This window comes from Tachyglossus aculeatus, chromosome 4, assembly GCF_015852505.1.
Source record: "Tachyglossus aculeatus isolate mTacAcu1 chromosome 4, mTacAcu1.pri, whole genome shotgun sequence".
NCBI lineage: Eukaryota > Metazoa > Chordata > Mammalia > Monotremata > Tachyglossidae > Tachyglossus > Tachyglossus aculeatus.
Window position 1 is genome coordinate 112690835 of NC_052069.1, and position 144179 is coordinate 112835013.

At 47.5% G+C, this 144179-nt stretch overlaps 1 protein-coding gene across 1 annotated transcript; it reads right to left on the reverse strand.

The window, feature by feature from the left end:
* Positions 1 to 9076: 9076 nt before the first annotated feature.
* NTNG2 (netrin G2) lies at positions 9077 to 100423 on the reverse strand. The gene is made up of 8 exons (XM_038744717.1): positions 99401 to 100423; positions 94782 to 95854; positions 61854 to 62497; positions 28373 to 28545; positions 25409 to 25435; positions 13081 to 13248; positions 11683 to 11817; positions 9077 to 10339 (listed from the first exon to the last, which is right to left on the reverse strand). The coding sequence occupies exons 2-8, from the start codon at positions 94992 to 94994 to the stop codon at positions 10095 to 10097; spliced, it is 1605 nt and encodes a 534-aa protein (XP_038600645.1). The 5' UTR covers positions 94995 to 95854; positions 99401 to 100423; the 3' UTR covers positions 9077 to 10094.
* Positions 100424 to 144179: the final 43756 nt, after the last annotated feature.

Sequence of the window (144179 nt, forward strand, 5' to 3'; positions counted from 1 at the left end):
ATTTTAGAGTAAATGTGGCCCTATCTGTGTGCTGCTGCTACACTGTATTCTTCCATTTCCCTTCCAGTAGAGCTTATCAAATGTACACAGTTTGCTCAATCGATGGCATTTATTGAGCGCTTCCTATGTGCTGAGCACTGTACTAAGTGCTTGGGAGAGTACACTGCAACAGAGTTGGCAGACACGTTCTCTGCCCACAATGAGCTTACAGTTTAGAAGGGGAGCCAGCTATATATATATATGTAAATATAAGTGCTGAGGGGTTGGGGTGAATAGAGGGTACAAATCCAAGTGCCCCCCCCATCGTCCTCCTCTCCATCCCCCCCATCTTACCTCCTTCCCTTCCCCACAGCACCTGTATATATGTATATATGTTTGTACATATTTATTACTCTATTTTACTTGTACATATCCTTTTTATTTTGTTAGTATGTTTGGTTTTGTTCTCTGTCTCCCCCTTTTAGACTGTGAGCCCACTGTTGGGTAGGGACTGTCTCTATATGTTGCCAATTTGTACTTCCCAAGCGCTTAGTACAGTGCTCTGCACATAGTAAGCGCTCAATAAATACGATTGATGATGAAGTGCAAGGGTGACACAGAAGGGTGTGAGAGGGAAGAAAATGAGGGCTTAGTCAGGGTAGGCTTCTCGGAGGAGATGTGTTTTAATAAGGCTCTGAAGGTGAGGAGGTGGATGGTTTTCTCAAATAGGCTGATAAAATTAGGGGACAAAAATCAATGAACTGAAGGTTCATTTGCTAAAGCCACTGGACTACATAGAAATCGAATTTACTTAGTCCAGAAGAGCATGGGGGGGGGGCGGGGGAGGGTGGTGGCAGTTCATATATCAGGAAGCAGAAGCTGAATCTGCCCCTTAGGGCTGTCTGGTTGTAAAAGGGCAAAAATGAACTGCGGAAAGCAGAGGCCTAATGAGCGAAGGATGTGGGTGGATGTATTGAACTGAAGCTTTGTCAGTCATATGGTCTGGGCGCCACTTCACTTGTTCTTTGTGCCAACCTTGTTGGAGGGAAAGTGGACTGTGTTCACATTTATCGAGGAAGAGTATCACCCAGCTGCCTTGGCGGAGTTTGTTTCAGCTAACTGTGCAGGTTTCAAAGTGGCCCAGCTGCTCTCGTGTCATCCGTAGCTCTTTGGAATCCTCTTCTAGGTAAGGTAACGAGCATCGCCTGTGGCCAGCTGTGTGGCCCAATTACACTGTTCAAACTTCGTTCAACAGGAGGAAAGTGGATGCTCGGCTTTTAAGTGGGATGGGAAAAGTGATCCTAGCCAGTGAAGGGAGCCGTCACCCTGATGGAGGGCGCAGGGTCCTGAAGGACCGACTTGTACCATCATCATTATCATCATCCATGGTATTTATTGAGCACTTACTATGTACAGAGCACTGTACTAAGCACTTGGGAGAGTACAGCTAGAGAAGCAGCATGGCTCAGTGGAAAGAGCACAGGCTTGGGAGTCAGAGGTCGTGGTTCTAATCCCGGCTCTGCCGCTGATCAGCTGTGTGACTTTGGGCAAGCCACTTTTCTGTGCCTCAGTTACCTCACCTGAAAAATGGGGATTAAGTCTGTGAGCCCCACGTGGGACAACCTGATTACCTTGTATCTACCTGGCGCTTAGAACAGTGCTTAGCACATAGTAAGTGCTTAACAAATACCAAAATCGTTATAATTATTTTTACAATACAACAGAGTTGGCTGACATGTTCCCTGCCCACAATGAGTTTACAGTCTACAGGAGGAGACAGACATGACTACAAATAAATCATTTCTTATATATAATTTATTGATATGTACGTAAGTGCTGTGGGGCGAATACCAAATGGGCGAAGGGCACCGATCCAAGTGCATAGACACGGAAGGGGGAGGGAGCCAGGAAAAAAGAGGATTTAATCGGGGAATGTCCCTTGGAGGAGATGTAATCTTAATAAGGCTTTAAGATCTTAATAAGGCTTTGAAGGGGAGTGGTGGTCTGATGTGTATGGAGAGGGAGGGGATTCAGGCTGGGGGAGGATGTGGGAAAGGGGTTGGTGGGATAGGTAAGATAATAATGACATGTAATATTTAAGCGCTTACTATGTGCCAAGCACTGTTCTCCGGAGCACAGTGAGTAAGCTGGCACTAGAGAGGTGAAGTGTGCAGACTGGGCTGTAGTAGATCAGTGAGGTGAGGTGGGAGGAGTGAGCTGGTAGAGTGCTTTAAAGCCAACGGTAAGGAGTTTCTGTTTGATGTGGAGGTGGATGAGCCACCATTGGAGGTTCTTGAGGAGTGGAGGGGCATGAACTTTTTTTTAGAAAAATGATCTGTGCCGCTGAGTGAAGAATAGATGGGAGTGGAGAGAATCAGGAGGCGAGGAGATCAGTGAGGAGCCAGATGCAGTTAGTAAAGTACAGTCCCCGCTAGACTGTAAGCTCATTGTGGACAGGGAATTTGGCTGTTTATTGTTGTATTGTACTCTCCCAAGTGCTTAGTACAGTGCCCTGCACACAGTAAGTGCTCAATTAATACAATTGAATGAATGAATAAAGGCTGGATAAGTGTTTGGATCAGTGGTAGCGGTTCGTTGAAATCCACCCTTTCCTCTCCAATATTGTGGAGGTAGAATAGACAGGATTTGGTAACAGACTGATTTTGTGGGTTGAAGGAGAGAGATGAGTCGAGGTGTTAACCCCAAGGTTTCAGGTGTGTGTTAGGGAGGATGGCAGTATTGTCTACATTGATGGGAAAGACAGTGGGAGGAAAGGATTTGGGTGGGAAAATAAGGAGCTCTGCTTTGGACATGTTAAGTTTGAGGTATCATCTGGACATCCAGGTAGAGATGTCTTGAAGGCAGGAGGAAATAATGATGATGGTATTTGTTAAGCGCTTACTATGTGCCAAACACTGTTCTAAGCGCTGGAGGAGATACAAAGTCATCGGGTTGCCCCACGTGGGGCTCACAGTCTTCATCCCCATTTTACAGAAGAGGGAACTGAGGCACAGAGAAGTTAAGTGATTGCCCAGAGTCACGCAGCTGACAAGGGGAGGAGCCGCGATTAGAACCCACGACCTCTGACTCCCAAACCCGGGCTCTTTCCTTTGGGCCATGCTGAATGTGAGACTGCAGAGAAAGAGAGAGGTCAGGGCTGGAAATGTAGGTTTGGGAATCATATACATAGAGATGCTAGTCGAAGCCATGGGAGCTGATGAATTTTCCAAGGAAGTGGGTGTAGATGGAGAATAGAGGGGGAGTCCAGAACTGAGCCTTGAGGGGCCCCCACTGTCAGAGGATGGGAGAGGAATCTGAAAAAGTGGCTGAGAAGGAGTGGTCGGCGAGCTAGGAGGAGAATCAAGAGAGAACAGCATTAGTGAAGCCAAGATTGGATACGGTTTCGAGGAGAAGGGGATTGTCCTCAGTGTCAAAGGCAGCTGAGAGGTTAGGAGGATTAGGATAGAGTAGGGGTCGTCAGATTTGGTAAGAAGAAGGTTAATGGTTACCTTAGAGAATGCTGCTACCATGGAGTGAAGGGGGTGGAAACCAGATTGGAGGGGATCAAGGAAAAAACTGGAGGAGAGGAAGTGGAGACGGTGGCTGTAAACCACTCTCTCAAGAAGTCTGGAGAGGAATGGTAGAAGGGAGATGAGGCAGTAACTGGAGGGGAGCTATGGGGTCAAGGAAGGGTTTTTTTAGGATGGGAATACATAAGCATGTTTGAAAGAAGTGAACTCTGAAACTGAACCGTTGAAAGTGTCAGTCAAGGATGGAAGAAGGGAGGGGGTAAAGTGTTTTAATAAGGTGTGAGGGAATGGAGTCAGAAGCACTGAGTACAGTGCTTTGCAAATATTAAGCGCTCAATAAATCCACTGCTGATTATGATACTATGTGGTTGCAGAAGTCTAATAGATTTTACAAGAGCTATCACTTAAGAATGGGTAGTTGCACTTGGTGCCTTGATTTCCCCGTCTGTTTTAGTTTCGTGACCTCAGCCTTAAGTGCCTCACAATGCGCACAAAGCATGACCAGACAGAGAGCTCTTTGAGGGTTTCACTCATTTGACTGCACACCCAAGTTAGCTGGATGGGGAGATGATATGTCTATTTGCAAGTTGGGAGAATAATGTCTTTTTCAAGGGATCTGACAAGAGTAGATTGCTGTGTCCAATGGAGAAAACGTTTCATTTGCAAACTTCATTTATAGTAGCATTCTACCACCAGCTAGAGCTGTATTTCTTAAATCACCACATATTCTTCCCTTTCTGCCCTCACTATCCATTGTTTCAAGCATAAATAATTCAGGAGGAAACTCCATTTTGGTTGTAGCTTAAGAGAAGGAGCTTGGCCTAGTGGGTAGACCGTGGGCCTGAGAATCGGAAGGATCTGGGTTTTAGTCCCGGCTCTGTATGATCTTGAGCAAGCTAACTTCTCCGTGCTTCGTTACCTCAACTATAAAATGGGGATTAAGACTGTGAGTCCCGTGAGGGAGAGGTACTGTGTGTAACCTGACAACTTGTATCTACCCCAGTGCTTAGTACAGTGCCTGGTATGTGGTAAGCGCTTAACAACTATCATAAAGTAGAATATATGGCCGTGTACAAGCTTGCAAAGTCAATTTTTACCCCAGAAGAATCCCTTCATATCTCAGGGCCTCAGCCCAGACAAACATCAAGTAGCATTCTGGGTCATGTCTTGTAAACCAATTTCTCCCGGAGCAGCCCAGTGAGGCCTCCTAGGGATAAGAAATAGCTCTCAGTTGTTATGCACAGGAGCTCTGTTTTTAAACTTTGTCATCAGAATGACTTTAGCACTGCCATCCCATGACGCTTTCTTTTCCTTGTACAATGCTGCAGATAGGCGCCGGAATGGAAGAAATCCCCAGAGAGCATTATCTGATGGTCCCCGTCTTTTTCTCTTTTTTTCCTTTTATTCCTAGCTCCCTTTGAATGGTCTTCCTCATTCCCTCTCCCAACTCCTGCTTTGCTTCCAGGTGTGAAACTGTCCTTCATAGCTCTTGGCTGACAGCGGGGAAGACCACTCCATAGTTTGCCTTCCCGCCAACAGTTTAGAGATCTGACCTTGCTCTGGTTGTCTCTAGATGTTTTCTTATTTTTTTTCCATCCTGTCCTGAGTTAAAAAGGGAAAATCAGGCTGAATGAGGCCTGCTGACTGTACTTTCTCAATGAAATTTGGGATCTTTTTAAGGATGATGGCTCTTTTCAAAGGATGATGGGCATTTTTGGTTCATAGATGCTTCTCTAAGGTGCTTATTACACTGATTCTCTACGTCTGTCCCTGCATGCTCTGTCTTGTAGCTTTAATTGCTGTCTCTTCAGGATTAGACTGCAGAAATTTTGAAAATGTGCTCTATCCCATCCTTCCTTGCTAGAGACAGAAAGAATGAACAGCAGCATGTAGCTTTTGTGGATCCCTCCCCAAACCCCCGCGACCCCGGTGCAACCTGGGGGGGTTCCATCCTACCCTGTTGAAGGACATTTAGAGTATTGGGAAGGCTTAGACTGTGAGCCCACTGTTGGGTAGGGACTGTCTCTATATGTTGCCAACTTTTACTTCCCAAGCGCTTAGTACAGTGCTCTGCACACAGTAAGCGCTCAATAAATACGATTGATTGCTGTGACTGAGAATTTGGGGAAAGCTGTAGCTGTTGGGCTCTGGGTGACTGACTCCTAGGACGAGCCTGAAAACAATAATAATAATTGTGGCATTCGTTAAGCTTAATACCACAATTATTATTATTAAGCTCTTACTATGTGCCAGGCACTGTACTAAATGCTGGAGTAGATACAGGTAAATTGGGTTCATTCATTCAATCGTATTTACTGAGCGCTTACTGTGTGCAGAGCAGGTTGGACACAATCCCTGTCCGACGTGGGACTCACAGTCTTAATCCCCATTTCACAGCTGAGGTAGCTGAGACGCAGAGAAGTGAAGTGACACCCCCAAGGTCACACACCACACACAAGTGACAGAGCTGGGATTAGAACCCAGGCCCTTATGACTCTCAGGCCTGTGCTGTACCCACTGGACCGCACTGCTCTAAAGCTGCTCCAACTCAATGTTCTCCCCGCTGGAACTATTTTCCTCATCTTTGTTTTATCTATTTTAATCATTTCAAATTTATCTATGTGTCTGGGACCCCCACCTCTTTTCTCACACTCTTAGACTGTGAACTGCCTGAGAGCCATAGGACCGAGTTAAAATCATTATACCTTTTCCCCAGCGCTCCGCACAGTCCCTTGCACCTTATCTGTAGCATTTATTGAGGGTTTATTGCTGTACTACAAACTTGGGAATGTACAGTGAATAGACACCATCCCTGCTCCCAAAGCTTTTACAGTGTAGTCGGGGAGATAAATTACAGGTAGGGGGAATCAGCAGAGTTTAAGGATATGTACACGAGTGTTCAGGGTACCTCAATGCTAGTGAATGGATGAAAGATTTAAACTTTGGGTAATGTTGCTACTGCCGAGAGCAGCCCTTATTGTGGGCCATCCAAAGACCTCTAGCCCCTCACATATTGTATGCAGCTTAGAAGAAACTCAGAGAAATGGAGAAAGTATATCTTCCAAATATTTTTCCAGAATGATGTCTCGCAGCGAGTGTTTAAAATGTGTTTTATAAAAGTGATTCATCCACAAAGCTGAGGGATGGCCGTGTTGGAAATGAATTTGCACTAGGATAAAATGATGTAAAAATAATGTACATGACTAATGAAAGCTCCCCATTCTATTAGGCTTTGCTTGTGCCCTTTTTAAATGTGTTTGATGTTTCTATATGCCATTTTGGAGAAAGAATGTGTGCTTCCAATTCAAACTCTCTATATTTGATGGCATTTGAGGTTAAAATGCTTTCCTTTAGCACTCCATTTCTTTGAATAGTTAAAATGCACCTCTTTTGCAATCTTACACATCACCCTCCAAAGTACTCATAGAGATCTTTTTAATGAAGTCTCTCAAACTCTAAGCCTTCGTTTTGTGGTGAAGGGCCCAGATTTCTGGTTATGTTTTGCGTTGCTAACATCTCTCCTAAAGAGCCTCAGTTGGAAAGCTGTGATTTTTCTTTTTTTCCCCCCCCTTTAAATTGGCTCCTTCGCAGTGAACCTTTAGACTACTTCCAATTCAATGGTCCAAATCCCCCAGCTGCGTTGTTGGTGTTTGGGGTGGGGGGGATACTTGCTTTGTCAGTAAAGGTGTCATCTTATGCCCGATACCATCTGTGGTCCTCACCTGCCACTGTTGACTCCCCCTTCCTTTTCCCCTGCCTTTTTCAAGCTGTTGGTAGCAACTGTTGGGTTGTCCCTACGCAAACAACCATCTCTTTACTTCCAGCCCTGCCGCTGCGTCTGTAGGGCTGGAAGCCCGGCTTCCTGGCAATTTAAAGGGATTAACAAATGCAGGCATTGAACGGCCAGCAATTAATTGTAGAGAAGCTGGAGTCTGAGTTTACAGCTGACCACAACAAGCGTGGGTTTGGGAGGAAGGGAAGAAAGAAAGAAAATGTGGTTTCAAAGTGACAAAAGAGCCTTTTCCCTCTTGTCCTTTTAAACTCCCCTCCACTGCCCCTGTGACATATTAAAAGGAGGAATCTGCTGCCCCAACAAGTGAACCAGTTTTATTTTCCCCTGGGGCTGATGTCACTGCCCAGCAGGGGAGTGGAAGGGTGAGGGGGTGCACTCAGGCCTCTGGGAGGAGGGACTGGGATTGGATGGCAAATCCCTTTGCCAGTATAAATGTCTCATAACAATAATCGTTGGAAGCCAAAGGCTATAAATGCCAGCCCAGAAGCCCAGTTATTTAGAGCAGGGAGAGGAGGTGGATGCAGCCAAAAGCTGTGGGGCCAACAGCAGGGAGATGTTTTGTTCCCAAGGGCGGGAGTCTGAGGAATGAGGAATAATCTCTCTGGTGCACAGTGCTCTTCGCAACTGTGCTCCATCCACGGTCTCAGGAGTTTTAGTTTCTGCCTCAGTCATTGCTGTCCCTGACTGGGCCTGGGCCAGTTGGGTCCCAAACACTCACTCTCTTTCTCTCTCTCTCTCTCTCTCTCTCTCTCTCTCTCTCTCTCTCTCTCTCTCTCTGTGTGTGTGTGTGTGTGTGTGTGTGTGTGTGTGTGTGTGTGTGTGTGTCTGTGAGAGAGAGTCCTTTGGAGGGGCTGAATCAGAGCCTCCCTTTCCCTATGGTGCCAACATAGCCAAATTGCTGCTGCCCCAACCTACTTTGTTCACACCGTCTCTGGCCCTCAGCTTCCCTATCTGCAAAATGGGGACAATACCTACCTACCTGAGCCCCCTCCTAGGGATCAGGTGAGGTCAAATGTGACGGAGGCAGATTGAGGTCGTCTTTGAGAGAAACGCTGTCTAGCTACAGGTTGTTGATAGAGGGAGGTAAAGCTTCTTCTTCCTAACTCCCCTCTCCTTCTGTAGTGGGCTGCGTGGTCTTGCCACTTTCTGGAGCCTGAAGGAGGAAGAAGGGAATAGGCTTTAATGCCCTCTTCCTGGGGCAGCTCCTCACCAGGCCGCAAGCGAAGCGCTCTGCCTCGCTGCCTGACCCGGAACCGGTCCCCAGCGAGGGGGGTGTCTCGGAGGGGGTAGGAGGGGAGCCACTACCGAGGTGGGGATGGGGTTGTGATTTATAACCTGCTTGCCTTGCTAGGCCCACGTTCGCAAAAATCGTGAGTCCTAATGAGGTGGATTTGCTGAAGCAGCAGTGTGCCACAGATGCTGGGTCAGGCCTAGGTGGACCCCTGGGCCCCAGCTCAGGAGCTGCCCAGATCCCTGCCCAGCCCTAGAGATGGACCCTCCTGCCTCCTGGGCCATCTGGACCTAAACTGGCCCAGAGTGATTCTCTACAGGTGATGCAGCAGTGCCCTGGAAGGCCCCCTCCAAGCCCTCATCCGTGTGGCTCCAGCATGCTCTCACTCCTTCTCGCATACCTGGCCGTACCACAGTAAGACCACTCACTTCCCTCTTTCTCTTTTGTTTTAAAATCAAAACAATCTGAGGGGTTTTTCCTCCACCACCACCCAGCCAGGTCAATGACAATGCACCCAGAAAAGAAAACGGAAGCAGCAATTAATAATTGCTTTACTCTGTGGGATTATAACACCATTGTCCATATGCCCGGGATAAACTGTCCCTCTGCCTGGTGGAGGATGGGGGGAGGGGTTTCGTTATATAGAACATTTAATACAAACAAAAATAATTCTCTACCTGAAAAAAAGGACTGAGTCCCCACCCTCCCCGGCCTCCAGAATTCACCTCTCTGCAACCGACCCCCGAGATCACGTCAGCAGAGAACATCGGGCCCCCCCCCCGTACCAGAAGGTCCTGTGCAAGAGAGAAAGGGGTGCAGTGTGGGGAGGGGAAGAGGGTAATAGGGACAGAGGCAGCCCCTCATTACCAAGCACAGCTCTGGCCTCGGGTCCTGGTGGAGTGCAAAAAGGAAACCAAAGAGAGAATACAAAACAATTTAGCAACTAGACTGTAGGCAACAGTGTCTCTAGGCTCAGCTGGACCCTTGGTGAGATGCAGCCCGGGTAGGGGCCACCCCGATAGTCAACAGGAATCTCTGCCTCGCCTTGCCTCCTCTAGGTGACGGGGCCGGGGGGATTCGGGCTGCTTTCCCCTCACAAAGGAACCTCTGAGAAGACGGAAAATAGAAAACCGGGAAATCAAATGGGAAACTGCAGCATTGTGTTGGGAGGTAAGTTGGGGCCCCCATACCAATGCATCTCGTGCCAGGCCGTGGGGTGGAGGAGGAGAAGGAAGAGCGCGGGCAGAGACAGCCCCTCGGCCGGGAAAGGGGAGGCAGGGTGGACACTGTAGCTAGCATCTCCGAGGAGGGGCCTGCTGTTTACAGAGCCCTGCCTTCCCAAGGGGAGAGCTTGATCGGTGCCACTCCTGGCTACGGTTGGGTCTTCCTGGCACCCCTCAGGGAGAGCGGCTCCTCCTGCATTTGTCTGCAAGAGCGAGGAGGGGCAGGAGCGGAGCAGGGCCGGACGGTCAGACCAGTGGTTAGTACATCCGAGGGGGACGGCGGCATGGAGGGGAGGTACGTTCCACCTCGGGGTCTCCCCCAGACCCCCGGGCGAGGCTCAGTAACTAGGGAGCAGGGCCAGTTCCAGGGGTGGCAGCAACAGCAGAAGCAGGGTGGCGCCGAGGAGGGCGGCGAGGCTGAGGGAAGCCGTGGAGGCCGCGGCCTGGCAGTCCTGGACCTCGGGGTCACAGCGGGCTTGCTCGCACAGAACTCCTTTGAAACCGCCGGGGCAGAGGCAGCGCTGGTTCTGGTAGCAGGACCCGCCATTCTGGCAGAGCAGAAACTCCTCATCGCAGACGTTGGCTGGGGAGATCGAGGAGAAAGTTCTCACTTTGGGGTTTCTACCAACAGGCAAGAAGCTGGAGAGGGGCCTCTGAAGTCATCGAGTTCATCCCCCTGCCTCCCGCAGGGGCTGCATTTAAACCAGCCTGCACTGATGATAATTTTTAGGGTAAGTGCTTACTATACATCAGGTGCTGTTCTAACTGTTGGTGGAGGCCCAAGTTAATCAGGTCAGATTTTCCTCTGTTTTGTTATCTAACATCTCCAGGAAAGTAGAACCTCCCCGCAACCCTTCTCGCCTAAATATCCTTTGTTAATTGTTCATGTGTCTTGGCCTGGCAAGGCAGAAAGTTCTTCCTTATATCTAACCTAAATCCCACCTGCTGTCCTCTTTCTTCTCACCCTCCCATTCACTCCTCTCCATCCTTAGTCTCTCCTTGTTCTCTCCCTCTCCCCCTCACTCTCTCCATGTCCCCGCCTTACTCTTTCTGTGCTCCCCCTCTCTCCCTGACCCCCCGACATCCCCATTCTTTGTTCCCTTTCTCTCTCCATCCCCTCTCTTCATCCCCTCCCTCTCCCTGTCCCCTCTTTCTCTCCCTTCCCCCTTCCCTTCTCTTCCCCATCCCCTCTTTCTCTCTCCTTATCCCCTCTTTCTCTCTCCTTGTCCCCTCCCTCTCCTTGTCCTCTCTCCTTATCCCCTCTCCTCATCACCATCTCTCCTTGTCCCCCTCCTCGTCCCTGCCCCTCATCCCCACCTATCTTCATCCCCCTCCTAGTACCCACTCTGTCCTCATCCCCTCTCCCTCCCTTTCCCTCCCCCCTCTTCCTTTCCCTCATCTCCCTCTTTTTTTCTCCTCACCCCTCTCTTTCTCTCCTCATCCCCTCTTTCTCCTCATCTCCCTCTCTCTCCTTGTCCCCTCTTCCCTTCATGTCCCCCTTCTCACCCCGTCACCCCCATCATCCCTCCTCTCTCTCCTCTCCATCTCCCTTCTCTCTCCTCATTGTCCCCCCTCCTTGTCATCCCCCTCCTGTCTTCCCCCCCTTCATCCCCCCACCTCATCGACCCCTCTCTCCTCCTCATCCCCTCACGCTCATCATCTACTCTCTCTCTCCAACTCACTTCATCATCCCCTCTCTCTCTTATTGCCCCCCCATCCCCTCACTCTCTCTTCAATGTCCTTTAGCTCTCCTCCTCTCCCTGACTGAGTCTGTCTTCTCATCTGTGTCTTGGTCCCCACCACTGATCATTTTGTTCTATCAGTCCCTGTGTCAAAATGGAATTAGCTGGAGAGGAAGGCAGGCCAGCAGCCCTCCTGGCTCATCCCCCTGGCCTTCTCCCAGTCTGCCCCACACCCGACACTTACGGAAGCAGCCCTGTCTCCAGTAGTAGCTGGGGAGGCAGTCGTCACACTTGGGGCCGGTGGCTCCCTGTCGACACTCACAGTAGCCGGTTTCATTGCACCGATCGTGCAGTGAGCCCATCTGGTTGCAGTTACATTCTGGGCAGACAGAGGATAGACATGTCAGGCCCACCCACTGCTCCTCCCCACCCCCCCAACCAGCAGGTCTGGGGGCCAGTTCCAGCCAGGACCCCAGACCCGTGGACACAATTTCTACCTCTCCCCAGCCAGGGACCGGGCAGCTACAGGTCCCGAGCTGTCAAGCTGTGGCTCAAGTACAAACACTGTGGCTCTTAATCCAACTAAGCCCAACATTCAGCTCAGCCCCATGCATTTGAGAGCTCACTGATTCAGTCAATGGCATTTACTTACTCTCCCAAGTGCTTCGTATTGTGCTCCACACACAGTAAGCACTCAATAAATATGATTGAATGAATACTGAGCATCTGTTCAGCACTGCAATAAGCATTGGGGTGAGTACACTGGAACTAAAACACGTTTCCTGCCCTCAGAGTGGATATGTGCCCTCCTGCTCCACACTGTTCTATCTGCACCTTTCACCCACCAACTTCTTTCTCCGCTTGATGCCCCTCTTTACTAGTCCTAGCCCCAACCCTGGGGGGTGAGCTGCCCCCTCCCTCACTACACATCCACTCCCCCTTCCCTGACAGCTGGACAACATGTGTCTGTAGGTGAAAATCCCAGCCCTGGCCCTCTCACTAGCTGCTGGATAGTAATGTCTGCAGCTCTGATTGAGAGGCTTGGAGGTAAGGGAGGGAATAGGGGGAATAGCCCACCTGTGAGGTTCAGGAGACCCTGTCCCAGCTGACTGTGATGGTGTCCACAGGGACAGGCCCAGGCCCGGGGGAACTTTGAGCTATGTTTGGATTATATTGTTTGAAACCTGTTGGATTGTCCCCATCATCTGCTGCAGGGGGGCATGATGAGTTGGGGGAGAGGGAGGTCTTTGCAGCTGGCCTGTAGACTGTTAGCTCGTTGTGGGCAGGGAATGTGTCTGTTTATTGTTATATTGTACTCTCCAAAGCTCTTAGTCCAGTGCTCTGCACACAGTAGGGGCTCAATAAGTACAACTGGTTGGCCCAGCTGTTGCTCAGCAGTGCCCCTCTCCCCGACTCACCATGCCCCCCCATCTTTTCTGCTTTCTCTGGTCTGGTCTCCCGAGGCAGCTGGCCCCTTGACCTGGTCCGTGGGGATGTCCAGGGGGATGGCCTGGGCTGCAGAGCTCCTTCAAATTCATCTGCAACCTGTTCGTCTATGTCCCTGCCTTTGGCCCTTCCTCAATCAGCTAGGGTTGCCCTTCCTGCTTGGCCCCCAACCTCCCAGCCTGGCCCACCCTCCTACCTATGCAGACGTTCTCGTCGTCCAGCTCGGCCGAGCCGTTGCGGTAGTAGCCGAGGCGGCAGTGCTGACAGTGCTGGCCTCGGGTGTTGTGCTTGCAACTCACGCAGGTCACGACGTTCAGGAAGTCGATGTAACTGCAGCGGTTTGAGTGGCCGTAGCACTCGCAGTCTTGGAGGGGCGGAGCGGGAGAGAGAAGGCGAGGAAGACAGAGAGAGGGAGGGAAAGAGAGAGAGAATGAGTTTCTCTGCTCTGAAGGCAGGTCCAGGCCCCCACCGTGAGGGATCCTGCCCTGCCAGCGACTGAAGGCCTACAGAAAAACCCATCCGGGAGGCAGGGGAAGTGTGAGAGAGGTGATGACGTTCAGAGGCGATCACATTCCTCATGGCCGGGAGAACAGGCTGACCAAGGATCGGGGGTACAGGACATTCTTGGTCCCTTGAGGGCAGGGACTCCGTGGTTTTGAACTCTCCCAAACCCTTAGTCCAGTGCTCTGCACACAGTAAGCACTCAAATACTGTTGATTAACTGATTTGAAGGCCTGAGAGTGGCACTGGAAACCACCACCTGCCCTTTCTGCCCAAGGAAGACTCTTGAACCACAGAGGGTGGGGCATGGCGCTGAGGGTCTGGGGCAGAGTCCTTTCTGCAAGTCTTGCAAACTCTGTCGTTATGATGGGGTCAGGTCCTGGGCCCGGGCGGAAGAATGAAGTGAAGAATGAAAGTTGAAAGCAGAAGGGGGGCACTGGCTGGCAAGGCCCAGCATGTATCACGGAACAGGCATGAGGAACAACACACACATAGGAGAGCATGCGAGAGGGAAAATACACTCAGGAGAACATGCGGGAGGAGAAAACAGCAGACCTCATGCAAACAAGATGATACAAGATGAGATTGTTCTCCCCACAGCTGTTTTGGAAGGAAAGTACACTGGACGGTCACCTCACACATGAAGTGCCAGACCATATGAAGTCATCATTCAGGCAATAGGTGTTTGAGAGAGTATTTCCCATTATCCTCTGTCTCCGGGGGTTGGGGGGTGGGGGGGCGGACATCAACCGGTCCCAGTGGCTCTTACCTGATCTTGGAGATGTGTCAGTTCCAGGCCATGAACAGCAGATCCTGGGTCGTCCCTGACATTTTGGTTGGGGGAGTTGTAGCCCCCAGCCCACCCAAAGGGAATTAACTTTGTCCCACTCCTTCCTGAAAAATGAAGGCTTTAACAAAGTTCGGGAGATGCCTTGGGCAAGTGGCCACTAGCGAGCCTCCTGATTCACCCCACATCCCAGCTCTAAATCTAGAAGCGTTAGGAAAGCGTTAGATTGGGCCCCAACAGTGTCCCCAGGCAGTCATGGTCCTCTCCCTAGCTTGTACTAACTTGACTTACCAGACTCCGGGCCTAGGGCCTTCCCTGGAGAACCAGGCCAGCCTGGAGGTAGAACTATTTCAGGAAGCTGCTCTCTGTGCCAGACCCATCCTTGACAGGACGGACCACTTACATTTGGGAGGAAAGGGGGCTGAGAATGTCATGAGTGAGTCCCTGCTCCCCAGAGACGGAGCGGGGAGGGAGGGAGATTGAATTTGAAATCGCTGAACTACTGTGTTTGCCCTCTTCAGAAGCCTACAGGTCAGCCAGTATCTCTTCCCGCCTCTCCCATCCTCGCTCGTTCCTTTATCCAAGCAAAAGGGAATTCCCAGAGCTCTGGCTTTGCTGTTTCACCTCCATCTTTCCCTTCCCCACCGCCCACCTCCTTCTTACCTTTAAACGTTTCGATGGGCATCACCTGTGCAGAGTTAGGCTTGAGGCGGAAAAGTTTTGAGATCTTGGCAGCTTGGGAAAATGAGAGAGGGGCTCTTTGGTCAGGTCAGGGAGGGGATCTCCAGGGGCAGGGCCAGTCTGGGGTAGTTTAGTCCATTGGCATGAGGGAAATCCCACCAGTCACTGCCTGGGGAGGTGGGATGAGGGGGTGGGAGGCTCTGGGTGCGCTCTACATTTTCTTTGTGGTTGAGCAGGCTAGAGTCCATCAAAGAGGAACCCCCAAGCCAGAGGTTCTTGGATTCCCAGTCCCCTTTCAGGGCAGTCAGCCCAGGCACAGAGTGGCCGACAAGCCTGGGAAAGGTCACACAGCATGCCTGGGAAAAGTCCAGGACAAAAGCATCGTGGCCTAGTGGATATACAGGCCTGGGAATCAGAAGGACCTGGGTTCTAATCCCTACTCCACCACCTGCCTGTTATGTGACCTTGGGCAAGTCTTTTCACCTCACTGTGCCTCGCTTACCTCACCTGTAAAATGGGGATGAAAACTGTGAGCCCCATACTGAAGCAGCAGCGTGGCTCACTGGAAAGAGCACGGGCTTGGGAGTCAGAGGTCATGGATCTAATCCCGACTCCGCCACTTGTCAGCTGTGTGACTTTGGGCAAGTCACTTAACTTCTCTGTGCCTCAGTTACCTCATCTGTAAAATGGGGATTAAGACTGTGAGCCCCTCGTGGGATAACCTGATTAGCTTGTATCACCCCCACCCCACAACCCAGCACTTAAAACAGTGCATGGCATATAGTAAGAGCTTAACAAATACCAACATTATTATTATTATTATATGAGATAGGGACTGTGTCCAACATGATTAGCTTGTACATGCCCCACAGCACATGTCACACAGTAAGCGCTTAACTACCATAAAGAAAAAAAAAATCCCAGCACCCCCTTCAACAGCCAAGGCTGCATCTCTGGCCAACAACTCTGCCTCAGTAAGATCACAGGGGCCAGGGCTAGGCTACTTTGACTCAGTGAGCGAAGGTCCACTTTTCCACCCACCCACCCATCCTCCCATCGCACTAAGGCCTCTTCTAATGCACTTCCACAGAGAGACAGACAACTAGAGCACCCGAAGCAGCTAACACACACCACAGCAGGTACCTGGGTCTACCTGCTTCATGTCAGCAGATGGGGCCGAGGGCCCTGATTTGCTCTTGGGAGCGGCTGCATGGGACGGAGGGCAGAAAAAGACAGTAACCCACCAGAGAAGACGACCTGGAGGGGTTGTTCTTCAGAGAACAGCTGACTGAGGGGAGAAATCCCAAGCTTCACCCCCTATAGCACCTCCACAGACTCCATCCTGCCTAAAGTAGTTTCTCATCCCAAGGTGTGCATGGTCCTATAAGCCTAAAAATGATCAAATCCTGATCGAAGGGACCTCCCATCAAGGAGCTGTTCTGCCCCTCTGTGGGGAGCAGGCGGGGTTGATTCTCCCCATTTTTCAGATGACTTGGAGAACTGATCTAGAGGAGGAGGTAGTCACAGGCCCGAATCCACAGTGGACTGTCAGAGGGGGACCTACCTGGGCAAGCTGGGAGTCTATAGAGTCCCAGTCCTCTCCACTGCCCAGTTGCAGCTGCTGGTAGGGCCAGAAGTGTGTCTGGGCCCTGCCAGAGGAGACGGCCTTACTTGGGCTGTTCTGAGGAGGCTCTGACCGTCCCCCCTGCCACTGGGGCTGCAGCCTTAGAATATGTCTCTTGAAAGGTTGGGAGAAAAGATCAGCTGCCTCCCCGCTGCCTCAACTTTACCAAGGGCCCGCAACGTTCACCCCGTCAGGGCCCGGGCCTCTTCCCTCGGCCGCTGCCGGGCCTCTCCTCCAACTGGGCCCACCCTGCCAGAGAAATAGCCAGAGGCAGGGGACTCTGAAATGTCCCCCTCCTCAGAGTCAGCCCACTGTCCTCCTAGGATACAGCAGGGAAATTCTCCCAGACCACACCTGCTCCCAGAGTAGAGGCTTAAATAGGGAGAAAGCACACAAACCCACCCACAAACACCACACACTCTCTTGTCTCTCTCCTGCTATACACTGGCCCCCTCTTCACCATTAATTCATTCAATCACATTTATTGAGTGCAAAGCACTGTACCAAAGCACTTGGGAGAGTACAATATAGCAATCAACAGACACCACTGGGCAGCTCTAAGCGAAGCCACCAGGGGTGGCCCTGATCTGCAGCAACAAGGCTCCAACAAGGAGAACTCACCCCTGCCCCCCACCCCTGGCCTCAACTTCCCCACCCTAAGGCCTGAATCCCCACCCCTTGATTTCTATAGACTGTTTCTGTTAGAGTTGTCTTCTCTAACAGCCCGACCTCCTCTATCTACTTTATAGAGTCACACACCCCCTAAAAGTCAACACATAATTGTTCCTCACACACCCCCTGAAAGTCAACACATAATAGTTCCTCCCCTTCCTTCTTCATACCACAACCGGGCAGACTCTCAGGGAAAACACCAATGGCAGTCACTCCATCCTTTCTTTTCTCACACACCCCGCCCCCCACGTAAAATTCAACACATAATTGTTCCTCACACACCCCCTAAAAGTCAACACATAATTGTTCCTCCCCTTCCCTCTCCCCTCTTCACACCACAACCAGGCAGACTCTCAGGGAAAACACCAATGGCAGTCACTCCATCCTTTCTTTTCTCTCTCTCTCTCCCCCTCAAGGAAAAGCAGCATTACAATATTGTTATATTGTACCTTCCCAAGTGCTTAGTACAGTGCTGTGCACACAGTGAGTGCTCAATAAATACAATCGCTAAATATGCTAAATATTAAATACGCTAAATACGCTAAATACAATCGCTAAATCGCTAAATACGATCGCTAGCTCTCTTCCTCCCTTCAAGGCCCTGCTGAGAGCTCACCTCCTCCAGGAGGCCTTCCCAGACTGAGCCCCTTCTTTCCTCTCCCCCCTCGTCCCCCTCTCCATCCCCCCGTCTTACCTCCTTCCCTTCCCCACAGCACCTGTACATATGTATATATGGTTGTACATATTTATTACTCTATTTATTTATTTATTTTACTTGTACATTTCTATCCTACTTATTTTATTTTGTTGGTATGTTTGGTTCTGTTCTCTGTCTCCCCCTTTTAGACTGTGAGCCCACTGTTGGGTAGGGACTGTCTCTATGTGATGCCAATTTGTACTTCCCAAGCGCTTAGTACAGTGCTCTGCACATAGTAAGCGCTCAATAAATACGATTGATTGATTGATTGATTGATTGATCGACTGACTGATCTGGCAGGATACTAGCACCTGGTCTTTCCCTGGAAGTTGCCCTGGGAGCAAGTATTCCATTCTTAGCAGCCAGGTGAGGGTCAGTCAGGTCCTGAGCAGATGTGGACCAAGAGGCATTAGGGGTTACCCGAGGACAGACCTCCTGTTTCCTTGAGACTGGGCACCAGAAACCCAGGGACCAGATGAATAATGGTGCCTCCTTGTATCTCCTGACCAAAGTTCTACAGGAAGAGCCAAATCATTTTAGATATAGCCATTTGCCAAACCAACCTCCTCCTGCTGGCATGGAGAGTGACAGCCATCTGCCAAACTGAGGCTCTACTTTTCCCCTAAAGGACCTCCTCCCCACCCTCTGCCTCTGCCCTACCTCCTTCCCCTCCCCACATCACTTGTATATATTTGTACAGATTTATTTCTCTATTTATTTTACTTGTACATATTTACTATTCTATTTATTTTGTTAATGATGTGCATATAGCTACAATTCTATTTATTCTGACGAGTTTGACACCTGTCTACATGTTTTGTTTTGTTGTCTGTCTCCCCCTTCTAGACTGTGAGCCTGTCATCACTGGATAGGGACCGTCTCTTTATGTTGCCAACTTGTACTTCCCAAGTGCTTGGTACAGTGCTCTACACACAGTAAGTGCTCAATAAATACAATTGAATGAATAAAGCAAGGCCTCACTGATCCCTGAGAGCTCCACCCTCCAGGTTGGCATCACAGAGGCCCATTGCTTGATGGTAAAAGATTGTCAGCCCCTGCTCAGGTTCTTCTCAGTCCAGTAAGATGGGCTCGTCAAGGTTCCCATTATTGGGGAGTAACTGGCTTCAATCCGAAGGGACAATTTCCAACCTCATGTGGGGTGGAGAATGAAGCCCCAGCTTCCTGTGGGCAGGGAATATTCCTGTTATATTATTCTACTGTACTCTCCCAAGCACTTAATAAAGTGCTCTGCCCACGGTAAGCGCTCAATAAATACGATTGACTAACTGACCAAGCAGTCTGAACCAGACGAATGGCAGGGTGGCCCTCCCTGCCCCTCATTCATTTATTTAATCGTATTTATTGAGCACTTACCGTGTGCAGAGCACTGTACTAAGCACTTGGGAAGTACAAATCGGCAACATATAGAGACGGCCCCTACCCAACAACGGGCTCACAGTCTAGCCTGTCCTCCCCAAGCTGGCTACAGCCAAGTCTGAGGACAGGCTCCCCCGGGGCCGCCAACAGTGGAGTATGTGCTGGACTGAGGGTCGCTCCTTGCCTACCTTCAGTGCTGCCGTTAAATGCAGAAGCGGGTAGCAGGGTGCCCACCTGCACAGGGGCAGCAGCTGATGGCCTAGGGTGCCCTCGTTGGGGAAAAAAAAAAAGGAAAGGAAAGTCAGACCATGCAGTGGGGAAGGGGCAGCCCAGGAACAGGCTTGGACCTTACCAGATGAAAACACTGGGCCTCCTCTCTCCCTCCTTTCTTCCTCCTGCTGCTCCTCTTCCTCCTCCTCTTCTTCCTCCTCCTCTTCCTCCTCCTCCTCCTCTTCTTTTCCTCCTGCCCTCCTTCTCCTATCCCTGCTCCTCCTCCTTCTCCTATTCCTCCTGCTCCTGCTCCTCCTGCTCCTCTTCCTCTTCCTACTATTCATCCTCCTCTTCTTCTTCCTCCTCCTCCTCTCCCTCCTCCTCTTTCCCTGACCCCACTAGCTCTAAGTCTTCCCCAATCCTAAACTATATCATAACCATCCCCAAGAGCCACCTCCCAGTTGCCGCACCACATGAAGTGCCTAAAGGAGTAGCAGAGGCCATGACCACTGATGAGAGGAACTCTGCCTCCAATAAGGGCTATTTGAGTCCACACTGGCAACCGATGCAACAGCTCTTGGATGAAAATTCCCTTGAAAGGCAGTTCCCACATAGCATAACTAGATTTTTATCTGACTCCAGACGTGGCCGTCTACCCTACACAAGTGAACTGGCATTCCGTCTGCCATCTCATGAAATACGCAGGCATTTTCCAAGCTCCCTCTGCATTCATCCATTCATTCATTCAATCATATTTATTGAGCGCTTACTGTGTGCAGAGCACTGTACTAAGCGCTTGGGAAGTACAAGTTGGCAACATATAGAGACGGTCCCTATCCAACAGTGGGCTCACAGTCTAGAAGGGGGAGACAGAGAACAAAACAAAACATATTAACAAAACAAAATAAATAGAATAAATATGTACAAGTAAAATAAATAAATAGAGTAATAAATACATACAAACATACATACATATATACAGGTGCTGTGGGAAAGGGAAGGAGGTAAGGCGGGGAAGATGGAGAGGGGGAGGAGGGGGAGAAGAAGGAGGGGGCTCAGTCTGGGAAGGCCTCCTGGAGGAGGTGAGCTCTCAGGAGGGCCTTTAAGGGAGGAAGAGAGCTAGCTTGGTGGATGTGGGGAGGGAGGGCATTCCAGGCCAGAGGGATGATGTGGCCCAGGGGTCGACAGCGGAACAGGCGAGAACGAGGCACGGTGAGGAGATTAGCGGCAGAGGAGCGGAGGGTGCGGGCTGGGCTGGAGAAGGAGAGAAGGGAGGTGAGGTAGGAGGGGGCGAGGTGATGGACAGCCTTGAAGCCCAGGGTGAGGAGTTTCTGCATCTAGAGAAGCAGCACGATCTAAAGGAAGGATCACAGTTCTGGGAGTCAGAGGATCTGGGTTCTAATCCTGGCTCCGCCACTTGTGTGCTATGTGAACTTAGGCAAGTCACTTAACTTTTCTGTGCCTCAGTTCCCTCATCTGTAAAATGGGGATTAAATCCTTCTCCTCCTTACTTAGACCTCAAGCCCTACGTGGTCAGGTACTGAGTCCAACCTGATTGTCTTGTATCTACCCCAAAATTTAGTGCAGTGCTTGACACATAGTAAGTGTAACAAATACTATTAAAAAAAAAACCCAAAGCAAATACTATTTTAAAAAGAAAGCACCCCTATAATCTGGAGAGCTGAATATAATTCAGGTTATTTCCAGATTGTAGAAGAGGTCTCATAAATTGGGGGCTAGGCATTGTAAGAAGTATTTTTGAAGGAATGATGTACTAGAATTCAGCATACACTTTGCCCCAGAGTTTGCTCTGAGAGTTACCCTGACTTTGATTCCACTACCTCCTCTAGAGAGAAAAAAACCCAACTCCTTCAAATCCAGTAGACTCCATTCCAAATCCGAACTACTCTCTTGCCTTGCTATCCCTAGCTCTTCTGTCAGAATCCTACTTTCCCAGTTTTAGTATTGACATCATTGGTATCCAACAATTTGGAGTTGTCTGCAGAATTCCACATTGTGCATTTCATATTTTAATGGAAGGCACAACACAGTAAAGAGGGAGGGGGGAAAGAGATAGAATAAGTAAGAAAGTCAGAGAGAGACAGAGAGAGAAACACTCTGCCCAATTTCAAAGACTCAACCCAGAGGGCAGGAAAGAAATTTGATTTTCTAGCTTCTTAGAAGCAAGAGGAGAGGAAGAAAGAAACCCCAAAGTCTCCAAAGTCTGTGACAGGCAGAGTCCTTTTCAACCATGAGATAGAAGCCTTTAGACATCAAATTGATATTAATATGGTGTTCAATGAGGAGAAGAGAAAGCCCCACACAAATTGGCAAGGGCTTAATTAGAGTCATAATAAAAACCAGCCCTGAAGGCATTTCACTTTTTAGTCATTCACGCACACCTCCGCCCCCCGATCTTCACAGAGCTGGGAAAATGATTCCCGCTCCTTCGCCAGCCTTTCTAACTGGTGAGCCTTCCCAGAGGCACACCCCGTCCCTGGATCTCGACAGGGGACTCTGGAAGTGGGTGGGGAGGGGGATCCAGGGTCGCCTGGCTCCCAACTGGAATCCAGTCAGACAGCCAGAGCCAGCTGTTCTGAAGAATCAAGGCATGGGGGTGGGGTTTGGGGGGTGGTGGGCGGAAGGATGTCTCCCAAGCCAAACCCCGTGGGGACAGAGGGAGGAGGGGGTATGTGGAAAGTGACTCCTAGCTCAGATCTTCTGGGGATGATCTCAGGTGCAAATGAAAAACGATCGCTAAGGAGGCCCGCGTCATGTGCCACAGACAGATGGAGGATGCGTCTGTTCTTTCCCGAATTAGTGAGCCGGCGTTATCCACTCCTGATAGGCAGGGCGTGTCTCACTGCTGGCACGGGCATCCCCTCCGTGGTGCTCAGAGTCTTGGCCAACTCCGGTGGCCCTACCCTGTCCGCTTAGGCTAGTCCAGGGAGAACAGACTGGATCACCCCGGCCCGGAGAACAGGGCCACAGCAGGGCCCAAGTTAGAAGGGGTTGTTTCCCCCCACCTCTTGGCTTCCTTCCTTGCCCCGGCCACCGTGCTAATAATGACCCTTTTCAAGAATGTGTTAGCCCTCTGCCTAACCTTTTTTCTGCCTAGTGGTCCCAGTGTCTGCAGGGGGAAGCAGGCATCCAGCAGATCCAGTTACAGACTCCTGGTGACTCTAGACAGCTGTCCAGCCCCTCCTCGCCATCTCTCCTCTGGATGCCGGGGCTTTCCTGGGCCTCTCTGACAGGCTCAGGGATGGGCAGCTCAAATGGCCGTTTGGATGTGACCCCTGGAGGATTGGGCCAAAGGCATTGGCTGGTAAGAGGAGGGTTGAAGAGGGGACGTTTCATAGCCTTGGGGAATCTCCCTTCTATGCCAATCTATGCTCCTGTGGGCACCCAAGGTCTAGGGAGCCCAAGGTGGGAGATGGCTGAATTGAGGGGACTGGCAGGGGGCGGGGGGGGGGGGGGGGAGTGAAGGGGGTTAGTGACCCCTGAACAGGTATCCAGCCCCATTCATTCAATCATATTTATTGAGCACTTGTGTGCAGAGCACTGTACTAAGCTCTTGGGAGAGTACAACATAACAATAAACAGACATGATCCCAGTCCACAACAAGCTTACAGTCTAGAGGAGGAGACACCCTGTAAAAGCAAGGATGCCAGGATAACTCATCTTGAGCCACTGTGGCTAGCTGCATGCCCAAACGCACATAGGTATGTTCAGAGGGGACTCCAGGAAATGCAGAATGGAATCTGTAACCCTGTTCTCACTGCCCAATGGGGGAAAGCACAAGGGAAGAAAGCAGCAAGCAGCCAGGATGTATCTTTTGCCCTTCCTCTCCCACCCCCTCAAACTTCAGTGGTCCTGCCCTGCTGCTCAGACATCCCAGACTATGCTCTGGGTACCCAGGGTAATGGCAGGAATGCAGGGTACAAGGCACTGCCTCTTCTGTAGGCACAAATGGGAAGTTTCTTCCTGGTCCCTCTAGACTGTTAACTCGCTGTGGGTAGGGAATGGGTCTGTTATATTGTTCTATTGTACTGTCCCAAGTGCTTAGTATAGTGCTGTGCACACAGAAAGCGCTCAGTAAATCCAACTGACTGACTGACTGCAAGGACAAAAGTAATTTGCTCAGCCCGCCTCCAGATGTCCTCTCCAACAGTTCATGGAGTAGGGAGAGGGGAATGAGAAAAGATCTCTGATTATCCCCAGGACCAGCCCCTTGGCCCTGGGAGTGCCACCCACCCATCCAGACCCCTGGTTTAGGTCATAGTTCGGAAGCTTACAGGGCCCGTCAGACGGCTGGAGCCAACCAGGTCAAATTGTCACACTGGGCAAAAAGCCAAATTGACATCTGATGGGTCTGACAAGACATCACTTAGCAGCTGCTTCTCTCCTCTAGAGTGCAAGATCTGGAAAATCCAGGGGAATACCTAGCCCAGAGGGGCCACGGCTGCCATTTTGTCAGGTCCCATCATCCCTAGTGGGGGTGGAAAGTCACAGGGGTCCATACTAGGGAGGAGGGTTGAGACTGGCTGGAGGCAGGACCCAGCTAATGACGAGGAAGATGCCTTGTGAGGGACAGAGGGGCCACCTGATGACCACAGGGCACCGGCAGGGACAAGGTGAGGGTGGGAATGGTGGGGACAAAGGGGCCGGCTGCCTTTCAGTTGGTGACTGTCGTGGCAGGCCCAAGACTGGCACGTGACCAAAAACATAACAGGCGGAGGGTAGGAGGGCACGGGGAAAGTGGGGCAGGGAGTGCCATTCTTCTCTGCATGGGCCGGTAGCCCTGCCAAACCTGCATGTGGAGGGGGAAACCAGCACAAGACCAGCCCCCAGTTCCCTTTCCTCTCTACCTGGCTGGGCTCCACTTGTCTCCCTGTCCTGAGGGCTCAAGCTGAAACTACCTCAGAGAACCAAGTTCCTGGAGACTTCCTGAGAGCAAATTTCTGCCCCTCCCTCAATCAGGAGACAGTCACACTAATGGCTTCTTTGACCAGTCACCCCACACCCCTGGCCCATCCTGCACACAGCCCAGCTGGACTCTGACTAGGCCAAAACCCAGGCCCAGCCCCAGCACAACCCTAAGGAGTGAGAGGGCCCCAACCTGGCCTGAGCCGGGGTCCAGATCCCAAGCACGACTTTCAGGCCAGACCACAGAGGTGGGTGTCTGAGGCGGGCTGCTTCAGACCTGTAGGTGCAGGGGGAGTCTCGTCCCCAAGGACGGGTGACACCCATAGTGTGACTGCATGCCTGCATATGTATACCCATGTACTGACCTGAGGAAGTCCATGCACCAGCGGTCCAGGGGTGCATGTCGGATGAATACATGGTGTGACTTCCGCTCCACCTCCCACAGATGAGGCTACATCTCTGAGCGCCAAGATGTCCCTAAGCTCTCCCTCGGTGGAATGGGTGGGCCTGAGAAAGCCCGGCACAAGGGACCCAACCAACTTTTTGCCACCCTGCTGAATCCCCAGCCAAAGGCTGGCTTGGGCCAAGTCTGGGGTCCAGGCCTGAGCCCACTTGGGGCTCCAAACCCACCATTCCTGGACTCTGAGGAAGCAGGGGGCTGGGGGTGTGAAGTGACAGGAGGGGAGGGAAGATCCCTCAGGACCCTTCATTTCAGTCGAGAGAGAGACATAGGGCCACTTGGGATAAGCGGGGATGGGGTTGAGGTCCAGTGATTCCACTTTCCAAGGTGGCTCTGATGAAGCTCATGGGGAGAAATCGGGAAGAGGCGGGGAGCCGCGATAAGCAGAAAAATAAACAGACAAATGTATCAGAAGAGACTGGTGGGACCGAAAATGACACAATTAGAGCCGGGGGGAGACATATTGGTTGAAGACCCGAACGGTAAATTCACACCCCTTCCCTTTTCTCTCTTACTTTCAGGGTCGTGCTAAGAGGCGCATGCACTGAGGAGATCAATGCCTCTCGCTTCCCTGAGGTTTTTACTTACTGCCAAAGGCGGAGCCTGCAGCTGCACCTGGAGGGGAATAGAGAAAGGACAAGGTCATCAGCACCGAGGCGGTTCTGTCTCCTTGGGAAGGACAGTCTAATGCCAAGGACAGCACCGGGCAGGTCAGTTTCAAGCCAGTGAGCCTTAAAATGCCCCCATCATACCCCCTCCCCCAGCCCCAGGGCTCAAATCCTGAGAAACCATTATTGTTGCTACTAGTAATAATCATGATATTAATAATAATGCTAACAATAATGGTAACTGTTAAATGCTTACTATGTGCCAAGCACTGTACTAAGCGCTGGGGTAGACACAAGTTAATCAGGTTGGACGCAGTCCCTGTCCTCCTTGGGGCTCACAGTTTCTATTTTACTGATGAGGGTACTGAAGGCCAGAGAAGTTAAGTGACTTGCCCAAGGTCACTCAGCAGACATGTGGCAGAGCCAGGATTAGAACCCAGGTCCTCTGAGTCCCAGGCCTGTGCTCTGTCCACTAAACCACGCTGCAGAGAGACTGGGATTAATCTGGGGAGGGACCTAAAGTCCAAGGCATGGGGGAGACTTCTGATTCAGGCTGTACTCTTCCTGCTATTCCCAGAGGCCTTCCCAGACCCCATTCCAGGGTACCACAAACTCACACCTGCGTTCTCCTGCTACTGGGAAGAGCAGTGGAGTCCAGAGGATGGAAATAAGAAAGGTTACAGAGGTTTCTACTGAGCAGATGACCCTGGATGGTGGAAGAGTTGGGAGCCTCTCCACAGGGAGAACCAGATGGGCCAGAACCCAGAAGGAGGTTTGGGTGGCCAGTGATGAAGAAACCAATTCCAGACTCTTCTGGGCATCAAGGTGCCAGGTGTCTGAGAAGCCAGGGATGAAGATGCTTTGGGAGGGAAATGTCAGACAAGCAAGGGAAGGAAAAAAGTGAGAGAATGGAGCAGAGAGATGGGGTAGGAGAAATGGGTAAAGATGAGGCAGAACGGAGGCAAAGAGACAAATAGGGCAAGAAATTCAGGAGGAGATGTGGTAAGGGAGAGGAAATGAGACAGAGAGGGACAGGGAGTTGGACAGAAAGCAAGATGAAGAGCGAAAGAGGGAGAATGAGCAAGAGAGACAGGGAGTGTGAGAGAGAGAGAGGCAGGGAATTAGTGAGACAGGGAGTAAAAGAGAGATGGAGAGATGAAAAGCAGCGTGGCTCAGTGGAAAGAGCACGGGCTTGGGAGCCAGAGGTCATGGGTGCTAATCCCAGTTCCGCCACTTGTCAGCTGTGTGACTTTGGGAAAGTCACTTAACTTCACTGTGCCTCAGATACCTCATCTGTAAAATGGGGATTAAGACTGTGAGCCCCAGGTGGGACAACCTGATCACCTTGTATCCTCCCCAGCACTTAGAATGGTGCTTTGCACATAGTAAGCACTTAACAAATGCCATTATTATTATTATTATTATTATTGTTATTATGGAGAGTGAGAGAGAGAAAGGGACCAGGTGGGAGAGATGAGGTGTGACACAGAGAGAGATAGGGAGCAAGACAGATAGGGAGAGAGTGAGAGAGATGAGGAGTGAGTGAGAGATAGGAGCTAGTGAGAGAAAGAAGAGTGAGTGAGAGACAGGGAATGAGTGAAAGAGAAAGACAGGGACAAGTTAGAGAGATGGGAAGCGAGGGAGAGAGATGAGGAGCGAGTGAGGGAGAGCCGAAAGGGAGAAAGAGAGCCGGGAAGAGAAGACTAACAGTCAGTGAACGTGGCAGCCCCAGAGCACTCTTCTGAGTCCCTTTGAAGACACACAAGGGCTTTGCAGTAGCTGACAAGTGTGTTCTCTTTCAAAAGGCTTGGTCGTCTCCCATCCCCAGCACACACACAACATTCCTGTCACGGCCTTCACAGTCTGTACTTCGGCTTTGATCATCTTAAAGCCAGATAAATCTTTCACCCCCGGAGAGGAGAGGAGAAAGGAGCACACTCAACCTCTCTCCCTGCATGAAGGAAAGTCAGAGTTGCTGTGGCCGCTGAGCTGGGTGTCCCCCCGAGGCCAGCAAGTCCCCCAGCCCCGGGGTCATCTTACCAACCACTCGGTGTCAGAGGCTGATTTGGAAGCCTTGCCCCGATTCTGATCCATAAGCCAGACTATAACAACACAACATTGGGTGCCCAGTTTGGCCAGGGCACTGGCCATACTGTCTTTTTCAACTGCACGTGCACCTGGAGGTGAACTTCACCACCAGCTGTGCCTTCTTTGCAAACGAAGGTCAGAGACAGATAATTCAACCTCTTCATCGTAGCTACCCGGCTTGCTCCAAGAGGAGCAGTGTGGCCTAGTGGATAGAGCACGGGCCTGGGTGTCAGGAGGACCTGGGTGTAGAAAATGGGTGAAAAACAAGGAAGGTTCTAATCCCAGCTCTGCCACTGGTCTGCTGCGTGACCTTGGGTGAGTCACTTCACTATACCTCAGTTACCTCATCTGTAAAATGAAGATTAAGACCAGGAGCCCATGTGGGACAGGGACCGTGACCAACCAATCTGGTTTGCTTGTATCCACCTCAGTGCTTAGTACAGTGCCTGGCACATAGTAAGCACATAACAAATACCACAATTACTATTATTAGCAATGTTGGCATCACCCTCCCCTTCCTGGGCATGCCCTCACTCTCATCGCTGGGAGGGACTGGGTGATCTGGGTTCCAATACCCAAAGAAGAGAAGGCATATTTAGAATCGCTAGGTCCATTCGGAGAAGCTGAATGTGAGTCACTGAGGAGCTGTTTCTTGGGCCTAGTGATGGTCAGACAAAAAAAGATGGGCTTATGTTGCAGCAAGAGGGACGGAAGTTAGACAGTAGGAAGAACTTCCTGCCCGACTGAAGATGGAGAATCCGCTAAGTACTGTAAAGAATCCCCATGGTTCTTCTCTCTCCAGAGAGCTGTCTTTGAGACGGTGGCCCGGAGACAGGGGGATGGACGAGATACGTACATGCGTTGGGGGAGCCATTGGGGAGAGGCAGGTAAGAGCCCGCCCGCCACGACCGGGTTCGGAAATTCTTCTTGCATTTGCCGCAGTCTTGCCCAGTGGTGTTGTGTTCACACTCGCACTGCAGGCTGCCCTCTTTGAAGGAGCACACGTTGGCGTGAAGGTTACACTTGCATCTAAATGATAAACAATAAATAATGATGGTATTCGTTAAGTGCTTACTCTGTGCCAGGCACTGTACTTAAGCCCTGGGGTAGATACAAGCAAATCAAGTTGGACACAGTTCCTGTTCCATGTGGGGCTCATGGTTTCAATCCCCATTTTAATAATAATGATTATGGCATTTGTTTTGCACTTACTATGTTCCAGGCACTGTGCTGAATGCAGATGAGGTAACTGAGGCACAGAGAAGTGAAGCGATTTGCCCAAGGTCACACAGCAGACACGTGGTGGAGTTGGGATTAGAACTCACAGCCTTCTGACTCCAGGCCCGTGCTCTATCCACTGTGCCATGCTGCTTCATCGTAGAGATGGGGACAGTTGTGCAAGGAGTGGACTTGGGGTGAGGGAAAGAAGGGAGAGGAGAAAAATTCCCCCATCCCTCCTCCTGCCTTGCCCTGGGATTGCACCTCATTAGATGGAGCCCATTCTGCTATGAGGGAAGCACAATATTTTGATGAGGGAAACCCAATGTTTTGCCCAACGGAAGGCCCTTGGCTACTCCAAGATGAAAACTGACCAATCGGATATGTTGCCGACTTGTCCTTCCCAAGCGCTTAGTACAGTGCTCTGCATACTGTAACTGCTCAATAAATAGGATTGAATAAGGCCTCCCCAAAGCTGGTTGAGTGCCAGGGGAGGACTGCGTTCCTTTCCTGAATGTCTAACATAGACTAAGGCCAGACCTGACTAGTCGGGATGGTAGTAACAATAGTCAATAATTATGGAATTTTTAATAAGCACTGGAATAGTTACAAAATAAGCAGGTTGGACACAGTCTCTGTCCCACACTGGGGCTCACAGCCGAAGTAGGAGGGAGTAGGTTTTAATATCCATTTTACAGATGAGGTAACTGAGGCACAGAGAAGTTGAGTGAATTGCTCAGTTTTACATAGCAAACAAGTGGTAGAGCTGGGCTTAGAACCCAGATCCTCTGACTCCCAGGTTGCGGCTTTTTCCACTAGGCCACATTGCTTCTGCTTCTTCATTTTTTAAGTGCTAATTATGTGCCAAGCCCTAGGGTAGATACAGGATATCCTGATCAGATGCAATCCCTGCCCCACATCGCACTTACTGTGTAAGAGGGGAGGACAGATAATCTATCGCCATTTTAATAATCCAAGGAAGTTAAGCGACGTGTCTAAGGGCAGCCAGTAGGACAAGGGAAGACCTAGGACTAAAACTTGGCTCTCCCGACTGTCAGGCACATGTTATTTCCTCTGGGCCATGCTGCTTCTACTTCCTCTCCCTCCACCTCCAAGACCAGAAGAGAATTCCCTTTCTGCCAATCAATCAATGGTATTTACTACGCACTTACTGTGTGCAGAGCACTATACTATTCATTCATTCGTTCAGTCGTATTTATTGAGCGCTTACTGTGTGCAGAGCACTGTACTAAGCGCTTGGGAAGTACAAGTTGGCAACATATAGAGACGGTCCCTATCCAATAGTGGGCTCTCAGTCTAGAACTGGACTGCTAGAACTAGAACTCTAGAACTAGAGAAACAGTGTGGCTCGGTGGAAAGAGCCCGGGCTTTGGAGTCAGAGACTGTGGGTTCAAATCCCGGCTCCGCCACTTGTCAGCTGTGTGACTTTGGGCAAGTCACTTCACTTCTCTGGGCCTCAGTTCCCTCATCTGTAAAATGGGGATGAAGACTGTGAGCCCCACGTGGGACAACCTGATTACCTTGTATCTCCCCCAGCGCTTAGAACAGTGCTTGGCACATAGTAAGCGCTTAACAAATACCAACATTATTATTATTATTAGAAGGGGGAGACAGAGAACAAAACAAAACATATTAACAAAATAGAATAAATATGTACAAATAAAATAAATAAATAGAGTAATAAATACGTACTAAGCCTTGGGAGAGTACAAGATAACAGATTTGGTTGAGGCATTCCCTGCCCACAAGCATTCCCTGCGAGCTCTCCCTCCTCTCCTTCCTCTCCCTTCATTTCCCCTCCAACCTTGCCTTACCTTTACTCAATTTCTTCTCTTCCCTCCATCTCACTGTTCCTCTCTCCACCATTTCCCCACCCACTCCTTCCAGTTTTGAAGATCTTTTCTCTGTCTCTGTTTCCTACCCCAGGCTCCGCACCTTCTGTCCCCATCCTGAAAGCTCAGAAGATCCTTCCAGTGCAGTTTGCCCAAGCCTCCTCCAGTCTATCACGCAAGGAAAACCTTTCAGCCCACCTCCCCCAGGAAGCCTTCTCTAATTTGGTGAGTTGGGATAAGAAATACCTCCTCCCACAAGCAACTGGCCAGCCTCTTCCGACTTATGTGTTTGAAAATAAATGACTACATTCCACAAAAAGAAAAATTACTCATGTCTATCCCTCTTGCCACTTTAGATTTTGCTCAGCCTGGGCCCGCAGACTGAGGATTGGATCTCTTAAAGTCTCTGTGAGCCCAGGGACTCTTTCTGCCTCATGCGTCAAGGTGGGCTCCTTAGCTTGACACTCTCTCTTTCCACAAGGTAGAAAAGTTTCCCTTGGCACCCAGCCCAACATTATCCTCTTGACTTAATTTTATTCTGCCCTCTTTTCCCGTGCTAAATCATTCTTCTCCCTCTCCGGGTGCTACACTCTTCAAATACCTGCAGACAGTGATGTCTCCCCTCAGTCTTTGCTTACACATGCTGTACATATTTAACTCCTTTAATCATTCCTCCCCTCATAAATCAATCCTGCCAGTCCCTTAATCATTCTTGTGCTCTTCTCTCAGCTCCCTCCCATTCATCTACATCTATCTGGTGCTGAGGAGCCCAGAGCTGACCACCGGAGTGGACTCCCCGGGTCTCATCCAACCTCCATCCGGACGCAGTCCTCTGACCTTGGTTTTGACAACTCTTGGGGCCTAGTCAGAACTAACTCACTGTTCACTCTCCTGGAAAGCAGAAATTCCTTCCTGTTGGCTGCTTCCTCTCCCCAGATCTTCCTGCTCTGGACACCCGGGGTTAGACCTCGAAGGGAAGAGTCTGCCACTCTATTCATTGGGCAGGGTCCAATTTAAGGCCTAGAGAAGCCCGTTAATTCTTTCAAACCACAGGGTTCCAGTGAGTAAATTACCCTCTCCGGGATCTAGGGTGCCTGGTTTTCTGATTTTCACTTGGTTTGTTTCCTGTCCTGTGAGAATTCAGCATCGGAGCCCTTTCTGTCCAGTATTTTTATTTCAATCACCCATCTTCCCCCTGCCTCGGCCCCTCTTCTCAATCCTGTGTCTCAGAAGCAATAACCCTTTTTTTTTTGCAGCAAACTAGGTGGGAGACACAATGGTTCTGGAGCAAGGGAAGGGAGCAGGGATCTGTCCCCCATCCCAGGACCACATTCTCTCAATTTTGCAGCTTTCCACCAATGATCCAACATGACATTATCATGTTCCCACGCATGGGTAATACAGTGGACAGAGAATGGGCCTGGGACTAAGAAGGACATGGGTTCTAATCCCAGCTCTGCCACTTGTCTGCTGTGTGATCATGGTCAAATCACCTCACTTCTCTGTGCCTCAGTTTCCTCATCTGTAGGGATTAAGACCGTGCACCCCACGGGGGACAGGAACTCTGTCCAACCTGACAAACGTGTATCTACCTCAGGGCTTACTAAAGTGCCTGGCACATGGTAAGCCCTTTACAAATACGACAATTATTATTATTATAGTGTTCATCTTTCACTTCCAGGTAGCAAACGGGTCATGTGGTATCCATGAGGGTCACTGAAGCAAGCCTAATTGGAACAGAATGCAGATAACTCAAGGATGGGAGGGTGGACCAATTCAGATCTGAGGAGTCCTAAACTTGAAGAGAGAAGAAGTGATTTGAGTGATTAGGAGTTCGCTCCACACAATTCCCTTCGATATAATTTGGCTCTTTATGTTACATTATATTATCTCTCTACATTAGTCAAAGCAGGGGCATCTGTTCCCTCATCTAAGCTTCAGCACATGTGGGATGTGGTAGGGAGTTATGCCAGGGAGGAACCCAGAGGAATGCCGGGGGATACGGGGATAACAGGAGCTTGGCAGGGCATGATGGCAAGAGCCAGGGAGAGAAGGGGGAGAGACCATCAGAGATGGGGACCATCAGGGAGACAAGGGAAGAGACCATTAGTGGTAGAGAGAGGCAAGGAGTGACAGAGAAAGAGATGGAAAGGGGGCAAGGGGAAAGATTGAGATAGAAGGGAAGGAAATGAGGGAAAGATGAGACAGAAGAGTTGATGGGAGAATGTAAAAATTTATAAATGTTTCATACAGTATCAATCGTATTTACTGAGCACTTACTCTGTGCAGAGCACTGTATTAAGTGCCTGGGAGAATACAATATAATGCAGCTCCCTGCCCACAATGAGCTTACAGTACAAATTAAAGGTTATATAAACTATAAACACAATAATGATAGATGTGGAGAACCCCTTTCTGAGCCTTTATGCCACCTGGAACTCTGGGGGCCATAGAGGACCTGCCCAGTGGTTGGGGAGTCTCTCCCTCCCAGCAAGCACTGGGGAGAATCAAGCCTGCCCTCTGACCTTTCAGCCCACTCGGTAAATTGGGACAGTATTTCCCCAAGGATCATCCGCCTGGAGTGGTGAGGTACCTGATTATTTCTCCCTCCAACTACAGTTTTAACTACTTATCTCAATAAATACAACTGAATGAATGAATGAATACTTAATAATTCAGAAACAGAAGTAATAATGATGGCATTTGTTATGTGCTTACTATGTGCCAAGCCCCGCACTAAGCTCTGGGGTAGATACAATGTAATCAGGTTATCCCACGTGGTGCTCACAGTCTTAATCCCCATTTTACAGATGAGGGAACTGAGGCACAGAGAAGTTGAGTGACTTGCCCAAAGCCACATAGCTGACAAGTGGCAGAGTCAGGATTAGAACCCATGACCTCTGACTTCCAAGCCTGGGTTCTCTCTTTCCCCCATGCCTGCTCTTCCTTCTAACTATCCCTTATCAATCAAAAGGACAGGGAAGCAGGGTGGCCTACTGGATAGACCACAGACCTGAGAGTCAGAAGGGCCTGGGGTCAAATCCCGGCTCCACCACTTGTCTGACGTGTGACCTTGAGCCAGTCACTTCACTTCTCTGGGCCTTAGTTACCTCATCTGTAAAATGGGGATTAAGACTATGAGCTCCACGTGTCACACTGCCTGTATACATCCTGATTAGCTTGTATCTTCCCCAGGGCTTAGTACAGTGCCTAGCACATAGTAAGCGCTCAACAAATTCTATTAAAAAATAGAAAATACTACCACCACTGTCCTCCCTTCCCAAAGCTCACGACCTCGGTGTTATCTTTGACTCTTCACTGTCTTTCAACTCTCATATTCAATCTCCTGCCAAACCCGTGAGTACTTTCTACATAACATCTCTTGGATCCATCCCTTGGCCTCCACCCGAACAGTTGCCACCCTGGTACAAACTGGTTATATTGCAGTTGGATTATTGTAACAACCTCTGCGTGGATTGACTTTCTGAAGAGTAACTTGGAACACACCTCTTGGGATCCCTCCAGATCAAACAGAAGCTCCTTACTCTCAACTTGGAGGTTCTCCACAATCTCACTCCACTTTCTCTCTTCTACTATTTCCCAACTTGCACTCTTGGTTCCTCCCAACTTCAAACTACACCTTGCTCACACTGATCTCCCCCATTTCAAACTCCCTCCCTGGCTCAATTTCCCCAATTAGTTCCCAGTTTATGTCATATAAACCATTTCTGAGGGTTATGCATCCTCCCTCAGCACTTCTGTATATCTATTTAGTCAGTTATACATTTATTAGACTATAAACTTGTTGTGGGCAGGGAATTTGTCTGTTATATTGTACTCTCCCAAGCACTTAGTACAGTTCTCTGCACACAGTAAGCACTCAATAAATATGACTGACTGACTACTTATTTTGACTTCTCCCCACAGAAGATCTTCCCTGATAAAGTATGAGCTCCTTGTGGGAAGGAGCATGTCATGTGGTCGTTTTTATTTTAATGGCATTTGTTAAGTGTTTTACTAAGCGCCAGACACTATACTAAGTCATGGGGTATATCCAAGCTAATCCGGTTGGATATTGTCCATGCCCCACATGAGGTTTACAATCTTAATCCTCACTTTACAAAGGTAACCGAGGCACAGAGAAACCAAGTGCCTTGCCCAAGATCACACAGCAGACTAGTGGCAGAGGGGGATTAGAACCCAGGTCCTTCTGACACCCAGAAGTGCTATCCACTAGTCCACGCTACTTCTTTTTGTTTTAAGCGTGGCTTAATGGAAAGAGCACATGCTTGGGAGTCAGGGGTTGTGAGTTCTAATCCTGGCCCTGCTAGTTGTCATCTGTGTGACTTTGAGAGCTCACCTCCTCCAGGAGGCCTTCCCAGACTGAGCCCCCTCCTCCTCATCCCCCCGCCCTACCTCCTTCCCCTCCCCACAGCACCTGTATATATGTTTGTACAGATTTATTACTCTATTTATTTTACTTGTGTATATTTACTATTCTATTTATTTTATTTTGTTAATATATTTTGTTTTGTTGTCTGTCTCCCCCTTCTAGACTGTGAGCCCGTTGTTGGGTAGGGACCGTCTCTATATGTTGCCAACTTGTACTTCCCAAGCGCTTAGTACAGTGCTCTGCACACAGTAAGCGCTCAATAAATACGATTGAATGAATGAAAGTAACTTAACTTCTTTGCCCCTCAGTTACCTCATCTGTAAAAATGGGGATTAAGACTGTGAGCCCCACGAGACTGATTACCTTGTCTCTCCCTTAGAGCTTAGAACAGTGCTTGGCACATAGTAAGTGCTTAATAAATACTATTATTATTATTATTATTATTATTATTATGGGGCTTTTGCCCAAAGTTTCCCTTCTCCACCAGCTCTCCTGGCACTCACTGTTCCCTAAAGGATGCTTAGCATTATTTACCCTTTGTTCTGGATTCATTCATTCATTCAATCGTATTTATTAGGCACTTACTGTGTGCAGAGCACTGTACTAAGCGCTTGGGAAGTACAAGTTGGCAACATATAGAGATGGTCCCTACCCAACAGTGGGCTCACAGTCTAGAAGGGGGACACAGACAACAAAACAGAACATATTAACAAAATAAAGTAAATAGAATAAATATGTACAAGTAAAATAAATAGAGTAATAAATATGTGCAAACATATATACGTATATACAGGTGCGCTGGGGAGGGGAAGGAGGTAAGGCGGGGGGATGGGGAGGGGGAGGAGGGGAAGAGGAAGGAGGGGGCTCAGTGTGGGAAGGCCTCCTGGAGGAGGTGAGCTCTCGGGCTTTGAAGGGAGGAAGAGAGCTAGCTTCAGATGAGGTTCAGTGCTCTGCACACAGTAAGCGCTCAATAAATACCACTAAGTGCCCTGTAATAATAATGATGGCATTTATTAAGCGCTTACTATGGGCAAAGCGCTGTTCTAAGCGCTGGGGAGGTTACAAGGTGATCAGGTTGTGCCATGGGAGGCTCACAGTCTTTATCCCCATTTTGCAGATGAGGTCCTGTTTGGAGAGCAGATTCCCCAGCCTGTGCTGCCTCACCTTCTCCCTATCTAGAGCACTTTGGTCCCAACTGTGACTGGATGGAAATCCTGCCCCTCCGCATCCCTCAAGGTACAATGGGGTGCGGTGGCCGGGGGGGAGTGGACTCCATTGTCTGTCTCCTGCTTGGAATTAGCACTGGGGCAGGGATGCAATCCTGAGCTTTCCCAGAGGAGCCGATTGGCTCTGTGGGCAACTGGAGGACTGATGTCAGCACACTTGGGGTGGTGGAAGCGAAGAACAGGTATCTATTGGTTTTAGCTTTGCTCCACAGTTCTCTCCAGACCCAACGATGGCCTGGAGCCGGTCCCGTGAATTATTCAGTGGCCGCAGCACTCCGGCTCCACTGTCTGTGGTGATTTTTTTTTCTTGAAAGAGGAAGGAAGTTGACATGGAGGAAAGGAGTTGGGGATGGTAGCGAGCGAGGCAGGGTTGGGTTCCTGGGGGTGGAAAGCAGGGCCGGTGGCTGGCTGCTGACTCAAGTTGGGCTGGATCTCCACTAGCAAATTAGATAATCTGGACTTCAAAGATCTGGATATTTCAAAGCAGAAGACATTTTTGCCTGAAATGTCTGAATTGTAATAATAATCATCATAATTATTATGGCATTTGTTAAGTGCTTACTAAGTGCCAGGCACTGTACTAAGCGAGTCCATTTTTCTGGGCTTGAATTGTCTGGCTGATGTGCTAGCGTAGACGGAGACTTGTGGTTCAGGAGTAGAGGACTGACTCATCTCATTCCTTCAAGAAGTATACTCAGTCTGTCACTAGATCCTGTCAACTCTGCCTCCTTTTCTCTCCTTTCCTCTTCATCCAAACTGCTAACATGCCAGTCCAAGCATTTGTCACATCCTGCCTCAACCACTGCCTCACCCTCCTCACTGACCTCCCTGCCTCCAACCTCTCCCCTCTCCAGTCCACACTTCACACTGCTGCCAGGATTTTCCTAATGTATCCTTCTGCACTGGTGCCCCCATTCCTCAAAAACCTCCCATGGTTGCCCATCTTACTCAGCATCAAATGGAACTCCTCACCATTGGCTTTAAAAGGCACTTGATCAGCTCTCTCCCCCACTACATATCCTCCATCAATCAATCAACGGTATTTATTGAGTGCTTACTGTGTGCAAGAGCACTGTACAAAGTGCTTGGGAGAGTAAAATACAATGGAGTTGGTAGACACTATTCCTGTCCTCAAGGAGTTTGCAATCTACTGAGAAGCCGTGTGGCTCAGTGGAAAGAGCACGGGCTTTGGAGTCAGAGGTCATGGGTTCAAATCCTGGCTCTGCCAATTATCAGCTGTGTGACTTCGGGCAAGTCACTTAACTTCTCTGGGCCTCAGTTCCCTCCTCTGTAAAATGGGGATTAAGTCTGTGAGCCCCCCGTGGACCAACCTGATCACCTTGTATGCCCCCAGCACTTAGAACAATGCTTGGCACATAGTAAGCGCTTAATAGATACCATCATAATTATTATTATTATTATTATTATTACTGAGGGAGACAGACATTGAAACAAATAACAGATGGGGGAGGTGACGGTGTATAAGGATAGGCACATAAATGCTGGGTCAGGTGAGTATCAAAGTGCTTAAGAGGTAAAGGCCCGAGTGTGTAGGTGATGCAGAAGGGAGGGCGGATATAGGGAAATTAGGGGTTAGTCAGGGAAGACCTCTTGGAGGAGGTGTGATTTTAGAAAGGTTTTGGAAGGGGGAGAGTGACAGTCTGTCAGATATGAAGGAGAAGGGAGTTCCAGGCCAGAGGATCAGCTCGCTCCTCTCCCACTTCAAACTAGCCCACACACTTTGTTCCTGATTTGGGGTGATTTGGCCTGGAAAAGAGACGGTGAAGAATCAATCAATCAATCAATCAATCATATTTATTGAGCGCTTACTGTGTGCAGAGCACTGTACTAAGCACTTGGGAAGTACAAGTCGGCAACACATAGAGACAGTCCCTACCCAACAGTGAGTTAACTACCTTCAAGCCTACGAAGCTTCTTAATGATGAAAACACTGACCATTAGTTCTCCAGGTCCATGGGGTGGGGTGGGAGGCTGAGCCACCTCAAGTTGGTTTCATTTACAGCAAGAGGGACTTTGGTGGGACATGAGGAAGAGCTTTCTGACTGGAAATAATAATTGTGATTGTTAAGGGCTTACTTTGTGCCAAGCACTGCACTAAGTGCTGGAGTAGATACAAGAAAATCAACTCGGACACAGTCTGACCCTTGGGAGTCACAGTCTAAGAGAGAGGGAGAATGGGCATTTTATTCCCATTTTACTGATGAAGTACCTGAGACACAGAAAAGTCAAGTGATTTTTCCCAAACTGGTTCTTGTGCTTCCAAGCCTGACCTCAATGACCCAATCCTTCTGGCAAAGGGGTTTGTTTTGGCAACCTCAGTGGGCTCTTGAGATCCGGGATAGAGGGTAGACATGGCCCCTGCCCTCAAGATGCTTATTGTGTAATAGGGGCATATACAGTCTAAGAGGGGAATGTACAGTATAAAAGGGGAGCTCCTACATATCTCCTAAGTAGCCACCTAGCCTCCAGGTCATTGCCTCCGGACTGATAACAAATAATAATAATAATAGTATTTGTTAGGCACTTACTGTGTGCCAAGTACTGTATTAAGCCCTGGGGTAGATACAAGATAGGGTGTTGTCCCACATGGAGCTCCGCCTAAGTATGAGAGAGAATAAATGAGGAAACTGAGACAGAGATGTGAAGTGACTTGCCAGGGATCACCCAGCAACCTTCGCTAAACATTGCTAAAATATTTCCTCTTCTCTCCATCCAAACTGGTGCCCTACTGAACCGAACGTGTATCCTCTCCTGCCTTGATTAGTGCATCAGCCTCCTTGCTTGACCTCCCTGCCTCCTGTTTCTCCCCATTCCAGTTCATACTTCGCTTAGTTGCCTGGATCATTTTTCTACAAAACCTTTCAGTCCATTTTTCTCCGCTCCTCAAGATCCTCCAGTCGTTGCCCAACCACCTCCGCATTAAATAGAAACTCCTTACCATCGACTTGGGAGCTTTCAATCCCCTTGCCCCTCCTACGTTACCTTCCTGATTTCCAACTACAACCCAGCCCGCAGTTTGCTCCTCTAATGCCAACCTACTCATTGTACTTTTATCTCATGTATTTCACTGCTGACCTTCTGCCCACATCTTGCCTCTGGCCTGGAATGCCCTTCCTCTTCATTTCCGACAGATGATTATTCTCCCCGCCTTCAAAACCTATTAAAAGCACATCTCTTCCAAGAGGCCTTCCCTGATTAAGCCCTCATTTCCTCTTCTCCCACTTCCTCCTGCACCACTCTTGCATTCGTACTTGCGCCATTTATTCACACCCCCTCTCAGCCCCACAGCACTTATGCACATATCCATAATTTATTTATTTACATTGACGTCTGTCTCCCCCTCTAGACGGTAAGCTCACTGTGGTCAGGGAACATGTCTATCGGTTCAACTCTGCTAAACTGGGCTCTCCCAAGCTCTTAGTACAGTGCTCTCAGCACATAGTAAGCACTCGATAAATACAGTTGATTGATTGATCGACTGGGAATAGAACCCAGGTGTTCTGACTCCCAAGGCCATGCCTCTTTTCACTAAACCTTTCAGCTTCTCCATCGGGAGGCAAAGGCTGGTTTCAACCACTGTGATAATGTACAAAAGAAAAAGAAGATGGATCTTGCACCTGTTCCCTGTCTCCCTTCCCTCCCCTTGCCTTCAGCCCATTTCTGCGGCCACCAGCAGCCCAGGCCCTTCCTGCCACCCGGCCCAATCCGCCGAGCAAACGTTTTCCCTGGTCCACGGGATCGATTTTACTGGGGAATCGCCTTCTGAATTCGACCTTCGAGAATCATCAATCTCATCAGGAAACTATAACCTGAGGAACCTGACCCCACAGCACAGCACTTTTCAGTCCAATCCATCAAGATACATTATTTAAAACCAAACAGAGGAGGGGCTTCGAGCCAACCTGCCCGAGAGGAAGCCATCCCTACTGCTGCCTGACCAATCCTGCCCCCTCATCCGCCTTCCCTCCAGCCCTTGAAGTCCCTCATTTCTCCCTGCTTCACCCTCTTGGGATGTAGCCCAATTCAAATGGGGGAAAAGCAGCAGATTATTAGTAGTAGTGTTTGTTAAGAATTTACTATGTGGCAAGCACTGTTCTAAGCACTGCAAGTTAATCAGGTCAGACACAGTCCCTGTCCCACATGGGGCTCACAGTCCAAGAAGGTGGGAGAACAGATATTCAGTCCCCATTTTACAGATGAGGCACACTGAAGTTAAGGGACTTGAGTAAGGTCACACGGCAAGCAATTGGCAGAACTGGGATTAGAACCCAGGTCTTCTGACTCCTAGGCTCACTCTCTTTCATTCATTCATTGTCGTATTTATTGAGTGCTACTGTGGGCATAGTACTGAACTAAGCGCTTTCCATTAGGCCACCCTGCTTCTCAAGGGTTAGAAAATGGGAAATTAAGTCCTGGCCTGCTTTGGGATCGGTGACAACTCTCTCAACCTCTGTGTGCCTCTTTTTCCCTTTTCTGTACAACTGAACTCACACCCCCACCCCTTTCTCGATCACACAGAGGGACAGTGAGATCACACGATGAATTTAGAGGTCCCTGAAAGAAAGGCCTTAGAAAAATCCCAGCAAGCTCTACAAATAATTATCGCTTTTCTTTCAACACCTTCCTCGGTTGGTTCCTGCCTTCTTCCCAAGGACAGGCACGTTCCTGCCTGACAGCAGGCAGAAAGGTATCTAGCCAAAGTCCAGCTGGTAGAGAGGGAAGGTAATCCCATTAGGCTGGTTTCGGAGCCCTGCCGCTTGCAGGGAGCAGAGGGAGTTGGAGGGGGAGAGGTCATCTATTATGCCGCTGACCTCTCATCCACGTCCTGCCTCTGGTCTGGAACTCCCTCGGTCTTCATATCTGACTCACCCCACCCTGCCCCACTTCAAACCCTTATTGAAGGCACATCTCCTCCAAGAGGCCTGCCCTGACTAAGCCCTCCTTTCCTTGTTTTCAACTCCCTTCTGCGTGGCCCTGACTTGCTCCCTTTATTCATCCCCTGTCCCAGCCCCACAGCACCTATGTACATATCTGTACTTTTATTTATTATAATGTCTCTCTCCCCCTCTAGATTGTAAGCTTGTTGTGGGCAGGGAATGTGTCTGTTGTGTTGTTATATTGTACTTTTCCAATATGCCCACAGAAAGCACTCAATAAATACGATTGATTGATTGAGAGGGAGGGGTGGGGAGAGGAAAGGAAAAGGAAGAGAGCTTCACGCCTGTTCATGTCAAGAGACAGACAGAGCTTGGAGCTTTCAAAGACCCCAGTACCCATCTGAATCCTTTTTTTTTTTTGGTGGGAGGGTGGCAGTTGGAAGGAGTGCCTGTTTCTAGTGAAGAAGGGAAGTGTAGAAAAGAGGAGCTGGAGCAGAAGAGCCCCCAAGGTACCCCTCCTGTAGTTGCTCACCAATCTTGTGTTGGAACCTCTTCTTTTTTTTATTTTATGGTATTTGTTAAGCACTTACTGTCTCAGGCACTGTACTAAGCTCTAGGGTAGATACAAGCTAATCAGGTTGGACCTAGTCCATGCCCCACATGGGGCTCACAGTTATATTCCCCATTTTACAGATGAGGTAACTAAAGCACAGAGAAGTGAAGCGACATGCCCAAGGTCACACAGCAGACAAGTGGCAGAGCTGGGATTAGAACCCAAGTCCTTCTGATTCCCAGGCCCGGGTGCTATCAACTAGGCTATGCTGCTTCTTCTACCCCTAGGATGTGCTCCAGGGGACGATGGCCCTCCCACTGTTGTCTTTCTACTTGGGTTCTCTCTCTCTGAAAAGAGTTAGGGGCGCAGTGCAGGGGTGCACATCTGACTCAGATTGGGGCAGTCCCTCCCACACTATCAATTAATGGTATTTATTTGGTGCTTACTATGTGCAAAGCACTGTATTAGGTGCTTGAGAGTACAATACAACCCACCAGCAACTTCTTTCAACAATCAACCAATAGTATTTACGAGAAGCAGTGTGGCTCAGTGGAAAGAGCTTAGTACAGTGCTCTGCACACAGTAAGCGCTCAATAAATACGATTGATGATGATGATGAAAGAGCCCAGGCTTGGGAGTCAGAGGTCGTAGGTTCTCATCCTACCTCTGCAACTTGTCAGCAGTGTGACCTTCGGCAAGTCACTTAACTTCTCAGTGTCTCAGTTACCTCATCTGTAAAATAGGCATTAAAACTGTGAGCCCTACCTGGGACAACCTAATTACCTTGTATCTTCCCCAGCGCTTAGAACAGTACTTGGCACATAGTAAGCGCTTAACAAATACCATCATTATTAGTATTTACTGAGCACTTACTGTGTGCAGAGTATAGTACTCTAAGTGCTCAATAAATATGATTGAATTGAATGAACTATACTGAGTGCTTGGTTGGGTGCAATACAGTAGAGTTGGTAGGCAGGAACTCTGCCCTCAAGGAGCTTGCAGAACCGACCTTCACTTTCCCCCATCTCTGTCAGTTCTGGGCTGGAGACCAGGATGCCATCTGGAATCTTGTTCCATCTTGCCAATCTCTGCCTCACCCGCTTCCCACCCACCTATGCCGAAGCACCCTTCCTCAGAGGCCAGCTTTGTCATTCACCTCTAAATCTTCTCCTCCTTCATCCTCCACCCCTACCAGGGAGCTCCTCAGACGTGTTGGACAGGTGACGAGTGTGACCCACCTCCCCTGACTCTGGGGCTTAAAGGTGGGGGCATCTGCAATGTTGCGGGGAAGCACAGATGGAGAAGGAGCCAATCTGCCAACAACAGGCTGGAGGCTGGGGAATGGGGCAGGAAGAAGTGGGTACAGGCAGAGGACTTGCACCCCAGGCTTGGGAGGACACCGGACTGGCACCAGACCAGCCTGGTCCCCGGCCTCACTTCCCTTCTTGGGCATGGGTGAATTGTCACTTCATTGCCTTCATGGCCTAGTGAATAGAGCCTGGGCGTCAAAAGGTCATGGGTTCTAATACTGACTCCACCACTCATCTACTGTGTGACCTTGGGCAAGTCACTTCACTTCTCTGGGCCTCGGTTACTTTATCTGTAAAACGGGGATTAAGTCTTTGAGCCCGATGTGGGACAGGGACTGTGTCCAGGCTAATTAGCTTGTATTTCCTCTCCGTGCTTAGCACATAGTAAACACTTAACAAATACCACAGTTATTATTATTACTATTCTGAGGCGCTTCGCTCAGCTGGGCACGGCACTGGGCACACTGGCTCTTCAGCTGATTGTTTGCTTTCCCTGGAATTGATGAGACTCCTAATGAGCCCCCAGGGCTTCTCTGGTCCCAAAGGTAATCCCTGTGCCACCTAATACAATTCTCAGGAAAACATCAATCAGCCCCATCTCACACCCACACGCCACCAGGGTTATTCCTGAACAGCTTGGCAACTCCGATTAACCCCCTTCGGCTCTACTGTGGAGGTGGGGACAGAAAGGACAGAGGATCTTCGACTTCAGTGAGTGAAATCCCGGGCAAGCGGGGTCCAAGTTGGTGGGCACATTTGAGCAGGATCTGCCCCCGGGGAGGGGTGGGCAGTGCCCAGGCCGACGGGGGAAGTGGGTGAGAGGGAGACTCCATCTGGCCTGGATCAGGGCCTCCTGCAAAAATAACGAGCCGAGGCTCTCCCCTGCTCGTGGCAGGAGGAGCGTGAGTTTGGAGCCTCTCCCAGATAGGGGTGGCCTTGGCAGGATTAATGTAGGTCAGGGCCTTTCTGCCTCAAATACAGTGGCAGTGGAGTCCCTGGCTGGGGGAGGCCAGGGAAAGGAAGGAACAGGGCAAGGGTTGTAACTAGGAGGAAGGAGTGGGCAGCCTGGGCTGCTTATTGTTATAAGGTACCCTCCCAAGCGCTTAGTACAGTGCTCTGCACACAGTATGCGTTCAATAAATACAACTGAATGAATGAATGTTTCATAATAATAATAATAATGTTGGTATTGGTTAAGCACTTACTATGTGCCAAGCACTGTTCTAAGCAACTCAGGGGGATACCCATGGGGCTCACAGTCTTCATCCCCATTTTACAGATGAGGGAACTGAGGCACAGAGAAGTTAAGTGAGCACAGAGAAGTTAAGTGAGCATAGAGAAGTTAAGTGACTTGCCCAAAGTCACACAGCTGACAAGGGGTGGAGCCGGGATTCGAACCCATGACCTCTGACCACCGAGCCACGCTGTTTCATGGCACTGCTGACCTCATCTGCAGGAGGCATCAGGGAGCAGGCAGACAGTAGTGCTCCATATAGGATGGCATGGGGAGTTGTCCTCTGGGGGAGGATGGGCAGTGGCCCCTGCATCATCATCATCAATCGTATTTATTGAGCGCTTACTGTGTGCAGAGCACTGTACTAAGCACTTGGGAAGTACAAGTTGGCAACACATAGAGATGGTCCCTACCCAACAGTGGGCTCACAGTCTTAAGAGCTAGTCAGTCTGTCCCCCAATCAGTAAGTCAATTATGTTTATTGAGTGCTTACTGTGTGCAGAGCACTGTACTAAGCGCTTGGGAGAGTACGATATGACAATAAACAGATACATTCCCTGCTCACAATGAGCTTACAGTTTAGAGGGGAAGGCAGATATTAACATAAATATAATTACAGATATGTGCATAAGTACCATGAAGCTGGGAGCGGGGATGAATAAAAAGAGCAAGTCAGGGCGACGCAGAGGGGAGTGGGAGAAGAAGAAAGGAGGGCTTAGTCAGGGAAGGCTTCTTGGAGGAAATGGGCCTTCAATAAGGCTCTGAAGGGGGGAGAGTATTCATGCATTCAATCCAGGCCACAGGCATGCAGGAGTGGCACGGGGCCAGATTGTGTTGGGGTGGCCAACTTAATTAGCTTGTATTTACCCAAGTGCTTAGTACAGTGTCAAGCACACAGTAAGCATCAACAAGGGAAGCAGCATGGCCTAGTGGATAGAGCCCAGGTCAGAAAGACCTGTGTTCTAATCCTAGCTCTGCCGCTTGTCTTCTGTGTGACCTTGGGCAAGCCACTTAATTTCTCTATGCCTCAGTTCCCTCATCTGTAAAACGGGGGTTAAGATTGTGAGTGCCATATGGGACAGGGAAGGTGTCCAACCTGATTAACTCGTATCTACCTCCAACATATTGAACAGGGCTTGAAATACAGGGAGTGAGACTGTGAGCTTCATGTGGACGGGGATTGTGTCCAACCCAAAATGCTTGTATCCACTCCAGTGCTTAGTACAGTGCCTGGCACATAGAAAGCACTTAACAAATACCACAATTACTATTATTATAGTAAGTGCTTAACAATATCATCATCATCAAATGCCATTAAAAAAAAATGGGCGAGTGATTTTTTACAGTCTGTCCTGAGCCCAGCTGGCTGCTCCCACTTGATCAGCTGGCTCTACCCTCAAAGCCTGTTCATTAATCAATCTATCAGTGGTATTTATTGAGTGCTTATTGTGGACAGGGCGCTGTACAAAACACTTGGGAGAGTATAACACAACAGAGAAAGTAGACTCATTCCTTGCCAAAAAAAAAAAGTGTGATGGCTGAGAGATTAAGGCGTTGGCCTGAAAAGGGTTTCCTTGTGCAAATTTGAATTCTTTTTGCAGCGGTCATCCTTTAGAGAAGTAACTCAGCCTAATGGCACGGTCCTGGAAATCAAAAGGACCTGGGTTCTAATCCCAGGTCCACCACTTGTCTGCTGTGTGACCTTGGGCAAGTCAATTCACTTCTCTGTGCCTCAGTTCCCCAGTCTGTCCCAGGTGGGACAGTGACTGTGTCCGACCTGATTTATATCTACCTCAGTGCTTACTGCAGTGCTTAGCTCATAGTAAGTGCTTAACAGAAAATCAGCATGGCCTATTGGATAGGGGGTGGGCCTGGGAGTTAGAAGAATCTGCATTTGATTCCTGGTTCTGCCACTTGTCTGCTGTGTGACCTTGGGCATGTCACTTCACTTCTCTGTGCCTCAGTTACTTTCTCTGTAAAATGAGGATTAATACTGTGAGCCCCAAGTGAGACTTGGACACAGTCCAACCTGATTAGCTTGTATCTACCCCAGCATTTAGTAATAATAATAAACTGTTCTAAGTGCTGGGGAGGTTACAAGGTGATCAGGTTGTCCTACTGGGGGCTCACAGTCAATCCCCCTTTTACAGATGAGGTAACTGCAGCACAGAGAAGTTAAGTGACTTGCCCAAAGTCACACAGCTGACCATTGGAGAAGCCAGGATGTGAACCCGTGACCTCTGACTCCAAAGCCCATGCTCTTTCCACTGAGCCCCTGACACACAGTAAGTGCTTAACAAATACCATTAAGGGGAAAAAAAAAAGCTTGTGGCCTGAAGGATCTACTGCTTTGGATCTGCTAGTAAAAAAGTTAGAAAGTCTTTTAGTCCTCATGTAGGTTCAAGGCAACACCAGCTGTCTAGACTGCGAGCTCGTTGTAGGCAGGGACTGTGTCTGTTTAGTGTTATACTGTACTCTCCCAAGCGCTTAGTACAGTGTTCTGCACACGGTAAGCACTCAATAAATATGATTGAATGAATAAATGAATGCTCAGCCAGCTCTCCAGGCTTCCTGGCCATCCCACTTCCTGGATCTTCCCTTTGTCTTAGTTACAGTTAAGAGGGAGGGGTGGGAAGGGATGAGCAAGGGGGGTGGTAGTTGGGGGGTGGGGGGGTGGGAGCACCAGAGGAAGCCCGGGGGGCTCGGCCTTGCCAGGAGCATCTGAGCCCTTGCAGGGTAATGTGTATAAATGCTCGCTGGCCTTTCTCCTGGAACGCAATCATGCCGGCAATTGAGTTCATTGGCCAAATTGAATTTGGGCTCCTGTACCAAGTCCCTTTATATTAAGTGCTTTAACATACATCACCTCCTTCAGTCTATTGATGAAATTCGATTATCCGGACAGGGCTGGAGGGACTTCCCGGCAACAGAGGAGAGAGACGGTGGGAGAGGGGTGTATGTGGGTACGGACGTGTGAGGTGTGTTGTGGATTCACTCGATCGTATTTCGACTGGGTTTATTGTACGTTTACTGTGTGCAGAGCACTGTAGTAAGTGCTTGGGAGAGTACAAAATATCAAAAAACAGACACATTCTCTGCCCACAGTGAGCAGGATGAGGAGGTGTGTGTGTGTTTGTGTGTGTTTGTGTGAGAGAGAGAGAGAGTGAGAGGTAAGTGCATGTAGGTGAATGAGAGTATGTGTCCAAGTGTGTATTTTATTTATTTTTTTTATGGTATTTGTTAAGTTCCTACTATGTGCCAGTCACTGTGCCAAGTACTGGGTTAGCTACAAGTTAAGCAGGTTGGACTCAGTTCATGTCCCACATGCGGCTCTCACAACTTTAATCCCCATTTTACAGATGAAGGAACCTAGCACAGAGAAGTTAAATGACTTACCCAAGGTCACACAGAGACAAGTGGAGGAGCTGGGATTAGAACCCAGGTAACTTCTCTCCTCTAATGGTAACCTTGCTGTACCTTGAGCTTGTTTATCTCGCTGCCATCCTCTCACCCACATCCGGCCTTTGGCCTGGAGCACTCTCCTTCCTCAAATTCCTCCTTCCTCAAATTCCTCCTTCCTCAAATTCCAACTCAGATTCTTCTGACACCCAGGCCCACCCCCATCCACTAAGCCATGCTGCTTTTCTCTTAAGTGCTTACTATGAGCTAGGCACGGTACAAAGCACTGGGGTAGATACAAGCTAATCAGGTTGGATATGGTCCCTGTCCCACCTGGGACAGATGAGGTAATAATAATAATAATGGCATTTATTAAGCACTTACTATGTGCAAAGTACTTTTCTAAGCACTGGGGAGATTACAAGGTGGTCAGGTTGTCCCACGGGGGGTTCACAGTCTTCATCCCCATTTTACAGATGAGGTAACTGAGGCCCAGAGAAGTGACATGACTTAATAATAATAATAATAATAATAATAATAATAATCCTGATAATCGTATTTGTTAAGCGCTTACTATATGCAAAGCACTGTTCTAAGTGCTGGGGAGGTTACAAGGTGATCAGGTTGTCCCATGGGGGGTTCACAGTTTTAATCCCCATTTTACAGATGAGGTAACTGAGGCACAGAGAAGGTAAGTGACTTGCCCAAAGTTGCACAGCTGACAAGTGGCGGAGCCGGGATTTGAACCCATGACCTCTGACTCCAAAGCCCGTGCCCTTTCCATTGAGCCACGCTGCTTCTCAGGTAACTGAAATCTTACTGGGTGGTAGAAGGGGGTGTGTATGTATGGTCGGGAATAGAGGAAAGCATGCTCTGAAAGGCCCCTAGGGTCCCTTTTCTCTCTTCAGGGACATCCCAGTGGGAGGACAGGAGGAGGGGAAGAGAACTCCCGGTAATTAGCCTGGAATCGATCCGCATCCTCCCAAATCTGATTTCCCTTAACCAGCTCCGTCTGTACTGTCCACGCCCAATTAACTTCAATTAAATCTCATTAGTCGATGTGATGAAGGAGGCTCAGGGTGTCCCAGCTGCTGGTCACCGTCACCAGGGACCTGGCTTCAGAGATTCAGTGCCAGGGGGGAATGTGTGTATATATACATACATGTATGTATGTATGTGTGTGTATATATATATATGTATATATATACATATATATATATATACACATGTATGTATGTATGTGTATATATATATGTATGTATGTATGTGTATGTGTCTGGAGGTGGCAGGAGGTGGAGGGGGCGGCAAAACCACAACTCTGAAAACAGCAGACCCTCAGTGAGATCTTCTGTGGACAGGAAATATGTCTACCATGTCTGTTATATTGTACTCTCTCCCAAGCGCTTAGTACAGTGCTCTAGAGCACATGGTAAGTGCTCAGTAAATACAATTGATTGATTGACTGAGACCCTCCCAGGTGCAATCCAGCTGTGGGGAACTCCTGGCTAAGTACGGCAGGGAAAGTGTCCTGTAAACTAGGATGCATTCATTCAATTGTATTTATTAAGCACTTACTGTGTGCAAAGCACTGTATTAAGCACTTGGAAAGTACAACACAACAATAAAGAGTGACAATCCCTGCCCACAAGGAGCTCACAGTCTAGAGAGGGGGAGACAGATATCAACACAAATAAATAAAGTTACAGATATATACTTAAGTGCTGAGGGGCTGGGATGGGGAGGAAGAGCAAAGGAAACAAGTCAGGGTGACACAGAAGGGAGCGGGAGATAAGGAAAAGTGGGGCTTAGTCTGAGAAGGCCTCTTGGAGGAGATGTCTTCAATAAGGCTTTGAAGAGGGGGAGAGTAATTGTTGAATTTGAGGAGGGAGGGCGTTCCAGGCCAGAGGCAGGACGTGGGCCAGGGGTTGGCGGTGAGACAGGTGAGATGGAGGCACAGTGACTAGTAGAGTGAAGTGTGTGGGCTGGGTTGTAGAAGGAGAGAAGAGAGGTGAGGTAGGAGGGGGCAAGGTGATGGAATGCTTTAAAGCCAATAGTGAGGAGCTTTTGTCTGATACGGAGGTGAATAGGCAACTACTAGAGATTTTTGAGGAGGGGGGTAACATGTCTTGAAAGGATGGAGGAACTCCCCATGGGGTCTGGTCCGGAGGAGTAGGTCAGGACCAGGTGGTGGTAACAGGGGGGCAACAGTGAGTCAGGTGGGTTGGGGGGTAAGAAGAGACTGTGAGCCCACTATTGGGTAGGAACTGTCTCTATATGTTGCCAACTTGTACTTCCCAAGCGCTTAGTACAGTGCTCTGCACACAGTAAGCACTCAATAAATACGATTGATTGATTGAGGGTAAAGGTAGCCAGGTCTGGGGAGAGGGGTTGGCTCCGCCATTTGTCAGCTGCGTGACTCTGGGCAAGTCACTTAACTTCTCTGTGCCTCAGTTCCCTCATCTGTAAAATGGGGATGAAGACTGTGAGCCCCACATGGGACAACCTGATCACCTTGTATCCCCACAGCGCTTAGAACAGTGCTTTGCACATAGTAAGTGCTTAATAAGCACCATCATTACTATTATTATCCTCAAAAGGGTGTGGTCTGGGTGTAGTGTCTTCAAATAAATGTAGAAATAGGGACTAGTGGAGAGGCCAGTTGTGGGAGGTTGAGGGAGGCCAAGACTGAAGGAGTGCCACCCTGGGCTCAGGAATACCTTAGACTGTGAGTCCCACGTGGGACCGGGACTGTGTCCAACCTAATTAGTAAGTTCTCGATAAATCAACTGATTGATTGATCTTGGATCTACCCCAGGGCTTGGCACAGAGTGAGCGCTTAACAAATACCACAATAATTACTATTGCTCTTATAGTTATTGCTATGGGAAGCAGCATAACTTAGTGGCAAGAGCACAGGCTTGAGAGTCAGAGGCCATGGGTTCGAATCCTGGCTCTGCTGCTTATAATAATAATAATAATAATAATGATGGCATTTATTAAGCACTTACTATGTGCAAAGCACTGTTCTAAGCTCCGGGGAGGTTACAAGGTGATCAGGTTGTCCCACGGGGGGCTCACAGTCTTAATCCCCATTTTACAGATGAGGTAACTGAGGCACAGAGAAGTGAAGTGACTTGCCCAAAGTCACACAGCTGACAAGTGGCGGAGCCGGGATTTGAACCCATGACCCCTGACTCCAAAGCCCGGGCTCTTTCCACTGAGCCACGCTGCTTCCCTTCCTTATCAGCTGTGTGACTTTAGGCAAGTCACTTAACTTCCCCGGGCCTCAGTTACCTCATCTATAAAATGGGGATGAAGACTGTGAGCCCCACATGGGACAATCTGATTACCTTGTATCTATCCCAGTGCTTACAACAGTGCTTGGCACATAGTAAGCGCTTAACAAATACCAACATTACTATTATCATTATAAAACTGGGTGGAGGGTACAAGTCCCTTCAGCCCCACCTCCATCTCTCTCTCCACCCCGGGGGCTGAGTTGGAATTCATTCATTCATTCATTCGTATTTATTGAGCGCTTACTGTGTGCAGAGCACTGTACTAAGTGCTTGGGAAGTCCAAGCTGGCAACATATAGAGACGGTCCCTACCCAACAGCGGGCTCACAGTCTAGAAGGGGGAGACAGACAATAAAATATGACAGTTGTCCCAGGGCAGGGAGGAAGGCAGACTGATCTGGTGGACTTGGGCAGCTGAGGAGCCTGGGCTGAACACTGCAAAGACAGACCTGTGAGCCGAACCTTCTCTCACTGGTCCCGCTCTCTCCCCTCAGCCCCTTCCCACATTCACATGCGCAAACCAGTGTTTTTTGCTGTTTCTATTCCTGTCCCAAGTTCCGTCCATCTCCGGTTACCCAGCAGATCAATAGGGACAGGACGTTTTTGGAAAACGAAAGAATGTTAAAAAAAAAAAAAAGCTCACAAGAGAGAATAAAAATAAGCGGATGGCAGCGAGCAGGGAGAAAGAGAGCAGGGCCCTGGGGGAGCCCACGGGAAGTGAGACTCTTATAGAACTGGGGGCAAAGCCACTCTCTCTCCTCTTCTGCATTTTCACAGCTCCAATTTCATGTGTCCTCTCTCCTAATAATTATGGTATGTGTTAAGCACTTACTATGTGCCAGACACTGTACTAGACACTGGATATTCTCTCTATCTTACAAATGGAACCAGAGGGCTAGGGAGGGTGGGGTTTGTCCAAATACATAATTTGGCTTTCTTCAGCTCTATTATGTGCCCTTTTTTTACTGTGTTTGTCAAGTGCTTACTATCAATCAATCATATTTATTGAGCGCTTACTGTGTGCAGAGCACTGTACTAAGCGCTTGGGAAGTACAAGTTGGCAACATATAGAGACAGTCCCCACCCAACAGTGGGCTCACAGTCTAAAAGTCTACTATGTGCCAGGCACTGTACTAAGCGCTGGGGTGGATACAAATTGATCAGGTTGGACACAGTCCATGACCCACATGGGGCTCAGAATCTTAATCCCCACTTTACAGATGAGGTAACTGAGACACAGAGAAGTTAAACGACTTGCCCAAGGTCACACAGAGGACAGGTGATGGAGCCGGGATTAGAAACGAGGTCTTTTTAACTCCCAGGCCTGTGCTCTGTCTACTAGGCCACACTGCTTCTCTAAGTCCCTCAAGGTGAGGAAAGCAGAACTTGCAAGTAAACAAGCAAACCTCACCCTGGCAGGGCAGAAAAATCCCTCATCTGTATCTACAGCATCAAATGCAAATGCAGTTTATAGTCCCAGCTCTGTTATGGACCTGCTTTTTGACCTTGGGCAAGTCACTTAACCTCGCTGGGCCCATTTCCTCACCTGCAAAATGGACAGAAATTATTCACTCCTCCTCCCTCTTAAAGATGGTGAGCCCTCAGGCTGTTTAATATCTCATCATCTCTTATTAGTACTCTGCTTTGGCATTTTGGATACTCTCAATAAATATCATGATTATGTTATTATTACTAGGAGGTGATCTTTTGAACTGCCAATTCCCTTTCTTCTTAAGGGGACAGTTTGTAAATCAGTGTCCTCCAGAAAAGAAGGGGAAAAATCATCAAACTCCAGTTCCTGAACAGACTAAGAAAATGATCCTTCCCCACAAGATAAGAATTAAACTAAGTATCATAATAATACGGTATTACATGCCCTCAAATTGGCTGCAGGGATTTCAAGAAAAGTTAGAGCATTTGTTTTTTGTAGAATACTTAGGGCCCCTCTAGAATGTAAGCTCATTGTGGGAAGGGATCAGGTCTACCAACTTAATTATACTGTACTAACCCAAGCACTTAATACAGTACACAGTAAGCACTCCAAAAATATGACTGATTGATTAAAATGGATTACTGTCAGGGCAGTTTTTTTTTCTTGGGCAGGAACCCTGGGGAAGAATTCTAGAGCCTCTATGAATGGTGGGGAAATGACAATCACAGAGCAGATCATCAATAAAAGCCAACAGTCACAGCGGAAAAGCAAACCTCTTGGGACTGGGGAAAGAGAAGGGAAGATGTGTTTTAAAGAGTTGCTGTGCTTTTGCACGCTGCTAAACCTTTGTTCTAAGTCCCCTGCTTCAAAACCAATTTTGCTGGAGAATTTTACCCCTATCTCAACCCCCATAAATAATAATATTTTCATGCCAAAGCACACTGTGGGGTAGATGTGAGATAACCAGATCAGGCTGTACATTTAGCAATGCACTAAGCGCTTGGGAGAGTACAATGTAACAATAAACAGACACATTCCCCGCCCACAATGTGTTTTTGACCTCCACGTTGGTAGACATCCCTCCCACCACTCCGCTGGGACCCCCTCTCCTCGTCTCACCCCTCCTGCTTCTCCTCCCAGTACTCGGAGGTCTCGGTAACCTGGGTTTGTTTTGCCCTGACTACCCCGAGACTCTACCTACAGTGCTCGCTCCTCCAACTCAGCTGCGAGCAAGGGACTGTGAGGTTGCCTAAGCAATCTTCTTAATTAGCTTCTCGCCAGAATGAGATCTATTTCCAGATGCAACCTTGCCAGCCAGGTTGGCGGGGCATGCAGATGAAGGGAAAGGGATGAAATCATTCTACGCTCTAATGTTCTACCCACTCCTCAGCCAGGACGTCACTCTCCAGCAACTAGAGCTCCCCTGGAGCGGGGGAATGCAGTTCGGTGATGATGATGTTGGGATTTGTTAAGTGCTTACTATGTGCCAAGCACTGTTCTAAGTGCTTGGGGGAGATACAGGGTAATCATGTTGTCCCACGTGGGACTCACAGTCTTAATCCCCATTTTACAGATGAGGTAACAGGCACAGAGAAGTGAAGTGACTTCCCCAAAGTCACACAACTGACAAGTGGCGGAGCTGGGATTAGAACCCACGGCCTATGACTCCCAAGCCCGGGCTCTTTCCACTGAGCCACGCTGCTTCAGTGCTTGAGCCGCAGATTAGCTTCTCCAGTGTAATCCAAAGTGGTTCTCAGTGACAGTCCCTCAGGAGGGGAGCTAGGGCACTGATAAACTTGGAAGGAGGAATAGCCTTGGCGTGAGAGCAGGGGTCTGTACTCCTGGGTTCCACTTTTTTTATGGCATTTGTTAAGTGCTTACTATGTGCCAGACACCGTACAAAGCGCTGGAGTAGCTACAAGCTAATCTAGATAATAATAATAATACTGGTGTTTGTTAAGGGCTTACTACGTGCCTGGAGCTGTTCTAAGCACTGGCGTAGATACAAGTTAATCAGGTTGGAGACAGTCCCTGTCCCACATGGGACACACGCTCTTAATCCCCATTTTACAAATAAGGTAGCTGAGGTCCAGAAAACTGAACTTTTCATACAGCAGATATGGTAGAGCTGGGATTATTCATTCATTCATTCAGTTGTACTTATTGAGCGCTTACTGTGTTATATTGTAAAATATAACAAGAAACAGATACATTCCTGCCCACAATGAGCTCACAGTCTATAGGGATTAGAACCCAGGACCTCTGAATCCCAAGCCCATGCTCTATCCACTAAGCCATGCTGCTTCTACACAGTCCACGTCTCATGTGGGGCTCACAGTCATAATCCCCATTTTACAGACGAGGTAACTGTGCCACAGAGAAATGAAGTGACTCACCCAAGGTAACACAGCAGACAAATGGTGGAGCCGGGATTTGAACCCAGCTCCTTCTGACTCAGGTCCACGCTCTATCCACTAGGCCACTTTCTGCTTGTACCACTCTCGTGGCCATAGATACCATGGGCACATTACCATCACCATCTGGTTGGGTTCCAGGGAAAACAGAAAGAGTGAACTGAAAGGGTGTCAGATTTCTATTTTCCTCCCCGCAGTCCTGGGGCCAAGGGATTTCCTCACAACTCTGGGAGTGGACTGACCGCCCGGGACTCTGAGGGGTGGAGGGATGGTGGTGTCTGGAGCAGCCCTAAGAGATGCAGCCCAGAACTAACCTGGGCATCCCAGAAACCTTTGGAAGACTGTGAAGATGGGGTGGGATGCCGGAGCACTGCCTTAACTGCTGTCCCTGTGGGCTGTAGGAGCATCAAGTTCTAAACTCTGGGGAGACAGCCATGTATCCACTCTGATTTCATGACAGACCCTCTCTGCCATGGGGGAGATACAGGGTAATCACGTTGTCCCACGTGGGACTCACAGTCTTAATCCCCATTTTACAGATGAGGTCACTGAGGCACAGAGAAGTGAAGTGACTTGCCCAAAGTCACACAACTGACAAGTGGCGGAGCTGGGATTAGAACCCACGGCCTCTGACTCCCAAGCCCGGGCTCTTTCCACTGAGCCACACTGCTTCAGTGCCACCAAAATGAGACCCAAGCAGCATGGCCTAGTGGATAAAGCTGGGATTCAGAAGGACTGGGTTCTAATCTCAGCTCTGCCACTTGTCTGCTGTGTGACCTTGGGTACGTCAGCATGGCTCACTGGAAGGAGCACGGGCTTTGGAGTCAGAGTTCATGGGTTCAAATCCTGGTTTTGCCAATTGTCAGCTGTGTGACTTTGGGCAAGTCACTTAACTTCTCTGTACCTCAGTTACCTCATCTGTAAAATGGGGATTAGGATTGTGAGCCCCATGGGGGACAGCCTGATCACCCTGTAACCTCCCCGGTGCTTAGAACAGTGCTTTACACAAAGTAAGTGCTTAATAAATGCCATCATCATTATTATCATTATTTTCTGGGCTTCTGCTTCTTCAATCTGTAAAATGGAGATTAACACTGTGAGCCCTATGCGGGATGGGGACTGTATCCAACCTGATTAGCTTGTATCTACCCCAGCACTTAGAACAGTGCCTGGCATATAGTAAGTGTTTTATAAATGCCATAAAAACAAAAAAACCCCACTAAGCCCCATCTAGCTCTGAGCCAGCCAGGGCCCAAAAATCATGGTCCTGAAGCTCAGTTTGGGCTGAAAGTTTTTAGCCCCCAAGGGCCACAGAAGAATCTGGACCGGTCCCGGATAGACCCAATTCCCACTTGAGGGGCTCAGGAAGAACCAGACCTCCTCTGAGATCAGCAGACAAATTCCTTTCTCCTTGCTCTTTCCAACTCTCTATGGGGAATGCTCATAATAATAATAATTATGGTATTTGTTAAGCACTTACTGTGTGCCAGGCACCGTAAAAAGCGCTGGGATGGATACAATCAAATTGGGTTGGACACAGTCCCTGTCCCATGTAGGGCTCACATTCTCAGCCCCCATTTTACAGATGAGGTAATTGAGGCAGGGAGAAATGAAATGATTTGCCCAAGGTCACACAGCAGACAAGTGGTAGAGTGGGGATTAGAAGTCATGATTAGAACCATCATTCCACTGCTTCTTTAAGGGCCGGAAGCTTAGATCCCCTAAGCCCTCTAGGCTGTGAGTTCATTGTGGGGAGGGAATGTGTCTACATTGCACTCTCCCATGCACTTGGTACAGTGCTCTGCACACAGTAAACCCTTGATAAATACCACTGATTGATTAATTGATTGAATTCCCCAGGCCTGACTCCTGGCTGGGAAAGAGAAAAGATTGAGGGCTTCATCTCCTCTGTCTCCTTCCTCCAAAGCTGCAGGGGCACCTTCTCCAATTCACTGTGGTCATAGTTTGTTGGAAAAAAGAACAAAGAAATCAATCCAAAGTTAACCTAATCAAGGCCCATCCTGGCTTCCAAAGTCAGAGCCGAAGGAGTAATACCTAAACAGGCAAGACGTCTTCTCCTCTGGTGACCCCTGGACACAGAATGAGACCTGTTTTCACCCAATAGCCATTGCTAATTTTTTCTGAGGAATGAAGAAGTCATTGCCAGCCAGAGAAGAGTAATCTTGTTGCCCCACCTCACTCAACCCCCAGGGAATTTCTGCTTGGGGAAAGGAAACTGCTGATCCTGGGCTTCTAATGCTCACCCTGCACCACAACTTGAGGTATTTAAAATGTGCCCTCTATTTAGAGCAGCCCTATTGACTTTACATGATCATTATAGAGCACATGACCTATGTATTTATATATATATATATATATACATATATATATATATATATATGAAATCCTGCAAGAGGTGTGTGTGTGTGTGTGTGTGTGTGTGTGTGTGTATGTACACATATACACACACATACACCTCTTCTGCATGCATACACACTCACACCCTGTCCCCACTCACCTCCACCCCACTGCAGGATTTCAAATTCAGGTGAGGAAGGGCAAATGGAAGACGAAAGAGCCCATAAACAGGAATCCCACTGTGGTCTCCACTTCCCTCCGGCATTTTGGCAGAGTCCCAGGCAGTGGGTGGGTGAAATTTGGGCTGGAAATTTCACCTCTTTCCCAGTGGCGGATGGGCAGTTGAGTCAGTATTGGGCAATCCCGGATCCCCGGAAAGGTATAATGAGTCCCTTACAATCAATCATATTTACTGAGTGCTTACTGTGTGCACAGCACCATAAGTACCTATGGCAATGAATCCCAGACAGCTATTTTGTCACCTCAGTAAATGTGTCGTGCCACCTAAATTCCCTGGCCTCTCCCCAGGCCACTCTTTAATTGGGTAAGCCAACTTCTGGGGGAAAGGAGGATGACAGTAATAATAATAATAAATGTACTTGTTAAGTGCTTACTATGTGCCAAGCACCGGGGTAGATACAAGTTAATCAGGTTGGACACAGTTCCTGTCCCATCTAGAGCTCACACTCTAAATCCCCTTTTTACAGAAAAATTAAGTGATTTTCTCTAGGTCACACAGCAGGCATGTGGCAGATCCGGGCTTAAAACCCATGACCTTCTGACTCTCAGGCTTATGGTCCATTCACTACCACCTTGCCAGCCAACCTGCCCTCCTACGCAGCAGGCTTGCTACCCATCCCGTCCCTCACCTCTGCCAAACCTTGTGGGGCTGGGCCGGTGATGACTCCTCGCTCAGAAACAAAGGAGGAAGTCACAAGCCCTCTGCCGAGCCAACTCACCCGTCCCAGGGAATCAATACCCCAGTTACAATCGCCCCTGCCAACACCGCGGGAAGAGTACTTACTCTATCTGGGAATCGATCGCTATAGCTTGGCCACGGCCACCACCGATAAGGACGGCGGCCTACAGTGACGGCCGAGCCAAGCGTCAGGGGGGTTCGGGGCCAGCAAGGGCAGGGAGGGCTCATCTGGCAATTCAGCAATTCTCGGCGGAAAAAGGCTTCTTCCTTTTCCCGGCTCTTCATTCTGCTGTCCAGCTCTGGTTCACCAGCCCTGCCCTGACTTGGGTTTTAATGGGGGCTTCTTCCCACACCCTTTTAGCCACTGTTGAACACGTACAAATAGCCACTGAACAACTCTTCTTGAGTGATTCACTATGAACACCAGGTATCTCCTCCAAGAGGCCTTCCCAGACTAAGCCTCACTTTTCCTCGTTGCCCATTCCCTTCTGCATCACCCTGGCTCGCTCCCTTTGCTCTTCCCCCCTACTCCCAGTCCCACAACACTTTATTCATCTGTAATTGTATTTATTTGTATCGATGTCTGTCTCCCCACCTCTGTGAGTCACTGTCACTGACTGTGAGCTCACTGCGGGCCGGGATTGTTACTCTTCATTGTTGTTTTGTTCTTTCCCAAGCGCTCAGTGCAGTGCTCTGCATACAGAAATCATTTAAAATATACGATTGAATGAATTTCAGCATTTCTCAGACCTGGGGCTGGTACCCAGGAGGAGGGGCAGGGAAAAAAGAGATCATCATCAGTGGCATTTATTGAGTGCTGACTATGTGCAGAGCAGTGTATTAAGTGCTTGGGAGAGTACAATACAAGAGCTGGCAAACGTGTTTCCAGCCCACAGTGAGCTCACAGTCTAAAGGTCCTGGGGAAATTCCAAGGGAGGGGTGGGGGAGATCTAGGAGGCTGGGTGCAGAAATGGAATAAGATCATCTCTCCGTCCTGGTCCCTTTCAGCTAGGCTGGGATGTCCAGAGGTCAGGCAAGGACCAGCTTAAGCCTTCTGTGGCTCTGTGGGAGTTGAAGCCTGTTTTTTTTCCTGGCATTTGTTAAGTGCTTACTATGTGTCAAGCGCTGTTCTAAGCACTGGGGTATGTATAACTTCATTCATTCATTCAATCGTATTTATTGAGTGCTTACTGTCTGCAGAGCACTGTACTAAGTGCTTGGGAAGTACAAGTTGGCAATATACAGAGACGGTCCCTACCCAATAGCGGGCTCACAGTCTAGAAGGGGGCGAACAGTCTAGAAGGGGGAGAGGTTGATCAGGTCGGGTACAGTCCCTGTCCCACATGGGCTCACAGTCCAAGTAGGGAGGAGAACAGGTATTGAATCCCCATTTTACAGCTGAGGAAACTGAGGCACAGAGAAGTTAAGTGTGCCCAAGGTCACATAGCAGGCAAGTGGCAGAGACGGGATTAGAACCCAGGTCCTCTGGCTTCCAGGCCCGTGTTTTATCTACTAGGCCACGCTGCTTCCCTGATGGGCCACATTGCTTTCTGTGAGGAGGAGGGCTTCCCAGCCCAAACTTCATCCCTTCCCACACTCCCCAGAGTGTGTGCACCCTTGATTCCATGGTGGTGTCCTCCCCAGTCCCACTGGGATCCCACCAATCAGAGCAGGGGGCAAGAGGAGGGCAAGTTCTGTCCTTATTTGGCTAGGAGTGGGAGGCGTGGTGAGACTAAAAAGCCTAAGGATCACTTGGTTTACCTAATAACTTTCAAAACTCACTGGCCAAAGGCTCCCGCAAGTGATGCTACCTTTTGGGCGCAGAAAATTTTGCCTCTGCTGGAGGCCAGGCAGCCTCACTTGGTACCTCCTTAGAAAAGGCATCGTTAGGGACCAAAAAGCAATGCCTTCCCTAAGGGCAGGACGTTGGCATAAGTCTTCTCTAATTGGCAACGAAACCTCTTTATCAGAAACACCTTTATAATAAAACCATCTGAATAATAAGGTTTTTTTACCATGAGACCTGGGAACCCACTGTGTAGAGTTAGAACATTCTAAAAGAGCTCCCCTTTCCCTTAGCCTGACAGTTGGTTAAAAAGAGATCCGACAGCTTCGTACACCAATGACCAGACCCCTGAAAGACGAAGAGCTTCACATTTGCCAGTGACTCAACATCATTAGGTCGCGGGACTCTGGTTGAGACCGGACTGACACAGGCCTGGGAAATCTCTCAGGGAACTGGAGTAAGAAACCATCTCGAACCAACCTGACTGAGAAACTGGGCAGAAGCTAAACATTACGGCCAATCAGGTCCCTCTGGCTAAAGACCCAATTCCAATTCTCTGGAAGGACACTGATTTGCAAGTATCCTTAGAATAAATGCCATGAATCTTATAGCTTCTAGATTTTTTAAAAGCAGCCTTAGGGATAGGGAAGGGACAAGTAGAATCATCCCCATCTTACAGCCCTGATAAAGCCATGAAAGTCAATGAACGGTCATCGCTGGTTACCTCAGAACTCTTGTTTTATAAGTTTGAAATTAAAATGGCAATAGTAATGATAATCATCATGTCACCTTGTATTTAGATGGTGCTTTTTTGATTACCCACATCTGTTACCTCCACTTAGCTTCACAGCGGCACTGAGAGATAAGGAAGGGGCAAGTAGGATCCCCCCCATTTTACAGCTGGGGTTACTGAGGCCTAAGGCCTTATGGGGAGCAAGTGGCAGAGCTGGGATTAAAATCACCTAGTGGCCTCCTGTCACCCAGGTCAACCACCGACTCGACAGCAAAGAGCAAAGCCCAAAGTGGGAATAAAATGTCACCCAGGTCAACCACTGACTCGACAGCCAAAAGTAAAGCCCAAAGTGGGACTAAAATGTCACCCAGGTCAACCGCTGACTCAGCAGCAAAGAGTAAAGCCCAAAGTGGGAATAAAATGTCCAGATTAAGAAGTTACACCCCGGGGAAAAGGACAGCTGCTGCAGAATAACAAGATGCTTAATGCCAATACCCAAGGAGAATCTGTACTTCCTGGCAGGCACTAGACCATCTGATCCCAGGAGTTCGGTAGCAAGCCAAAGAGAAAGCCTAGAAGCTACAAGATTCATGGCGTTTATTCTAAGGCTACGTGAGCATTACCAAACTCCTCGAGTCAGGAAGGAGAAGCAACGTGGCTGAGAAGCAGCATGGCATAGTGGATAGAGTCCAGGCCTGGGAGGGAGAAGGTCATGGGTTCTAATCTTGGCTCTGCCACTTTTCTGCCATGTGGCCTTGGGCAAGTCACTTCACTTCTCTGTCCCTCAGTTACCTCATCGGTAAAATGGGGATTAAGACTGTGAGCCCCATGTGGGACAGGGACCGGGTCCAACCCAATTTGTTTGTATTCACCCCAGCACTTAGTACAGTGCCTGACACATAGTAAGAATAATAATAATAATGGCATTTGTTAAGCGCTTACTATGTGCGAAGCACTGTTCTAAGCACTGGGGGGGGATACGAGGTGATCAGGTCGTCCCACTGGGGGCTCACAGTCTTCATCCCCATTTTACAGATGAGGTAACTGAGGCTCAGAAAAGTGAAGTGACTTGCCCAAGGTCACACAGCAGACATGTGGCAGAGCCGGGATTAGAACCCATGACCTCTAGCTCCCAAGCCCATGTCCTTTCCACTGAGCCACGCTGCTTCTCAGTAGGGGCTTAACAAATAAAATTATCATTATGATTACAGTGTTCTGCACACAGTAAGTGCTCAATAAATACGAACTAATGAACGAATGAAGCTCCCACATCACGCCTCGTGCTCCGGCCCCCGCCCCGGCGGCCCGCTTACCTGCCGATGACCTCGATGTTGGAGATGGCGTAGAAATACTTGTACAGGTTCTCCCTCTGCACGTAGGTGCCACCCAGAGCGGGCCGCAGAAGCCTCATGCGCAGGTCGGTGGCGGTGAAGAAGTCCTTGAGGCCCTTGGCGCTCTCCAGGCGGGTGTAGAGGTTATCCATATTGCGCAGGTCCGCGCCGGCGAAGATGGCGAAGCGGTCGCGCACCTCGAAGCGGACGTGTTTCTCCTTCTTGGACCCCGCCCACCGCGAGTACTCCTCCGTGCACAGCACCCGGTTGGCGTTGGTGGTGGACAGGTCCCGGACGCGGCGAGCCGGCATGCTGAAGGCCTCCATGCAGTCGTCCGCGTAGTACTGGTACGGGTGCCAGGTCCGCCCGTTGTCCAGCGACTTCTCCAGCATCATGACGGTGGGGCGGCCGTACTCGAAGGTGACCACCACGTCGTCGGTCAGCTCGATGCTCTTGTTCCAGGACAGGGTGATGTTGGCCAGCAGCGGCTCCGGGTAGCGACTCCAGGTCACGCTCTGCCAGTAGGTGACCAGGCCCTCGTCCTCTTGGTCGAACATGAGCCGGGGCGGGTGGGCCAGGTCCGGGTTGGAGGCGTCGCACTCGTCGCTGCACAAATAAGGGTTTTCCTGGATGGGGAGGAGAGGGGCGGTCAGCGGCCCTTGTAAAGGAGGAGAGAATGCCCCAGCCTCGCCCCCGTTTCTAACTCCAGCATCTGAGCTCCAAGACCAATTAATCAGAGGTGTTTGTTGAGTGCTTGCTGTGTGTAGAGCGCTCTTCTAAGTGCTGGGAAGAAGACAATGCACCAGAGTCCGTAAGTCATTCTCTTTGCTGGTGCTCCACAATCAATTAAATTGTGGTACTCGTTAAGCACACCGGGGTAGAGAGATGATCCCCCCTCCCAGCCCCACGGCACTTATGTACATGGCTGTAATTTATTTAGAGAAGCAGCGTGGCTCAGTGGAAAGAGCATGGGCTTTGGAGGCAGAGGTCGTGGGTTCGAATCCCGGCTTCACCACAAGTCTGCTGTGTGACCTTGGGTAAGTCACTTAACTTCTCTTAGCCTGTTATCCCATCTGTAAAAATGGGGATTAAGACTGTGAGCCCCACGTGGGACAACTTGGTCACACTGTACCCCACCCCAGCGCTTAGAACAGTGCTTTGCACATAGTAAGCGCTTAACAAATGCCATCATTATTATTATTATTATTTCTTTATATTAATGTCTGTCTCCCCCTCTAGACTCTACACTCACTGTGGGCAGGAAATGTGTCAGTACATCGTTGTGCTATTCTCTCCCAAGCACTTACTACAGTGCTCTGCACACAGTAAGCACTCAGTCAATATGTTTGAGTCACAGAACTTCTCTTCTAGCTCAGGAGAAAGTGGTGCCTGGATGCACCAAGCCCTGGAAGTCCCAGAAAGCAAGAGGAAGCAGGAATTACTCTACTGTTGCTCCTTGGCTGCTCACTCTATTCCCTGCCTTCTGGACTGCATCAAAACCACAACTTCTGGACCACTTTTATCTATCTATTTATTTATTTATTTATTTTAAGGGAAACTCTTTCGAGGAACATTTTCCTTCTGACTCCCACTAATGGCCAAGATCCGGCCAATTCTCCAGGCAGGAGCTCAGAGAGGGAGACTGGAGAATTTCGCTTTCACAGATGGGGGTGGGATCAAGAACCCGATTCTCAGGAGGGTACTTAAGAGTTCTAAACAAACTCCAGTCTTACCTCTTAAAATTTTCTCCTGAAGGAGAGGGGAGGAGTGGGAATGCACATTTATCCTCCCCAACCCTGTCTCTCTCAGCCACGGGATGGGATTTACTTGATAGACCGCTAAGTACCACCAGTGGCATGAATATCTCTGGCTTTCAAAACTCGAGGATAAATAAAAATAGCATTTGTTAAGCGCTTACTATGTGCAAAGCACTGTTCTAAGCACTGGGGAGGATACAAGGTGATCAATTTGTCCCACGTGGGGCTCACAGTCTTAATCCCCATTTTACAGATGAGGGAACTGGGACTCAGAGAAGTTAAGTGACTTGCCCACAGTCACACAGCAGACATGTGGCAGAAGCGGAATTAGAACCCATGACCTCTGACTCCCAAACCCGGGCTTGTGCCACTGAGCCATGCTGCTGGGAATAATAATAAGAACAATAATAATAATAATGATAATGACAGTGGTACTTGTTAAGTGCTTACTATGTGCCAAGTACTGTTCTAAGCGCTGGGGTAGATACAAGTTAATCAGGTTGGACACAGTCCCTGTCCTTCATGGAGCTCACACTCGTAATCCCCATTTTACAGATGAGGTAACTGAGGCCCTGAGAAATGAAGTGACTTGTCCAAAGTCACATAGCAGACATGCGGCAGAGCCAGGATTAGAAACCAGGTCCTTTGGACTCCCAGGACAGTGATCTATCTACTAAGCCACTCTGCTTCTCAGTGAACCTTGTTAATTATTAGCTAAGCTTACTAATATGTAGAAACCTCCTTTTTATGGTATTTGTTAAGCGCTTACTATGTGTCAAGCTTTGTTTTAAGCCCTGGGGTAGATACAAGTTAATCAGGATGGACATAGTTCCTGTCCCACACAGGGGTTACAATCCAAATAAGAGGGAGAGCAGGTGTCTCATCCTCATTTTACAGTTGAGGAAACTGAGGCCCAGACAAGTTAAGTGACTTGCCCAGGATCAAACAGCAGGGAAGTGGCAGGTAGGGAAATAGAGTCCAGGTTGTCTGGCTCCCAGCTCTGTGCTTTATCCACTAGGCCATGCTGCTTCCTTGTTCCTTCTCCTTAGATAGTCACCCCCAGTGCAGAGTATCCTTCCCAAGCAGGAAGCTTTCCGGTGGGTCTAACTTCAATCCCTCTTACTGCAGTTGAAATCAGTATCCTCTCGTTCTGTAAAAATCACACTGGACTCCTCAAAGGGCCATTCTGCTCAGGAAACCACAGGCTCCCCAAGCAGCCTCCAGACCTATTCGATGAATATTTCAAGTCACTTGTTTAGCCGGAGCCAAAACAGCTTTAATCCTGGAGTTTGACTTCTCGCTATGAAACACAGTATTTTTTTCACATGGGGAGAAACAGCCTTATTAATTCCCAAGCCACCGAAAATGGTATCCACCATCTAGATGGGGAGATGGGAAAACTGTTTTTTGGGGGAACTGAGCCCAGGGAATTCCAAAGGGCTCTTGGGCAACAAAGGGTGAAAAGCTGAGATTTTCAGGCTCTCCGACCATTCCTGCATAAGTTCTGGCAGGTAGAACACAGACACAGAAAAAGGGAAAGAGGTTTGGTCAGAGGAATGAAGACTTAGACCCTTTAGAAAATGGCTCTTTTTTATGGTATTTGTTAAGCGCTTATTATTCATTCATTCAATCGTATTTATTGAGCGCTTACTGTGTGCAGAGCACTGTACTAAGCGCTTGGGAAGTACAATTCAGCAACAAAGACAGACAATCCCTGCCCAAAACGGGCTCACAGTCTAATCCCGACTCTGCCACTTGTCTGATGCGTGACCCTGGCCAAGTTGTTTCACTTCCCCTGGGCCTCAGTTAAGTCATCTACAAAATGGGGACCAAGACCTTGAGCCCCATGTGGGGCAGGGGACTGTATCCACCTTGATTACTCTGGATCTACCCCAGCACTTAGAACAGTGCCTGACATATAGTAAGCGCTTAAATGCCATCATCGTCACGGATGCTTTGCTGTGCAAAGGAAATGCAACTGTCTGAGCTCCTGGGCCCGCGGGTCCAGAGTCAAATAAGAAGTGTCTTGCCCTCGTTCCGGGGAGCCCAAGGGAAGGATCAAAGCTCTCCCAGTGGAGGGAGCTGGATTTTTATAATAATTATGGTATTTGTTAAGCGCTTTCTATGTGCCAAGCACTATTCTAGATACAGGGCAATAGGGTTGTCCCAAAAGGTATATAAGTCTATTCCAACTGTCACCTTTATATTTGGCCAGAATAAACATGTTGGGTTGAACAAGATAACTCGCCTTGATATGATCACTATGGAACATGTGATGAAAAAAAAAGTTGTAAGGAAATGTATTTTATTCTCCTAGTACTTTACTAAGTACTAGGGTAGATACAAGCTTATCAGGTTGGACACAATCCCTGTCCCGCATGAAGCTCACAGTCTGAATCTCAGTTTTACAGATGAGGGAACAGAGGAATAGAGTAGCTGAGTGGCTTCCTGAGGTCACACAGCAGACAAGTGGTGGAGCTGGAATTAGAACCCAGGTCCTTCAGACTCGTGTCCTATCCACTGGGTCTCCAGGGTTTTTTATTGTACTCTCCCAAGTGCCTAGTACAGTGCTCTGCATTACGCAAGCGCTCAATAAATGTCACCGATTGATTTTCAGTCCCAAGAACTCAAAGTAAGGAGCTTGGATCTGGGAGAGCAGGGCTACCATCTCTGTCGGAGGGCAGCAGTGTCTATTTCTGACTTGAATGTCAGAAAGCTTAGTTTACTTTCAACCACTGCTGCTCTTGCCTGATTTCTGCTCTCCCAGCTCCCTCTCTTTCACACCCCCCGTCTCTAGTTCCTACAGTCTTTTTTTTTCTTCCTCATTTTGGGCTTCGTATAGGTCGCTTTTATTCAAGGCTTAGAAACTCAGATGCATCTTGATGAAAAAGCCCAAGGAGCCATTGCGGAGCTGGGAATCCAGGGGACAAAAGTGCGTGTCCTGGAGGCACAGAGAAATATGTTTGGAATAGAGTTTCACCGCATTTCCCAAGCTCTCAGTGCCATGAATGATAATAATAATAATAATAATAATAATAATGGTATTTGTTAAGTGCTTACTATGTGCCAAGCACTGTTCTAAACACTGGGGTAGATACAACGTGATCTTGTTGGACACAGTCCCTGTCCCACATAGGGCTCACAGTCTTAATCCCCATTTTACAGATGAGGGAACTGAGGCACTGTTTAGTCAAATGACTTGCCTAAAGACACACAGCAGACATGTGGTGGAGCCAGGATTAGAACCCATCACTTTCTGACTCCCAAGCCCGTTCTGTTTCTACTAGACCCATCCCTCTGATTAAACACAACACTTCTTTACTTCCTGATGATGGCTTCTGTTAGTCTAGGCAATAATGATAAGAGTGACAATAATAGCTGTAGTCGTTAAGTGCTTAGTATGTGCCAAGCACTGTACTATGCACTGGAGTCCATACAAGGTAATCAAGTCCCGCATGGGGTTCACAGCCTTAGTAGGAGGGCAACCAGGTCTTAATCCCCATTGTGCAGATGAGGAAACTGAGGTACGGAGAAGCTAAGTTACTCATCCAAGGTATGGCGGAGCCAGGATTAAAGCCCAGTCCTCTGACTCCCAACCCCTGTTCTTTCCGCTAGAATATCCTGTTTCTCTTCAAGATAATCAATCAATCAATCGTATTTATTGAGCGCTTACTGTGTGCAGGGCACTGTACTAAGCGCTTGGGAAGTACAAGTTGGCAACATATAGAGACAGTCCCTACCCAACAGTGGGCTCACAGTCTGGAAGGGGGAGACAGACAACAAAACCAAACATATTAACAAAATAAAATAAATACAATAGACATGTACAAGTAAAATAAATAAATAGCAAGGAGTTTTCAGGACCTTGTATTCAATAGTTAGGATTTTCTTTACAGACACTTGGGCCACTAGACATCATGAAGAAACTTTCATCTTAGAGGTGACCTGTTTCCCTTCTGTAACCTCCTGGTGGGCAGGGACTGTGTCCACCAATTCTACTGTATTGTCCTTTCCCAAACACTTAGTGGTCCTCACAGAGTAAGCAGGAAGAGTTCGGTCATCATCACCATCATCAGTGGCATTTATTGAGTGCTTGCTGTGAGCACTGTACTAAGCACTTGGGAGTGTACAACAATAAACAGACACATTCCCTGCCCACAGCGAACTTACACGACATTGATAGCAGGGGCTGGGCAGCCCATCTCCCCAGATGGCTCAACAAGCAAAGTGGAACCAATTCCATCCCCTCCCCACTTCCATCTGTGAACATACCAGGTAGCCCCCATTGCAAGATAACGTGGCTGCTTTGGGCTTCCTTGAGACAAACAGGTCGTCTATCTCTTTGGTCTAGACCATCTGTCAGTCAAAGAGAAGATTGACAGCTAGCAGCTGGCAGAGAGGTGTAAATCCCTCACCTCACTGCCGCCAGACCCCCGCACTGACCCGAACTGTGGAGTCGGTGCTGAGCCCCCGACTGCAAGAGGAAGGTGGTCAGAAGCGCTAATGGTCAATCTGTGCATCTCCTGGCTTTGCTCCTACTGTGGAAAGGTTTTAATAAACAGTGAGTACAATGAATAAATCCAGAGGTTACAGACAACTCCTTGGCCCATCCCCTCTCTCTTTCTCCGAATCTCTAAATTAGATTAAACGGGTTGGATTTTTTTTTTCCCCTAAACTATCAAGTTGATCTGTCTGGGAGGCCAGCTTTGGGCAAAGGCTGAATTTATCATTCTCTCTGACAATTTGGAGCAGTTCTCGGAATAATCCAAGGATTAGAAGCTAAAGCATTCCTAACAACCCACTCATCCCAAAAGCTGGCTCCTGCAGCTGATTCAACCATGGGTAAGTGACAGAAATCCACCACCTACTTCTCTTACTGGGTTATCTGGCCCATTACGCCCTATTTATTTAAGTGCTTAGTACAGTGCTCTGCACACAGTAAGCGCTCAATAAATACGATTGATGATGATATTTATTTCCGTGAGCCAAGGCTGAAGGCATATCAGGCTCTCATCCCTACATCTCTAACATTATTTTTGATAGTATTTGTGAAACACTTTATTTGTGTCAAGCACTGTGCTAAGTGCTGGAGTAGATGCAAGCTAATCAGGTCAGACACAGTCCCTGTCCCACATTGGGTTCACCATCTAAGCGGGAGGGAGAACAGGTATTTACAGTTGAGGAGACTGAAGGACGGAGAATTGAAGTGACCTGCCCATGGTCACACAGCAGGCAAATGGGGAGCTGGGATTAGAACCCAGGTCCGCTGACACCCAGGCCAGTGCTCTTTCCACTAGGCTACGTTACTTCTTTAATTGAGAACCAATCAATCAATCAATCATATTTATTGAGCGCTTACTGTGTGCAGAGCACTGTACTAAGCGCTTGGGAAGTACAAATTGGTAGCAATAAAGATGTCTTCTGTACCACTAAACATCGCTCCCAAAGCAAGTCCTTGCAAACAGCCCATTGCCCACTCACCCCGGCAGTGAGTTAAAGACAATATTGGGTGAATAGAGTGGAGTGAAGCAGAGGAGGGGGATGGGGTGGGGAAAAGGTTCATGCGCTGATCCACTTCTATGGCTATAATTTAATTATATGAATGTCTGTCTCCCACTCCTGACCATAAGCCCGTTGTAGAAAGGGAATGTGTCTGCTTATTGTTTTATTATTGTACTTTCCCATGTGTGTAGTACTGGGCTTTGCACACAGTAAGCATTCAAAAAATACCATTGAATGAATAGTACTAATGAGGGCATTTGTTAAGCACTTACTGTGTGTCAAACACTGTTGACTACAGAGAGGGCAAGAACCAGATGCTCTCTTTGGCTTCCCTCTGGGACCCCAAAAGATTCTGGGTGGCCCAACTGGGTGGGAAAGACTGACTGTCGGTAGAGTCACTTCCACTTTGTCACTGGTTCAGATCCAATCTTGGAAAAAAATCCATCTCCGGACACCTGCAGCTCCTCTGCTCTTTAAAGACCACCATCACCGTACCCACTCAACAGTAAACAACCCGAAAGGTTAGGCAGGCTTATTCTGGTAAGGAAAAAATAGAAGATGGGAAAAACTGAAGCAGCTAGCCTCAGCTGATAGGACAGAAAGGATGAATCAATCAGGGCTTTGAAACCCTGAAGCGAGAAGAATGTTGGGGAAACGGGGGAAGAATAACCAAGGCACCCAAAAGTATCGGGTGGCCCCCTCCCCAGAGCAACATAGAGCCTAAGGAAATGATCAGAAGTCAGAGTTAGAAGAGAGTCTGAAGAACCTGAGTTCTAATCCTGGCTCTGCCACTTGTCTGCTGTGACTTTGGGCAAGTCACTTCACTTCTCTGTGCCTCAGTTTCCTCATCTGTAAAATGGGGATTAAGACTGCGAGCCCCATGATGGACAGGGACTGTGTTCAACCTGATTACCTTGTATCTATCCCAGCACTTAGTACAGTGCCTGGCACATAGTAAGCATTTCACAAATGCTTCATCCTCATTCTCATCCTCATCAGTAGAGTTTATTAGGTGCCTCTGGCTCCAGGGCAGGACACTGTTTATCAGGTACTAGAGCATTAAAGTTTGTCTCCCCTGTAGACTGAAGCTCCTTAAGGGCAGGGATCATGTCTACCAATTCTATTACATTGTACTCTCCTAAACACTTAGTAGAGAAACAGTGTGGCTCAGTGGAAAGAGCCCGGGCTTTGGAGTCAGAGGTCATGGGTTCAAACCCCGGCTCCGCCAATTGTCAGCTGTGTGACTTTGGGCAAGTCACTTAACTTCTCTGTTCCTCAGTTCCCTCATCTGTAAAATGGGGATTAAGACTGTGAGCCCCTCGTGGGACAACCTGATCACCTTGTAACCTCCCCAGCGCTTAGAACAGTGCTTTGCACATTGTAAGTGCTTAGACATTATTATTATTATTATTATTACTACCCCTCTCAGGATCACACCTGGAGAGTTTCCAGTACCCTACGGGAGGGAGAGTCAAGCAGAGGCTTACCCATTCCATTCCTAGCCTGGCCAGTGGCTAGTGAGTGGAAGGCAATCTGCCACAAGTCAAAACTCACCTGTGCCGGGCAGCGGTGGTATGGAAGAGATTCGAGGGCTGAGACTCAACTTTACTGCACAGAAGAAGACAATGATCAATCAATCAATCAATCGTATTTATTGAGCGCTTACTGTGTGCAGAGCACTGTACTAAGCGCTTGGAAAGTACAAGTTGGCAACATATAGAGACAGTCCCTACCCAACAGTGGGCTCACAGTCTAGAAATGATAATGATAATGATAAATCACTTCCGTATTCTGACCGATAAAACTGTATGGATACACTACCAAAACGATTGTAGATGGAGATGAGGCGTTCTGGGAGAGATGTGTCCATGGAGTCGCTCTCGGTCGGAGACGACTCGACAGCATAAGACAAGACAAATGCTTAGGACACTGCTCTGTACACAGTAAATGCTCAATAAATACACTAGATTGATTTACGAGAAATAAAATTCACAGTGCCTGCCCTCACAGTATCCACCCAGGACTAGCAATGCTCTCAGTTCCCTCTGCTCAGCCTTTGCTGAAGCCACAGGACTCCAAGAGGAAGAGCCTACCATGGACACTTCAGACCCAATGACCAGCAGCCTCACCTGTCATGGCCCAGCATCCCACATGGACACACACGTACACAGTTTTTTGGGCACCAGGTGCCAGTCAAACCTATAATCAGTCAAACGTTTATTAAGCACTTTACTTTGTGCAGAGCACTGTACTAAGTGCTTGGGAGAGTATGATGTAACAGAATCGGCAGACACCTAGCGGGCTGTATTTATTTGCTGGTTGCATATTTCAGAGTCCATGTCCTCCCAGGAACATCAGCATCTGGACGGGGAAAGGAACGTCAACCAGTGTGGGAGGGCAAAATGGTAAGCACTTGAAATTCAAAAATGGCCTATGGATTGGGCCAGTCTGCTTGTGTGGTATCTCTATATATAGCTCATCTTTGTAAATTATCACTGACCAGGCCTAAAGGAAATCAGGCTATGGACAAGTAACAGTTTATTTGGAAAAAACGGCAACTCCACCTCACAGGTGTTTCCTCACACTTCCCAGTTCAGAGGCATCATTTCTATGGCACCGGGGCATATGGGTGGACAGGCTGTCACTCTGCCAACTGGCGCTGGCTCTCCTCTGTGTCATCGAGGAGTCTCTATCCTGTTCTACTTTTCACCACCCCAGTGGAAAAGAGAAAAACACTGATAGCACGAGTCCTCCACATAACTACGAGAACACTGGAGGCTGCTGAAGAGGTCTCTGTGGCTACAGCTATGCCTCGGATGCTGAGCCACGATGAGCCTGAACTTCTGCTCCTCTAGTCACAGCACCCTACTGATTTTTGTGTGCATATCTGTTCTTGTCTTTTATATTATTTGAATGCATTATTGTTACATCTCTCTTGAGGGGTCTGTCTCCAGCTCTTCTTCCCTCTTAAATTCTTTGACTGTGAGCCCCTTGAAGGCCAGGGACTGTGTCTAATTCCCACCAGTACAGACTTCCCAAATGCTTAATTCAAGGCTCTGCACGCAATAAACACTTGGCAAATACTATTACTACTCAGGAAAATATTAGAGGGCTGAATAATTTTGACTATGCCTGCAGAGCTGACAACTGTAACAGAATCATCCCTGTTGCTGCCAAGCTGCAGTGGGCATAGTCTAAAGAAGCTGCTGAGGAAGACAGGAGGGTGGAGAGAGGTTGCTTGGTATCAACCTCCCCTCTGAACGAATACACACACACACACACACACACACACACACACACACACACAGAGCCTGATTTAGATCTCTAAGAGGAAAGAAAGCCAAGAGGGATTTGGGAAAAGCTAGGGAAGTCATCGACTATCAAGTGACCTTGAAAGGTCATCTAATCCATCCCCTTGCTTCCAGGCTGAATGGAGCTAATTCTGAAATCTCCCTGTTTTAAAAGCCTTCCAGAGCTGAAGATTCCACCACATCTCCGACGCACTCACTCCAGTGTTTAACAGCACTCACCCATCAGAAGCTTTTTCTTTATGTCTACGCTAGACCTTCGTGGCGTAGTGACAGTACACTTCTTTTTGTTTGTTTGTTTGCCGGTGGAGGAGCCGAAGAGCTTCTTGGCTTGCTGTGAAAGCACTCCTTTAATGTACCCAGTTCTGACTGGCCCAAAGCTCACGTCCTGCACAGCCCAAGGACGAGCCACATCCCACATCATTTGTTTTCATTAATAAACAAAGTAAGTTGGAAGCTGAGTGCTACTCTTGTCTCTGGGGCTGATGTTCAGGGCCCGGGGAGAGGCTCCATGTAATCTGTCAGCAACCAGGCAATTTATGCTCATAATAATAATAATAATAATAATGATAATAATAGTACTTGTTAAGCACTTACTATATGCCGAGCACTGTTCTAAGCACTGAAATAGATACAAGTTAATCAGGTTGGACACAGCCTCTGTCCCATATGGGAGTCACAATCTTGGTCCCTATTTTACAGATGAGGTAACTGAGGCCCAGAGAAGTGAAGTGACTTGCCCAAGGTCACGCAGCAGACAAATGGACCTGGAAGCACAGCCCATGAGGGGCTCACCACTTAGCATTCAGCTGTCTGAAAAGCAGCGTGGCTTAGTGGATAGAACATTCATTCAGTCAGTCATGTTTATTGAGCACTTACTGTGTCCAAAGCAATGTCCTAAGCGCTTGGGAGAGTGAAGTACAACAACAACCAGACACTTTCCCAGGCCACAAAGAGCTCACAGTCTATAAATGGACCTAGGAGTCAGAAGGCCCTGGGTTCTAATCCCGCCTCCATTTGTCTGGTGTGTGGGCAAGTCCCTTCACTTCTCTGTGCCTCAGTTCCTTCATCTGTAAAATGGGGATTACAAGTGTGAGCCCCACGTGGGACAGGGACTGTGTCCAACCTGATTAACTTGTATCTATCTCAGGGGTTAGAACAGTGCTTGGCACATAGTAAGTGCTTAAACAAGTACTATTATGATTATTATTCACCTCTCGGTATAGCTGGGAAGCGCTCTTCTGGTCATTACCCTAGGGACCAGAGGTGAGTTAGGGAGGCAGGACAGCAGTCATCCGTGGGGCACAGGGTAACTCTCTCACCTCTCCCACAGACCTGATCTCCTTGTAATCTCCCCAGCGCTTAGTACAGTGCTTTGCACATAGTAAGCACTTAATAAATGCCATTATTATTATTATTATTGTTATTATTATCCTCTCTCTGACCTTCTCCTATTCTGAGAGTGTGCTGTCCAGAGGGAGGAAAGCTTTGTTCACCCTTCAGATGGAAAAGGGGGGAAAATCCTCCCTAACACTCTACTTCCTATTTATTGGTTAAAAAAAAATGTCAGTGCTGGGGTTAAATTATTAACACAGCGGAAATGGAGCCTCTGTTCAGAGGAGTTTCTAATTCTAGCTCACCTTAATGTCTCTCTCCCTCCGCCCCTTTGCACGCTCTCTCTTTCTCTGTGGTTTTATTGATTTCTCGCTATCGCAAGGTTTCTCTCTTTTTCTTGTTTCTGTTTCTCCCGAACCAGAGGAGCAAGAGTGCAAGGTGACCCCCTCCGCTTGGGCCGCGGGATGCTCTGCCGTCTGGGCCTGCGTCTCCGGATCCCGTGAGTCAGCAGAAACCCACACTGCTGCCTGAACGGAGCAGCCCTTAGTAATCACAAGTCGGGATCCGGGCTGGGAAAGGCATATTTTGCTTTTGTTTTATTTTTCCTCCTGGCCCCTGAACAATTACCGAGGCGGGAGAGGAGAGCCAGCCGAGAGGCTGCCTCTCCCCCGGGCCCAGACTCTGCCAGCATCCAGCAGGAGAGAGAGTTGCAAAACTCAACCACTCCTCACCCTAATCCCACATCTTCCTGTTTGCCTGGGCCCACTGCTTCCTTCTATCCAGGTGTTGGGAACAAGGGGAACACTACAAATAATAATAATAATAATGATGACATTTATTAAGCGCTTACTATGTACAAAGCACTGTTCTAAGTGCTGGGGAGGTTACAAGGGGATCAGGTTGTCCCACGGGGGGCTCTCAGTCTTAATCCCCATTTTACAGATGAGGTAACTGAGGCCCAGAGAAGTTAAGTGACTTGCCCAAGGTCACACAGCAGACATGTGGTGGAGCCGGGATTCGAACCCCTGACCTCTGACTCCAAAGCCCGGGCTCTTTCCACTGAGCCACGCTGTGGCTTAATGGATAGAGCGTGGGCCTGGGAATCAGAAGGAAGTGGGTTCTAATCCCCGCCACATTTCTGTGGTGTGACCTTGGGCAAGTCACTTCACTTCTCTGTGCCTCAGTTACCTCAACTTGAAATGGGGAGAAAGAATGCGAGCTCCACGTGGGACAGGGGCCGTGTCCATCCTGAATAACCTGTATCGACCCCAGCACTTGGAATAGTGCTTGGCACAGAGTAAGCACTAACAAGTAACATAATTATTATTAGTAGTAGTATTTTGTCCAGCTGGGAGATAGGGGGTCAGCGGTCTGTGGGTAACGAGACCCTGAGCAGTGACCCTTTTGGAGTGTTGGGCTAAGAAACACATCCAGTATATAGGTATCTCTACAGTGCTGCAATTATCTGGATCAAACTGAAGAAAGCATTTTAGCCTTAATTCCCAAGGCAATTGAAGTTAAAATGTTTTGGTTTCGGGGGGGTAGCGGGAAGGCAGAAAAGTAGGGACTGGCTATCTTCCCAACCAAGTTCTATGAAAAATGGTCAATCCTATCCATGACTTTGGTGCGAGGGGCACAAGCATAAAGAAGCAGGGCCCCTCAAACTTTAGTGCAATCTTGCAAATACTTGCCTAGGGTGAACAGCGCTGTTTTGAATGAAGAATGAGTCAACAGGGCTACTTCTGTGGCTCATTTTGGGCAGGGAATGTGTGTGCTAATTTTTCTTGTCTTGTAGTCTCCCAAGCGCTTAGAAGAGTGCTCGGCACACGGTAAGCACTCAATAAATACTATTGAATGATTGATTGTAGCTCTTTCTACCATTGGGCCAGGTGGTCGGTCTGGGGTACTTGACACAAGGCTGCTTTAGTCCACTTGGCAGCTATAAAAAGGTAATAATAATAACAATGATTAATACTAATTATGGTATTTGTTAAGTGCTTACTATGTGTCAGGCACTGTACTAAGCGCTGGGGTGGATACATCCTTTCAACAAAAGCATTTCAAACATTTGGCTAATTGTCTTTTCATCCTTCTGACGAGAGACAGACTAGAGAAATACAAATGCTTAGTAGAGGGCATTGTACTGAGTAGGAGATAAATAATTCCTTTCTAGTATTACTACTAAAGAAAAGTGAGGGTCCAGATGGGTAGAGAATCCCTGCTTTTTTGGATTGAGGCCAAAAGTGATAAATCTTTTTAAAAGAGAAATATTCTCAACCTCTCTCCACTAAAGATAGCTATCGGGCCATTTTTACTCCTCTTTCTCCCCGCTCTGTTCCCGAAAAAACAATGTCCCATGGCCTAGTAGATATAGCACAGGCCTGTGAGTCAGAAGGACCTGAGTTCTAATACTGGCTCTACCACTCATCTGCTGCGTGACCTTGGGCAAGTCACTTCACTTCTCTGGGCCTCAGTTACCTCATCTGTAAAATAGGGATGAAGACTGTGTTACAGAGACAGAGACTGTGGGACAGAGACTGTGTCCAACCTGTTTATCTTGTATCTTTGTCAGCTGTGAGACTTTGGACAAGTCACTTAACTTCTCTGTGCCTCAGTTACCTCATGTGTAAAATAGGAATTAAGACTGTGAGGCCCCCGTGGGACAACCTGATCCCCTCGTAACCTCCCCAGAGCTTAGAACAGTGCTTTGCACATAGTAAGCGCTTAATAAATGCCATTATTATTATTATTATTATTATTATTATTATTATTATTATTACCCCAGCACTTAGTACGGTGCCTGGCACATAGAGCTTAACAGATACCATTAAAAAAGAAAAAAGTGGTCCTGCCCCATTAAAGCTGTGTAGAAGGGATGAGAAGAGATCCCGTGGTATGGGAACCATGGGGGAGGCTGCCTTTTCATTCCCATTCAGCACAGCCAGGTTGGGAACTGGGTCTAACTTCCTGGGTCTGGATCTAGGATGGGAGGGATGGGAGAGGCCTCCCGATCAGAGAGACCCTCCCTCCAGCACTCCTCAGAGGACTTTGTTCCCTGATCCCCCAAGTCACCACTTCTCTCAGGAAACAATTCCTCTGCCTCAGATAAAAGATCCCAAGAGCCTCAACACTGTCCTTTTGCAAGATCAGTCTGTCATCCAAGGCCCTGAAAGACACCTTCTTTCCCTCAGTCTCCTCTCCTAAACACAAAGCAGTGTCTGGGTCTCCTGTCACCCTTGCTCATCTCCCCAAGCCCCGCCAAAAACACAGCCCACTAGTAGTAGTAGTGGAGAAGCAGCATGGCTCAATGGAAAAAAGGTGGGCTTGGGAGTCAGAGGTCATGGGTTCAAATCCTGGCTCCGCCAATTGTCAGCTGTGTGACTTTCAGCAAGTCATTTAACTTCTCTGTGCCTCATTCACTTCAAAATAGGGATTAAGACTGTGAGCCCCACGTGGGACAACCTGATCACCTTGTATCCTCCCCAGCACTTAGAACAGTGCTTTGCACATAGTAAGTGCTTAACATATGCCATCATTATTAATAGTGTCTATTAAGCGCTTACTGTGTGCAGAGCTCTGTACTAAGAACTAGAGGAGACTATACAGGTGGCAATTAGACAGGGTCCCTGCCCCTTGGGATGGGGTGAGTGGTCCTCACAATCTCAAAACACTCAAGGACACCCACAAGTATGCATGCTCAGCTTCCCCTTCAACTTAATGCTTACAAAAATCAGGTAATGGGTCTAAAAGAAACCAAGTAGTGGAGACCAGTCCATGGTGTTAGCAAGCTCAGTCTCTCCTCTCTTTGTCCTTCCCTCTCCTCTCCCCCCCTCCTCGCTGAAAACATTGCTCGTGATGACCTTCTCTTTTATTTCTTCTTTCCCACTGTTTCTTTTATTACCTTTCGGTTAGATATTCACCGGCACGAGGACTCATGGGGACCTCAGAGAGGGTCTAGCTGCAGGCGGATGCTCGTGCTCTTTCAGGCTAGTGGTTTAGGGGAGCGGGAGGAGCAGGTGGACCAGCTGCAGAAAATGTGTGGGCCTGTAGATTCGGGGAGCCAATTCGCAGAGCTATAATAAAAACCTCTGCAGATTCTCCGTGGTTTCAGGGACGGGATCAGTCTACCCGTAGCTTTATAAATGCATGTGGCCCCCAGACAGCTCCTTCCTTAGCTTTACTCCCTGAAACAGCCGTAACCAGACAACAGGGCTCTGTAAACCACAGAGGGTAGCTGCCAATTTCCCTTCCCAAAGAGCACAGTCCTGGACTAAACTTCCCAACAAGCCATTCACTCACACACTCTTGCACAAACCCCGAGACCCCCAAGAAATTACACCTCAAGACCCCCAGGTCATCACACCCCACTCCTATCCACTTGCGGGTCCGCAGTCAGATTCAACTCTGTACTTAGGTTAGTCAGAGTGGAATACTGGGCACCAGGGAGGTAGGAGTTAATTGCTCTTGGAGATAAAAATTCTATTCTTAAGAGGATAATCTCTGCTTTGCCCTCAGGCACACGTGGGTTTGGGCCTCAGCCTTGGCTTCCATGTAATAATTTTTGAACAGCTCCTTTCTGAACTGATAATCCTCTCCCCAGCTGCCCCTGCCCCTATTTCCCCTCCTCCCCACCACCTCATCTCACCATCCAGCCACCAACACCAACTGAAAACCTGGAGGAGTCCAGGGGAATCCGGAACACAGGAATATGGTCTCTCCTTCTCACTTAGCTTCTGGGCCTCAATTTCTTCATCTGTAAGATGGGGGTCCAACCCCTGTTCAGACCTGAGCCCCCTGTGTCCCTGTGTCCGACCTCATTACCTTTTATCTACCCCAGTGCTTAGTACAGTGCTTGGCACAAAGTAAGGGCTTAACAAATATCACTTTTTCTTGCTTTCTCACTCCCCAACTCCTCTTTAAAGAGCTGTACAGAAGGCAAAGCTTTGTGCCTCCATCTCACCTATCGCACCACCAACCCCTGGCCCACATCCTGCCTCTGGCCTGGAACGTCCTCTCTCCTCAAATCCGACACTTACTCTCCACTCCTTCAAAGCCTTATTGAAGGCACATCTCCTCTAAGAGGCCGTTCCAGACTAAGACTTCCCTCATCTTCCTCTCCCTTTGGCTTTGCCCTGACTTGCTCCCTTTTCTCTTCCCCCCTTCTAGCCCCACAGCACTTACATACATATCTGTAATTGTATTTATTTGTATTGATGTCTGTCTTCCCATCCTAGACTGTAAGCTTGTTGTGGGCAAGGAATGTGTCTGTTTATTGTTAATTCATTCATTCAATTATATTGGGTGCTTACTGTGTGCAGAGTGCTGTACTGTTATTTTGTACTCTCCCAAGTGCTTAGTACAGTGCTCTGCACACAGTAAGATCTCAATAAATATGACTGAATTAATGAATGGCAAGCTTATTTCCCCCTATTTGAAATACCCACCTTCTGGAAGGAGAAAGCAGGGGATCCTGAGGAGGAGTGACAGGATGCTCACTGTGGTCAGGGAACGTGTCTGCCAACACTGCTGTATTTCTTTCATGGCATTTGTTAAGCACTTACTATGTGCCAGGCACTGGACTAAGCGCTGGAGTAGATACAAGCTAATCAGGTCGGATCCAGACGATGTCCCACTTGGGATTCACAGTCTTTATCCCCATTTTACAGATGAGGGCAGTGAGGCACAGAGACTAAAAGTGCCTTGCCCGAGGTCACACAGCAGACAAGTGGGACTAGAACCCAGGTCCTTCTGATTCCCAGGCCCAGGCTCTATCCACTAGACCATGCTACTTCTCTCCCAAGCACTTAGTACAGTGTTCTGCACACAGTAAGTGCTCAATAAATATTATCGATTGATTGATTTTGGCTGGTTACCTCTGTGCTGATGGAGAATTTTCTCTCCCAACCCCACCCCCTGGTCTCTTCTCCCAGTGGCAGAGAAACGGAGTGGCCACAGAGACTAGAGGAAAGGACGTTAATAACAGTGAAGGCCTCTCACCAACCTCCGGCCTCCCAAGACTACCTTTTCCCTTCTCCCCTCACCTAAAATCAAGGGTTGCCCAGACAACAACTTCCCTATAAATGAATTCTGAGGATGTTTTGCCTGTCTTCCACAGATGTCCGGGACAAGAGTGAAAGTTTTCAAAGCCCCCTCCCTATTGACGATTCTCATTTCTCTCCCTCTGCCCTAGTGGGCAGGGAACGTATATCTGCCAATTCTGTTGTACTGTACACTCCCAAGTGCTTAGTCCAGTGCTCTGCACATACTAGGAGCTCAATAAATATCATTGATGATGATAATAATAAAAATACTAATTATAGGATTTGTTAAGTGCTTACTATGTGCCAGGCACTGTACTGAGCGCTGGGGTGGGTACAAGCAAATTGGGTTGGTTACGGTCCCTGTCCCACATGGGGCTCACAGTATCAATTCCCATTTTAGAGATGTGGTAACTGAGGCACAGAGAAGTGAAGTGACTTGCTCAAGGTCACATAGCAGACAAGTGGCAGAGCTGGGATTAGAACCCATGATCTTCTGACTCCTGGCCCACGCTCTATCCACTACGCCCTGCTGCTCCTCTATGATGATGATAATGATGGTCATCAGGGGAAATTCCCCAGCTGCCCTCAGCCTACATCCCCAACCTGTGTACCCGAGGAGCTAAGCTTATTGGCCTCCCAATCATTTCTCCCCAGAATTAGGACGTGCAACCTGCCACCCAAAGGGCTCAGCTACCTTTACCAAATAATCCAGAGGGCGAAGAGAGGGGGGAAGGAAATGGCAGGGGGAGAAAAGCTGCCCAATAAACAGCATCCAGAGAGCGTATGGTAAAGTGCATTATTGATTCAGGACTAAGAAAATGCTTAGAGAGTAGGAAAAGCGTCCTGATCTTTAAAAGCCTGAATGCAGTAGCCTGGATCCATGTAGCCTTAGCAAAGCGAACCTGCTCTGCTGACATGAATATTTTATTATGGTAAGAAAAAAAAACAACAAACCCAAGGCTGGGATGATTTAAAAGGGGAGGGAGCAACTTGGGTATGGGGGGATGAGGGAGAGGTGAAAATGGGTCTCTAAAGGGAAATGGTCTGTTGAACCTTCATTTCCCAAGTTCCTGCAAGAAGGCAAATCCAAGGGGAACCTGGATCCGATTGTCTGCCTGATCCGAGAGTCTGCAAGGGTCAGTGCTTGGGGCCAGTAATACACGCTTCTTCCAGGAAGAAAGGGACCTACGGCCTAATTTGGCTAGGCCAAGTGACCATTCATTCATTCAACTGTATTTATCGAGCTCTTGCTGAGTGCAAAGCAATGTAGTGAGCAATTGGGAGAGTACAATACAACAATAAACAGTCAGGCCCTGCCTTTCCCCGCCCGCTTGTCTCCTCCTTGTCCTCCCCCACGGTTCTGCTAAGACCATCTGGCTGTCAATTCACCCTCCAGTTTCATAATATAGTACTCTCCCAAGCGCTTAGTACAGTGAATCTGCTCACTTCCAGCTGGCCGAGGAATCTTGCTTCCTGTCCAGCCCTGGGGAGCCTCCGCCTTTCATCCTGTGTGGATACACTTACTCGCATCAGATGTTCCCCCTGACCCAGACACTTTGAAGGCAGTTGCGGCGGTCCCCGCATGTACCAACACATTAGCCTGTGTGTTGGGAAGCAATGGCCGACCATGTGATATTTAAAGACCCAAAGGACCATCACAGCCTCCTCCTCCTCCTCCCTTCTCCGCGCAGCCGAGGAAAAGCTAAAAGAATTGGGTTTGAAGAGTCTGGGAGGAGAAAGCTGAGGCAAGACTGAACAATGACCTTCAAGACACCGAAGGGCAAATACGTGCACCGTCGTCTGTTTCCCTTGAAATCAAGTTAAGCAACAACTGAGAAGCAGCCTGGCACAGTGGACAGAGCATGGGCCTGGGGATCAGAAGGTCATGGGTTCTAATCCTGCTCCGTCACTTGTCTGCTGTGTGACCTTGGGTAAGTCACTTCACTTCTCTGGGCCTCAGTTGCCTCATCTGAAAAAATGAGGATTGAAACTGCCCCACGTGGGACAGGGACTGTGTCCAACCTGATTTGCTGGTATCCACTCTAGCCCTTAGAATACTTCCTGGCACATAGTAAGCACTTAACAAATACCATGATAATAATAATAATAATAACTGTTATGGGAGAAATTTTTAGGTTCACTATAAGGACAGTGACATCGGGTTTGCGGCCACACAGCTGGGCTGAATAATAGCGTGGTCACTTGGTCTCATTTTTTTCCCCTCTACCCTAGTGGGCAGGGAACATGTTTGCCAACTCTGTTATATTGTACTCTCCCAAGCACTTAGTTCAGTGTTCTGCACATACTAAGAGCTCAATAAATACCATTGATGATGATGGTCAGTAGGGGAAATCCCCCAGCTGACCTCAGCCTACGCTCCCAAGCTGTGTGTACGTGAGGAGCTGAGACAGTTTGGGGGGCTTGCCCTTGGGGAGATGCAGGGAGGGCTGTGGGGGTGAGTGGAAGAGGGATATGGAATAGTCAATAACTTAAAAGGAGAATAGAATCGTGTTGGTTTGGGACGATTTAAGTGTGGCCCTGGTGGCTTGGACTGGTTGACTTTTACAGTCCTTTCTGGGTGAAGGACTCTACATCACCAGTGGAATAATTTGAAGAGTGAAGAGATATGGACCTAGTGATGCTTACGGAAAATAATTTGTGCACGTGCGGCAGTGTGTAGTGTACATAGGGGAGAGGAGAGACAGCCGGGGGACGGGAGGGGAGAGGCAAGGAGACCAGCAAAGTGGTGGACACTGAAGTCCAGTCATGATGTGACCAGAGCTTGTACCAAAGTAGTAATTTGGGTAGAGACAAGGGAGCAAATCTGGGAAATGTTGTGAAGGAGGAACCAACAGTCTATTAAATGTTATAGTGGAAAGACAGCAAGAAGTCAAGGATGATTCCAAGGTTGCAGGCTCTGGGAATCAATTGATCAGTGGTATTTACTGAGCACTTACTGTGTGCAGAGCTCTGTTCTAAGTGCTTTAAGACGGTACAATAATACAACAGAGAAGGGAGGAAGGTGGTGGTGTTGGATGGGATGGGAAAGTTAGGAGGAGGAGTATGTTTAGGGGGAAAGACTAATTCTTTGGTTTAAGACACATTGACTTTGAGGTCCCAGAGGGATATCCAAATGGTGATATCCTGAAGGCAAACAAAGTTGTGGGATTGCAGGCTGGAAGTGAGGTCAGAGCTAGAGGGATAGATTTGGGAGTCATCCACATAGAGGTAATAACTGAAGCCATGTGAGCAGACAAGTCTCCCTACAGAGTGAGTGTAGAGGAAGAAGAGTCAGCAGATATCTAGACTAAGAGAAGCAGCATTGCCTAGTGGTTAGAGCACGAGTCTGGGAGGTAGAAGGACCTGGGTTCTAATCCTGGCTCCGCCACTTGTCTGTTGTGTGACCCTGGGCAAGAAACCTCACTTTTCTGTGCCTCAGTTACCTCATCAGGATTAAGATTCTGAGACCCTTGTGGGACAGGGCCTGTGTCCAACCTGTTTTGCTTCGACCCATCTCAGCAGTTAGTACAGTGCCTGGCATGTGGTAAGCACTCAACGAATACCATCTTCAGGAAGAGGATGAGAAGTAGAAGAGGAGTCGGTGAACAAAACTTAGAGGAAGCAGTTTTGCTTCGACCCATCTCAGCAGTTAGTACAGTGCCTGGCACGTGGTAAGCACTTAACAAATACCATCTTCAGGAAGAGGATGAGAAGTAGAAGAGGAGTCAGTAAACAAAACTTAGAGGAAGCAGTTAGAGAGACAGGAGGGGAAGCAGCTTAGTTCTGTGTCAGCAAAACCGAAGCCTGATAGTGTTTCAGAGAGGAGGGAGGCAGTCCACGTGGTCAAAAAAAGCTAAGAGGTTGAAGAGGATCAAGGTGGCTTAAAGCTCTTTGGACTTGATTATGAAGAGGTCATTGCTGACCTTAGAGAGCGTAGTCTTGGGGGAGTGAAGGGGTCGAAAAGCAGACTGCAGTAAGTCACAAAGTGTTGGTGGAGAAGAAATGAAGGCAGCTGGGGGAATCCGACCTGTTTTAGGGGATTGGATAGGAATGGGAGCAGGGAGATGGGGTTATGGCTGAAAGATTGTACCCTGTAGCTAAACAACCTCCATCACCAACCTCCCCCTCCAACACCCACCCCTAGGGCTGACACTCTCACTGAGGCAAACTGGCCAATTGCCTAGGGTGCAGTTTGGCTAGGCGGAGGCACTTCTTTCTCTTTTCTACTTCCACTACTCACCTCAACTGCTTTTCTTAAGTTCCTTCCTTTTGCTTCAGGAGCCAAAATGCCTTGAGCCATCCCTGTTTCCACCCCCTTTCCAGTCATCCATCCAGCCAACATCAAGGTCAGGGTCCCTCTCTGCCCCGGCAGAGGTAACGTCTCTCGCTCTGCCCCCTCTCCCTCCCGTTGCTCTTGCTGTCCTTAAAAGCAGGGAGACTCACCTCCTGCGCCCTCCCCCATCCCCTCTGGCACTTCGACCCTCTATTTTTAGTTTCCTTTCTGTCCCTTGGGGATGGTGTGTGCATTTTTTTTCCCTTCCCCTGAAAACAGATCGGATTCCTCCCTGCAAATCCGTTAGCTTTCCCCGGAGCTGCTGCAAGGGAGAGCACATCACGCCAAATAGACATGTAATAAGTGAATTATCAAATAAATGGATTACCAGGCTGGATGATGTCTCAAAGGGCAGGGGAAGAAAGAAAAATCCACCACCGCTGCATCTCCAACCCTCCTTCCTCCAGGGTCGGGCCACTGCAGGCGGAGCAGGAAGGGGAAGCAGTTACTGGAGGCAGAGTGTTTGGCCATGTAACCAGGAAAATAACTCCTTCAGTGGATCAGACTCTTCCGAGCCGAGGAGCTCTAGGTGTTTCAAGTCTGTTTCTCTTTTCCATCCTCACAACTCTTTGCTGGCAGGGCAGGAGACTGGCAGAGGGAAGCCAAGGCCCACAGTAATTAAAATGACTTCCCCTAACTCAACTCTTCTTCTCCCTCTTCTACTACCCCATGACAAATTCATCGCTCACTAGATCCCAACTCAATGGTCCAGGGATGGAGTGGAGGTGAGCATAGCCGATTATCCAGTTCCATTCCAGACAGTCCAATTTTAGCAGGTTTGTTCTCTTTCTAGGAAGGATTGGGCACTGGATGCCTTGACATCTGATATTTTATTTTCAGCCCCCCATTCTCCTACCACCGAGTTCCATGGCTCAGAAGTGGTACCTGTGTTTACAGGGACCAGCAGGAGATCACGAAGGCTCTGGAATAAGGGAGAAGACACGGCTCATCCCAGAGAAATGCTCTAATTCTGGGTGACCTTGGGTGGACTTCAGCAAAATGGCTTCTGTGATGGCATTATGCTACGCTGGGTCTCCAGCAAAACACACGTAAGGTCACGTGTGTCAATCTGTCCAGTATAACAATCACTGTGGTATTTGTTAAGCCTTTAGTGCAGGCCACCCACTGTACTAAGCGATGGAGTAGATACAAGATAATCAGATCTGACATAGTTACTGTCCCACTTGGGGCTCACAGTCTAAGTAGGAAGGAAAACAGATATTGAATCCCCATTTTACAGATGAGGAAACAAAGGCCCAGAGATGTTGACTTGCCCAGGGTCATACAGCAGGAAAGTGGCAGAGTCAGGATTAGAACTCAGGTCCTCTGATTCCCAGGCCTATGCTTTTCTGCTAGACCATGCTGCTTCTTGGTACCTCAGAATCCAGGAGGGCTGTCAACGGCCACCTTTCCAGAGATACTGGGAAATGTCAGTCAGTCGATTGAGTTACAGCAACTCAACTTTGGATTATCCACACTACCAGAAGACAGAAGTAGCTTGGTCAATACAAAACAACAGATTATAAGAAACATGAGGAAGTTTGGGTCAGTGAAGACCTGTTAGCCCCAGAGTCAGTGTGAGACAGACTCTCACACTGTCAATAATGTCAATTATTGTCAACTATGTCAATAATGCTGGGAGATGGGTAGAGAAGGTTGGAGGGAAGGCAGGCTGGCAGTGGAAAGAGTTTAATTTAAAAACTGCCTCAGATCAATCAATCAATGGTATTTATTGAGCACTTACTGTGTGCAAAGCATTGTACTAAGCGCTTGGGAGAGTACAATACAACAGAGTTGGTTGACACGGTCCCTCCCAACCAGGAACGTATGTTCTAGAAGGGGAGATATATCAAAATAAATTACAGATACAAACATAAGTGCTGTGCATTTGTGTACACATCCATAAGTTAGTGTACTTATGTACACTAGGACTTGAGCTGGTTGTGGGCAGGGAATGTGTCTACCAACTCTGTTGCACTGTATTCTCCCAAGTACATAGTACGTTGCTCTGCAGACATTAAGTGCTCAATAAATACCATGATTGATTGCTGTGGGGATGAGGGTGGGGTAAATATCAAGTGCTTACAGGGTTTAGAACTAAGTGCCCAGATGATGCCAGAGGAAGCAAAAATAAAGAAGTCCACTCGCAAATCACTTAAAGCGGATTGTACCTGTGAGCGGTTCTTACAAAGTAGATGAGGAGGTTCAAATGAAAAGTCCCAAAAGGCTACAAGAAGGTTCAGGGGTTATTCATTTATTCATCCCCTTTCCTTCCTCCACAGGTAAGTGAGGGCTGAATGATTATTATTGGTGCTATTATCATCATTTTATGGTATTTATTAGGACTAGGGTTATTCATTGTATTTGTTAAGTACTTACTTTGTGTCCAGCACTATTCTAAGCGTGGGATAGAAACAAGTTAATCAGGTTGGACGCAGTCCATCAGAACTGGATATCATCATAACTTCTTTCCTCTCCCAACCTATCTCTGTCCTCTCCTCTCTCTATCCACCTCAGCAGAGAAATGACCAAGGGCACAGCACCTCAGGCACCATCTTCCCATCTTTGATCACCACCAAAGTGTGGTTTTACTCCCTCCAGAAAAGGAGGGACCAACATTTTCTCCCGAGCACTCCTGCTTCAGAGAAAAATCCCACCATCTCTAGGCTGTAGACTCTAGACTCTAAGCTCATTGTGGGTAGGGAATGCATCTGTAATATTGTACTCTCCCAAGTGCTTAGTACAATGCCCGGCACACAGTAAGCTCTTGGTAATACCACTGACTGACAAGCTGGCCCCAACCTAACTTGCTCTGTCTTTAGCTCTGGAATCTTGCTGCTCTTCTGGAGTTATTTAGGATGCAGGAGGTTGGGTGTGGTCATCTCTGCCTAACAACTCCAGCGCGTAGTACAGTGCCTGGCACATAGTAAGCACTTAACAAATACCACAAAATATAGAAGGTTTGCTCCTCAAACTGGCACTCCTATTGGTTACCCTGGATCCAGGCCTGGCCCTGGCGAAGCAGGCAGCAGGAGAAAGAAGGAAGAAAAATCAAGGGCTTGGACAGAACCAGAAGTAGCAGGGCCTAGGGTAGAGAACACAGGCCTGAAAGTCGGGAGGATCTGGGTTCTAATCTCTGCTCCACCACTTGCCTCCTGGGTGATCCTGAGCATGGGCCTGGGAATCAGAAGATCGTGGTTTCTTATCCCGGCTCTGCCATTTGTCTGCTGTGTGACCTTGGGCAAGTCACTTCACTGGGCCTCAGTTGCCTCATATGTAAAATTGGGCTCGAGACTGTGAGCCCCTCGTGGGACAGGGAGTGTGTCCAACGTGAGTTGCTTGAATCCACCCCAGCGCTTAGTATGGTGCCTGGCACACAGTAAGAGCACTTAACAAATACCACAATTATTATTATTTGCTTCTCTGTGCCTCAGTTTCTTCATCTGTAAAATGGGGATTAAATACCTGCTTTCTCTCCTGTTTAAACTGTGACCTCCACATGGGACAGGGACTGCCTCTAGCCTGATTACCTCGTAGCTAATCCAGTGTTTATCATGGTGCTTGACACATAAGTGCTTAACGAATACCGTTATCATTATTACTCTTCAAACTGTCCTCTCTGCCATCTTCTCTCCGATCCTCTACTTACTGGCACAGCAGTGGAAGGCAGCACTGATGGCAGGTGCCTGCTAAGGAGGTCACAGCAATCTCTGTGCCCAGAGAAAGCCAGGAAAGTGGGGCCATTTCCCTGCACACTGCTGATTCACCACTGTGGTTGTTTTACATGCATGAGAGGACACCTGAAGTAGGTCAGCAAGTGAATCCCCCTAAGGGCCTCTCCAGCCCTAAAGAGCCAGGCTTCAGACCTCTGTTCCAAAATGGCAAGGAACTGTTCTCCACCATTCATTCAATCTTATTTATTGAGCATTTACTGTGTGCAAAGCACTGCACTAAGTGCTTGGGAGAGTACAATATAACAATAAGCAGACACATTCCCTTCCCATGATTAGCCATCAGTCTAGACATCATCATCCTCTGCTGGGAGAAACTGGAAACGGGGTAGGAGTAACCCTAAGCACCACTTGCCGCTTTTCCTCATGTGCTGGGATGCTCATGTCATTTGCTTTATTATTTCACCACCACCTCTCCAGTCTTTCTGCCCCCCTGCCTGGACGATGCCCACCTGGGCCCAAGTTGTGAGGGAGCCCACTCCATCAGGAACACCTGCCCTCCATCACCATAGGCCTGCTCACCATTAAGGGATTTTTCTTTTTTGAATGTGGTTCCCCATTACATCAGTCATTCTTGGCTTCCAGTTCTTCAGATCAAGTGGCTGCACCACCCCTGCTCTGTGCCATGGATGAAGCTGAGGTTTGGGTGAAAGAAAGGTCATCACTGACCACCTGCCTTCCCTCCTCTCAATCGGATTAGGCAAATCCCCAAGCTGTTGCGCTGAGCTCCTGGGGATGGGTAACGAGCCAACATCCCCAATGGTGGGGATCAATCTGGGATGAAGTGTAGCTAGGAAGGACCTCAGCTCTCCCTTCCCCATTCCAAGAAACCACAGACCCCTGAGGTGCAGATGGGCGGGTTCTCGGAAGTACCCTGACTCCTGACTGAAAGTCTCCATCACATCTTCCTAGTCAAGACGCTGAGGACATTTTGATCCCTCTAGACTGTAAGCTCATTGTGGACAGGGTATGTGTTCATTCATTCAGTGCATTGTGTTTATCGAGTGCTTTCTGTGTGCAAAGCACTGTACCAAGTGCTTGGGAGAGTACAATATAACAACAATAATAATTAAGGTATTTGGTAAATACTTACTATGTGTCAAGCACTGTTCAAGGAATTCATTATTTCAGTCGTATTTACTGAGTGCATACTATGTGCAGAGCACTGTACTAAACCCTCAGAAAGTACAATTCGGCAACGGAGACAATCCCTACCCAATAATGGGCACTGGGGTAGATATAAGGTAATCAAGTTGGACACAGTCCCTGTCCCACACAGGGCTCATAGTCTTAATCCCCAGTTTACAGATGAGGGAACCAAGGCCCAGAGAAGTGAAGCAATTTGTCCAAGGTCACACAGTAGACATGTGGCAGAGCCAAGATTAGCCACATCCTCTAACTTCCAAGCCTGTGCTCTTTCCACTAGGCCACGTTGCTTCCCAATAAACAGACACATTCCCTGCCCACAATGAGCTACCGACTCGTCGTACTGTACTCTCCTAAGTGCTTAGTACAGTGCTGTGCACACAGTCAGTGCTAAATAAATATCATTAATTGATCGATTCCCTCAGCTCCGTCTCTCCCCACCACCATTCTGTGGAACAGAGCTTGAAGGGAATTTCCCCGCTTACTCCTGCCCCAGGAAGCCCATAGCAAACAGGCCACGTGACTCAGACCAAAGCCTGACTGCTGCTCCACTTCTCTCAGTGCTCTGCTTTTGGAAAAGAAACCTTCCACCGTCCAACAAGATGTCATCAAAAGGAACTATTCTTATCCTAGGCCGGTTCCCGCCTCAGGCTTTTTAAATAGCTCATTGAACTGTTTTAACGAGAGTGACTGAGTGAAACCCAATCTTTGCAGCAGCTTCTCTCGGACTGAAGCTGGGCAAACCCTTCCAAGTCCTTCAGTGTGATTCCAGATTCATTGAGTCTTCACCTCCCACTGGACCTGGGAGTGAAGTCGAACGGGGAGAGAGAGCATGTGTGCCTGCGTGGGAGGCATGTCTACAGCCACTTGTGCCCTGGGAAAATGGGATTGTGAGAGCTGTAGAGTGGCGGGGGAGGGAGGCCAACCGTCGGAGGTCAGGCTTTGAAATTCCACGATGGAAACTTTGCACACACAATGAGGTCTGGCAGAAGACAGGGAGTCTGTGACCTGAACTTTGCACGCAGCGCTCAAAGTCAAACAAATATTGACGGGGAGAGAAGAGATCGGAGGAGGTTTTAGGTAGAATTTTATCATCATCAGTTGATTAATCTGGCAACCGCCCTGAGGGTAGGGACCAAGTTGTTTACTTCTCAGGCAGGTAAATTGAGGCCCAGAGGAGTCGGAGTAGTAGCTGTGAAGGCAATTAGTAAATCTAAAAGGCACAAAACCCCTGCCCTGGTTCTTCCTCCTGGCTCTGAGCATTAAGATCACTGCAACACTGCATCTTGGACCACTCCTTGGGCACGACTCAAATCGCTCTTTGGAGCTGCAGCATCCTTCTCCACCAACACTGACACTGATCAAGAAAGTGGGGAATATCTGACATCTTTGTGCCACGACTAGTTCAGGACAAAGAGCCAGCGCCATTTCTCAGGAAAGGAGCACTGACCCTTGGGAAATCCTCTCCAGACCTTCATCCCAGATAGTGCTCTAGAGAGAATCACACTCAGTATAGTGCTCTGCATGCAGGAAGTGCTCAGTAAATACCACTGATTGCTTGATTCTTGGAGCCAAGACCAGCAAGAGCAACTGCACTCCCTCTCGCTGCTGCAACAGTAGTTCTTCCAACAGCCGCTTTCACCTGGGCGGTCACCACAGGGGAATTCACAGACTCTGAGAACTCACCGGGGCCACTCAGTTCTGCTGCTCTGGTGCATGAGTCAGCAACAAAATCATTATCCAGATTACAGTTTTGGACACCAGCTCCTCGCCTATGTCCCAAAGACGTCTCCCTGGCAGGGAGGGTTTTCTTTTTAATTTCATAAGCTGCACACGCAGCTGGCGGAGTAATGCATGTCTGATTCTTCTGCCAAACGATATCTGGTCCTCTAAATGGAGAACCTGAGAGCAGCTATTGCCTTAGGGCAACTTTGAAACTATTTACAGATTCATGCCCTCCTTTGTTTCTCTCTTCTAGTCCGGTGGAGTGGACATCTGGTGACCCGGTCCCGTCAATGCCCTCGACACGAACTGCTCCTCCTGGGAATCTGCTGGCATCTTTGACTGCCCCCGCCCACCACAAGCACCACCCTTCCCGCATCCTCTAAACATCTGAGCCTCCGATGCCCAGGAAGGAAAAGGTCAGCCTGCCCACCCCCTGCCCGCTGAATGCCGCAGCCCCACCTTTCCTCATTGAAATTTCACCCTTGCCCAAGCAGCCTCGGTTGAGAGCTATTCCCTATTAATTCTCATTGTGCATTTAGAACCATCCAGGTTTTTATTTATTCATTTATCTTGTCTATCTTCCCCTCCCTTTCCTCGCCAGAGTGAAATTTACAATTCATCTCTCAAGTGGCCTTGCCCGAAGGGCGTTGATGTGAACGATGAGAAGGGAGGAAGACTGGGGAAAGGGAGAATAACGCCCTCTCCCAGCCTTCCTCGGCCTGGGGAAATAATAATAGTAATAATAAATGTGGTATTTCTTGACTGCTTACTATATATCAAGCACTATGCTAAGTGCTGACAAGAGAGAATGTAGACTGCAAACTCACTGTGCGTAGGGAACGTGTCTACCAACTCCGTTATATTGTACTCTCCAAAGTACAGTGCTCTGCACACAGTAAGCGCTTAATAAATATGATTTGATTGATTGATAATCAGGTCCCACATGGGGCTCACAGTCTAAGTAGGAGGGAGAAGAGGTATTGAATCTCCATTTTTCAGATGAGGGAGCTGAGGCACAGAGAAGTTAAGTGACTTGCCCAGGGTCACACGACAAGTTAAGTGGCAGGGCTAAGATTAGAACTCAGGTCCTCTGACTCACAAGCCCATGATCTTTCTACTAAATCGTGCTGCTTCATCTAAGTCCCCATCTTTCCCCTGAAAGTGTTTAATCCTCTTGCTGCTTACTTCAGTTTGCCCTCTGTATTTAATCCAATTATAAGCACCGTAGGCAAGCGCATGTAGGGCCCACAGACCCTTGGCTATAAAGAGCAGGGAAGAGCAGATTTTGGCCTAAGAGAGCTGTCAGTTTTTTTTAATGATATGTGTTCAGCGCTTACTATGTGCCAAGCACTGTACTAAGCACTAGGATAGATAGACATGTCCTAAATGGGGCTCAGTTTTCAGCCCTATTTTACAGATGAGGTAACAGACACAGAGAGATGAACTGATTTGCCAAGGTCACACAACAGACAAGTGACGGAGCCGTGATTAGAAACCAGGCCCTTCTGATTCCCAGGCCTCTGCTCTATTCACCGGGCCATGCTGTTTGTGGAGCGATGTGTCAGGGACCCTGCTTGGCCCTTCATTCCTGACCACACCACTTTCCCAGTCTGGCTCTGGTTTATCCACATCCAGGCCTGAGTGAGGCCGTGAAGATGGGGCTAGGATTAGGAAGAGAAAGCGACATCTGAAAGTGAGGGTCAGGGAGGATCTGAACAGCTTTTTTTTTTTTTAATGGTATTTGTTAAGCACTTACTATGTGCCAGGCACTGTTCTAAATGCTGGGGTAGATACAAACATTTGTAGTCAGGTTGGATGCAGTATCCCTGTCCCACATGGGGCTCACGGTCTTACAGATGAGGTACCTGAGGCACAGAGAAGTGAAGAGACTTTCCTAAGGTCACATAGCAGACAAGTTGGGGGTCCAGGACTAGAATCCAGGTCCTTCTGATTCCCAGGCCCATGCTCTATCCACTAGGCCACGCTGCTTCTCTTCCCTAGGCCACAGCTTGATGTGCAGAACTGAAAGGCAGGAGGGTTCAGAAATCAACAGGCTGGGCCCCTTACAAGCCAGAAAGACCCATTTCCAGACGACACTCTCCCCTCTCCTCCGGGAAAACCAGACTTTCAGAGGTCAGCCTAATGGGCCGCAAAGTCAGCCCTTCTACCTGGGCTCACATTCTCATAGTTGGCACATTTGTAAGCAAAAGAAGAGCAGGAGAACAGGACATAATGAATTATTAAAGTTAATTCAACAAGTGGAGGAGCGTCGAGGAGCTGACTGCAGTGGGCGCCTTGGAATTTTTGCCTTAATTCTCCAGTAAATCCCATCCCTGTGGCTTTGCCTGGGCTACAGTCCACAGTCAGTCCACTAGGAAGGTGAGGGGTGGGACTACTTGAAACCACCTGGACCCCGGGCAAGGCTCCAGCCCAAGGGTCCCTATGCTGCCAGCACAGGAGGTCACAGCCAGGCAAATAGAGGGAAGGGTCTTTATAGTGACCCTCCCCCCGCCAGAGCTTGTAGTACAGTTGGTAGTCAGGACTGTCCCTTTCTCTGCCCATCAGCATGGACTCCAGGAAGGTGGTCCATTCCCAGCTGCTCCTAGCCAGGAGAGTGGCCCTGACCTGGGATTTATGGTCATCTTTTGACCCCTCGAGCCCTTTAAACAAAGCGAACCTGGTGAATAATGAATCAGCCACTCCCATCGACCTTTGCGGTATGCCAAATAAAATATTTAAGGGAAAAATATGTTAAAGATTTTAAATAAAAGAGCGGACGACGGCCTTTCCTTAAGGATCGGAGAGGCAGGTCCCCGCATGTGCTCTGGGGTCCGGTATCTGAGACTCAGCGGAGGTCAGCCCCACCCCTGCTCCCTGATCTTGACTCCCTCTGGGAGCCCTTTCTTCCCCATTGAGCTCTGTTCCCTCTCTGCACCTCCCCACCAGCATCGGAACCAGAACCAGGCCGGATCACCCCCGACCGCTTCGGGCATCCTTCCGACCAGCCCAACCTTGCTCCATCTTAGTCCTCCACTTCTCAGCCAGCCCGACGGGCAATGGCAGAGTAGGAGAACCGGCCCCAGTCCAAGGAGGGGACAGGACACCAGAGGTAGATCACAATACACAGGAACAGATGTGACCCGGCGTGGGGCTCACTCGACCCTTCTTGTGGGGAGGGGGGTGACTGAACGATGGAAACTACTGACTACCGGGCCATGTGGGCAGTCTACCAACTCTCATTTTGTACTCTCCCATGCGTTTAGTACAGTGTTCTGCACACAATATGTTGCTCAATAAATGCCAGTGATTGATTGATTAGGTAACCTGAGACAAATCATAGAAAAGCTTCCCTCCAGCCAGAGACAGGGCTGAGGTAAATGTCTAAGTAAGCATCCTGATTCACCAGAGCCCAACCTGAGCACAATCCCTTCTCCTCCACATCCCTCCTCCTCTCCCTTCCCCGCAAAGTTTTCTGGCCCGGAGAAACTCCCCTAAGGTGGGTAGAAATTCAGGCAAGGAAAGCGGGTCAAAATGATACTCTTGCTTCTTCAGTGTTCTGATCATTTAAGTTCTTGTTACCCAGAAGATGATGTTCAATTGCCATGCCCTCCCCACATACACCTGAAGGTTGAAAATATCCAGACTGGATGTATTTAGCCTTCTTTTTTAATGACATTTGTAAAGCGCTGACTATGTTCCAGGCACTGTACTAAGCACTGGCATAGAAGCAAGCTAATCAAGTTGGACACAGTCCATGTCCCATATGGGGTTCGTGGTTTTAATCCCCATTTTACTGATGAGGTACCTGAAGTCCAGAGAAGTGAAGTGACTTGCCCAAGATCACACAGCAGACAAGTGGCGGAGCTGGGATTAGAATCCAGGACCTCTGACTCCCAGCCCCGTGCTCTTTCCACTAGGCCACGCTGATTCTTACCCTCTGCCTCTCCGTTGCCCCAGGGCCTCCCACCCCAAATGCCCTGTGGAGAAACCCCAGTCTGGGAGAGGGGATGAAGACAGGTTGGGGGGACTTACATGAGTGCAGAATCTCTCCGGGGGGTCCCCGCAGGTGATTCCAGAGGGATCGACTTTGACCCTCACATAGTCTTTCATGCTCAGGACCTTGGGCTGGCAGGCATAGAATTCCCAGGATGGGCCCTCATCCGTGCTCACCCAGGACTTACAGATGTCATAGTCCCCCATGGCTGGTAAGAGGCAGTGGAGCAGAAGAGGAACCAGGAGGAGCATGGCAGCTGAAGCCCAGCCTAAGGGACCCAGCCGGTGGATCCGCCTCGAGGCCCAGAGAAGGCAGTGACTGGGTCAGGGGTCCCTGTCAGGATCAGCATGGAAGCGCCGCATCTAAAAGGACAGCAGAACCGCAGGTGGGCCGGCCGCCGGGTCTCAAGCAGAGAAGGGGAGAAGGTCCAAAGTCAGCTGATGCCGGGGATTCCGGTTGTTGCTTCTCGGGATGCCGATCAGTGGGTCAAAAAGTTTCCCCAAATTTCATCTTCCCTTGGCATAAGGAGCACCACCGGTCACGTGTCCTTGAGATGAATCTGATCAGAACAGGCGCGTTCTCAAATTGCGACAAGGCATCGAAATGGGATAGGGGAGAAATCTGCAGACTCTCCCGTGAGGCCGGATCGGATTCTGTCCTTACAGTCAGGGAAGAGTTTGAAAATCCCCCTTAAAGTGTGACGTGCTCGAAGTAGCTTTCGAAAACACAAGCCTGCGTCTTTCTTGATTTTTGGTTTTCTGTCATCAGGTAACAAATGGGTGATCGGGAAAGGGGGTCTTTGGGATTCGACAATGTTTCGATCCAAAAAAAATACACGTATAATGATCTTAACGTAGATCTAAGGTGATGACTGTGTGGCCGTGGGGCTGAAAGTGAAAAAGCCCAAGAGGTGTTGGTAAGGGAGGGTACTTTCTGCACTTCTTGCACCGGGGAGATGCATTAATGGGAGCCAAGCTGACCCTGGCATCGAGCCATAGGCAACTTAATGTGAAGTTTCTGAGGCTTCAGCTACAAATCCATCCAGGTACCTGGGGTCTGTCTTTTCTTTCATTGTAAGAGGGGAAGAGAGAGGGCTCATTAGCAACAACACCTGCAACAAATTAAAAAAGAGAGGAAAAAAATAGAGTTACGAGAACAAAGCTCTCCCACGAAATGGGCAAAAAATGAGGCTGAGTGATCAGGGCCTCCGGAGAGAAAGTAGGTTATTTTTATTAATACTGGAGATGCACATTTGAAGAGAGAACACATTATCAACACAGCAATGAGTTTTCCTTGGCCCAGGATGGGGACAGGAGGCTGGAAACGGGGGCTCCTAGCTGGGATCTCTGACTTTCCAAGTGCTCTTCAGGACCCTCGACTGGATGAGTGCCTTCCAAAATCAAACGGCAGCAAGGAACTCCGCAGGAGTCCTTAGAAGGAAAAGGCTGGACAAAGGCATGTAGGCACTAATAAATAGATAGTTGTGTCAACATAAGCTAATAAGCAAGGGCTCTGGGCAAACAAATGCCACACTCCACAAGTCACATCCGGCTAGACCTGAAAGGTTAAATTTCATTTTTAAAAATTTAATAAATTTGAGTAATCCTAAAGGATTCATAGGATGCAATGAGATTTTCTCATGCTCATTTGTTTGGATTAGGTCCCACCATTTTCACTGTCCCATCCTCACTGATTATGTTTAAGTAGCGGTCGCCAAAATAGCAATGCTGATGGTTATAAGAATAAATGGGAACATTTCCAATCACAGATTAAAATCATCCCAAAGTTACAAGTTTGGCTTTTATCTTGCAGCAAGACAAAAGACAGAGGGTTTGTCCCTATCAGGAAGTCTGAACAAGCTTCCTTCATCTTCTCCCTCTCCTCTCCCTCCCCATAAGGGAGATAACAAGCCAGAGGTGGCAATTCACTTCAAACCTGACCCAGTGTGTAGCATATCACAGACTCGGGTCTTTGGTGAAACCCTAGCATGGAGCTCATCGGTAGCGCTTCACTGTGGGGAGGGCTGGCCTTTGGATATTTCTGTTAACACCTCCCTTCCCCCCTTGCCCTCAGGATGAAGGACTTCAGTGGGAGATGACTAGAAGCGCCACTCAGCACCTGCCTCCAATGCCCATCTTTGGCTTTTCGCCTCTACCTTTTAAAAGGGAAACCTGCTCAATGACTTCACCCAGCCTGGAACGCTCTCTGGTACAGTACAAAGCTCAAGGAAAGAATACCTTCTGGTTTCTATTTTTACAGTATGAGTAAATGTAGTAAAAATAAAGTAGTGCTACAAGCAAGGGTCTAAATGCTGATACCAGAGATGTCGCTCTGCTTGTCAAAATGGTCAGTTCCCAATTTAATACATTAAATCGTTTACCTCCCACTGTTTAATAACATCAAAGAACAGGTAGAATTCTCTTTCAGAACCCAAACAGGTCAGATTTGGTTGTTGTTTTTTCTTTCCGTGGATTAGTTAGCCTCTTAACTTTAAAGATCTGTTGTCGAACCTACAAGATACAACAGCTCTTCTTGGCAGAATGACTATGTCTAAGAAATACAGGCAGAGGGAAGGATTACAAGCAACATATTACAAAAATATCTATTAATTGCTGGGCTGAGTTAGTTCCCAAATGCCATGAATTCTCCCAAAATGGGGGGGGAAAATACACAACAACAAAATCTGCTCAGAAAATGTATTTACAACCCAGTCAATCAAATGGGCATTGTTGGCACTGAGTGAAAATTGTGATTTCAACATTCTATTTGGCCAGAAACAGTCACAAGACTCTCTGAATAATGAGGCAGAAAGCAGGGGGTGGGAAATACGAAGGACAATTTTCAGAACTGGAGGTTTTATTCTAGTGGATGGTTTTCATCCTCAGAAAATAAATCTTCATGGATAATATTAAGAAACTGCAGCTCGTGGAAACAAATAGAATCAGGAATCTTTATTTTCTTCTAAGAGTCCCCCGGAACCACCAGGGTCTTAAAAACACAAAATTAGATTTGGTCGGGAGAGCTGAACTTAGATTTCTTGGCTTTATTTAATTTACACGTCTTACATCTACTTGGGATCGCTAAAGAGCAAGGCTGAGTTACAAGCGGCTGCTCTGGAATTAAGTAAAGTTAAAGCAGCAGTACTTATTGCCGTGTAATCTTCCCAGAAGCTTTTGCTTATTCAGAGGAACACACCCAGCCGACAAGCTGAACCTCGGCTGCTATCCTGTTCAGAACCACCAGACTAGCATTTAACGGTAAAGACAAATGGACAGCCCGTGAACCCTGGAAGGAGGATGCAAACTCAAGAACACAGCAGAGCTCAGAGAACAGACACGTCCCCCAGAGGAATTTTGTAAGTCTCCTACTGTTCTAACTGCCTCATAATGCGTTTGTGGTTCCAGGCAAATGGATGTTGCTTCCTCTGGTCTCTGCCTGGTTTATTTTAACACTAAAAGGACTCCGAGCTAACTCAAGGGGGAGATATTCGAAAGCAGTTGCAGGTCAGAGAAGGGGTCTTCGGGATTAAGTCACGGTTGCTTATTTGGTACTTAAAAACTTCAGGACGGGTAAAAAGGCAAAAAAAAAAAAAAAAAAAAAAGTTCCACACTTCCAGCAGGGTGAATACCCTGAGAAGAATGGAGACATCTGCTGTTTTCCCCGAATTGTTACAATCCCGTGTACCTTTTAGGGGGTTGCGTGGAAGGGCCTGGAGGGGCTCAAGTTCGGATCTATGTTGCCGCTTTTGGTGGAAAAGAAACTGCATGCATTACAAATGGAGTCATTCTGGGCAATTCCACAGCGGCTTTTCTTTACGAAAGTTAGATGCAAGCCAGGTGATTAATTAATAATACCGAGTTTAATAAAAATTTCTGGCGCAGACCAGCCCCGAGGATGCCCTTCTCATTTGGCATTGACTCCTTTAATTAGAAGAATCCAGACAAAGCACCCGGGAGTTAGTTACCTCTTTCTCCCCCATCTCACCTGCCTAAACCGTTCGGCAGCCGGGCCAGAATCCAGGCATCTTGGAGGTTCCCTAAAGCCCCCAGTCCCCAAGAATGCGACTGGCTCTCTTGCCCTCAATTTCCTCTCCCCAAACCTCCCCTGTCCTCCTCCCACAGTGCTCCCAAATCAGCCTCCAACCCCCTGCTCTACATCCCTGTTTCTAGAAGACCGAGCCAGAAGTTTGAGCTTCCCTTCAACTTCTCACTCAAGCTGTCTGCAGATAAGGCTTGGGGTAGATTTCTACCCCTGGATGGGGCAATTTGTCTTTCATGGGATGGGGGGAGGCCCTGGAGAAGGAAGGGTTAATTATCTTTGCACAACACACACTCTCTGACCAAAGACATTAAACTACGGCAACAAAAAACCCAAAATAAGGAAAAGAAAATGCAAGCCAGTCAGTCAGAGCAGCCTTCTCCTTTAAGACCCTGCTAGGAACACACTCCTCTCTAAGGGGTAACTAGGATGCTCTCTCCCCGGAGCAGACTCTACTAAATAACTTTTACATCCGATAATTCTCCGGGTTGCTTTAAGCAGCGTCTGGGTAATGGGAGCCTCTTAAAATGAAATCTGCCTTGCCAATCTGCAGTATCTCTCTACCCCACCCCCCCAACTCCATCCTCTCTCCCTCTCTCTGTGTGTCTCCCCGCCTTACCCGAGCTTGGAGTCTCTGTAGCAGGCGCAGTAAGGGCTGGATTCCATGGAGAGCAGGTCAGCTTGCCAGCCAAAGCAACAACACAAAAAAACCCCCTCTGGTCACCGCTTTCTCTCCTCTGGCTGTGCGGTGGGTGGGTCGTTCAGGGAGTGGAGGGGGTGAGAGCTGGTCCTTTTCTCTCCATCCTCCTCCTCCTCCTCTTCCTTGTCCTCCTCCTCCTTCCCCTCTCCTCCTCCTCCTCCTCCTCTTGCTGCTGCTTTTAGTTTGGGATTTGGAAGCAGTCTGCAGCCGTCCCAAAGATTCTGCGGATGGGCGGAGGCAGAGCCCCTTCTGAGACTCAGACTGGAGTGGCTTCTCAAGAACTGAAACTTTTTTTTTTTTATTTTCCTGGGGTGGGGTGGGGATCCAGAACGAGCCCCTAGAATCTGATTCCTTTTTTCCTCCTCCCCCGGCTGTTGGACTGTATTTCACTTCTCATCCAGGACGTTTAGCATTCCCCCAGCTCAGCTCCCAGACAGATGGCTCGGAGCTTTATGCTCTCTCCCTCTGTCCCTCCACTCCTCTCCAAGTTAATACTGAGGCAAAATCCTTTTGCCATCACTTTCAATCACAATCGGAGCTTTTATCTCAGTGCCTGATCCAGTCTGCGTAACTTCCTCTGTGTGGCTTTAGCATACCATCCCACCACGGAGCAATGTTCTTCTTAAAGGTGCAGGAAAGAAATAGAAGCAGGCTCCGGGGAAGAGCCTCAGCAGAGGATGGGCTGTAAAGAGGAGGGTAGCTCTCCAGCTGAGGGTTGCCGGGACACAGAGATGCTAGCCGGCCAAGCATCTCTCTCCCACACCCCTCCTGGGTCCACCAGTCAGTCCTCTAATGCAATGGCTGGGCATCCCCCAGCTCAGCTTGACCATGCATGCAATTGCGATACCCCACTGTCCTCCTTGTGAGATGCTCCTCGCCGCTCCTCCGTGGGCTCTGGAGCAGTTGGCAGGGGATAGGCAGGTTTGGGGGTTGCAGCTGGCAGGGGGTTAGAGAGGGGATTGCCCCCCTGAAGCCCACGCCTGTCAGGCTGGGGTCTTTACCCTGCTAGATTTGATGGCCTCTGGCTCTCAAATGCTGCTACACATAAGGACCAGAGCAGTGGGTAAGGGTTGGGTGGGTGGATTTGGGGAGCTGGGGGAGAGCGGGAGGGGGGTGGGTAAGAACTAAGCAAATAACTAGAGACTGACTATCAGCTGACACATCAACGCCTCCACCCTGATGGGCTCTGCTTTTGATTAAGCCAAGCCAGATTTTCTGAGAGGAATGGGGGACTGCCATGCAGACATGTTAAGGTGTGATCGTGCCTATCCTGTAATGGATTGAGGGAGTTCTGGACCGAAAGATCCCCTTAGGATGACCGAGGCAAAACAAGACAACAAGACACATGCCTATCCCCAAAAGCTTGATATTATGCCACAGTTTGGGTGAAGTGAGTTTACATTGGCTAAAGAGAGCTTCTAGGTGGACTTGCTGCTGGCAATTTTATCTTCCCTCCTTCTTTTGTGTGTGTGGGGGGGAGTATTTCTCTAAGCAACTTGAAGTTAGTATAGTTTTTCTGACTGAAGAAAGGTGCAATTGAAGGCAAAGAGAAGACAGTCACCATAGGTGTACCAATTGCCTGCTGTGTGTCCTTGGGCAAGTTACTAAACTTCTCTGGGCCTCAGTTTCCTCATCTGGAAATTGGGGGATGAAATACTTTTTCTCCTTCCTAGACTGTGAGCCCCATGTGGAACAGGGACTCTGCCCTACCTGATTAACTTGTATCTACCCCATGCTTACGTGGTGCTTGGCACATAGTAGAGCTTAAATACTATGGCAATTCTTATTATTGCTATTATCCAAGAATCTGAATCCCCACTTTAACCAGTAAGTCATGCATTCCTCCATCTGGGGAGAGGGGATTGAAGGGTTGATGAACCCTGAGACCCCCCTCCCCAATATACTGCAAAAAAAAATGAAACCTACCCTAGAAAGAAGAGTTCCAAACTGAGGGACAAGACTTCCAAAATGGGGTCCTTGTTCTGCTTTGGATTTACTCCACAACTTTAAATAGCTCAGACCTCCCAGTCTCAGTTTCCCCATGGATGTTAAATGGGATGATTAAGTCATAACTTTCCAGGGAGGTAGAGAAGAATCCAATCGGCCAGGTGGGACATGACAAGGTGTTCTAGTCCATCCCTCTCCCCGCTTGGCAGGACTCCCCTTGAATGATCTCTATATGTTGCCAACTTGTACTTCCCAAGTGCTTAGTACAGTGCTCTGCACACAGTAAGTGCTCAATAAATATGACTGAATGAATGAATGATCTCAAATAGATTATTGTCTACTCCACTCAAAATATGCAGAAAAGGCACTTCTTCGCTGTCCTTAGCTCATCCCTCCCTTATTATAGTACTTTGACTTCTTTGGAAGGGAAGATCTAAGAAGGAGGAGGGAAGACAGGGTTGATTCAGGTTAGGAGAAGCAATGAGAAGAGTCTCGCAGGGCATTTACTGAGGGTTAATGGCCAGCTGAGGTCCCTGTCTGGCTCCTCAGCCTGTCATCTTGTCCCCACTGGTCATTAATCCTGGGGAAACACCCCGCTCTTCAATCATCGTTGCCCGTCTGGTAGTCATGAACAGTAAACAAGAACTGAAGGAGTTTGCATTTTATTTTCATTTCCTCCAATAACTGTGGCAAGGACCCGGCGCGCCTTGTCCTTTGTTGACATCAGAGAAGTGACACACATGCATCGTTTGGTCTCTTTGGAAACAACCTGACAACCCAGGCAGGCTCACCCTGAAATGACTTTTTAATGGGTGGACAATCTCCTTCTTTCAAGGGAACCTGCCATCTGTTTCCCCTCAGTCTAACTGGCACCTGAAAGCTCAGAGGGAAGTAAATCTGTAAAGCCCCTGATAGAATCCCGACGAGAGCCTCGGGGATTCAGGGTATTCAAGCATCTTGGCTTTCCAGTACGAAAAGCATTATGGTGTGGTTTCTAATCCCATTGGTGAACAGGGAGTTGATGGTTCCTTTAGGGAGACACATTCGCTACTATATTAAGGTACTATTTAATAACTCCTCTCCCATGTCCCGGGTATTCATTCCCAATGCTTAGTACAGTGCTCAGCACACAGTAGGAGCTTCACATTATTACTACTTAGATTACAGACAACTTATCCAAAGCTGGAATATTTCTAGTTGTAGGAGTTTTGGGGTTTTTTTTGTTCATTTTGTTTTAAAGCTAACTAGTCCCAACCCTGTCATCTCTCCTACCTTCTCCCTGGCTGCAGTTCCCTCAGTCCACAAGCACTGGCGAAGCTGCTTCCCCTGATTAGAATTATCTGTTGATGTTGTATTCCCCATTCAGTTTCCCCGCTCCATTAACAGCACTCCTGCTGAATGTAAATGGTAACAGCCTGGACTGAAAGAGTTAACAGGCATCGGGAAATTTGGGCCCCTGACTTCCCAACACCCTTCAGGGCCTGTCCCCACAGTATTACTACTTGGGGATACGGGGTGGTTTATTAGACTGGAGAAGGGACAAATCACCGTAATGCATTCCTTAGCCCTAACTGACCCACCTTGTCAATCTAGTTCCAACTGCAGGTTTTGATGGCATAAGATCCCTGCCATTCCTTGGCAATGACTGAGATTCTTTTGCAGATTTTTAAATGAGAAACTTGGCCCTCTGCTTCTTTCAAAAAGTTTCAAAGCCCTCCAGGACATTTTGCCCATTTTCCTTCAGGAGGAGTTGAGGCCCAGAAAGCCTAGGGAGCTTTTCCAAGGTCACACAGCAAACGGTAGCGCAAACAGCCCCTCAAACTCCACCCTTCCAGTCCTCTGCTCTAATCTCCAGACCACACTTCCATTAATTATTATTACTGTATTAATCATACATGTGATTAATTCAGTAATGGTGATGCATAATTAATTGCATTTTATATGGCACTTTTCATCCCAAGATCTCAAAGATGTGCTTTGCCTAGAAAGAGAGAGACGTAAAACAGGACGTGCTCTTTTCTCCCCCTGCATTTTGTTGGATAAACTTCCTTCTCTCGGAAGCAGGGGGATAACTGTCCTCACGCGAGCCAGAAGCAGCAGAGGCTAATAAGTACCGGGCCGGCTTTCACATGCCGTCCTGCCAAATCACCGTTCTCCTGGCCTGCAGCTCTCCCGCTGTTCTCATTCTGGCTCTTCCCTCTTAGGAGCGGCTGCCTGTGGGTCCAGGAAGAGGGGAGGTTTTTTGTTTTTTTCTTTTGGTGGGGGGACAGGGGAGGGAAGCCTAGCCCCATGGGAACCAGGCTAAGGATAGAAAATGGTCTTTCCTTGGAGTCTGACTTTTAGGGATGACAGGTCTGGTAGTCCGAGTCCCCAGCTTTTCTTTTCAGAATCCGAGGAAGCGACGGAAAGGAAGAGGTAAGGTATTTCCACAAGGTCGCAGTCTTGGCAGGGGAGGGAGTGGAACTCGGTGCTGCTGAGCTGCGGGGCCTCGTTAGGCTAATTCTCAGCCTGCCTTCTGCAATTAGAAGGGCCAATAAGGGCTTGCCTTCAGGGTCCCATATTATAATTTTGGCTTTCTGAGGCATGAGTGAAGGGTGCAGAGTTAATTCCTTGGTGAGTTGGTGACTTGGAGGAGAAGCAGCTGTCTCCTCTTTGAGTTCCTTCAGGCTGGAGGCACAGGTACCGGGGGAGAAGGGCTGCCTTGGGTAAGCAAGGACTATCATAAAAACTCTTCTCCCGTTCCCTTCTGCGTTGTCCTAACGCTTGCACTTTATCCACCCCTCCCTCTGCCCCACAGCACTCATGTCCATGGCCGTAATTTGTTTATTTATATTAATGTCTATCTCCCCATCTAGACTGTAAACTCACTGTGAGAGGGGAACCTGTCTACCATCGCTGTTATATTGTACTCTCCAAGCTCTTAGTACAGTGCTTCGCACATAGTAAGTGCTCAGTAAATATGATTGATTGATTGTGACAAGCGCTCCACTGAAATGAAGTGAGAACACCTGACAGAAGCCAAACCCGTCATCTGAACACACACCGGGACTCCACTTCCATTAACAGATATTAGCAATAATAATAATAAGAGTAATAATAATAATAACTGTGGTATTGGTTAAGCACTTACTATACATCAAGCACTGTTCTAAGCGCTAGGGAAGATGCAAGATAATCGGGTCCCACATATGGCTCACATTCTAAATAGGAGGGAGAATGGGTATTAATCCCATTATATAGATGAGGTAACAGGCACAGAGAAGTTAAGTGACTTGCTTTAAGTCATACAGCAGGCACATGGCAGAGCTGGGACTAGAACCCAGTTCCTCTGATGCCCAGGCCTGTGCTCATTCCACTAAACTATGCTTACCTCTCTTGCCTCACAGATTCCCTTTGCTTCTCAGTAGTAATGATTTGTAGAGAGTAGACTTACTTAGAGAATGCCTGGGAGGTCACATAAGGAGAAAGGAAGTATTTGCTTCTGCTTGGTAGGAGAGAGGGTTAACTGCTCTGGTCTTGCTTCAGAGTCCCTCATCAAACCTCAAACCAGTCAGTTTTCAAGGATCCATGCAAATGGGCATAGAGAGTATGAGCAGAATTAGGGAAGCAGCATGGCCTAGTGGATAGAGCACGGGCCTGGGAGTTTAAAGGACCTGGGTTCTCAACCCAGATCTGCCACTTGTCTGCTATGTGACCTTGGGCAAGTCAGTTAATTTATCTGTATCTCAGTTACCTCATCCGCAAAATGGGAATTAAGACTGTGAGCTCCATGTAAGACAGGGACTTTGTCCAACCTGACTAGCTTGTATCTACCCCAGCGCTTAAAACAGTGCTCAACACTTAGTAAGTACTTAACAAATACCATTATTATTATTGAAACCCACAGATAATCCAAAAGTTACATGAGAATTATGAACAACAACCTTCTCTCCTCACCAGAGTTGCTAACGAATACTAGAATTGTCTGATTTGAGCTTCACATAATCTCTCTCCATGCCCCTATCTATTGGTGGTGAGTGTTAATGAGCAGTGCAAAGTCCCGAAGTAGAGTAGGAGGAGGAAGTAGCCTCCTCCTGCATCAGCCTCCTCTCCGATCTCCCATCCTCCTGTCTCTCCCCACTTCAATCCATACTTCATGCCGCTGCCCGGATCGTCTTTGTCCAGAAACGCTCTGGGCATGTTATTCCCCTCCTCAAAAATCTCCAGTGGCTACCAATCAACCTGTGCATCAGGCAAAAACTCCTCACCCTCGGCTTCAATGCTCTCCATCACGTCACCCCCTCCTACCTCACCTCCCTTCTCTTCTTCTACAGCCCAGCCCTCACCCTCCGGTCCTCTGCCGCTAATCTCACCATGCGTCGTTCTCATCTGTCCCGCCGTCGACCTTGAGCCCATGTCATCCCCCTGGCCTGGAATGCCCTCCCTCCCAACATCCGCCAAGCTAGCTCTCTTCCTCCCTTCAAAGGCCTGCTGAGAGCTCACCTCCTCCAGGAGGCCTTCCCAGACTGAGCCCCCTCCTTCCTCTCCCACTCCTCCCCCTCCCCATCCCCCCTGCCTTACCTCCTTTCCCTCCCCACAGCACCTGGATATATGTATATATGTTTGCACGTATTTATTACTCTATTTTATTTGTACATATTTATTCTATTTATTTTATTTTGTTAATATGTTTTGTTTTGTTCTCTGTCTCCCCCTTCTAGACTGTGAGCCCACTGTTGGATAGGGACCGTCTCTATATGTTGCCAACTTGTACTTCCCAAGCGCTTAGTACAGTGCTCTGCACACAGTAAGCGCTCAATAAATATGATTGAATGAATGAAAGTAGGCGGGATTACCCATAAATAATAATGAGGGCAAGGCTCATGTCTACCAACTCTGTTATATTGCACTTTCCCAAGCACTTAGTACACCGGTCTGCCTTCAGTAAGCCCTCAATAAATAGCATTGATTGATTGTGGGCAGGGATCACATCTACTAACTCTGTTGCATTGTACTTTCCCATGCATTTAATACAAGACTCTGCACACAGTAAGTACTCAATAAGTACCATTGATTGGCATCAATCTATGGTATTTAGGGAAGCAGCATGGCAAGATGGATAGAGCATGGCCCTGGGAGTCAGAGGTCATGGGTTCTAATCCTAGTTCTGCCACTTGAACTATGTGGCCTTGAGCAAGTCACTTCATTTCTCTGTGCCTCAGTTACCTCATCTGTAAAATGGGGGTTGAGACTGTGAACCCCATGTGAGACAGGGACTGTGTCCAATCTGATTTGCCTGTATCCACCCCAGTGCTTAGTACAGTGCCTGGCACATAGTAAGCGCTAAATACCATTGTTATTATCACCTGAATACCCAGATGAGAAAGGCAGAGATGGTCCCCATTATACTGTCAGTGAGGGTGAGCAAGGCAGATTGAAGCTTTCACTTAGACGAGGGAAATTTCTTTACCTTGGGATTCTGGGTGGGTTGACCTGTGGCCAGGGTCATGATGATGATGATGATGGCATTTGTTAAGCGCTTACTATGTGCAAAGCACTGTTCTAAGCGCTGAGGGAGGTTACAAGGTGATCAAGTTGTCCCACAGGGGGCTTACAGTTTTAATCCCCATTTCACGGATGGATTAGTCTCCTTAAGAACAGAATCAAAGAGACTCCCTCCAATCCAGCTTCCACCCTTTTCCCTCCATGGAAACTGTCCTCTTTAAGGTTACCAATGACCTCCTCTTCACCAAGTTCAGCAACCTCTACACCAACCTCATTCTCCTCACCCTCCCAGCTCCTTTAAACCCTGTGTTCCACCCCCTTCTCCTGGATACATTATCCAACCTTGGTTTCACTGGCCTAGTGGCAAGAGCACGGACTTGGGAGTCAGAGGATGTGGGTTCTAATCCCCGTTCCACCACTTGGCTGCTGTGTGACCTTGGGTAAGTCACTTCACTTCTCTGGGCCTCAGTTACCTCATCTGTAAAATGAGGATTAAGACTGTGAGGCCTATGCGGGACAGGGACCGTGTCCAAACTGATTACCTTGTATCTTCATCAGTGCTTAGAATAGTGCTTGGCACATAGTAAGCACTTAAATACAATAGTAATAATAATAATAATTACTGTTCTAAGTAAATATTCTAAGTACTGTTCTAAGTAAATAACAGTAAATATTACTTTGCTAATAAGAATAAGACATTATTATTATTACCTGGTTCTCTCTTGCTACTCATTGTCTTTTGCCAGCTTCTCCTCTTTGGTCCACCCTCTAATTGAAGTCCATCAGGGTTCAGTTCTGGGTTCCCTTCTATTCTCCAGCAACACTCATTTCCTCTGAGAACTCATTCACTCCCATGAGTTCAACTAACATCTCTATGTGGATGATTCCAAAATCTACAGCCCCAGCCCTGGTCTTTCTCCTCTGCAGTGTTGCCTTCCCTCCTGCCTTCAGGTCATCTCTCCTTGGATGCTCTACCAACACCTCAAACTGAACATACTCCAAACAGAACTCCTCAACTATCCACCCAAACCCTGTCCTCCCCGAGACTTTCTTAAATAGACAACACCACTATCCTGCCTATCTCACAAGCCCACAACCAGGGCATCATTCTCAATGTATGTCTCTTGTTCAATATGCCACTGAATCCTATCATTTCTACCTTCACAACATTGCTAAAATCCACCCTTCTCCCTCCATCCAAACTGCTACTGATCCAAGCACTTATCCTACTCAGCCTTGACTACTGCAAGAGCTCCTTGCTGGCCTCCCGGCCTCCTGCCTCGCCGCACTCCAGTACTTACCACATTCCACTGTCCGGATCATTTTTCTAAAAATACAGTCAGCCCACATTTCCCCACTCCTCAAGAACATCCAGAGGTTGCCCATATACCTCCACATCAAACAGAAACTCCTTACCATCGGCTTTAAAGCATTCAATCAGCTCATCTCCCCCTACCTTACCTCAGTGATTTCCTACTAAAACCCAGGCCACCAGGTTTGCTCCTCAAACAACCAACCTCCATCTCGACTACTTCGCCGCCAGAGTCTTGCCCCTGTCCACCTTCTGGCCTGGAACTCCCTCCCACTTTGTTTACGTCAGACCACAATTCTCCCCACCCTCAAAACCTTATTAAAATCACATATCCAAGAGGCCCTCATTTCCCTCACTCCTGCTCCCTTCTGCATCACCTATGCACTTGGATCTGTACTCTTTAAGCACTTGACATTCACCCCACCCTCAGTCCCAGAGCATAGATGTACATATCTGTAATTTATTTTAAAGCCTGTCTCCTCCGACCTAGACTGTAAGCTCCTTGAAGGCAGGGAACATGTCTGTCTACCAACTCTGTCGTATTGTTCTCTCCCAAATACTTAGTACAGTGCTTTGCACACAGTGAGCATTCAAATACCACTGATGGATAAGTGCTTTTTTTTTAAGCACTTACCATGCACCATGTAAAAAAATGAAGGCATTTATTAAGCGCTTACTATGTGCAAAGCACTATTCTAAGTGCTGGGGAGGCTATAGAGTGATCAGGTTGTCCCACGGGGGGCTCACAGTCAATCCCCATTTTACAGATGAGGTAACAGGCCCAGAGAAGTTAAGTAATAACAATGGCATTTATTAAGCACTTACTTTGTACAAAGCACTGTTCTAAGTGCTGGGGAGGTTACAAGGTGATCAGGTTGTCCCACGGCGGGGCTCACAGTCTTAATCCCTATTTTACAGATGAGGTAACTGAGGCACAGAGAAGTTAAGTGACTTGTCCAAAGTCACACAGCTGACAAGTGGCGGACCCGGGGTTTGAACCCATGACCTCTGACTCCAAAGCCCGGGCTCTTTCTACTGAGCCACACTGCTTCAACTCTCATCACCTCTGGACAACTGAGAATTGGCTCTTTGTCCATGACCAGCAGGTCAGAACGTGTATGGGGGTATATCGGCCAAGTAATTGCCCAGAACAACAACTGATATTTAGCAGCACTAAAGGTTTCCAGCTTCATTTTTCAATCCAACCCGAAGTGGGATTGACAACCAGTTTATTTTGTCACAATATTTGGGGCAGTCATGGATCTTTGGCTGTGAAATTTCATGCACATCAGTGCCTCCTGATTGATCAAGAAATTTGCCCGATTGACAGCTGCTTCCCTGGAGCACTTTTTGTTCCACATGGATCTTCTCAACCTTTTACCAATTTGCCTGGATTCTGGGGACTCCCACGAGGCTCCCTAAGCAGGAGCAGGGTGCCGGGTCACCTCCAAAATTATCTGCTTATCGGATAGCAAGTAACAGATTGTTACATGCTAATACTAATGTCGGACAACTCTTCAAGGTGGAGATTCTTGATGCCTACGTCCAGAAACGTGGCACAAGCCTATCTTTGTTTCCTTTTTTAAATGACATTTGTTAAACACTTACTATGTGCCGGGCACTGTATTAAGCGCTGGAGAAGATACGAGCTAAAAAAGCACTATCTTGGTCCTTAAAATGAGATTGGCCCCATGCAGTTACAGGTCAGAAATGGAAATCTTCCTCAAAGAAAAAGAGAAAAAGAAAAAATGGAAAGAGGGAGGGGGAGGAAGAGGAAGAGGAAGGAAAGTTATTTACCAATACTTCTCTTCCTGCTGCTGCTTCTGGGTCTAGGTGGCTGAGAGAGAATGGATGGAGAATGGGGCAGTGCATTCATTCAGTCGTGTTTATTGAATGCTTACAGGGTGCAGAGTACTGTACTAAGTGCTTGGGAAAGTAACAATCTTCTCTCCTCTAATGCCAATCAACTCAGTGTACTTCCACCTCATCCGTGTTGCCGCCGATCTCTCACTCACAATCTGCCTGTGACCTGGAACGCCCTCCCTCTTCACATTTGATTACCCTCTCCACCTTCAAAGCCTTATTTAAGGCACATCTCCTCCAAGAGGCCTTCCCTGACTAAGCCTTAATTTCCTTTTCTCCCACTCTTTCTGTGCTGCCCTTGCAATTGGATTTGCACCCTTTAATCTGATTTGCTTGTATCCATGCTAGTGCTTAGTACAGTGCCTGGCACATTGTAAGTGCTTAATACTGCAATTATTATTATTTTTTAATTATTATTACCCAGGGGCAGTGATCCTATGTAGCATTTTAGGAGGGAGGGGAGCGGGGAGATGGCACCATGGTGGATTGAGAACCCTGGCTCCCTTAGCTGCATAATAAGATGCAAGGGGGGTGAGTAGTCTTTCCTCCTGTGGCTCCAGGCCATTTCAATCAGTGGTCATTAATCAATCAATACCACTGAACACTTACTGGGTGCACAGCACTGTACTAAGTGCTTGGGAGAATACAGTACAGTAGAGTTGGGAGCTATGATCCCTGCCCTCATGGAGCGTACAGTTCTTGCTGGGGGAGACAGACATGAAAATAAATTACAGAAAAGGGAAGCAGCAGAGTATAAGGATATGAATGGGGGTTGGAGCAGGATAATAATAACAGTAGTGTTTGTTGCGTGCTTACTATGTGCCAAGCACTATAATAATAATTGTGGTATTTGGTAAGAGCTTACTATATGCCAAGCACTGTACTAAGCACTGGGGTGGATAGAAGCAAATCAGGTTGGACACAGTCCCTGTCCCCTGTGGGGCTCACAGTCTCAATCCCCATTTGACAGATGAGGTAACTGAGGCCCCAAGAAGTGAAGTGACTTGCCCAAGGTCTCACAGCAGATGTGTGGCAGAGCCAGGACTAGAACCCATGACCTTCTGATTCCCAGGCCTCTGCTCTATCCAGTACGCCATGCTCCTTCTCCTGTACTAAACCCTGGGTCCCACATGAGGCTCACAGTCTAAGTAGGAGGGAGAACAGGCATTGAATCCCCATTTTGCAGATGAGTCATCTGAGGCCCAGAGGAGTTAAATGATTTGCCCAAGGTCACACTGTACATAAGTGGCAGAACTGGGATTAAAACCCAGGGCCTCTGCCTTTCAGGCCCATCTTCTTTCCACTAGGCCATCCTGCATCAGTCATTTCCATTCACTTGGGGAAAGTAATTACTAACCCTGCTACTGAAGAGTTTATTGGCAAGGCTGCTTTATGGGAAGAAAAAAAAAAATCAGTTCCTCCCTTTTCCCATCAAATTAAAGGTCTTGGATCAGATCCAGGGGAGTTTGGAAGTTCTGCTGCTGAGTGGTGTGGGAATTCCCCACCATCCAGCCCCCTTTCCCGATTTCCCCACCACCCAGCCCCCTTTCCCGATCTCTTCTTTAGCCCTTCTCTCATCCATGAGCTTAGGGCAGACAAGGCTAAATTTTGAATGAGTGCACATTTTCTCTGGAATATTTGTAATCCAGAGTGACTGCAACCAGGTGTATACGATTACTAATAAATCTGATGGTAGCAAGGGGAGGTTCTCGGGTTTGTGGTAGAAGCGCACATTGGTAATGAGTCAAGTAAGTGAATAAATGTTGGCAATCAGATGAGAAAATGCATAATCAGCTGTAGAAAGCAGTACTGGACCTTCCTTCTGCCCCACCTCCCTTTCTTGGAAGAAGAGTTACCTTTCTTTACTGAGCAGGTGATATGTTCAGCAGAACAGGCACAGCAGATGTGTCCTGTTCCTCAGGCATGTGCTGATCATAAAATTATTGGCCCAGATAGAGAAATGCACATGATTCCACCTTAGCCCTCCCTCATACTCCCCAAATTCCTGAGTGATTAGATTCCACAGCTTCCCTCTGGTTCATTCTCATTATTACAAAAGCCATCCAGCTGGGTTTCTCTCAGATGCTACTATATACGTGGAAACCCAGGATACACAAGTCCACATCAAATTAAGATTATTTGGTCCAGTCCCCTTCCTCCAGGCAGGGGAATGATTAAGCCCCCCAAAGTGCTTAGTACAGTGCTCTGCACACTATAAGAGCTCAGTAATGACTATTGATTGACAAATGGGAGCCTATTCGTTAAGCTCCATAACTTTCTTTTTTAAAAGTTATTTGTTAAACTCTTATTATGTGCCAAGGCACATAGTATACCCAGACATGTAGTACAAGACACTGTACTAAGCATTGTGGTAGATACAAGAGCATCAGGTTGGACACAGTCCATGTCCCGCAGGGGGTTCAGAGTCCATATGTTCCATATGGGGCTCACAGTCAATCCCCATTTTGCAGATGAGGGAACTGAAGCACAGAGAAGTTAAGTGACTGGCCCAAGGTCACCCAGCCGGCAATTCAATTCAATCATATTTATTGAGCACTTACCGTGTGATAAGCACTTGGGAGAGTACAATATAACAGTAAACAGACGTATTCACGTTCCCCACCCTGAACTTGTACTTCCCAAGCACTTAGTACAGTGCTCTGCACACAGCGCTCAATAAATATGATTGAATGAAAGAATGAACCAGGATTATAACCCAGATCCTCCGACACCCAGGCCTGCACTCTTTCCACTGGGTCACACTGCTTCTCAAACTTTCCCATTTATTTACCCACGATGTGCATGCTCATGGAAAACCACATCGATACACACACCCATTATGAACAACGGACCCTTTAATGAAACATGCAACTGAAGCAGAACCTTTCTGTGAGGCTCACACACAGCGTTGTATTCACCAATCTCCTAATTAAATGCTGAAAGCCACAAAAACTGTTTCCACAGATCTCTCACATTCAATTAAATGAATATGTTGATCCCAGCCACTGCTGTGGGCTTCTGAAGGGAGTTGGCCCTCCCGAACCCACCCCAGACGGCGAACAGAGATTGCAGCCGCATCTCTAAGATACCTAAAGGCAACTAATGGTTTCTACAGTTTGGGCGACTGGCAGCTGTTCATTCATTTCCTCTGGGCTCAATTCCATATCATTTCTGCTTAAGTAAGGCCCGTGGAATTGGGGCTCCAGATGTAGAACTGTGCGGGTAACATCGTTCACAAAGCTGACTTTTGACGTTTCTCACTGGGATTGATTTTTTTTTAATGGAACCTGGGTCTGATTGATGGGAACAAATCCCAGTATCCAATGTTAACTCACCCCATTGATTTTGAAATGCACCTCTGCTGACCTTTAGGATATCCACTTCTAACCCACATAAATTCCAGGAAATGAGCTTTCACCTCTGAACTGCCATCTTCAGAGGGAAACACCCCACTTCAAGACTGGCACAGAACATTTTTGCCCTTGAGATTACACCCCTATCCCCACCCCCTGTACCCACAATACTAATGGCGGGAATTAGTATTTGTTATTTGTGTTTAATAAGGATGGATCAACTAGCTTCTAAGAAGTACAATGAACCATCTCTCCCATCCAGTGCAGGGAAGATGCTGAAAGCTTCTTTTCAATCAGTGATATTTTTGGAGCACTTTCTTCTTACAGATCACTCTACTCAGCGCTTAGAGTATGATACAGTTTTTTGTTTTTATGGTATTTGTTTGGCACTTACTATGTGCCAGACACTGTACTAAGCACTGGGCTAGATATAAGTTAATCGGGTTGGATCCGGTCCATGTTCCACATGGGGCTCGCAGTCTTAATACTGTTTTTACAGATAACTGGGGCACAGAGAAGCAGAATGACTTGCCCAAGGTCACCCAGCAGACAGGTAGCAGAGCTGGGATTAGAACCCAGGTCCTTCTAACTTCCAGTCCCCTACTTTATCCACCAGGCCACGCTGCTTCTCAACTACTACAGTTGGAAATCGTGATCTCTGGACTCAAGGAGTTTATAGTCTAATGGAGGAGACAGAAGACTATAAATATATTAGAGGTAAGGGAAGCAACCGGGTATAAGGAAATGTATAAGTGTTGGGGATGACAGGGAATGTGTAGAGTACTTAAGCGCTTAGAGGATGGGATTAAACATATGGGTAAGACAGTACGGGAGGGGAGGGAAGAGACCCTAATCAGGGAAGGCTTCCAGGAGGAGATGTGATTTCAGTAGGGCTTTGAATATTGGAAGAGTGCCTGTTTGTTAGATAAGTAGAGGTCGAGAGCTCCAGGCCGGAGGGAGGGGCAGAGATTTGGTTAATATTCAAGGAGCAAAGTGTGTTGGCTTTGCCGTAGTGGAAGAGGAGTGAGGCTAAGAGGGAAGAGAGTATATCCAGCCAGGCTAGTGCAAACAAACAAATATGGGAAGCAAAACCAAGACTGTGGATGGTTTTGTACTCTCCTGTCACATACACCGGTGGGTACAATCTTTGTGCTTTCCTCACCTCCATTCCCACCTCCACACCACTGTGGCTCAACCTGAGGAGAGAGCAGCCCTGAGAAACCCCCTTAGGAACACATCGCCCCCACCCCACTCTCTTATCAGAGCAGTGGTTTTCCCAAGGAGGGGGCAGTGGGGCCCCTAGGGAGAAAGGGTACCAGACCATCTTCAAGGGGGGGCGTTGGGGTGCAGGGAGTTCTACTGCCCATGGTTATAAAAAGTCTCCCGTGTGACACTGAGAAGGGAGCCCAAATCCCCCAGCCTCCCCTCTCCTCTCCACAACTAGTGACTTGGAGGGTGGTCATTTGTCTGACTTAATGGCAGCCATTCCAGTCTTCTATTGGCCTCTCCCTTGTGAGCCACTGATCGATATGGCCCAGAGGTCATCGTGGCCGCCCACACTGCCATCCGCCTCATTTCCAGTAGCCAGTCTAGCCAGTCCCGTGGCTGGAATGCTGCGACAATGTGTAAAGGGCCCTGAGAGTGAAATGCAAAGGCTCTAGAGCAAGCAACCCTGGCGTTGGCCCGAGGTTTAGCAAACTTTTTTTAATGGTATTTGTTAAACATTTACTATGTGCCAGGCACTTTACTAAGCACTGCAGTAGAAACAAGTTGATTAGGCTGGAGACAGCCCCTGTCCTATATAGAGCTCACAATCTCAATCTCCATTTTACAGATGAAGAGAAGCAGCGTGGCTCAGTGGAAAGAACCCGGGCTTTGGAGTCAGAGGTCATGGGTTCAAATCCCGGCTTCGCCACTTTTCAGCTGTGTGACTTTGAGCAAATCACTTAACTTCTCTGGGCCTCAGTGACCTCATCTGTAAAATGGGGATGAAGACTGTGAGCCCCCCACGGGACAACCTGATCACCTTGTAACCTCCCCAGTGCTTAGAACAGTGCTTTGCACATAGTAAACACTTAATAAATGCTATCATCATTATTATTATAGAGGAGATAACTGAGGCACAAATAAATGAAGTGATTTACCCAAGATCACCCAGCAGACAAGTGATTAGAACCCAAGTCCTTCTAACTCCCAGGCCCATGCTCTATCCACTAGGTCATACAGCTTCAGGTTCGGCCGCAACCAAAACATAATACGTGCTTTCTATTTCCAGGCCAGTATTCCAAGGGCAGCCCAAGGCCATCCTAACCTGTAATAATTTGTAATAATTGTGGTATTTGCTAAGTGTTTACTATGTGCCAGATACTGTACTAAGCGTTGGGTTGATCACAAACAAATCAGGTTGGACACAGTACCTGCCCCACGTGGGACTCACAGTCTCAAACCCTATTTTACAGATGAGGTAACAGGCATAGCGAAGTGAGATGACTTGCCCAAGGTCACACAGCAAACAAGTGGCAGAGCTGATACTAGAACCCATGACCTTCTGACTCCCAGGGCTGTGCTCTATTCACCATGCCATGTTGCTTCTTGTGACCTCCAGTCCTCTGAGGACACATTCAACAGAAGAAGGGTAAATTTTAGACGGCCCCACTACCATTTTTCAGTTTCTGGGCCCTGCCTAGCCAATGCCTCCTCACTTTCTGCTTAATCAACTCCTAAGACCGTTTCCCCTAAGCCCCGATCCTAACAACCCTCTTCCTTTTCTTAACCAGTTGCTTATTGTAGGATGTAGACTGACTGCAAGATTGGGAACTAGAAAAGGGACAAGGGCGGAAGATAGAAGTCTGGCCAGAAGAGAGAATTATGCCTAGAAAATCCTGGAGCCCCCAGGAAAATAGCCCATCTGTAGAGAGCAGAAGGTGAAATTCATTCAATTGTATTTATTGAGCACTTACTGTGTGCACAGCACTGTACTAAGCAGTTGGGAGAGTACAACAACAAGCACATTCTCTGCCCACAACGAGCTCACAGTCTTCAAAAAACAGAAGAGACTCTCCTCTGTCCGAGAATGTATGGCAAGTCCTCCAGACACCGAGGGATAGACTTGACAACTTGTATCATTCTTAGGATGCTCTAATCGCCTGAAACAACTTTATTCCTAGAAGGATAAATAGAATGACAACTTGCAAAGGAGAAGACAGACTTCAAATGATAAACAGCCTTTTGATTTAGTGTCTGGCAGTTGTACATCAGGTGCTAAAAACAGCAGCGTGAGTGAGACTCTCTCCAGGCAGCATAGCTTGGAGAAAAACAGAAGACTAAATAAGGAGGGACTCCAGGCCTCTTGCTCCAGGGCAACAAGGCCTCTGTTCAGAAGGGGAAATGTTCTCCACTTGTCACTCATATTTTGCTCTTGCTCTCTCTTTCTCTCTCTCAAGAGGTCAGAATCTTCCTGTCTGGATCTCTAGAGAGCTTGAATCTTGTTATTATGATCCTTAACACAGAGTGATCACAATGTCCAAAGCTCTGCAAGGGACTCCCAACCTACATGGGAGAGGGGGGAAGATAGAACAAAAGAATGTTGTGCAAACAAGTTCAAGTTCAACAATAAAAGTTTAAAAAGTTCTTGGAATGGGGAGTCCTTGGGTACCTCCCTGCTCATAAGCTGGCACAGCCTTGCCAATGTTCTGAAAGTTGAGAAGCAGCATGGCCTAGTGGATGTAGCACGGGATTCAGAGGACCTGTTCTAATCCCAGCTCTGCCACTTGTCTGCTGGGTGACATTAGGCAAGTCACTTCACTTTTCTGTGCCTCAGTTACCTCATCTGTAAAGTGGGGATTAAGAGAGTGAGCCCCATGTGGGACAGGGATTGTGTCCAACACGATTAGCTTGCATCTGCCCCAGTGTTTAGAACAATGCCTGGTATGGTAAGTGCTTAAATACTATAAAAAACAGTGGTATCTGCCAAGTCTTTACTATGTCCTGAGCACTGTAGTAGATACAAGATGATCAGCTCACACAAGGTCCCTATCCCACATAGGGCTCACAGTCCAAGGGGGAGTAAGGGCAAATATTGAATTCCCATTTTGGAGATGGGGAAACTGAAGCACAGAAGTTAGGTGACTTGCTCAAGTTCACCCAGCAGGCAAGTGTCTGAGTCGGAATTAGAACCCAGGTCCTCTGACTTCCACTAGACCACACTGCTTCTCTCCAGCGAACTTGTTTTAGCTGACCAGATTTTTTTCCACTTCAGCCACAAGTCCACGTGGTCCAAACCTATCGCTCGCTGCCTGATCAATTCCAACGGTGGGTGGGTTACATGGTTACAGAAAACTGTTATTAGAGGGTCCACCAGTCCCACCTTGAAACCATCAGCTCCATCTTTGTCTCTGCCTTCATCCGTGTTCTGTCACCCCAAGCCCACCTGATCTCAGGACATTCAAGCAATCAATGGTATTTATTGAACCCTTACTCAGTGCCAAGCATTTGGGTGAATACAGCTCAGCCAATCAATAACAACTGAGTGGTTACTCTGCAGAGAGCACTGTGTTCGGGCATGGTTTAGTTTATGTGATCCCTGTCCTCGAGGAGTTTACAATCTAGCAGCTGAGGCAGAAGCCAGAATCAATTACAGTCAGGTTCACAGATTACAGATTGGTTGATTGATCGATTGAGGTAGGGGAAGCAGCAGCGTATAAAGATATGTATGTAAGTGCTGGGAAAATGGGATGAGTAGTTAAGTGCTTAGGGGAGCGAGGACTCAGGTGCTTGGGTGGGAAACTGGGCAGCAGAAGGAAGACACCCATTCCCTGCTCTCAAAGAGTTTACAATCTAACCAAAAGATCAATGATATGTAGCGCTTCCTATGTTCAAAACTAAATGCCTGGGAGGGTACAATACAATAGCCTCTGTCCCTCCCCAGTACGTCCCCCATTTTGCCCCTTCTTCAACTCTCCTGACTTTCCCAGCTTTATCTCTAGAAGAGATCTCCTGCCTTCTCTCAAAATCCACCCCCTTCACCTGAGCATCCAACCCTATTCTTTTCACCTTATCAAAACACGTGCCCCCTCCCCTCTTCCTTCCCTGCCATTTTCAACTGTTCGCTGACCAGTGGCTTCTTCCCCACTGCTTTCAAACATGCCCATGGCTCCCCATCCTAAAAAAATCCTCCCTTGATCCCACAGCTCCCTCCAGTCATTGTCCCATCTCCCTCCTACCATTCCTCTCCAAACTCCTTGAGCGAGAAGTCTGCACCTGCTGCCTCCACTTCCTCTCCTCCAATTTGGTTTCTGTCCACTTCACTCTACAGAAACCATCCTCTCAAATGTCATCAATGATCTTCTTGCCAGCTCAAACAGCCTCTATGCCATCTAATCCTCCTAGACCTCTCAGCTGCCTTTGACACCGTTGAAAACCCCTTTCTCTTTATATGTATATATGTTTGTACATATTTATTACTCTATTTATTTTACTTGTACATATTTATTCTATTTATTTTATTTGGTTTATATGTTTTGTTGTCTGTTTCCCCCTTCTAGACTGTGAGCCCGCTGTCGGGTAGGGACCGTCTCTATATGTTGCCAACTTGTACTTTCCAAGCGCTTAGTACAGTGCTCTGCACACAGTAAGCACTCAATAAATATGACAATGAATGAATTTCTCCTGGAAACATTATCCAACCTTGGCTTCACTGACACTGTCCTCTCCTCATTCTCCTCCTGTATCTGGCTGCTCATTCCCAGTCTCTTTCGTGGGCTCCTCCTCTGCCTCCCACCTTCTGAGGGGTCCCCTCAAGATTCAGTTCTGGATCCCCTTCTATTCTCCATCCACACTCACTCTCTTGGATAACTCATTTGTTCCAATGGCTTCAACTACTACCTCTATGCTCATGATACCCAAATCTACATCTCCAGCCCTGATCTCTTCCTCTCTACAGTCTCATATTTCCTTCTGTCTTCAAGATATCTCCACTTGGATGTTCTCCCATCATCTCAAGCTTAACATGTCCAAAACAGCATGGCATAGTGGACAGAGCATGGGCCTAGAAAGCAGAAGCTCATTGGTTCTAAACCCTGCTTCGCCACTTGTCTGCTATCTGAGCTTGGGCTATTCACTTCACTTCTCTGAGCCTATTAGCTCATCTGTAAAATAGGGATTGAGATTGTGAGCCCCATGTGGGACAGAGACTATGTCCAATTCAATTTGCTTATATCCACCCCAGCACTTAGTACAGGGCCTGTCACATAGTTAAGCGCTTAATAAATACCATCATCAGCATCAGAACTCCTTATCTTCCCACCCAAACCCTCTCCTCCCACTCACTTTCCCATCACTGTTGATGGAGCTACCAACCTTCCTGTCTCACAAGCCCATAAGCTTGGTATTATCCTTGACTCCTCTCTCTCATTCAACCCACATATGCAATCTATTACTAAATCCTGTCAATCCCACCTACACAGCATCACTAAAATCTGCCCTTTCTTCTCCATCCAAACTACTGCCTTAATCCAATCACTTATCCTATCCTTCCTTGATTACCGTATGAGCCTCCTTGCTGACCTCCCTGCCTCCTGTCTCTCCCCATTCCAGTCCATGCTTCACTCTACTGCTCTGATCATTTTTCTAGAAAAACATTCAGGACATGTCACCCTGCTCCTCAAAAAACTCCAGTGGTTGTCCATCCACCTCCACATCTAAAACTCCTCACCATTGGCTTTAAAGCATTCAATCACCTTGCCCCCTCCTACCTCCCCTCTCTGCTCTCCTATTACAACCAAGCCCACACATTTCACTCCTCTAATTGTTAACTGTATCACTGTCCCTTGATCTCATCTATGTTGCTGCCAACCTCTCGCCCACATCCTGCCTCTGGCCTGGAATGCCTTCTCTCCTCATATCTGACAAACAATAACTCTCCCCCCATTCAAAGCCTTATTGAAGGCACATCTCTTCCAAGAGGCCTTCCATGACTAAGCCCTCCTTTCCTCTTCTCCCACTTCCTTCTGCATTACCCTGACTTGCTCCTTTTATTCATCCCTCTTCCCAGCCCCACAGCACTTATGTACATATTTGTAATTTATTTAATGTCCACCTCCCCCTCTAGACTTTAAGCTCACTGTGGGCAGGGAATGGGTCTGTTATATTGCACCCTTCCAAGTGCTTAGTACAGTGTTCTGCACACAGTAAGAGCTCAATAAATACAATTGACTGATAGAGTTGGTAGACATGTTCCCTGCCCAAAAGGAGCTTAAACTCTAGGAAGGGCAACAGAGATTAAAATCAAAAGACAGATATGTTCATAGGTGCTGAAGGGATGAGAGTGGGGTATCAAGTGCATGAAGGATACAGATCCAAGTGCATAGGCGATGCAGCGGGGGAAGGAGTAAGGGAAAGGAGGGCTAACTCAGGGGCGAACTGGTGGTAAGGTGAGAGGAAGGTAGGGCTATGGCTAGCAACATGTATAGTGAGAGGTCCACTAGGTACTGCACACGAAAGCAAACGTACCAGCCTGCTCCCTTGGGAGCTCAACTTAACCATCTTGTAATGGACTGGATGAATGCTAACTATTAATCCCCTATTTGTTGCCCCAGAAACATCATTCGGGGTGCTGTGGCCATTAAACAGCCCTTATAGTACTCCTGGAGCTTTCTCTCTCTTAGCTGTACAGTTGGCTGTTTTGTGTCTGTTTATTGTTGTATTGTACTCTACCAAGCACTTAGTACAGTGCTCAGCACACTGTAAGCACTAATAAATGCGATTGACTGATCAGATTCTATAGGAATATTCTGTCTACCAGAAAAAAAAATAATAAGCTCCTAGGCTGTCCCTGGAGTTAGCCACAACATGCAAACGTACCAACCTGCTCCCTTGGGAGCTCAGCTTAACCATCTTGTAATGGACTGGATGAATGCTAGCTATTAATCCCCTATTTGTTGCCCCAGAAACATCACTGGGGGTGCTGTGGCCATTAAACAGCCCTTATAGTACTCCTGGAGCTTCCTCTCTCTTGGCTGTACAGTTGGCTGTTTTGTGTCTGTTTATTGTTGTATTGTACTCTACCAAGCACTTAGTACAGTGCTCAGCACACTGTAAGCACTAATATATGCAGTTGACTGATCAGATTCTATAGGAATATTCTGTCTACCGGAAAAAAAAAATAATAAGCTCCTAGACCGTCCCTGGAGTTAGCCACAACATGCAAAAGGACACTCTCTGTGCCCTTGGGGAACTTATTAGAATGGATGTCAACACACACACACACACACACACACACACACACACACACACACACACTCTCTCTCTCTCTCTCTCTCTCTCTCTCTCTCTCTGCTCCCTCTCTCCCCCTCCCCAATGTGGGACCCAAATCTTCTTTTGTCAGTCTTTACAAGCAGAGAAAAGCCAAGTAGTGACATGCTTTCTTTATGTTATATATTTTTATATATACAAACACATGCCATGAAAGTCATTTCAGGCAATTCCATGTTCATTTTTAGAATGATGATAATTGTGGTATTTGGTAAACAGGGCACTGTACTAAGCACTGGGGTAGATACAAGATAATCAGGTCAGACACAGTACCTGTTCCACAATGATTCACAATCTAAAGGGGGAGGGAAAACAGAACTTCTCTGTGCCTCACTTACTTCGTCTGTAAAATGGGGATTAAGACTGTGAGGCCCACGTGGGACAACCTGATTACCTTGTATCTACCCCAGAGCTTAGAGCAATGCTTGGCACATAGTAAGTGCTTAACAAATACCGTAATAATAATAACAGATATTGAATCCCCATTTTGCAGATTTGCAGGAAACTGAGGTTTGGAGAAGTTAAGTGACCTGCCCAAGATCACCCAGCAGGCAAGTGGCAGAGCCAGATTAGAATCCAGGTCCTCTGACGCCCAGGCCTGCTCTTCCCTCTAGACCACGCTGCTTGGAAGTAAGTGATGTTGACAAGTATTTTGTCTGACTGAAGGCCCCCATGGAAAAGCTGATTTGTGGCTTGTGCTCAGAAACTTTTTCTCTTGCTTCAAATGCTATATTTTCACACTCGATGGAAAAACAACCATTTCGTCACCCTCCTCCCCAATCCCCCCCCGCCCCCCACAGAAGGAGTAGATTGTAAACATATGGAGAGTGGGGTGGGAGCTACAGTTCTGAGCTCCTTGACTCAAACTGTCGTTGGAGTGCCAGTTTTCAGCACAGCCTGAAATTAACAAAACAAAAAAAAAACCCAAACCATCAGTCGTGAAAGGAATTGTGGAGAGAGGGAAAAAACACACCACAAGACTATTTCTCTTCCCCATAATTCCTGCTCCCTGGGTATAAGGCTGCATTGCATGGCAACAGCGTTCACACCTCTTTGAAATAAAAGCTCCTGCCAGCTGGACCCATTATTAGAGTATAGAATATTTCATGTAAATGCCAAGGTGGCACCCGGTAAACATGGAATAGACGCTATAGCCTCAGAGGCAGTAGAGCTAACATTCCCAGTGGGCTCCCCAAACCTAGCTAAGGTAGGATCATGCTTGGCAACTATAATGCAAGTGTAATTTTTTAATATAAATTGTAATATTTGATGCATAAGGTGCATGCCACCTACAACTGTGGAGGATGCTGGGAGACAGAGGTTGTGGGGGGAATGATATAATTGGACAAGATATTATATCAGGCCCCTCTAGACTACAAGCTTGCTGTGGGCAGGGAACATTTGTACCAACTCTGTCATATTGTATTCTCCCAAACACTTAGTACAGCACTCTGTATACAGAAAGGGCTCAATAATTATGATTGATTAGGTACCTACTGGATCTATTTCTGACCCTTCCATAAGCTGTTGGAGTAATTCAAAGTCAGCATTTCACCTGAGATCTATAAAGCATCCTAAAATAGATTAAGTGGATTCAAGCTAGATCAAAACAGAATCAGGGGAGCAGATCAAGTCATACTTACCATAAAATGATCTGATCTAGTCAAGCCTAGATATACCGGCTGTCAGGTCTCTGGACAAATTGTCCCCCAGCATCCTTTGTTTTTTTTTATGATATTGTTAAGCACTTATTATGTGCCAGGCACTATACTAAATAAATAATAAATGATGGCATTTGTTAAGCGCTTACTATGTGCAAAGCACTGTTCTAAGTGCTGGGGGGGATACAATGTGATCAAGTTGTCCCACGTGGGGCTCACGGTCTTAATCCCCATTTTTACAGATGAGGTAACTGAGGCTCAGAGAAGTTAAGTGACTTGCCCAAGGTCACACAGCAGACTTGTGGTGGAGCCGGGATTCGAACCCATGACCTCTGACTCCAAAGCCCGGGCTCTTTCCACTGAGCCACGCTGCCCGCTGCCACGCTGCCCTAGGTGCTGGGGTAGATAAAAGACAAGTTGGACACAGTTCCTGTCCCATATACAGTTTTAATCCCCATTTTACAGATGGGGCAACTGAGGCACAGGGAAATTAAGCATCTTGCCCAACGTCTTACAGCAGACAAGTGGTGGAGCCAGGATTAGGACCCAAATCCTTCTGATTCTCAGACCTCTGCACTATCCACTAGGCCACTTTGCTTTGTTTCCCCACCCTCCCTACGTCTCAACATCACTCTTAGGGTGAAGAGGCGGTACGAAGGGTAAGTGCATAGGCTACTAAATGCACATAGGGAAGTTATATGTGCCGTGATGTGGTACCTTGTTAATCTCCTCCTCTAGACTGTAAGCTCACTGTGGACAGGGAATGTGTCTGTTTATTGTTATACTGTACTCTCCCAATCACTTAGTAAGGCTTTGCAGACAGGAAGCACTCAAGAGTAAGACTGACTGGCTGACAACCAATAGGTTGACTGCCAAGGATCCTTAGAGTCCTAAAAATGCTCTACTGGACATTCCCCCTCAGAGAAGCGGCATAACTTCATGGAAAAAGCACAAGCCTGAGAATCCAAAGAACCGTGTTCTAATCCCGGCTCCACCACTTGTCTGCTGTGTGTCCTTGGGCAAATCACTTAGCTGCTCTCTGCCTCAATTTTCTCAACTGTGCAGTGGAGAATCAATGCCTGTTCCCTCTCCTTCTTAGACTGTGAGCCCCATACCAGACAAGGACTGTGTCCAACCAACCTGATTATTTTTATCTACCGCGGCACTTAGTAGTGTTTGGTGCAGAGTTAAGCGCTTTAAAAACACCATTAGCATAGCAGCAAAAGAATGAGGTCAAAATATTATGTTCAGCTGCAGTTTATTATTCTAGGACTTTACTATATAGCAAAATCAAATTATGATTATACTTCACGTGACCTAATATATGTGCTTTAATTATTCGTAGTCAACAACAGTGCTGAGCCTGGGGAAACTGAGGTTCAGAACATTCAATGCAGTGATTGTGCTAGAAATACTTCCCCCAGCTGTGCTCCCTGAATCTAATTATTTCCCATTTGTAGCACAAACCCGGGGTCCAAAGGGTGAGCGGAATGGCGAGTTCTCCGGAAATCAGATGCATCACTATTACCTATTGATTTGATCTCCCATTAAGTTTGATCAAAACTTCAGGTACCAGATCATTTGTGGTAACAGTGACAATCGGATTAGGCGGGCCTGATTGAATAATTCAGTTGCTTTCGGTAGAGAGTCGCGGCTGAATGAGTGAGGAAGGCCAGCGTTCTGGAAGAGGCCGGGGAAGACCAATCCGATCATCTGAAAAGACGACTACAACTCCAAGCTGTGTCACTTAGACACTGTCGCCGTTAGTCTGAACGGTACCATGTGCTGAACAAGCTGTGATGTCCCCCCTTGTGGTGATAAGCATAACAAGATCAACAACTTATTTCAATCAAAGTGATAGGAATGAGTTGGATTATAGAAAGACTGTGATCCTGCTGGGATAAAAATCTCCTGCTTGTATTTCTCTACCTAAGATCATCCAGGTCTCCAAAGAGACTATTTGAGGTGAAAAAGGAGAAATTTGCCTCTTGCAAAATCATCTCCAGACTTTAAGTACTCTTACCTAAACTTTTCACGACCCGCAGAGTCAGTGTATTCAGTGTATGAGAGGGACAAGGAATAATATGGTTCACGCCAAAAAAAAAAAAAAAAAAAGAAACCCTCTCATTTGTTTCTCTACCTATCAATCGTATTTATTGAGCTCTTACTATGTGCAGAGCACTGTACTAAGCCTTTAAGGCCTGCAAAGAGAACATTTGAGGAGTTAATGGAAATATGACCCACACGCAGATTTCCTTTTTTTTTTTTTTTAAACCACCTCATCCTTACCATCCTTGTGTTTTAATCTAAGATTGTGAGCCCCTGGAGGTCTAGGGATCATGTCTAACTCTCACTTGTGTATTTTTTTCACTTTCCCCAGTGCTTAGTACAGAGCTCTACACACAGTAGTTGTTTAATAAACACTATTGCTATTACTACTACTATTACTCCTACTACTGTTTCCGACTTGTACTTCCCAAGCTCTTAGTACAGTGCTCTGCACACAGTAAGTGCTCAATACGATTGAATGAATAAGATGAAGGAATCTTTTCCAATAAAATATTTTCCAGCTTAGTGACCAAATAAAAAGACATAAGCCCCTTCAGTTACCTTAGATGATGAGCCCATGTGCGTCAGGGACTGTGTCCAACCTTATTATCTTGTTCCTGCCCCAGTGCTTAGTATAGTGCTTGTTGCATTAGTGCTTTACAAGTATCGTGAAACAAATTTCCATAAATCTCTGGCAGAGGAGGTATGTGGAGGAGGAAGAATAATAATTGTGTTTACTGAGTGCTTACTGTGTGCAGAGTACTGTACTAGGTGCTTGGGAGAATACAAGGAGGATTTGCATTAATACTCCTTCCTTGTTTTCCCATCTCAGTTTAGGAAAAAAATCAGAATCAAAGGGCTGGTAACAACCCTCTCTCTGATGCTAGGTACGGCTCACCTAGAGAAGCAGCATGGCTCAGTGGAAAGAGCCCGGGCTTGGGAGTCAGAGGTAGTGGGTTCTAATCCCAGCTCTGCCACTTGTCAGCTGTGTGACTTTGGGCAAGTCACTTCACTTCTCTGTGCCTCAGTTCCCTCATCTGTAAAATGGGGATGAAGACTGTGAGCCCCATGTGGAACAACCTGATTACCTTGTATCCCCCCAGCGCTTAGAACAGTGCTTGGCAAATAGTAAGTGCTTAACAAATGCCATCATCATCATCATCACCTGGATGCTTAAATTGGTATTTATCTTGGTTGAACTGATAAATGGATAGGTGTAACACTAACTCACTAACCCATTCCATAAAGATAGGACCTCTGCAATTCTCAAAAAACAAATTGACAATCAATCAGTGGTATTTATTGAGGACTTACTACATGCAGACCACTGAACTAAGCACTTGGGAGAGTTCAATACAGCAGAGTTAGCAGACACATTCCCTGCCCACAAGGACTTTACAGTTTGGAGAAGAGACATGCTTCGGGTTTTTCCCATTCCACTCAGGAAAGACATTCCTCCTCCTGTGTAACAAGTCCCTCCTGCTGTAGTTTAAGCCCATTGCCTCTTGTCGGAGCCCCGGATGAAAAAGGAAACAGCTGTTCACTATCCTTCATGTGCTCAGAGACTATTAAACCCCACTTTCAGACTCCCATTACAGTACTAATGAACTCATGCCTCCTCCCCATGACTTTTGAATGCCTTGTGACAGTAAATCCTCCATAATATAAACATGTATCATTTACTCAGCACTTCTCAGGCAAGCTAAGAAAAATCTTCTTAATCCCACTGTGATCATCAAAGTTGGCTCCATGGCATAGCCGGGAAACTGAGTCACAGATTTTTCAAGGTAACAGGGAGAGTAAGGTTGAAAGAGGGCTCTAACACCATGAATGAAGGGGGTCGTTGCAGTATAATATGTGTATATATGAATAAAAGGTGGGTGCATATATATATATATATATATATATATATATATATATATATCTGCACACACATATGTACACTTTATGGTTGGAGACTGTGTCCACCTTGGTGTTGTGCAATCGTCAATTTTTAACTTCCCACAGCATCCATTCTTCATTCATTTATTCATTCTTCATGGTTCTTCATTCAGCAGGGCCTCTGACACTGTTTGACTGTCTGGGAATGCAGTTCTAGAACCCCAAAATCCCACCAACAGAGAACCTGCTAGCTTGCAAGTAGCCACTATTCCTCTTGAAAAGAAAGTATTTTTTTCCTAGTATTGCTATCATGTTGAATGCTTCCTATGTACAGAGCACTGTACTAAGTGCTTCGGAGAGTACAACAGAATTGGCAGACTCATTCCCTGCTCACAGTGAGCTTAATTAACCAGTCACATTCACTGAGAGTTTATTGTGTGCAGAGCACTGTCCTAAGCGGCTAGGAGAGTATGACACAACAATATAACATACATTTCCTGCCCACAATGAGCTTACAGTCTAGAGGACTGCAAGTGCTTACTGTGCACAGAACACCGTACTAAGGCTGGGAAAGAAGACAGTTGGGAGTTAGGCATGGTCAGTGTCCCTTGGAGGTCTCACAGTCTATGAGTTTTAGTGGATTGGAGGGTTTGGAGACAAACACATCAAGAATAATGAACATTTGCACTTGGACAGTAGAGAAGAATGCTACTTCCATTCATTTTACCACTTGCATTCCTCCTGAGGGGAGGGCAAGCAGGAAATATCATTTGTACTTATCTGCAAGGTGGACAGAATGGTAAAAAAAAGTCTCGGTTCTTGGAATATTTCATTTATATTTCCAGCACTGCACCTATGGCCCCCTCTAGATTATTGCAATTGATGGAGTAAATTGGGGGTGGCATGTCTGGGAATTGCTAAAAACTAGGTACCTAGCATGACAGGAGGTCAAAGAGTTTCCAAATGTGCCCTGGAGCATCCCAAAAATGTATAATCCACTCGTGGATAATCAGGAGTTGACTCAGAAAGTATGTGTAATCAATAAGTGTTTATGGTTATTACCATGATTTCTTAATAAACCTCCTACTGTGGCAGTAGTGATAGGAGATTTAGAAATACCTAGAGAATTTTTCAAGGATACAATGATTAAAGAGATTGGGTTCTTCTCCTCTATGCTTACTTATAAAAGCTATTTCTGGTGGAATCTCCCCCGAATCCTTGTTAGAGCTTGTCTCCAGATATATTGGCTTTCTGTGTAACGGGTGGCTGGGTCCTGTGGCTTAGAGGTATGGGTTAATTTTTTTAATTGGAGTTTTTATCATGTTGTGGTTGGAATCTTCGACAGCTCCCGTTGCCATTGAGCTGATGAGCTCACGAGTAGGTCTGCCCTCACTGGCTTTTCAGTCTGCCTTCTACCCCAGCAAATGATTTCCTTTCAATTCACTATTGAAGCTTTCCTTTCATTTTATCTGTGTCATCTCTCTGCTGCCATCTTATTAGGGAAGAGCTTAGAGCTTTCCCCTAGGGTCAGCTATTGTCTCGATCTTCCCAGAATCCATCCCAAAGACGGTCTGCTTGTATCCTGGCTGGGCTCATAGGAGACGGCACTCTTTTTGGGTTTTCTAGCGGATTTGGCTCGGTAGTGTTAACTAGATGAAGGCAATAGCATGGAGCCAGTTTCCGTGCCTTTTAGAGAGTGGCAGCAATGTTGGCATGGGAGAGTACCTTCCAGAGGCAACAATTGGGAAGCAGCGTGGCCCAGTGGTTAGAACCTGGGCCTGAAAGTCAGGAGGACCTGGGTTCTAATTCTGGCTCTGCAACTTCTTTACTGTGTGAAACTTGGGCAAGACACTTGACTTCTCTGTGCCTCAGTTCCCTCGTCTGTAAAATGGGAATTAAGACTGTGAGCCCCATGTGGGACAGGGACTGTGTCCAACCCAGTGCTTAGTACAGTTCCTGGCACATAGTAAGTGCTTAACAAATGCCACAATTATTATTATTATTAGTAGTACAGTGCTAAGCACTTAATACAGTGCTCTGCACATAGTAAGCGCTCAATAAATATGATTGATGATTATTATTATTTCTAATCCTGACTCTGCCATTGGCTTGCTGTATGAACTTGGGCAAGTGACTTGACTTTTCTGTGCCTCAGTTTCCTCATATGCAAACTGCATACCTGTTTTCCCTCCTACTCAGACTGTGAGCCCCTTGTGGGACAGGAACTAGGTCTGACCAGATCAACTTTTATCTCCTCGAGCGCTCAGAACAGTGCTTGAAATGAAGTAAGCCCTTAAATACCATAAAAAAAATAAAGAATTTGGTGGACAATCAGTCTATTAGTGAGCTGGAGTAAAATCACATCATGACACACAAATAAATAAGTGCCTAATGAAGTAATCTTGTGAGCATGAAAATTAATAACAGTTTGGCCTAGTAGATAAAACATGGGCCTGGGGGCCACAGAAACTGGGCTCTAATCCTGACTTCACCACTTCCGTGCTGTGTGACCTAGGACAAGTCACTTCACTTCTCTGTGTCTCAGTTTCCTCATTTGTAAAATGGGTATTTTCTTACCTATTCTCCCTCTCCTATTTAGACTGTGAACCCTATGTGAGACAGGGACTAATGAACTCGTATCTACCCGAGCGTTTTGAACAGTGTTTGACATAAAATCAGGGCTTAACAACAAACACTATAATATAGCCTGTTAAATTAATTGACCGTCCCTGGTCTTATCTTGTATCTTCCTCATCATTTGGCACAGAAGTGCTTAATACCTGTGTTACTAGTCATTCCAAATGGAAAAATCAATAAAGCTCTATTTTTTTTCCCCAAAAGATAACCTGCACATTTCATCACCAAGGGTCACAGAGGACTGCCTTCATTTGAAACAATGGCTACAAATTGTGTGCAGAGATTGTGTGTTAGAGGTTTGTACTGACTAACTATCCCTTTCCAGGAAAATAGAACTTTCTTTGTTGCTCCTTCTCCCATAGACAAGTCATTAGTAAAATAATTTTTTTATTACTTGCCCTTTTCTTCCCTGCCTCCCTTTAAACATGGTGATACACACACACACACACACACACACACACACACACAATGTGTGTATATATAATAACATACATATACTGGTATTTTTTATGTTATTATTATTATATTCTTTAAGAGCTTAGTATGTTCCAAGCACTGTTCTAAGAGCTGAGACAGATACAAGGTTAACAGGTTGGACATACTCCGTCCTGCATGGAGCTCACAGTGTAGGTGGGAGGGAGTAGGATTTAATCCCCATTTTACAGGTGAGGATACTGAGGCACAGAGACATTAAGTGACTTGCCCAAGGTCATGGCAGGCAAGCGACAGAGCCGGGACTAGAACCCAGGTCCTATGACTCCCTGCCCTGTTGCTCTTTTCTCTAGGCTGTGCTGTTTCTCATTTGTTAAGTGCTTACTTAGTGCCAAGCACCGCATTAAGCACTGGGGTAGATACAAGATAATCAGGTTGGATACCATCCCTTTCCTCACTGGGTGTCACATCTAAGGAAACATGGGTCTACATCATAGTTCCCTTGTCCCCACTTCTCACCAATTCCCTGCAAACCCAAATCTACTTGTTCCCCCGATCCCAAACCTGTCCTCCTTTTCCTATTTTTTCAATCTGTCCTGTCCTTCCAAGATGATGCTACTGATGGTGTGATCCTGTCCATGTGCACAACTGGGGGCTGTGTGTGTTCACTCTTTTCTGCAAAGTTATCGCCTAAAGATAGTTTCTAGTTGCACTAATTGTTCCCCCACTTCAAGCCTTTCTCCCCCTTCAAAGCTTTATTGAAGGCACATCTCCTCCAGGAGACCTTCCCTGGCTAAGCCCTCTTTTTCTTTTCTTCCACTCCCTTCTGCAACACCCTGATTAGCTCCCTTTATAATAATGATGGCATTTGTTAAGTGCTTACTATGTGCAAAGCACTGTTCTAAGCGCTGGGGGGGATACAAGGTGATCAGGTTGTCCCACATGGGGCTCACAGTCTTCATCCCCATTTTACAGATGAGGGAACTGAGGCTCAGAGAAGTTAAGTGACTTGCCCAAGATCACAGCAGACATGTGGCAGAGCCGGGATTCAAACCCATGACCTCTGACTCCAAAGCCCGGGCTCTTTCCACTGAGCCATGCTACTTCTCTATTTATTTATTCTTTTATTTTATTTATTTACTATTAATTAATTATTATTATTATTTATATTATTGTTGCTATCTATTTATTCATCCTGGCCTCCCAGCCTTCCAGCTCTTATGTATGCATCTGTAATTTATTGATTTATATTAATGCCTGCCTCCCCCTCTGGACTCTATGCTCATTGTGGGCAGGTAATGTGTCTACCAACTCATATTGTACTCTCCCAAGCTCTTAGTACAGTGCTCTGCACCCAGTAAGTGCTCTATTAATACGTTTATCTGACTTTCCATGGCTGATCCTTTCTTTCAATCATATTTATTTTTATAATGGCATTTATTAAGCACTTACTATGTGCAAAGCACTGTTCTAAGCGCTGGGGAGGATACAAGGTGATCAGGTTGTCCCACGGGGGGCTCACAGTCTTCATCCCCATTTTACAGATGAGGTCACTGAGGCACAGAGAAGCTAAGTGACTTGCCCAAAGTCACACAGCTGACAGTTGGCGGAGCCGGGATTTGAACCCCTGACCTCACACTCCAGAGCCCGGGCTCTTTCCGCTGAGCCACGCTGGTTATTGAATGCTTACTGTATGCAGAGCACTGTACTAAGTGCTTGGGAGAGTACAAAATAATAACAGACACAATACAACTGTCTCACTTTGGCCAATATCATTCCATCCGTCGCCCAGAAACCTTGGGGATAAGACCTGTGGGCCACAAGTTTGCCAGTCTCCTTGCCAGCTCTCACCACCTGGATCCCATGCCCTCTACCCTGTGGCTTTTGAGCAACAAGACAATGAAGGCTGGGATGGAACAGGTGCAGCAAAGACAGGGATGGGAAGGACAGGACGATTTCAATCTAAAAAGCGGGGTGAGTTTGGGGTCTGACATGAAAGGGGAAAAAAACTAAGGAGCCACAATCCTGAACGCACATTTTAAAGGAAGGCATGCCAAATAAAGCCAATTAAAGTCTTTTTTTTTCCTTGCCTAACAGCTGTCGGTATCGGATAGATTGCCAATGCGCAGGTCAGTGGCAGCTAATTAATATGGCCAATTGACATGGTATTTGTTCAGACTTTTACCAAGAAGGAAGTAGGTGAAAGGGAACTCAGCTTGTTATTCTTTCACATTCAGCATGACCTAATGGAAAGACCACAGGTCTGGAAGTCAGAGGGCCTAAATTCTAATCTCGGCTTCCCCTGTTACAGGCTGTGTGGTCTTGGGGAAGTCACTTCACTGTGCCTCAGTTTCCCTCATCTACAAAATGGGGATTCAATTCCTATTCTCTTTCCTACTTACTCTGTGAGCCCCATGTGGGACCTGATTATCCTGTACCTACTCAAGCGCTTAGTACACTGTTTGGCTTATAATAAGTGCTTAACAAACGCCACAATTATTCAAGTTAAGGACACTAGAAGTTGGAACCTACAACCCTTATAGAATTGTGGTGGTTAGAGATGACAGCGAATTTGCAAGAGAGTCTCCAAGTGACAACATTATTTCACATTCAGTGTGGCCCGTTAGAAGCTAAGTGTTTGGGAGACTACGATACAATAGAATTGGTAGATTTGATCTCTGCCCAATTCTAGAAGAGGAGGCAGGAATTGAATTAGACTACAGGAAGGGAAAATGACATTACCAGTAAAAGAAATAACAGGAAATAAGGATGCGTACATAAATGCTGTGGGGCAAATATTAAATGCTTAAAAGGAACAGATACAAATGCACAGGTGACACAAAAGGAAGAGTCAGTAGGGGAAATGAAAGCTCAGTCAGGGAAGGCCTCTTGGAGGAGATTTGATTTTAGGAGGGCTTTGAAGGTGGGGCGAGTGGTGGTCTCTCAGACATGGGGAAGACAACCCCAGGCCAGAGGGAGGACGTGGGCAAGGGATTGGCTGGGAGATAAATAGATATAGAGTGGATAGATTGGCATTAGAGGAGCAAAGCGTGTGGACTGGGTTTGTCCTCGTGAAAGAACTGACAAGGTCTCTGACTTCCAAGAATTTATGTCTTAATAGGAGAGAGAAACCAGAGAGACATATGATCAATGAAAGGAAAATCAACTTACCTATTTCTCCAGGTTACTTGATGCTAGTTTTTAAATTGCCAGTCTTCTATCAACCTTACCCCTCCCCTGAACTGAAACTTTAACTGAGGATGGGAGAGGAAGTGACCTCCTCGGACACTCCTATTTATAGATTCCTCAAGGAAGTAGCCAATGAAGTCAATTAATTGGGGGGAGAAAGGCCTTTCATTTAGAAGGCTGACTGACCAAAGACCTAGAATGGAGCTAAATTCCTAGAAAATGCCTAGAAATGATGATAAGGATAATACTAACCCGGAGCTTGAGAATTCTACCCATGGGCTCCTTAGTGCTGAGTCACAATTAAGTGCTGATAACTAATTTGAGGAGTTTGTTAATGATTCATTCCTCAGTGCTGAGTCACAATTAAATGCCTGATGACTAGTTTGAGGAGCTTGTTAATGGAGCCCTCCTCATTTTGTTTCACCCGGAGGCACTTGCTTTGTGGACACAGTGGAGAAATCAATTATAACAATCGAGCATTTCCCGTGTGTAGAGCCCTGTATTAAGCTCTTGGGAAAGTACAAAGTTGGTAGACTCCTTTCCTGCTCAGAAAGAGCTACAGTCTAGAAGCTGTAATTTGTAAATAAATGCTGTGGGGCTGAGAGTGGGTGAATAAAGGGTGCAAATCCAAATGCACGGGCAACACAGAAGGAAGTAGAAGAGGAAATGAGGGTTTAGTTCAAGAAGGCCTGTTGGAGGAGATGTAACTTTAATTTTAATCACTGATACTTTTATAATAATAATAATGATGATGGCATTTATTAAGTGCTTACTTTCATTCATTCATTCAATCGTATTCATTCATTCAATTGTATTTATTGAGCACTTACTGTGTGCAGAGCACTGTACTAAGTGCTTGGGAAGTACAAGTTGGCAACATATAGAGACGGTCCCTACCCAACAGCGGGCTCACAGTCTAGAAGGGGGAGACAGACAACAAAACATATGAACAAAATAAAATTAATAGAATAGTAAATATGTACAAGTAATCTGTACAAACATATATACAGGTGCTGTGGGGAGGGGAAGGAGGTAAGACGGGGGAGGAGGGAGAGAGGAAGGAGGGGGCTCAGTCTGGGAAGGCCTCCTGGAGGAGGTGGGCTCTCAGTAGGGCTTTGAAGGGAGGAAGAGAGCTAGCTTGGTGGATGTACAGAGGGAGGGAATTCCAGGCCAGGGGGGAGGACGTGGGCCAGGGGTCGATGGTGGGACAGGCAAGAATGGGGCACAGTGAGGAGGTTAGCGTCAGAGGAGCTGAGGGTACGGGCTGGGCTGTAGAAGGAAAGAAGGGAGGTGAGGTAGGAGGGGGCAAGGTGATGGACAGCCTTGAAGCCAAAACTGAGGAGTTTTTGCCTGATGCGTAGGTTGATTGGTAGCCACTGGAGATTTTTGAGGAGGGGAGTAATATGCCCAGAGCGTTTCTGCACAAAGATGATCCGGGCAGCAGCTTACTACGTGCCAAGCATTATTCTAAGCACTGGGGAGGTTACAAGGTGATCAGATTGTCCCACGGGGGCTCACAGTCTTAATCCCCATTTTACAGATGAGGGAACTGAGGCCCAGAGTAGTGAAGTGACTTGCCCAAAGTCACATAGTTGACAAGTCGCAGAGGTGGGATTTGAATCCATGACCGCTGACTCCAAAGCCCGTGCTCTTTCCACTGAGCCACGCTGCTTCTCACTACTTTGAGTACTTACTGTTTACAAAGTACTGTACTAAATGCTTGGGAAAGTATGATGCATCAGAGTTGGTAGACATGATCCCTACTCAAAGAAAATTTACAGTCCTGTGTCACTCTGGCCTAGAGCACAGGCCTGGGAGTCAGAGGACCTGGGTTCTAATCCCAGATCTGCTGCCTGACTGCTGTTAGACATAGAGAAGCAGCATGGCTCATTAGAAAAGAGCCCAGGCTCTGGAGTCAGAGGTCATGGGTTCAAATCCCAGCTCTGCCACTTGTCAGCTGTGTGACTTTGGGCAAGTCACTTAACTTCTCTGGGCCTCAGCGACCTCATCTGTAAAATGGGGATCAAGACTGTGAGCCCCCCCGTGGGACAGCCTGATCACCTTGTAACCTCCCCAGTGCTTAGAACAGTGCTTTGCACGTAGTAAGTGCTTAATAAATGCCATTATTATTATTATTATTGGGCAAGTCACTTGACTTCTCTGGGCCATAGTTTCCTCATTTGTAAAGTGGGATTCAAAACCTGACCTCCCTCCTTCTTAGATTCTGAGCCTGATGAGGGGCAATGACTGATTATCTTGTATAATAATAATAATGGCATTTATTAAGGGCTTACTATGTGCAAAGCACTGTTCTAAGCGCTGGGGAGGTTACAAGGTGATCAGGTTGTCCCACGGGGGGCTCACAGTCTTAATCCCCATTTTACAGATGAGGTAACTGAGGCACAGAGAAGTGAAGTGACTTGCCCAAAGTCACACAGCTGACAGTTGGCGGAGCTGGGATTTGAACCCATGACCTCTGACTCCAAAGCCCGGGCTCTTTCCACTGAGCCACACCGCTTCTCCTGAGGTATCTACCTCAGTGCTTACAACAGCATTCCACACATAGTAAGTAATTAACAATTATCACCATTGCTATTACTGTGCTCCCCTGTGGAGGTGTGGGGGGTGCCGAAAATTGGTCAGCCCTTGAAGGCAGACAGCTTTCAAAACCGCAAGTGCATCAGAAAATCCCTCACCCTAGGCTGGGTTAAAAATCTAACTCTGCTCCAGCCTGGGAAAGAAGAAACTCCTGCAGTGTGAAGCCCTTCCAACTTTTGGGATTTGGTGAAGGTTATAGCTGTGACTTCTGCAACTCTAGGATTGAGCCGAGAGGAGCCTGCAATTCTTCCATAGTGACCTATTCATTCATTCAATCATACTTATTGAGCGCTTACTGTGTGCAGAACACTGTACTAAGCACTTGGAAAGTATAATTCGGCAACAGAGACAGTCCCTACCCAACAACAGGCTCACAGTCTGGAAGGGGGAGACAGACAACAAAACAAAACAAGCAGACAACTGTCAATACCATCAAAATAAATAGAATTATAGATATATATATATATATATACATCATTAATAAAATAGAGTAATAAATATGTACAAATACAAGTGCTGTGGGGAGGGGAAAGGAGTGGAGCAGAGGGAGGAAGTGTGGGTGATGGGGAGGAGCAGAGGAAAAGGGGGGGCTCAGTCTGAGAAGGCCTCCTGGAGGTGGTGTTCTTACATTTATGATCTTTTGTGTCTTTGGGGGTTTTATTGTCTTTTTCCTTTAGGTGTCTGTCTCCACTCTCTTCCCACTCTATTCTGGGAACCATGTCTAATTCTCATCCTCAAATTCTTTCCCAGTGTTTAATGCAGAGCTTTCCTCACAGAAGGCTAGTAACATGTTCTTCATTATTAAAGAACCTGAAGTCACCAAGAATGGAAGGAAGTTGCCAGGGCCAGATAGACTGAATACCCCAATTTCACAAAAAAGAGGGGCTCAACTTTCTTTCTATGCTGCCTTTTTTGAGTACCTTATTTCTTGAGTGAGCAATTAACTTTTTCTTTTTCAAACTCACTTTGGGAATATTGGAAACAAAAAAAAAAAAACCCACAAATCTTTTCCTGGAGAGAATACATTATTTTTCATGGGACATGAAGGGTTGCGACTTATGGAAAATAGGATTTAGTAACTTCCCAATTTAATTTTTGGAGTGGGCGTGGGGGGAGAGACTTTGTAGTAATTATAACAGAAACTGCTTAACTCCGACAAAACTTCCATTGACTAGTCACTCTGCAATGTGTTGGAGGTCCTTTAGTCTCTGTTTTCACGGCTGGGATGATCATGTCTTCTATTCCCAGTTGTAAGATCAGCCCCATTAAGAGAAAATTTTCGATATGAAAGGAGAGAGGTGAACATTCTAGGATTCAGCTGGGACTTGGACTCTCTAAAATGGCCTGAGGAATTCAGTTCAAAGCCAGCTCCGCCTCATATGCAAGTTTCTTTTTAACCTCAGCCATGCCCCGTGTGACTCTTGCAAGCACCGTTTGTGGATGCATAAAGCCACTTATGCAGAGAAAATTTCCCTCTAGGTTGTGAATGTAACATGAGGCCGTGGGGGAGGAGGAATAACTACGGATCTTCCTCGGTGTAAAACAAGCATCACTCATTTTCCATCTAGAGCAACTTCTTTGGGGGACAACTGCCTGGTAGATCTTTTGGACTTATTTAGAAGGCTCAGGGGAGACCAGAGTTTGTGCCTCACGTTTGAACTTAAATATATTCTAGGACGATGAAAGAGAGGAAGCAGTGTGGTTAAGTGGAAAGAGCAAGGGCCTGGGAATCAAAGGACCAAGGTTCTAATCCCAGCTCTGCCACGTACCTGCTGCGTGACCTTGGGCAAGTCACTTAACTTTTGTGTACCTCAGTTCCTTCAGATGCAAAATGGGGATTCAATCCCTGTTCTCCTTCCTACTTAATAATAATAATAATAATAATAATCATGATACTTGTTAAGCACTTACTGTGTGCCAGCACTGTTCTAAGCTCTGAGGTGGATGCAAGCTCATCAGGTTGGACACAGTCTCTGTCCCACTTGGGGCACGCTTAATCCCCATTTTACAGATGAGGTAACTGAGGCCCAGAGAAGTGAAGTGACTTGCCCAAGGTCACACAGCAGACATGTGGCAGAGCTGGGATTAGAACCCAGGTTCCTCTTACTCCCCAGCCCGTGCTCTATCCACTAAGCCACACTGCTTCTCAGAATACTTAGAATATGAGCCCCCTAAGGCACCCATTTATCTTGTATCTACCCCAGCATTTAGTACAATGCTTGGTAAATAGTAAGCTCTTAACAAACACCATAGTTATTGTTATTATTATTATCAGTAAAGGAGGTTAGCGAATTCCCCCATCTCAGGTAATGGAGAGCCATAGAAGTAGTGAAAAGTTACCGAGTTCAGATTCCATGGCAACAGGACTACCACCAAAGAGGAAGTATTATAGTGCAAAGATGGGGAGCTTTTTAATGAGACAGGAACATATTGGCAAATGACAGTTTTTGGCAATGGAGAAAAAGGAAAAAACTCTCATCTGCTTGTAAGATGCACCTCGCTCCCTGGGAAGCCCCCTGCCAGCCGAAGAGAACAGAGGACCCATTCACTGCACGGGCTAGATGGAAACGGATCCGAAGAACCGCCCGGCTCTGGCTAACCCCCCACAAGCGGTAGAGGTGATGGGCTACAGCCAGGGGACCATCTGCTACCCCGCTTCCCCGCTCCTCCCCTCAAAGGGACCTACGTTCCGTTTCAACCTGAACATGTCACACCAAACAAGTGTAGCAACCAGATTGCCGCGTGTCTCTTCCTGCTGCCAAGTTCTCAGGAAAGGATCTCTGCAATTAGCCATTCACCCCACGAGCTGCTCCCAGATACAGAACTGTGTGTGTTGGGGAGGGGAGGTGTTTTCTCCCCATATTTCCTCCCCCTGCGATCTCTGAGTTGGACGTGTCATCCCCATCCAAATGGGGTTATGCTGTTTCCCCGCTTCGTGCGGAAAGAGGGCAAGAGCACAGGGATGGAGCTCCTGACTCAGAGGCCACTGGCTGGGAGGGGGAGAAGAGAGATGAAGGGGAAGGCGGGGAGGAGTGGGGTGAGTTGAAAAAATTCCATTAAGAGGACAGAGCTAATCAATACTAATAACAAAGGGTAAGATTTTAAAAGCCTCTCAATGAAGTTGGGCAGAACCTGCTCAGGCAGCCAATGAGAGGAAAAGCGGAAAGAGAAAGCCTGGAAGGAGTCAGCTCCTTACTAAAGCCCACCCCTGGCCAGTGGCTTTAAAAAGCTAGCCCAGATGAATGAGGTAGAAGAAATGCAGAGCCTGGCGGGATATGGAAATGTAGACTGCTCAGAGGGGGAACTGATCAATTCTCTGTCCTCTTCTCTCTCTCCTTGGTTTCAACACCTTAGATGATGATAATAATAAGCAGTGTGGCTCAGTGGAAAGAGCACCGGCTTGGGAGTCAGAGGTCATGGGTTCTAATCCTAGCTCTACCACTTGTCAGCTGTGTGACTGGGCAAGTCACTTCACTTCTCTGTGTCTCAGTTACCTCATCTGTCAAATGGGGATTAAGACTGTGAGCCCCATGTGGGACAACCGGATCACCTTGTATACCCCCAGCGCTTAGAACAGTGCTTCACATATAGTAAGAGCTTAACAAATACCATCATTATTATTATTATGGCACTTGTTAAACGCTTACTATGTGCCAAGCACTGTTCTAAGCACTGGGGTAGATACAAGTTAGGATGGACATAGTCTCTGCCCCACATAGGGCTCACACTCTTAATCCCCATTTTACAGATGAGGTAACTGAGGCCCAGAGAAACTTGATGTTGCCCCCAAAAAATGATTTCAAAGAAAGACGTTGGTGGGGAATATGATTCCAGCAAGATTAATGTTATTTACTATTATTATTATTATTAGAAGTAGCAGTAGCAATAGAAGTAGTATTTAGTAAGCACTTACTATGTGCCAGGCACAGTACTAAGCACTGGGTTAATCAGGTTGGACACAGTCCATGTCCCACATGGGGCTCACAGTCTCCTTATGAAGTAACCGGGGCACAGAGAAGTGAAGTGACTTGCCCGAGGACACACAGCAGACAAGTGGCAGAGCTGGAATCAGAACCCAGGTCCTTCCAACTCCCAAGCCCAAGGTCTATCTATTAGGCCATGCTGCTGCTCTGATATCATTATGTTTTTTTAAGTGTTTACTATATAACAAGCACTGTTCTAATCGTTGGGGTGGAGAAAAGTTAAGCAGGTCAGATGTAGTCTCAATCCCACATGGAGCTCAAGTCTAATTAAAGATAATTGTGGTGTTTGTTAAGCACTTACTGTGTGCCAAGCACTGTACTAAGCGCTGGGGGAGGTACAAGATAATCAGGGCGCTCATGGGGCTCACATTCTAAGTAGAAGGGGGAACAGGTTTTACAGGTTCCCCTTTTACTGATGGGGGAACTGAGGCCCAGAGAAGGTAAGTAAATTGCTCAAGGCCGCACAGTAAGCAAATGGCACATCTGGGATTAGAACCCCGGCCCTCTGACTCCCAAGCCTGTGCTCTTTCCCCTAGGCCATGCTGCTTCTCTATTTTAAGTCTATAAAGCACTCTGATATTTTCCTGAGCTGTTCACCTCAGGCTTTAGTCACCTCAATAATCGCGGGACACAGGGAAGAGGGAGCTGGTATTATTATCCCATTACACAATGGAGGAAACCGAGGCCCAGAATGGTTAGGTGACCAAGTCAAGGTCATACAGGAGGAGGTCAGCGGCAGAGCCTAGAGAAACTATCTCAGCTCTCCTGATTGCCAACCCTGTGCTTATTTCACTAGTCCACCTAGCCCTCCGGGACAGCTTAGTTCTTTCATTTAGTAAGTGATTCTCCCAGTGTTAGCCTAGCAGTGTCCTTCTATTCCCTGGATGTCCTGCTAGGCCATTTCTGCTTCTTTCAGTGCCACCATTTATGGAGATTCTCCCCCAGGATGGGCAGAATCAGCTCGACTGATGGCATAGGGGGATTAGAATCTGGCTAACAGAATAATAATAATAGTAATAATAATGGTATTTGTTAATCATTTACTATATGCCAGGCATGGTACTAAGTGCTGGGGTGGATACAAGCAAATTGGGTTGGACACAGTCCCTGTCCCACATGGGGCTCACAGTCTCAATCCATGTTTTACAGATGAGGTATCTGAGGCACCGGAAAGTTAAATGACTTGCCATTTTCTTGCCTCCAATTGATTAGCAGGAGAAAAAAGTGGAGTGTTCACTATCCACCACAATTAATATTTATGGAACATCTACTGTGTACAGGACCTTAATAATAATAATAATAATAATAATGATTATGGTACTCAAGTGCTTCCTATGTATTAAGCACTGTTCTAAACTCTGGGGTAGATACAAGTTCATCAGGTTGGACCCAGTCCCTGTCCCAAATGGGGCTCACTCTCTTAATCCCCATTTTACTTTTAGATGAAGTGACCGAGGCCCAGAGAAGTTAAGTGATTTGCCCAAGGTCACACAGTAGACACGTGGTGGATCTGGGATTAGAACTCAGGTCCATCTGACTTCCAAGCCCGGGTGCTAAACTGTTGGGAAAGGAGACAGACATTCATTCAATAAAGGCCCATTCCTTGCCCCTAAAATGGCCATATGGAGGCATCTTCATAGAACAAACAGGCCCCAAACACTCCCACAGTAGGGCGTTTCATCAGATTCAAAAGATATGCATGGGAACACTTTAAATAACACAGAAGAATAAGAGCTTTACTAACATTGTTTTCAATAATCCTGATCACTACAATAACTGAGCCTGTTGTTGGGTAGGGACCGTCTCTAAATGTTACCAACTTGTACTTCCCAAGCGCTTAGTACAGTGCTCTGCACACCGTAAGTGCTCAGTAAATATGATAGAATGAATGAAAAATGAATGAAAAGCTGAGGCTGCCTAGTGGATTGAACACAGGCCTGGGACTCAGAAGAACCTGAGTTCTAATTCTGGCTTCACCATTTGTCTGCTATATGACCCTGGGCAAATCACTTAACTCCTCTGGACCTCGGTTACTTCATTTGTAAAATGGGGATTAAGGCTGTGAACTCCATGTGAGACAGGGACTGTATCCAACTTGATTAACTCGTGACTACCCCAGAATTTAGTCTTAATCTTCCTCCAACAGTTGCCCACTTTGTCTCTTACTCCAGTTTCATTCCTTCCATTTCCATCATCCTCATCATAAAAAGTCTTGACTGGGCCCTGCTGTGGGCAAAGTAGTGTGGCTGGACACTTGAAGGACACACTAACACTAACCTTCTCACTGTACCTCGATCACATCTATCTCGCTGCCGTCCTCTTGCCCACATCCTACCTCTGGTCTGGAATGCCCTCCCTCCTCATATTCATTCATTCATTCATTCATACAATCGTATTTATTGAGCGCTTACTGTATGCAGAGCACTGTACTAAGCGCTTGGGAAGTACAAGTCAGCAACATATAGAGACGGTCCCTACCCAACAACGGGCTTGCTCTCCCCCACTTCAAAACCTTATTGAAGCCACAGCTCCTCCAAGAAGCCTTCCCTGACTAAGCCCTCCTCTCCTCTTCTCCCACTCCCTTCTGGACTGCTCTTATTTGCTCCTTCATGAAGCAGCATGGCTTAGTGGTAAGAGTACGGGCTTGGGAGTCAGAGGACATGGGTTCTAATCCTGCTCTGCCACATGTCTGCTGTGTGACCTTGGGTGAGTCACTTCACTTCTCTTTGCCTTAGTTATCTCATCTGTCAAGTGTTGATTAAGACTGTGAGTCCCATGTGGGACAGGGACTGTGTTCAACCCAATTTGCTTGGATCCATCCCAGCACATAGTACACTGCCTGGCATAACAAATAACACAATTATTATCATTATTATTATTATTGTTGCTAATAATAATAACAATGGTTCAACCAAAGAAAAGGAGCATCCATTAAGGACTCAGCCCACCATGGACAAGTCTTGGGCACCTGAGCAACTGCCTTCAAGCTCTTAACAGGGGCAGGCCTGGAGCAGGTGCTCCAATGCATCATTGTTAATCCGGCTCAGGTACCTTCCATTGGATTAAGTTTCCCAACTAAGACACAGAGCAATACATTTTTTCCACTCTTCAAAACAGTTCTCTGTCTGTCGCTTATTCATCTGGCTATAAGCAGAACCTAAATTCTGATGAAAGACTATTTAGAGACAAGTCAATCGACCACCGGGTCTCTCTTTTGATTTCTCCAGCCACTGCCTTCTCTACATCCAGGGAGTTAGAGACTATAATAATAACAGTATTTGTTAAGTTCTTACTATGTGCCAGGAACGCAGATACAAGGCAATCAGGTTGTCCCACATGGGGCTCACAGTCTTAATCCCCATTTTACAGATGAGGGAACTGAGGCACAGAGAAGTTAAAGTGGCTTGCCCAAGGGCACACAGCAGACAAATGACGGAGCCAGGATTAGAACACACATCCTCTGACTCCCAAGCCCATGCCATCCTCTGGCCAGCCTTTGGCACCTACAAAATTCCCTTTAGACTTTGGGGTAAGTCTATTTTTAGGGATCAGAATTTGAGGGTGTGGAGAGAACCAGGGAAGGGGTGTAGGGTGGACAGCTGTGGGTCAGTGCTTAGTACAGTGCCTGGAACATAGGAAGTGCTTAACAGATACCAACATTATTATTAAAATCCTCCTTTTTCACCATATGTCACTGTTTATATCTTCCTATGGAGAAACTGTGCCGGGGGGGTGGGGGGGGGCGGGGGGAAGCGTACTAAGGTTATTGAACAATAGAAATATGCTACAATATATTATTTTTACAAACCTTCAGGTAATCTTTATTTAAAGTAAACTCTAGGAAGCCATCCTAGAGAAAATGACAGAGTCCACTGCAAAGGAAATTGGCTAATAGCAGGCAGGAGATTCTAGAAGGAGGTGGAAACTCCCCTCCCTCCAGGCTCAGATCTGGAGTTCTCATGCATCTATTAATGAAGGACCTGAGCAAGCAGGAAAAGG

Bases quoted from the DNA above. Each gene is read 5' to 3' on its own strand.
- NTNG2 (XM_038744717.1), bottom strand. From the start codon at position 94,994: ATGCTCCTCCTGGTTCCTCTTCTGCTCCACTGCCTCTTACCAGCCATG. The intron at 62,498-94,781 runs GTAAGTCCCCCC...CTCCCCATCCAG, and splicing joins CGGAGAGATTCTGCACTCAT to GAAAACCCTTATTTGTGCAG. The intron at 13,249-25,408 runs GTAAGTAAAAAC...CGCCCCTCCAAG, and splicing joins TGCAGGCTCCGCCTTTGGCA to ACTGCGAGTGCTACGGCCAC.